General features: G+C 48.3%; 2 protein-coding genes across 2 annotated transcripts; both read right to left on the bottom strand.

Moving 5' to 3' along the window:
• Positions 1 to 25,789: 25,789 nt before the first annotated feature.
• On the bottom strand, positions 25,790 to 63,069 carry LOC142246567 (guanylate-binding protein 1-like). The gene is made up of 13 exons (XM_075319634.1): positions 63,018 to 63,069; positions 59,360 to 59,558; positions 58,291 to 58,421; positions 58,106 to 58,215; positions 57,398 to 57,594; positions 55,663 to 55,911; positions 55,154 to 55,431; positions 45,881 to 46,093; positions 32,933 to 33,014; positions 32,416 to 32,751; positions 31,006 to 31,129; positions 28,430 to 28,503; positions 25,790 to 26,199 (listed from the first exon to the last, which is right to left on the bottom strand). Exons 2-13 carry the CDS (start codon positions 59,550 to 59,552, stop codon positions 25,919 to 25,921), a joined length of 2,268 nt encoding a protein of 755 aa, XP_075175749.1. The 5' UTR covers positions 59,553 to 59,558; positions 63,018 to 63,069; the 3' UTR covers positions 25,790 to 25,918.
• A 9,881-nt stretch (positions 63,070 to 72,950) lies between these two features.
• LOC142246566 (guanylate-binding protein 3-like) lies at positions 72,951 to 111,471 on the bottom strand. Its single transcript, XM_075319633.1, has 10 exons — positions 111,297 to 111,471; positions 111,076 to 111,203; positions 110,719 to 110,828; positions 91,881 to 92,068; positions 81,297 to 81,557; positions 80,933 to 81,213; positions 78,348 to 78,560; positions 78,152 to 78,254; positions 74,659 to 74,852; positions 72,951 to 73,538 (listed from the first exon to the last, which is right to left on the bottom strand). The coding sequence occupies exons 1-10, from the start codon at positions 111,469 to 111,471 to the stop codon at positions 73,320 to 73,322; spliced, it is 1,872 nt and encodes a 623-aa protein (XP_075175748.1). The 3' UTR covers positions 72,951 to 73,319.
• Positions 111,472 to 114,994: the final 3,523 nt, after the last annotated feature.

The raw sequence follows: 114,994 nt of genomic DNA, 5'->3' as shown, positions 1-114,994 counted from the left end.
CAAATCCTAGTCACCCCCCCCATGGCAGCCAGGACACACCAGTGGGCGGGACCAGGTGGATGGGAACACCCACCTAGGAGTCTTGAGGTGACAAGGGGTGGGAACCAGTCAGGGAGTGTTTAGTGAAGTGTGGAGTCAGTGAGAGGAGCTGAAATGCAGTGTGGTCAGGGTTGGAGCTCTTGGACCACAGGAGGACCAACTTGGTGGCAGACGACATTGTAGGGCCACAGGCGATGGAGAACTGGTTTGGAGACCTGAAGTGGACCAGGCAGGGTTGTAGCCCGCCGGTAGCGGCAACGGGAATCCGGTCCGGAAGCCATGTACAGGTGGGGTACCTGGACCCATTGAAGTCCCACAGGTCAGAGTCTGCGGGCAACGGCTCCCTCTGCATCCAAAGCTGCAGAGGAGTGGGTTTTTCCTGTTCCAAGCGGGTTTAATCAACACACAGCAAGACACAAGTGCAGGAGCAAGGGCCCCTATATTGCCAACCCGTGTGCGGGACCAGCACACCCCTCCAGAGGCAACCGGCATCCGTTTTTGGTTTACAATACAGACTCTGTGTGAATTCTTCTTAATTGTGAGTACACCGGTGTCATCCGGTCCAACCTGCCGATGGCTCCCCAACCCTGCTCCCCTACCTACACCTGGGCCCCGGGACTACACCTCCCCCGACCCGTGGAGGGGATACCACCTTGCTGCCCCCGCACTATTGGTCCCAGACGCCGGCCCCGAGAGGCAGCGGCGGTGCTACCATCCCATCATCGCAACCCACGGGTGGCGTCACAGACAATCTCCCCTGTAATAACCCCCCTTTTTCACTGTTGCGAGGACGGGCGGTTGCATGAGCCCTGGGTCCAGTCACCACTTGAGTCCCAGACACAATCCCGGATCCGAGCGTCACTCGAGCAGCCCCGGTTGCCGCAGAGGAGGCGGCACTCATCCGCGACAACACAAAAACTGGCGTCACGCTTGCAAATCAACTGGGAGTTTTTCTGTTTCTTCTCTGGGTTCATCCTTCCCTTTCATATGCGGCCTATGATAGCTGATTGGCAGCGCCTGGCAGGGAGAGGTATAAGTGCATGCCTGAGAGGACACTCTTGTAACGCCCTCATCGTGGTGTCCCCATGCTTTCTTGCCCAACCCATCCCAGCAGGGATGTTGGCACTCTCATCTTCCCGGCTGCGCTTTTTCTGTCTCTTCCTGTAGCAATGAATCCAACCGCTCTAATTATCAGTCCCTTAGATAACTGTATGGTTTTACTCACTCTACCGGCTTCCACAGATAGTGTTAACTCAGCACAACGATGACTTGTAGGAAGACAAGGAGAAACGCTGTAGTTTTCTTCTAGAATCTTGTATTAAGTACAAAGTAAATGCAGGTGAAAAGGAATAATCTGTACAGGGTTGCAGACATGTCTCTTCAGCAATGGTTTCTCTAGACTAACTGAAGGAGAAGGGAGGAGCATTCTATACAGAAGCCAACTAAGGGAGGTACATAGGGACAAACTTCATACAGTCTAATCTACCTAGTAACAATAAAGGAATTTCCTGATAGGAGGAAAAATATGCAATGCAAGAATTACATACAACAGGTTGTTCCCATTCATGGGACACAACACTCCCCGTCTGAAATCATATGATTTCACAAGTCCTTTTACGACGTAAGGAGTCGATCCTGTCCCTCGATGTCACGAAACCTGTAACGAGATAAGAGACAACACAAAAAAATGCAACGTAATGCACTGAATTCAAGTCCATGCTTTGTTGATGACGCATTGTCCTTGCGTAAAAAATGAAAAAGTAGAAAAATGTTAAACATGAATTCAAGTTCAACAAACCCATCTTCAGATTGGGGAAGCCGCAAACATGCCAACTCTTCCTCCAACCCAATAATCCAACGGTAAAGTTTTAATCCAAAGGAAAAGTTCAAGGTTCAATTGGACACGGACAGTTGTGTCTCCGTACAGCAGGGGTAAGGAAAGGTACGCTCCCCGCCGTGGCAGTGTCCAACGACAAAGTTAGTTCATGTAACATCCTCCTTTGGTAAAAGTAGCACGAGTTCGGTGACTGGACGAATCACACACATGCGCCAGCTGTGGCACGTTGAAGACTTGTAATCGGTGAAACAGTGAGCAGTGTGAACAAGACAAGCTACGGCTCGTACCTCAGATGACCAACTTGAGAAGCACTCGAAGCGATGAGATCTCAACTTCTGTTTTGATGTCACTGAAGTGTAGCGAGCGGAGACGACCGGTCTAATTTCCTTGTCGGATTCTGGTTCCACCAGCTCGTACATGTTGCCGGCGTAGTTATCGCAGATCTCCTCGTATAAGATACTTGGAGGTATCAGCCACATGTTGTCGCCGAGTTTGGATGCAGCAGTGAGTCTCGTTCCTCGGTCGGCTGGGTTTTGTTCGGTGGGAATGTGGTGCCACTGTTCAGCATGATCTCTGTCGAGGATGTTTTGCGTAATCTCGACAAAGCATTTCTCCATCTCTGGTTGTCTTTCCAAAGTGCGTTTTAGAGAGGAGAACCTTGCGGTTGCTTGCTGGGAGTTGTTTGGCAACCTTGGCCTTGGAGACCGAAAGGGTAATGGGGCTACCCAACTGTTAGAGTCATTTTGAGAGAACTCTTTATCCATAATTAGTGATGAGCGAGTACTAAAAAGCTCGGGTGCTCGAAGCTCGGGCCGAGCCTCCCAAGATACTCGTGTACTCGGCCCGAGCAACGAGCCCAATGTTATCCTATGGGAGACCCGAGTATTTTTGTGAAATGACCTCCCGGCAGCATGGAGAAACCCTAAAAATGGCACAAAAGTCTCAGAAGAGTGCTCAAATGACATGGCAACAGCATGGGGAAGACCCCTTGAAGCATTTATCACTCAAAAGTCACAGCTGTGAACAATTTTGTCCGCGTTTTACGCCATTTTTACGGACTCACCAGAAAACCTTCCAAAATGACCCCAAAATGATTTTTCATGGCGGAAATGTTAAGGGCACATACCCAATAGTGAGATAGATCTGGTGTATGTTACTTTTTGAGATTAATACATGAAAGATTTTACGTGAAAACATTGTGTGGCACTCCGATGTCCCTGAGAAGAGACGTACATGAAGGCCTCTTGAGTCTAATGTGCCCATTTTGAGGAAGTGAGTCTTTGTAGTATTTTCCTTTGCCAGGGCAGTCCAAAATTGTGAGGTTCACCAATGCCCCTGCATACAGACGTGCATGAGGGCCTCAAAACATTAAGTGTCCATTGTCAGGAAGTGGGTGTATTATAGTATAGCCCTTAGGCAGGGCAGCCAAAAATTGGGAGGCTCCACATTGTCCCTGGATAGAGACGTGCATGATGGCCTTTAAACCTGAAGTGCCCATTGTAAGGAAGTGGGTCTATTTCAGTATAGCCCTTTGCCAGGGCAGCCAAAAATTGGGAGGCTCCACGTTGTCCCTGGGTAGAGACGTGCATGATGGCCTCAAAACATTAAGTGTCCATTTTAAGGAAGTGGGTGTATTTCAGTATAGCCCTTAGGCAGGGCAGCCAAAAATTGGGAGGCTCCACATTGTCCCTGGGTAGAGACGTGCATGAGGGCCTCAAAACATTAAGTGTCCATTTTAAGGAAGTGGGTGTATTTCAGTATAGCCCTTTGCCAGGGCAGCCAAAAATTGGGAGGCTCCACATTGTCCCTGGGTAGAGACGTGCATGATGGCCTCAAAACATTAAGTGTCCATTTTAAGGAAGTGGGTGTATTTCAGTATAGCCCTTAGGCAGGGCAGCCAAAAATTGGGAGGCTCCACATTGTCCCTGGGTAGAGACGTGCATGAGGGCCTCAAAACATTAAGTGTCCATTTTAAGGAAGTGGGTCTATTTCAGTATAGCCCTTTGCCAGGGCAGCCAAAAATTGGGAGGCTCCACATTGTCCCTGGATAGAGCCGTGCATTATGGCCTGTAAACCTGAAGTGCCCATTGTAAGGAAGTGGGTCTATTTCAGTATAGCCCTTTGCCAGGGCAGCCAAAAATTGGGAGGCTCCACGTTGTCCCTGGGTAGAGACGTGCATGATGGCCTCAAAACATTAAGTGTCCATTTTAAGGAAGTGGGTGTATTTCAGTATAGCCCTTAGGCAGGGCAGCCAAAAATTGGGAGGCTCCACATTGTCCCTGGGTAGAGACGTGCATGAGGGCCTCAAAACATTAAGTGTCCATTTTAAGGAAGTGGGTCTATTTCAGTATAGCCCTTTGCCAGGGCAGCCAAAAATTGGGAGGCTCCACATTGTCCCTGGATAGAGCCGTGCATTATGGCCTGTAAACCTGAAGTGCCCATTGTAAGGAAGTGGGTCTATTTCAGTATAGCCCTTTGCCAGGGCAGCCAAAAATTGGGAGGCTCCACGTTGTCCCTGGGTAGAGACGTGCATGATGGCCTCAAAACATTAAGTGTCCATTTTAAGGAAGTGGGTGTATTTCAGTATAGCCCTTAGGCAGGGCAGCCAAAAATTGGGAGGCTCCACATTGTCCCTGGGTAGAGACGTGCATGAGGGCCTCAAAACATTAAGTGTCCATTTTAAGGAAGTGGGTCTATTTCAGTATAGTCCTTTGCCAGGGCAGCCAAAAATTGGGAGGCTCCACATTGTCCCTGGATAGAGCCGTGCATTATGGCCTGTAAACCTGAAGTGCCCATTGTAAGGAAGTGGGTCTATTTCAGTATAGCCCTTTGCCAGGGCAGCCAAAAATTGGGAGGCTCCACGTTGTCCCTGGGTAGAGACGTGCATGATGGCCTCAAAACATTAAGTGTCCATTTTAAGGAAGTGGGTGTATTTCAGTATAGCCCTTAGGCAGGGCAGCCAAAAATTGGGAGGCTCCACATTGTCCCTGGGTAGAGACGTGCATGAGGGCCTCAAAACATTAAGTGTCCATTTTAAGGAAGTGGGTCTATTTCAGTATAGTCCTTTGCCAGGGCAGCCAAAAATTGGGAGGCTCCACATTGTCCCTGGATAGAGCCGTGCATTATGGCCTGTAAACCTGAAGTGCCCATTGTAAGGAAGTGGGTCTATTTCAGTATAGCCCTTTGCCAGGGCAGCCAAAAATTGGGAGGCTCCACGTTGTCCCTGGGTAGAGACGTGCATGATGGCCTCAAAACATTAAGTGTCCATTTTAAGGAAGTGGGTGTATTTCAGTATAGCCCTTAGGCAGGGCAGCCAAAAATTGGGAGGCTCCACATTGTCCCTGGGTAGAGACGTGCATGAGGGCCTCAAAACATTAAGTGTCCATTTTAAGGAAGTGGGTGTATTTCAGTATAGCCCTTTGCCAGGGCAGCCAAAAATTGGGAGGCTCCACATTGTCCCTGGGTAGAGACGTGCATGATGGCCTCAAAACATTAAGTGTCCATTTTAAGGAAGTGGGTGTATTTCAGTATAGCCCTTAGGCAGGGCAGCCAAAAATTGGGAGGCTCCACATTGTCCCTGGGTAGAGACGTGCATGAGGGCCTCAAAACATTAAGTGTCCATTTTAAGGAAGTGGGTCTATTTCAGTATAGCCCTTAGGCAGGGCAGCCAAAAATTGGGAGGCTCCACATTGTCCCTGGGTAGAGACGTGCATGAGGGCCTCAAAACATTAAGTGTCCATTTTAAGGAAGTGGGTGTATTTCAGTATAGCCCTTAGGCAGGGCAGCCAAAAATTGGGAGGCTCCACATTGTCCCTGGGTAGAGACGTGCATGAGGGCCTCAAAACATTAAGTGTCCATTTTAAGGAAGTGGGTCTATTTCAGTATAGCCCTTAGGCAGGGCAGCCAAAAATTGGGAGGCTCCACATTGTCCCTGGGTAGAGACGTGCATGAGGGCCTCAAAACATTAAGTGTCCATTTTAAGGAAGTGGGTGTATTTCAGTATAGCCCTTAGGCAGGGCAGCCAAAAATTGGGAGGCTCCACGTTGTCCCTGGGTAGAGACGTGCATGAGGGCCTCAAAACATTGTTCCCATTGCAAAGGAGCGGGTCTCCTGTCGTTGTAATGTCCATTCTGCAAAGAATGGGCGAAAAAATTTACCACTGGGGGTATACCTGAAACAAAGACCTAACTATTGTAACGGTCATCATGATGGCGCATGAGGAGAAGGAGGAGCAGTCCAGCGATTATCCAAAGTCGAGAAGTGTACCCATGGGTGAGTGGAGGTACATGGCAAACTTTAAATTCCGCTCTCATTTGCTGGTGGTGTGGTGAAGTCTGGCCCAATCCAACCCTTGTTCATCTTTATCAGAGTCAGCCTGTCAGCATTTTCAGTTGACAGGCGGGTGCGTTTATCTGTAATGATTCCACCTGCGGCACTAAAAACACGCTCTGACAAAACGCTAGCAGCAGGGCAGGCCAGGACTTCCAAGGCGTAGAGAGCCAATTCATGCCACGTGTCCAGCTTGGATACCCAATAATTGTAAGGCACAGAGGAATGTCGGAGTACAGTTGTTCGATCTGCAAGGTACTCCTTCAGCATCTGGGCAAACTTAGGATTTCTTGTGGCACTACCCCGCACCTCAGGGGCTGTGGTACGTGAGGGGCTGAGAAAACTGTCCCACATCTTAAAGACTGTTCCCCTACCTCTGGCGGATTGGACTTGTGCCTCTCTCGGCTGTACGCCTCGGTTGTCCACTGATTCCTGACCTATGCCGCTAGCGTTTTGTGAGGGGAATGCTTTGCCTACTTCCGTGAGTATGGCCTTCCGAAACTGCTGCATTTTGGTTGACCTCTCCTCCACGGGAATAAGAGACAAAAAGTTCTCCTTGTAGCGTGGGTCTAACAGTGTTACCAACCAGTAATGATTGTCGGCCAAGATGTTCTTAACGCGAGGGTCACGAGACAGGCAGCTTACCATAAAGTCAGCCATGTGCGCCAGACTCTTAACAGCCAGGACTTCAGTAGCCTGACCAACAAGATGACTGAACATGCTGTCCTCCTCCTCCTCCTCCTCCTCCTCCTCCTCATCTACCCTGTCCTCTGGCCAGCCACGCTGAATCGAGGATATGACTGGTGTGCATGTCATATCCTCAATTTGGCCGGAGAGTTGCTCCATGTCTTCATCCTCCTCCTCGTCATAGTCCTCCACTGCACGTTGTGATGAGACGAGGCTGGGCTGTGTGTTATCACCCACACCCACTACTGTTTCTTGCTGCAACTCATCGCGCTCCGCCTGCAATGCATCATGTTTGTTTTTCAGCAGGGACCGTTTTAGAAGGCAGAGTAGCGGTATGGTGACGCTAATAATGGCGTCATCACCACTCACCATCTTGGTGGAGTCCTCAAAGTTTTGGAGGATGGTACATAGGTCTGACATCCATCTCCACTCCTCAGGTGTTATGTGTGGAGTTTGACCCATTTCCCGACGGCTTAGGTGATGCAGGTACTCAACAACTGCCCTCTTCTGCTCACATATCCTGACCAACATGTGCAGAGTTGAATTCCAACGCGTGGGGACATCACACACCAGTCTGTGAGCCGGAAGATGCAAACGGCGCTGAAAGCCGGCAAGGCCGGCTGAAGCAGTAGGTGACTTTCGAAAATGTGCAGACAGGCGGCGAACTTTTACCAGCAGATCAGACAGCTCTGGGTATGACTTTATAAACCGCTGAACCACGAGGTTGAGCACATGGGCCACGCATGGAACATGTGTCAGCTGGCCTCGCCTCAAAGCCGCCACCAGGTTCCGGCCATTGTCACAAACGACCTTTCCTGGCTTTAGGTTCAGAGGTGTGAGCCAGTGATCTGCCTGCTGTTTCAGAGCTGTCCACAGCTCTTCTGCATTGTGGGGTTTGTCACCTATGCAGATTAGCTTCAGCACAGCCTGTTGCCGCTTCGCCGAGGCAGTGCTACAGTGCTTCCAGCTTGTGACTGGTGTGGAGGGCACAGTGGATGAGGATGCGCAGGAGGAGGAGGCTGAAGAGCATGACATTCCGGAGCTGTAGAGTGTGGGTGAAACACTGACTGAGGTAGGGCCTGCAAACCTTGGTGTGGGAAGGACGTGTTCCGTCCCTCGCTCAGACTGGGTCCCAGCTTCCACAATATTAACCCAGTGTGCCGTCAACGAGATGTAGCGGCCTTGCCCACAAGCACTTGTCCACGTGTCTGTGGTTAGGTGGACCTTGGGTGAAACAGCGTTGTTCAGGGCACGTGTGATGTTTTGTGACACGTGGTTATGCAACGCGGGGACGGCACACCGGGAGAAATAGTGGCGGCTGGGGACCGAGTAACGTGGGACAGCTGCCGCCATCAGGTCACGGAATGCTTCTGTCTCCACCAGCCTAAAAGGCAACATTTCCAGCGCAAGCAGTCGCGAAATGTTAGCATTTAGAACTGTGGCATGTGGGGTGTTGGCAGTGTATTTGCGCCTGCGTTCAAAGGTTTGCTGAATGGATAACTGAACGCTGCGCTGGGACAAGGACGTGCTTGATGATGGTGTTCTTTCTGCGTAGGCAACTGCAGGTGCAGGAGTGGAGGAGGCTTGTTCGCAGGCAGCATGGACAGAGGATTGGCTCGCATGCACAACCAGCGAAGACGTAGCAGTGACATCAGCAAGCACTGCTCCTCGACTCTGTTGTACTTCCCACAAAGTCGGGTGCTTGGCTGACATGTGCCTGATCATGCTGGTGGTGGTCAGGCTGCTAGTTTTGGTACCCCTGCTGATGCTGGCACGGCAGGTGTTGCAAATGGCCTTTTTTGAATCATCTGGATCCAACTTAAAAAACTGCCAGACTCGTGAAGACCTAACATTTGTACAGGCACCTTGTGTCGTCGTGTTGTTCCGGGGAACGGTTGCCTGACTTCTGCCTGGGGCCACCACCCTGCTTCTTACTGCCTGTTGTGATGCTACGCCTCCCTCCCCCTGTGCACTGCTGTCCTCGCTCTGCATATCCTCCTGCCAGGTTGGGTCAGTTACTGGATCATCCACCACGTCGTCTTCCTCTTCCGCACCCTGCTCCTCCTCCTGACTTGCTGACAATTGTGTCTCATCATCGTCCACCACTTGTTGAGACACGTTGCCAACTTCGTGAGAACGTGGCTGCTCAAATATTTGGCCATCTGTACAGACGATCTCCTCATGACCCACTTCAATATGAGCTGGCGAGAGGCCAGAATGTGTGAATGGAAACGTGAACAGCTCTTCCGAGTGTCCAAGTGTGGGATCATTAATGTCCGAGGAGGACGTGTACTCAGCCTGGTGGTAGGAAGGAGGATCAGGTTCAGAAATGTGCGGTGCAGTATCACGGCTACTGACACTTGACCGTGTGGAAGACAGAGTGTTTGTGGTGGTGCCAATCTGACTGGAAGCATTATCCGCTATCCAACTAACAACCTGTTGACACTGGTCTTGGTTCAAGAGCGGTGTACTGCTGCGGTCCCCAAGAATTTGGGACAGGACGTGCGAGCGACTAGATGTGGCCCTTTGTTGTGGCGAAATTAGAGCTTGCCCACGACCTCGGCCTCTGCCTGCACCACCATCACGTCCACTTCCTTGTTCCTTGCCAATGCCCTTGCGCATTTTGCAATGCTGTGCACTGCTGACGTGTATATTCACTACTTGTGCGTTATATCAAAGTTTCTGGAAATTGCACACAAGTGCACCTGTACGCTGCCACCGACAGGCACACACGTGCGGTTTTTAAATGCAAGCACGGACGCACTAAGAACCTAACACAGGTTTTAGGAGCAAAAATTAAGAACTCTGACACTATCAGCCACTGCTGACTGACGTGTATTATACACTACACTTGTGCGTTATATAATAGTTTGGTAAAAACGCACACCAGTGCACCTGTACGCTGCCACCAACAGGCACACACGTGCGGTTTTAAAAACCAAGCACGGACGCAATAATAACCTAACACAGGTTTTAGGAGCAAAAATTAAGAACTCTGACACTATCAGCCACTGCTGACTGACGTGTATTATACACTACAATTGTGCGTTATATAATAGTTTGGTAAAAACGCACACCAGTGCACCTGTACGCTGCCACCAACAGGCACACACGTGCGGTTTTAAAAACCAAGCACGGACGCAATAATAACCTAACACAGGTTTTAGGAGCAAAAATTAAGAACTCTGACACTATCAGCCACTGCTGACTGACGTGTATTATACACTACACTTGTGCGTTATATAATAGTTTGGTAAAAACGCACACCAGTGCACCTGTACGCTGCCACCAACAGGCACACACGTGCGGTTTTAAAAACCAAGCACGGACGCAATAATAACCTAACACAGGTTTTAGGAGCAAAAATTAAGAACTCTGACACTATCAGCCACTGCTGACTGACGTGTATTATACACTACACTTGTGCGTTATATAATAGTTTGGTAAAAACGCACACCAGTGCACCTGTACGCTGCCACCAACAGGCACACACGTGCGGTTTTAAAAACCAAGCACGGACGCAATAATAACCTAACACAGGTTTTAGGAGCAAAAATTAAGAACTCTGACACTATCAGCCACTGCTGACTGACGTGTATTATACACTACACTTGTGCGTTATATAATAGTTTGGTAAAAACGCACACCAGTGCACCTGTACGCTGCCACCAACAGGCACACACGTGCGGTTTTAAAAACCAAGCACGGACGCAATAATAACCTAACACAGGTTTTAGGAGCAAAAATTAAGAACTCTGACACTATCAGCCACTGCTGACTGACGTGTATTATACACTACACTTGTGCGTTATATAATAGTTTGGTAAAAACGCACACCAGTGCACCTGTACGCTGCCACCAACAGGCACACACGTGCGGTTTTAAAAACCAAGCACGGACGCAATAATAACCTAACACAGGTTTTAGGAGCAAAAATTAAGAACTCTGACACTATCAGCCACTGCTGACTGACGTGTATTATACACTACACTTGTGCGTTATATAATAGTTTGGTAAACGCACACCAGTGCACTTGTACGCTGCCACCAACAGGCACACACGTGCGGTTTTAAAAACCAAGCACGGATGCAATAATAACCTAACACAGGTTTTAGGAGCAAAAATTAAGAACTCTGACACTATCAGCCACTGCTGACTGACGTGTATTATACACTACACTTGTGCGTTATATAATAGTTTGGTAAAAACGCACACCAGTGCACCTGTACGCTGCCACCAACAGGCACACACGTGCGGTTTTAAAAACCAAGCACGGACGCAATAATAACCTAACACAGGTTTTAGGAGCAAAAATTAAGAACTCTGACACTATCAGCCACTGCTGACTGACGTGTATTATACACTACACTTGTGCGTTATATAATAGTTTGGTAAACGCACACCAGTGCACCTGTACGCTGCCACCAACAGGCACACACGTGCGGTTTTAAAAACCAAGCACGGACGCAATAATAACCTAACACAGGTTTTAGGAGCAAAAATTAAGAACTCTGACACTATCAGCCACTGCTGACTGACGTGTATTATACACTACACTTGTGCGTTATATAATAGTTTGGTAAACGCACACCAGTGCACCTGTACGCTGCCACCAACAGGCACACACGTGCGGTTTTAAAAACCAAGCACGGACGCAATAATAACCTAACACAGGTTTTAGGAGCAAAAATTAAGAACTCTGACACTATCAGCCACTGCTGACTGACGTGTATTATACACTACACTTGTGCGTTATATAATAGTTTGGTAAAAACGCACACCAGTGCACCTGTACGCTGCCACCAACAGGCACACACGTGCGGTTTTAAAAACCAAGCACGGACGCAATAATAACCTAACAGGTTTTTTTGGGGAGCGACAATTACAGACAAGTCAGACACTATCTGGACTGTTTTACACTGTGTACACCAGCCCCAGATATGAAGGCTGGTATACGGTCACCACTACCCTGCCTGCCTGCCTGCCTGCCTGTATACTGCTACAATAGTCCTGACAAGGACTCTTTTGGTCACTAGCCTGTATTCAGACCTGGCTATACCCTGCCTGTATATAGCAACAGTAGTCCTGAGAAGGACTCTGCTACTGTACTCCGACCTGGCTATACCCTGCCTGCCTGTATACAACTAGAATAGTCCTGAGAAGGACTTTTGGTCACACTGTTTGCAGCCCTGCAACTGAAAAAGCTATAAAGGGCCGCAAAGCTTTCCCTGAATCAGCGACACTCTCCCTACACTCACTGTCAGAATAGCTGTGAGCAGAGCACAGCGCGCCGGCCGATATAAAGGCTCGGTGACGCTGTGCAGGCCGGCCAATCACTGCAATTCCACAACTAACAGGGCTGTGGCATTGCAGTGGTCTGCCAGCCAATCCCTGCATGAGGGCTGGCTCTCAAAAGAGCGCCAACATGCAGAAATGAAGACCACGAGTAAAGCACGAGTATCGCGAGATTACTCGGTCCCCGCCGAGCAGCCCGAGTACAGTGATACTCGTGCGAGTACCGAGTAGTGACAAGCATGCTCGCTCATCACTATCCATAATCTTTATGAATTCCTTGTCTTCTCTCGTCGGTGCCAACTTGTTGTCTTCATTTGTAGACTCAAACACTGTTGACCCGAAGTCGTCATCCCAGAGATAGTATGCGTCCGCGCAGTCGGGCGGCTGCTGTCGCCACCTGGTGTCGCTCAGCCTCTCTTTCACCCAGTAGTGATGTGGACATGGTTGAAAGTTAGTGCCGCGACTGTTTGGGAGGATGTGCGTCTTGTAGGAGGAGATCGCGTCGGGACTCTTCATTTTGCCTACGCAGACGTTTCCTACGATCACCCAGCCTAAGTCGTAGCGCTGAGCAAATGGCGCGTCGTGTGGTCCGTTGATGTGTTGGCGTACTTTGTGTAGCCGGAGGATGTCCCTTCCAATCAGAATCAGGATTTTTGTGCTATGATCAAGAGGTGGGATCTTGCTGGCGATAGTTCTCAGGTGAGGGTGGTGAAGAGCTGCCTCTGGTGTTGGAATCTCTTCCCGGTTAGCCGGTATCTGGTTGCACTCGACGAATGTCGGTAGAGGTATCTCTACGGTATTTTCAAGAGATGTTACCACGAGACCACTGGCTCTTCTTCCGCAGGCTTCTGAGATGCCGCTGCAAGTACCTAGTGTATAAGGGTAGGCATTTCCTTTTAAGCCGAACAAGTCGAAGAGTTCAGACCTGGCAAGTGACCTGTTACTCTGGTCGTCCAGGATGCTGTACACCTTCACGGCCCTTTCTGGGTGACCTTTGGGATATACCCTTACTAAGCATATTTTCGCACAAGACTTGTCCCAGAGATCTTCTCCGCAGACTGCGGTGCACGAGGAGGATACTGTGAGGTGGTTCGCAGCTTGGCCTGTACTCTCCCCGCCATGACTTGTGGTAGGAGAAGGTGTAGGTGCAGGATCAGGCTGAGATGGGTGCAGCGCTTGTACGTGATCTGTGCTGTCACACTCCATACACTTAATAGTAACATTACAGTCCTTGGCAAGGTGTTCTGTAGAGGCACAACACCTGAAACATACCCCAAACCTTTTCAAGAGTTCCTTTCGTTCTTGAAGGGGTTTCTTCCTGAAGCCAATGCACTTCTTCAGGGGGTGTGGCAGTTTGTGAATAGGACATTGGCGGTTCGGATTTTCCGCCTTCCCTGCCATTGTCTGGTGCTGATGGTGTAGGTGGTAGAACGTCGGTCTTCTTGACTGATACTGGGCCCCTACGTTTTCTGTCATTTTGATGCGGGCTCTCATATCCGGGAGCTGGTGAAGTGGAGCCGGTTGGTTCTCCACAGGTGAAGCTGGGGTCTGCCTTACGTTCCGCGATGCCGTTGATGAACTCGCAGAAGTAGGAGAATGGAGGGAAGGAGACTTGGTGCTCTTTTTTATAGTTTGTTCCTACCGTAGTCCACCTTTCCTGCACGTTGTAAGGTAACTTGGCGACTATGGGTTTCACCCCACGAGCGGTGTCCAGGTAGCTGAGGCCAGGTAGGTGTGTGTCTGTTTTGGCCAGCTGGAGCTTGGACAGCAGGTCGCTGAGTTCCTGGTATTTTGAAGCATCCTTGCTAGATATTTTGGGAAGGTCGTATAGTTGTTTCAGCAATGCATCTTCAATTGCTTCAGGACTGCCGAAGCCTTTCTCTAGCCTGTCCCATGCGGTTGCGAGACCAGTTGTTGGGTCCCTGATGTAGACGGATCTGAGTCTCTTGATTCTCTCAGTAGACCGTGGCCCTAGCCACCTGATTAGCAAGTCCAGCTCTTCAGCAGCAGTAATGCCAAGGTCACGCGTTGCGGTTTTGAAGGCACACTTCCACCCTCTGTAGTTTTCAGGCTGGTCGTCATACTTTGTGAGACCGGTGTTTGTGAGTTCTCGGCGGATCATGTACCTCGCAAAGTCGGACATGTCTGATCTTTCCGATAGTTGGGGCACATTTGCTGACTGCGTGATGCTGGTTGCGTTGTTCGTAGCTTCGTGGTTCGGGAACATGGGAAAGTACGGAGTGGCGTAGGCGTTTAGACCAGTGACCGCCGGTTTGGTGTGTACAGTCTCTGTTGTATGCGGGTCTGGAACTACACGGTTGTTGGGAGTGTAGCGCCTTGCCGGCATGTTAGGTTGCATGTAGACATGGGCATACGGAGGTTGCTGATGCGCAGGGTGTGGCTGTGCATTGGAATATGAAGCTGGTTCAGGCTTGAAAGTCTGAGGTGCATTGGACTGACCTGGAAGGCTGGAAGCTGTAGGTGGATCAGTGTCTTGAGGCTCTGGAGAAGTGTTAGCACTGACGGGAATGTTGATGGTAGTTGGCAGTTCGTCGGCTTGGCTCAGCACGTAATCTCTTGTACGCTTAAGTGAGTCTTCTGTGTCGAGATCACGCAAACTGGCGCTGCCTTCCTGGCTCCCACCCAGAGCTTGCTCGAAGACTTTTAGCCTTGCCATGGCCGCCACATGTTCACATTCCTTCTGAAGGGCTTCAATTTCTGCTTCCTTGCGTGCAGATTCTGCTTTCATCTCTGCTTCCTTGCGTGCAGATTCTGCTTTAATCTCTGCTTCCTTGCGTGCAGATTCTGCTTTCATCTCTGCTTCCTTGCGTGCAGATTCTGCTTTAATCTCTGCTTCCTTGCGTGCAGATTCTGCTTTCATCTCCGCTTCCTTGTGTGCAGATTCTGCTTTCATCTCCGCTTCCTTGCGTGCAGATTCTGCTTTAATCTCTGCTTCTTTGCGTGCAGATTCTGTTCTCATCTCTGCTTCCTTGCGTGCAGATTCTGCTTTAATCTCCGCTTCCTTGCGTGCAGATTCTGCTTTCATCTCCGCTTCCTTGCGTGCAGATTCTGCTTTAATCTCTGCTTCCTTGCGTGCAGATTCTGCTTTAATCTCTGCTTCCTTGCGTGCAGATTCTGCTTTCATCTCCGCTTCCTTGCGTGCAGATTCTGCTTTCATCTCCGCTTCCTTGCGTGCAGATTCTGCTTTAATCTCTGCTTCCTTGCGTGCAGATTCTGCTTTCATCTCCGCTTCCTTGCGTGCAGATTCTGTTCTCATCTCTGCTTCTCTCTGGGCGAAGATGGCGTGTACTTTTGTTGTTTCTGCTTCAGCGCGCGCCTTTATGAGCTGCTCGCTGAGGGTTGAGTACCTTGATGAGCCTGATTTGAGTGAGTGCCTTGAGCTCTTAATGGAAATGGATTTGTAAGATGCCGCTCCTGACATTTGCGCAATTTTTGCTTCAGTCTCGCTCACAATGTCGCGCACGGTGCGGTCTCGTTCAGCATTAAGCTGTTGGAAGTCCTGTAGTTCTTTTTCAGACTCAGACGTGTTTGCTCTCAGCAGGGTAGAGGAATATTTTTTACAAATCTCTTTGTAGGACTGGTATGCTGAGTACAGTTGTTCCAGGGCTCCCTCTGATGGTAGCTCATGAGCACCGGGCGCAGATAAAACAGTCACTTGTTTTTGCACTCTTTTCCACAATAATGCTGTCTGGGTAAACAGTTCACTTCTGGCTGTTTCTAGGTTCTCTTTAACCTTCCATGTTGGTTTGGTCAACCGCTTAGATCTTTCACTGTAATGTAAGTGTGAGTCCCTGTCTTCCTCTTGTTGCTTTAGAGCAGGTAGTGAGAGGGCTCTCTGTACCTCCATCAGGAAGGGTGAATGCTGCTCTGCACTGGTTGTCAGGGAAACAATACAATGTTGCAATCTCTGCAGTCTGTTTTGCAGGATGTATTTGCAGAGTCTCTGGCTGCAATTTACAATTAGCTTATGGGGGATTCTTGGTTATAGCTGCACACAGTTCTGATAACAGGTTAATACTTTACATTGCACTTTGTCTGAAGCTGCTATAAAGTTTTATGCTGGCTTGTTATCAGCCCCTTGGGGTAATCCTTTCTCTGGATTGTATGCAGTATAGCACTCCTGGAAACAGGTTCTTTACTGATATATGTATACTAATCCCGGTCACAGCTAGTCCTTTTCACTTTTCTATCTCTTCCTTGTAGCAATGAATCCAACCGCTCTAATTATCAGTCCCTTAGATAACTGTATGGTTTTACTCACTCTAGGGCTTCCACAGATAGTGTTAACTCAGCACAACGATGACTTGTAGAAAGACAAGGAGAAACGCTGTAGTTTTCTTCTAGAATCTTGTATTAAGTACAAAGTAAAGGCAGGTGAAAAGGAATAATCTGTACAGGGTTGCAGACATGTCTCTTCAGCAATGGTTTCTCTAGACTAACTGAAGGAGAAGGGAGGAGCATTCTATACAGAAGCCAACTAAGGGAGGAACATAGGGACAAACTTCATACAGTCTAATCTACCTAGTAACAATAAAGGAATTTCCTGATAGGAGGAAAAATATGCAATGCAAGAATTACATACAACAGGTTGTTCCCATTCATGGGACACAACAGCGCTCCTCCATTGCCGGTACCTGCTGCTCTTTCCCTGGGCCTGCGCATGCTGCACAGGTCTTCTGGAAGTGTTCTTAGGGTGCTCGCACAGACACGTGCCAGTAGGCCCTAACCCGGAAGTACCTCTCAGCCTATTGCGAAGATGCATCAGGGACTTGCCTGGGAAACGTGGTCTATACATTGCCAGTTCTCAGGTTCCTTGGTGCCGCTGCTGTTACTGCGCTGTGTGCTGTATAACTGATTCCTATCTGTGATCCAGTGCATGCCAAGTCCGCTGCTGCTGCAACTATCCATACCGAATGCTGCTGCCACAAATCATCCAGACCGGCCGCACCTACGATACCTGCCACCGCTGCTGCAATTATCCTGTCCAGCCACTGCTGCTACGTCCATCCATCTCGGCCGATTCTGCGATACTGGCTGCTACTGCTGCTTTTATCATCAGAGACTGTTGTGCTCATACCGGTGGTGCCAGCTGCTGAGGTAGTATGATCCCCTGGGGCTGCACTTGTCGGTGTCACGTCCCCACGAGAGCCCGCTCCTGAGACTTCTGCTTCAATCACCAGGCAGCGCCATGTTCCTGCTGTGGATAGGGCTGGTTATAGGAGAGGAGTCGATGCCAGTGGCTCTGGTGGGCGCAGGCTCCGCTTATCCACTAAGCTGGGTTTCCTTGGGATCTGCAGTACCACTGGCTGACTGTAGATGGTGTGTGTTTTCCAGCTGAAGTTACAATCATTCAGCTACAGCCAGTGGGAAGACACCACACCCATCTTATTCCCCCTTCTGTCTGATGGTCACTGCCAGATATAGGTCTGAATTTCTGCTTTCTGGTTTCTTGGTGATATAAGAGTAACTTGGTTTAAGAGCACACTCCCAGAACCAATTATTCTCGTAATCCAAGGTTCCACTGTATTAACCTCCGTCACACCCCCAGATCCCCCCTCTGGTGACATTGCATAGGGGAGGTGGCTCCAACCTCACAGAATTATGGAATTCTCACTTTCCTCATATCTCCGCCTGGGAGCGTCCCACGTGGCAGATATTGCTGTCATATTTCCTATGATGATTTTAGCAGAATGTGGATAGTAGCCAAGAGGTGCCTAGTATGTTCTAGTTGGCAGATATTTATTTGGAGCTCATCTGTATGCCCCATGATTAAAGGGAACCTGTCAGGTGCTATATGCACCTAGAACCACAAGCAGTTCTGGGTGTATATTGCTAATCCCAGCTTAACTGTCCCTGTAGCTAGTAGCATAGATAAAGGGATCTATAGAGAAAGAATTTCTAAAGATCTTTTATCGTATGCTAATGAGCGAGGGGAGGAGTCCCCCTGGGCAAGAGTTCCCTTGGTAGTCGGCTCCATTAGCATGTTAAGACACCCCTGTGGGCTTGCTAACCTGCTAATGAATGCTCAGCATCAGAGGATGATCTCACTCACCTCTACGTCACCATCGCTGCCCGACACTGGATTTCGGCTCAGTGCGCAACACCCCAGAGTTTCAGTCATGCACACTATGAAGCCGAGTGCACGCATCCTGGATTCAAACTGTAGTAGTGCACATGACCGAACCTCTGGGGTCATAAGTACTGAGCCGAAACCCAGGATCGGGCGAGGAGCTATTCGGCTATGGATCCTGGGTAGAAGGAGTTTGGTTATCTATGTGGAGCCTTCAGCCCTTCAGCTAAGTAACCGTTTATTATCAGGCCCTACAGTTTGCCTTATGGTTACACCCTCAGTTTTACTAAATGCTGCTTATTCTGGAATTGATGTTGTTATGAGTGTTTTCAGGATGGAGACGTCTCCAGAGAGTAGTGTTTACAATTGCACATATTGCTGGCTTCATCTGCACAGTGATAGTCCATGTCTACAGCAGACAAGGTTTACACTAGTCTCTGTGTGCAATTATCTGCATCGCACCGTTTCCTGCTGGAACGCGGATTCTACAGGTTTTTGCTTGTCCTTGTGTTACCTTGGTTTATGTATTTATTGGCGGCACTTTATATATTCTTCAGAGGTTACGTCCTCAGTTCACACATGCTGAGTGACTGAACCCATGTTTCTGCACTAAGCGGCAGAGGATTTAGGGTTCCGGCTGTCTGGGACATTTCTTACCCCTTTGACAGTTTGGGATTATTTGCTTGACTAGGACAATTAGGTGTATATACATTGGAAAGTGTATGGTTGTCGCGGGCGGCGGGGCGTGCGCTCGCTAACGCTCGGGTCCGGTGCTTCTGCTACTCGGTGGCTCGAGCGGTGGGCCGGATCCGGGGACTCGAGCGGCGCTCCTCGCCCGTGAGTGAAGAGGGGTGGTTTTTGGTTTGGGGAGATAGTTCGTGACGCCACCCATGGGTCGTGGTGATAGTGGGCACCACCGCTGCTTGGTGACGGGGATCCCGGGAGCGATGGCAGGGAGCAGCTGGGATGTTGATTCCCCCTCCGTGGGTAGGGGTTGGTGGTCCCGGGGCCCGGTGATGATACGGGGAGGCAGAGTAGCTGGGGTGCAGGGTTGCAGGGGCAGCGCAGCGCGGTGTCAGATGGCACTGTTGTACTCACTCAAATACAAAGGCACAAAAGTCATCGGTAAACCAAACGGCTGGATGGATGGGTCCAGCAGCCGGCTGCTGCGTCTGTGCTCTCCCCGGACAGGTGGTGGCGGCTGTCTTTCCCTGCACCCTGAAACTGACTTGACTATGATGGTTTCCCAACGGTAGTCCACTCCCTGGTATATATGCCCTAGGGAGCTCTCGTTGCCTGCAGGCGCTGGCCCTTTGGATCTCTAGCCCTTGGCGGTGGCTTTTTATCCTGACGAGTTGGACGGTTGCCTTCTGACAGGACTTGGTAGTTAGGGAACCCCGGGGGTTCCGGTCACACTCGGATTTGACCTTTGCCAGCGGCTTCTAGCCTGATCGGGGTCCGATGGCCCTGCCCTTTGTGCTGATGCAGGTTTTGCTTTCTGGTTCGGTACCGGCGGATCACCGCCCATCTCTGGTCCTTCAGTTCACCAACCTGCACCTACTCCTGCAGACGGTCACCACCATCTGCCAACCTTGCTCTCTGTGCCCGGGCTCCTTCCCAGACACCGGCAGCTTCACTTCTCCTCTACTACACTCCACTTCACTCCTGCCCACTCCGGGCTCCTCACTTCACTCCTCTCTCTCTGACTCCTCTACCCAAAAAACTCTCACTGCTTTTCCCGCCTCCAGGACTGTGAACTCCTCGGTGGGTGGGGCCAACCGCCTGGCTCCACCCTGGTGTGGACATCAGCCCCTGGAGGGGGCAACAAGCGTTTTAAGTTTGACTGGTGGACCTGTCTAGGGGAGGGGGTGTGGGCGATGTCATGCCTGTGACTACCTGGCTAGTCCAGGGCATCACATTGTCACTCCCAAATTCCCAGATCAGTTGCACTTCAGACCTGCATAGCATGATTATTTTTGGTTTTTTTGGGGGGGGATTTTTCTGGTTTTAAAAATCATTAATAAAAATGTTTTAGGGTTTTTTCCTTGATTTTCCCACTTTGTTTACCCTTGGTTGTATCACAGTTGGTTGTAATTTTAGGAATCGCTGTGTGGCTCATTCTTGGAGGGTGAAGCAGAGAACACATGTGTTGGGTGACGGTTTTGAAGTCAGTATAGATTATCCCGGTTTCTCTCTATCCGCTGGACTTACTGGAAGATGTTACCATAGGCAGTTATAGAAATGGTTCCCGGCAATAGATAACAACGTCCTAATCTGCGCTTTATAGCACAAACTTAAGGGCATCACTCCAGATCAGCGTTAATGATTCATCTACCGTATCCTAATGTATCATAGGTCACTGCAGATACGCGGGACGTATATCGGGACGTTCTCTGTATTATCAGATTTCTGTTTTGTGAATGAACTTTACATTTCTCAATACAAAGACACTGATCAATGTGGCCCATTCCAAACCCTAAAGTCGGCATTACACGCTACGATTTATCTGACGATATGTCGTCGGGGTCACGGATTCCGTGACGCACATCCGGAACATCATCGTTTGGAACGCAGCAGATATATTGGTACGTTTGACTCCCTGCAAACGACGAACAACATCCACACGACTGCCATGGTCAAACAATATATCGCTGAACGATTTTGCGTCGCTTGTGCGATCGTTACGTGTGATCGCTGCTAAACGACCTATGAGCGACGCAACAACGGATCTAACGATATATCGCCGGGGTCACGGATTGTGTGACGCACATCCGGCATCGTTAGCGACGTCATTGCTTGTGACAGCAAGGAACGACTGTTAACGATGGAAAATACTCACCTTATCGTCCATCGTTGACACGTCGTTCCTTTTTAAAAAATCGTTGCTTGTTGCAGGACGCAGGTTGTTCGTTGTTCCCGAGGAAGCACACATCGCTACGTGCGACACCGCGGGAATGACGAACTACATCGTACCTGCGGCCACCGGCAATGAGGAAGGAAGGAGGTGGGCGGGATGTTACGACCGCTCATCTCCGCCCCTCCGCTTCTATTGGGCAGCCGTTTAGTGACGCCGCTGTGACGCTGCACGACACGCCCCCTTAGAAAGGAGGCGGTTTGCCGGCCAAAGTGACGTCGCTAGCCAGGTAAGGCCGTGTGATGGCTCCAAACGATTTTGTGCGCCATGGGCAGCGATTTGCCTGTGACGCACAAATGATGGGGGCGGGTGCTTTCACCAGCGACATCGCTAGCGATATCGCTGCGTGTAACACCCCCTTAACACTTTATATATGGCCCTAAACTTTGTGCTCATCCCACCTTCACCCTAGACAGAACCTACAGCCCTAACCCCAGCCTTACCCTGATTATAACGATGCATCAAACGTCAGCTCTAACCCTAAACTTTGCTTATACGTTATTCTCCACACATGAGTGTTATCCTAACTGTATGTAAACCTATCCTGTAAGGGGTTTTCTGGAGCAGTGTTATTATACTATACAGTGTAGTATACCAAATCCTAACAGTTTGTAATATGCCCACTGTCAGGATTCTGCCTTGTTTGCCTTCGGAAGTGGCTGTCACATAATCAGTCATCTGCGTCTTGAGCTGAATAGCTTTCTTTCCCACTTCCTTTATTTTTTCATCCACATAAGCAGGAAATGAAGCAAGTGATTAAGTATGAGTGGAATCCTGACAGTGTGCACTTTACACACAATTCGTCATGCTCTAGTGTCGGATGAAAACTAGCCCTTGCGTGGAAACAAAAGCCTAAACCATAAAGGGAATTCTACCAGAGAGAATGAAACTGTTATGTACAAATCAAATTTGGTTAAAATGTTATTTTATGTTACTATTAGGATGAGACGGAGAAGAAGGATTACAGGACAAGCTGACCCCATAACACATAACATGGCCAATCAGGAGCGACTAAAGGTCAGAGGTCATTGATGACTGATAGCCGCTAATACAGCCGGGGAGGAAATCCTGCCGCCATTATATGGGGAATGTGGATAGGAGAGAGGAGCGAGGAACTCCGAAGAGAGATATAGTGGGATACATAATGATTATGTATTATTATAGCGCCATTTATTCCATGGCGCCATGCATGTAATAATCCAGAAAATGAGAGGAGAACAGATAATATTTCCCTGACACTGATGGAGATGGAGAACTTGTGATTTGCATGAAATCCATTCACTGTAGATCAAATTTTTGGAAAGAAGTGACAAAACCCATGAATTTTAAATTTGAAAGATACAATGTATAATATGTAATAGGTAGGGATGAGCGCGCATGCTCGCCGGTACTCTCTGCTCTCCCGAGCATCTCAGTACGCAATATACTCGACGAGCGCCGAAGAACCGGCGAGATGCTTGGGCACATGCTCGGCTCCCCCACCCTGCATGTGGGTGGTATTTACATAGTAAGCCCCCATGCAGCGATTGGCTGCCACACACTCCGATCACCTGATTACCGGCTCCTGCAGAAGCCGCAGGAGTTAACTCCCTTTTTACCGGCGCTGTTATTCACCGGCTCATGCAGGAGTCGATGAATAGCGGTGCCGGAAATCAGGTGATCGGAGATCCCCGTTGCTATAGTAACCTGCTCATCACCGCTTACCAACCTGCAGTCTCTGCTCACTCATTGAGTGATTAGACAGCACCGGGAGCAGAAGCGTTCTCCCCCCCCCTGTGCTTTCTGATATAGTAGAGCTGCATTGGTTGAAGAAGACAGAAGAAAGAAGACAGAAGACCAGGATCAAGGAGGGGTGAGAGGGAGTAATAAACATGGAGTCTCTAAGTGTGTCTGTATATTTTTTAATAAAGAATTTTTTCTCTGTGTGGTGTGTTTTTTTTTAACCCTTTATTGAAGATTTTTAATGGCCGGGTCAAACTTGGCCTGACATTAAGAATCTCGGGCTTAATATTAGCTTGCACAGAACAGCTTTGCACAGAAAGAAGGGTACACAAAGAAAGGCAATTCATGGGAAAGATGAGTAGTTGGCAGACATACCTGTGAAGAGAGCAGACACGATAATTAGATGATAGAGAGTAGAGAGGATGAATGCATGAAGAAGTGCATAATTTAGATTTCTGGTATAATTCATTTTCTGTACACTTATAGATCCACACTTAAGGATCCACACGCCGACAGTGTCTAGGCCGACAGTGTGCTACAGATATATAGTGTTAGGAAGGCACTCAGGCGGATCACAGAAGGGAGGGGCTGGTGCTTTTCTTAATTACTTAAATCAAAGCTGAACCCACCTGTTGGATAGCATAGGCAGAGATAACAGGGGGTCATAAAGAAAAATGAGAATGGGGGTTCATGGAGTGGTCAGTTACAGACATACCAATTGCACAGAAAGCAGGGTACACAAAGAAAGGCAATTCATGGGAAAGATGAGTAGTTGGCAGACATACCAATTGCACAGAAAGCAGGGTACACAAAGACAGGCAATTCATGGGAAAGATGAGTAGTTGTCAGACATACCAATTGCACAGAAAGCAGGGTACACATTGAAAGGCAATTCATGGGAAAGATGAGTAGTTGGCAGACATACCAATAGCACAGAAAGAAGGGTACACATTGAAAGGCAATTCATGGGAAAGATGAGTAGTTGGCAGACATACCTGTGAGGAGAGCAGACACGATAATTAGATGATGGAAAGTAGAGAGGATGAATGCATGAAGAAGTGCATAATTTAGATTTCTGGCCTAATTCATTTTTCCCTGCCGCCCATGACAGCACCACATGAGAGATAGGTTCCGCCCACATCAGGACAGGAAACCCACTGATAAAAAGGCGGTACCTCTCCTCCACATCAGTTTGGTTTCCTGTCCTGGTATGGACAACCCATTGCTGTCCCAGGTCCGACCCGGTGTGGAAGCCTGGTACTTACCTGAAGCCGGTGCTCGGGCCTGGCTGCACCCCCCCTCGGTCTCAGACCTCTGCGGCGGTGAGGCGCGGGCCTGGAGCGGGAGCTCGGCCCGACGTCGCTCCAGGGATGTGCGCACTCACGGCGGCCGCTGGAAGGCTTGTCCCTGCTGGGCAGCACGCTGGAGTGAAGCTGGTGGTCCCTCCCTAAGGTGGATGGTCTATATAAATCTCTCATGTGGTGCTGTCATGGGCGGCAGGGAAAAATCTTAATTACTCACCGGTAATGGGATTTTCAATAGCCCATGACAGCACCCTTAGTTCCCCCCCTTTTCACTGGTTGTGGGCACCCTTCGGGGAGTGTTAGTTATGGGTGTTTTTCCTTGGGTGGTGGTATGATTAATCTGTTTGTTGTGTTTTGTTGGTCCTCTCTGGCTCTGAAAACCTACTGATGTGGAGGAGAGGTACCGCCTTTTTATCAGTGGGTTTCCTGTCCTGATGTGGGCGGAACCTATCTCTCAGGTGGTGCTGTCATGGGCTATTGAAAATCCCATTACCGGTGAGTAATTAAGATTTTCTGCACACTTATAGATCCACACTTAGTGATCCACACGCCGACCGTATCTATGGTTCGATCCCAGCAGTGGATGGGGACACAGGTTTTCACATTTTATCTAAAACATATTTACTGTAAATTCATATCCTAATTACAAGAAGGTTTAGGAATTTCAGATCTTTATTATGGAGCTGTCTCTGTTTCAAGGAACCAAAAGTATTGGACCATCATATTTCCTCCATCATGAGATGTTTCTTGTGCAGCTCCTAGGTAATGATGAGATTCCTTTTTATCAGCCATTTTGAATTGATCATTAAGTGGCAGGATTGCCCCAGCCGGTGTCAGGACTTTCCAGGACTTTTTGCATCTTTCTTCATGTGTTTAATACTTTTCCCCTGTGCCATTTCTCATTAGAAATAGATTTACTGTACTTTGAGAATTGGTGACGTTCAACACTTCCGCTACAGACAACCCACCCCCCCCCCCCCGCTGTGTGTGCATGCAGAGGTATTCCACTGTGAGCCTATGCGTCCTGCTTTCCATGACTCTGGACACTCTGACACAAGGTTCTCATACAAGACGCTCGTGTCCATTGCACCCAAAACCATCATTATTCGGCTGCGCTTCTTTTAGGACTCCATCTACTCCTTCTACAATTTTTTTGACTCCTTCTACTTCTTCTACAATTTCCACTCAATATATATCTAGATGTTTTTACTGTTAGAAAAAGTGAAAACTATAAAGAAAAGGAGTTAAACATCTCCTCGGCTCATGTACACCTTGTCGCGGTTGCTCAGATTTCCCCGGTTGCCCTTTCTTTTTTCCACCACAGTTTCCATTGCTCTTTGGTTGTTGTTTCTTTAATTCTATTTTTTTCTTCTCTTTTTTTTTCCCTTTTTTGGATGTTTTTTAAAAAAAGAAAAAAAAATTACAGAAAATAAATGTCTAAGAAAAAAAACAATTTTCTAAGGTACCACTTAATGCAGCAATGAAGAAGAAGGCGACAATGACAAGGAAAGGTTTATTCACACTTTCATTATGATTAATAACAAATATGTCAAATTTAATAAATTACCAGAAATAATAGCAAAAAGATAAAAATGGAATAAAAAATAAATGAACGATGGGAATCTGACGGTAGAGGTCATGGCCTCCGGGGACGACCATGTATCAGGATGGGAGAAGGTACAGGACGCCTCCGTCTGCCTCTACTGCATTGTCCCGGCCTTCTGAACAAGAAAGGTCAGCCATTGCTGACGCTGGCTCTGGAAGTTGGATACGTTGCTCATATGGAAGGTGACACATTCCAGGATTTCGTAGAGAATCTTCAGGATTCTGCGGTGTTTACTCAGGACGGACAGTTTATCGGAGAGGACGTAGTTCTCTAAGCAGTGAACACTCTCCATTCCCATTCCAAAAAACGTGTCCTTCAGTGGAGATTCCTCCAAGAGGCTTTTGCTTTTGGTTAAGATAACAAAGGGCAGGATTCCTGACACAAATAAGCAAAATATTATTACTATTATTGCCACAGTTAACAAATCACACATACACATCAAGTCCAGCAGCACCGGCCAACGACGTTATGTATAAAGAAAGAGTGGTCAACTCTACACGGAAGATGTCAGGGGGAATAATAAGGAGAGCTATGGAGGAGACAAGTCAGTTTGGAAGCGACAGAGCAGTCTGGAAAGAAGGGACACAGGGCCGGAGATGGGACTAGTCTGTGTGGAGGGGACAGAGCAGTCTGGACGGAAAGGATACAGGGCTATAGAGGAGACAAGTCTGTCCAGAGGGGACAGAGGATTCTGGACGGAAGGGACACAGGGCTATGGAGGAGACAAGTCTGTCTGAAGGGGACAGAGGAGACTGGAGGACTGGACAAGTAGCACTGAAGATGCCTGTGTCACGGATATGTCTGGTCCTTCAGGTGCTGCTGCTGGGACCAAATGCAGAAGGGCTGGATTTAGGGTTTTTTTCTGTTCCTTGCCAGGTTGGAGGAGCCTTTCCTCCAGCTGGTAATTAAGGGCCTTTATAATGTGAGGCCTCTCACTCCGCCAGTGCGGGTCATACTCTTCACTTGGAGAAGTTGCTTGCCCAGGTGTGCATGTGGCTTCAGACTACTGTTCCTGTATATTCTGAAGATTCCCTCTCATGATAAGTTGTTGTTTTTCCCTATTTGCTGGTTATTTTTGTGTCTGTTTTTCCCTCCGTGGATTGGTGGGTGGTGGGATTTAGTCCTAGGATCTTGCTAGGAGACAGGGGCATGTTGGCAGGCCACACCTTCTAACCCTTATAGGTACCTGTGGTTTGAGGGCAAGCGCAGGGCCCCCAGTGTCAGGGTCAGTGCATGAGCCCCTGGTCCCCCCCTCCTCTTTGTGTTTCAGCCTCCCTTATTCCCAGGAATCTCCTCACACCCAGTGTGACAGCCTGAAGGAGACAGATGGGTCTGGAGTGGAAAAAGGTGTTTGGGATAGATGAAGGTGTCTGTAGAAGACAAAGGTGTATGGCAAGAGAAAAAAATTCTGGGGGGATAGATGAGGTCTGGAAGAGGAGAAATTGGTCTGGATGAGAAAAGGAGGTGTGGAAGGCAACTGAGCAGTTTGGAAGGGTGACGAAAGAGTCTGGAGGGAGGAGAAAGAGGAGAATGGAAGAGACGGAAATCATTTGAGCGCAGAGAAATCTACTGAAAGGCTATTGAGGGATATGGAGGAGACAATGGAGTCTGAAGGGACTAGAAAATCAAACTGCGGAGTGTAGAGAATATAGATAATTCTGTATGAGAGAAAAGTAGTATGGAAGAGATGAACATGTCTTGAGGGGACAAAAATTAGGAGAGGATAGCGGGATCTAGAGGGTACAAAGGCAACTGTAGTAGATCGAGAAGTCTAGATGAAAGGGAATGAGGGATGTAACAGAGCAGACAGTCGAGTGGGACAGATAAGTCTAACAGGAACAGAGATATCTGAAGGAGACAGTGGGTGCCTGGGGAAGGAAAAAGGAATCTAAAGCAAGATGGGGGGTCTTGAGAAGGACAAAAAGGTGACAATGGAGACTGAAGGGGGACAGAGCTGTCTCACGGTGAACAGAAGGATCTGGAGGGAGGAGATAGGAAGGTGGAAGAACAGAAGAGCTGAGAGAGAAGATACAGAGGGGTATGGAAGAGACAGAGAACACTGAAAGGGACAGAAGAATATAGAGGATAAAGTGGGGTCTGTAGGGGAAAGAGGTGTCTGTCAGGAACAGAGACGGTGAGAGGAGACAACTGGGGTCTGGCTGAGTCTACAGGGAAGAGACAGCGGGGTATTGAGAAGAAAGAGGACTATGTATGGGACAGAGGAGTCTACAAGGGATAGGGGAATCCAGAGGAGATACAGGATTTTGAAAGAGGGACAAAGGCGTATAGAGGAGACAGGGACATAGAATGTTGGAAAGGACAGAGGAGCCTGGCAGCAGCTAACAGAGGCGAGCAGAAGGTATTTCTGTTAGGTGGAGTTGGCTAAATGACCTTGTTCTGCCAACAGCGTTGTGATATTTATTGGGGCATCTGGTCAAAATTCTTATTGTTCTTGCACACATTTCTCCATCATAGGAAAATGAAGCTGAGATAAGTGCCAGGAACTCATTATTGAGCCACAAAATAGAAACAAAACCATTAGGTGGAAATATCTGGGAAGAGGACTAAGGCCTATAATATACTGTAACCCAGTGATTATTACTACCTGTGAGCTTCTGGGCTTGTTTCAGGAATTCGCTGATGCTTTTGTGATCTTCACCAACGAGGTTTTTTTGTGAACTGTAATGAAAAATTAACAAAAACGTTGAACATTTTAACTTCACTGTTGGTTTCCAGAAAAAAAGGCTTTTATGACCAAACGGGAGGTGCATCATCCAATTAATTATTAACTAGAAGTGAAGCCTCTCACAAGGTGCGAGGATTGGACCCTAGAACTGTGTTAGACGAGAGGAGGCATCAACATTACAAAGGGAGACAAATATCATAATATTTCATACTACAGTCTGGTTTAGAAGCCCTCCGGAGTAGGACATTTATTGATGGCACATAACCCTTAATGTCTGTGTGACGCCATAACAAAATCAGGGTGTCACAGATGACTGTACCCCTCCTGGGTGCAGGAATCACCTTCTCCTTGGAATTCCACCAACACCCCACACACAGGAACAACATCAGCCACAAAAGCCTAGTCCCCCCCGATACAATAGGAACAGTGGGCGGAGCCAGGCAGATGGTGACATCAACCTAGGTGTTCTGAAGTTTCAGGGGAGGGAACCAGTGAGTAGTTAGTTAAGTGGAGGAGAGTGAACAGTGTGGACAGTTGAAGTGTGGAGTAGACTGTGGAAGTGAGAAGTGAAGTGTAGCCGGAGGTTGTAGCCCCCGGACTACTGGACTACCAGACACTGACTAGTTGGCAGACGGCAGATCAGGGCCACAGGCGACGGAGATCTGGTCGCGGGAGACATAAAGTGGACCCGGGCAGGGTTGTAGCCCGCCGGTGCTGACAGCGGGAATCAGGTCCGGAGTACGTGCACAGATGGGGTAGCTGGACCCTAGGGCGAGGACCGCTTCAAGCACCTTACCAATTAGCCAGCAGGGGACAAGATTCCAAGTCTTGTCCCACCGACAGCTCAGATAGAGCGAAACGGAATCCCAACGATTGGGATAGGGCATCTGCAAGTGCCTACAGAGATCCCCCGGGTCAGCTTTCGCAGGCCACAGCTCCCACAGTACAAAAACACCGGGAGCGGACTTCTCCCGTTACAGACGGGTTAAGCCAACACAGAGAAAACACAAATTGCAGGAGGAAGGGCCCCTGCCATGTCAGCCTGTGTGCGGGACCCTAGCACACCCCTCCAGAGGCTACCGGCATCCAGCCTTGGTTTACAATATGGACTTGGTGTGTTTTTCTTACAACAGTGAGTACACCGGTACAATCCGGTCCCTCCCTACAGACTGTGTCCTGCAATCCCTCACCGTACCCTGGGCCCCGGGACTACACCTTACCTACCCATGGATGGGATCCCACCTTGCTGCCCTGCTCCATCAGCCCCAGGCGCCCACATACAAGGCAGCGTCGATGTCACCATCCCTCACCGCAACTCACGGGTGGCGTCACTGACAAAGACTCTCTCCCCTGTAAATATCCCCTTTTCATTCGTGGGCGATGGACGGCTGTGCAAGCCCCGGATCCGGCTGCCACTTGAGCCACAGCCACCGCCTGGATCCAAGCTCCTCGAGCGGCTTCCCGGTTGTGGTCTATCCCCTGCCCGCGACAACTGCATCCATAAGAAGAAGAAAAGTTCTGCCCTCAAATGTCAGGCTTGAAATGCAAAAAAAAGGCATTAATGTTTAGATGATTTTGATGAATTTCCACCAAGTCTTTTCCATGGAATCCCTGATGAAGAGTTTATAGTTGGATTTCTCCATGTTTCGTCTACAAGACATGAGGTCATCAGTGATCACCATTACCACTCTATCCCCTCTATCCTCAACTTTGATTCATGTCCTTCACCTTCCTATTTTCCTTTTTTCTCCTTTCCGCCAGTTTCTTCTTTCTTTCCCTCCATTACCTTCTTTGCTCAATTTGATTTTGTATTTGCTTTCAGTAGAGTTGATCCTGGTCCAGTAGCTATGCTTTTAGTCCATGGCCCAAAGACCCGAGCTCTGCAAACTTTCTGCTACTTGTGACATCTTCTGATTAGTAGGTTATCATCATGTTATGAGTAGAGATGAGCGAACCTGAAGTTTGATGTTTAATCTTCAGTACGAACTCAGACTTTTCCAAGGAAACAAAGTTTGGGTTCGGAGTTTGGGTGGCTTGCGTTTGCTGACCATTGGCGCGAGCATCGCTGTGCTCTGGTACGCTTGGTGCTCAGCCCAGTGTGAGCCACTTGCAGTGTTTCAACAGTGTAATCAGATATAGTTTGCACCTCAAAAAATATGGATATAACCCACCCTCCCCCAGAAGTGATCTGTTTATGGATGGCTGAATGAGGACGAAGACCCAAGCCGCCTAATTAGTGACTTCAGATGAAGTTTAGGTCAAGTCCGGGTTCAGAACAGAACTTTATAAAAGTTCAGCTAGACCAGTAGAACCTGAATTTCCACGGGTGCACTCATCTCTAGTCATGAGCTGTGCCGTAATGTCATAGCACCATGGAAGCTACTAATCAGAAAGGGCAGAATTTGGAGGTTGCAGTGCTCTGGTTCGGTGACACGGCCTACTGAACTGGCCTTTGGACCAGGATCTTTTTACCCAATTCGTCATTTCTCTGATACCTGTAGACCAGGACCGGTACGATCACATCGGAGGAGCCTTCTGCTATTCTTTTTGTCACCAGTTGGAAACGATCATCTTGGGTCCTGTCCCACGACACAACTTCATTCAGTGGCACACAATTACCTGAAAATAAGAAAACAATCAGATAACTTTGGATATAAATACAAGGGTTTTTTTTTAGAAAGATAAGATCTACAGTCCGTGGCATTTTGCATTTCTAATTCATTGCATCCTTGCGCATGCGCATCCCCAACGCTTGTATTGTGGCACATACGCAGTGACATGTGTCCTAATCGCCCAGGCGTGGTCACCATCCTCAATTTGGATTTTCTATAGTAGCGGACATTTTTGATTTGGATCAATGTTATTACTTCTCGCTGCTGGTGGAGTGATTACCACTTACGATCACTTAGGTCACTTACTTTCAGACGACTTCCAATGATTCTCACACATGGGCAGAGTTTTTGCACAGGTGTTTTGATGACATTGCACTTATTGGTTTATTCTTTAGCTATAATATATAAGGGTATAATTTTTATCCTTAGATTTGTCCCTGATGAAGCTGCACTTGTGGCGGCGGAACGCATCGGGTCGCTTTTTCGTAGCTGCTTTTTGCTCTCTTCCATTTGCACTGAAGTGTCTGTTTTTTATTTATTATTTTTATTATTTGTTTTTTATTTAATCCCCATTTGCATTCTGCACATTCTGCACTGACTTTATATTACATGATGGGAGAAGTTTTCCATTATGGAGCTATTGTAATGGGATAGTATAGATGGAACAGGGGCTACTAAATTGACCTTAAGTCTGGGGACTCTGCACTGTGCCTTATCCTGATAGTAGACTTAGAGGTAGTCAGGGTCGAGCCTCCAACGTAGCCCTGTCTCCTTCCCACCACCCAGTGGATTGACCTGGAAGGCGCCCAAAAATCCACCAACACAGAATCAGATGGGGGTAAACAAAAACCTGTACACACCAATAACTTGCACCAGGGAATGACCAAAGGGTACAACAAAAAAGCAGGTAGAAGAAACCCCTTACAATAATCACAGAATAGCAGCAGCAGTAAGACACGTCCACTCTGCTCCCTGGCTAGCTCCAACTGAATGAATAACCAGCGACAAGTCCAGGAAGCAGAGGGCTAGTATCCCGGCAAGCAATTGCTTAACTGCCGCCAGCTGAAGCAGTCTGCTACTGCAAAAGAATGTGCATTTTAGCTAATAATATCTTTGGGCTTTCACTTAGGGAATTGTTAGATTTTTGCTGTTACAGCCTGAGCACATTGTGCCTGATATTGATTTTCTCAGAAATTTACAAGATGGCAGTGACAACGTACATTCTGAGTAAAGGAATAATTCATGAAGGCTTTGCGATCCTTCCAATTGTTTGCGTAGTGAGAAAACACTTACAAAGTTGAGCGTAAACTTCCCATTCCTGAGCAGAGTCCATCTTAGAAAGGCCTCTGTTGTCGACAATAGTAATAGCGTTGGTGAGCTTGTACCCCCTCCGGTCCATGGTCTTCCCTCCATCGGATGTAGCCTCTCCTGCATAGTCATGAAACCCATCACTGCTCAAGGTAAACAGGCTGGAATTTACGAAGGACGACTTTCCATGGCCGGCAAAACCAAAGAGCTGGATGAGGACACGATTGAAGGGCCCTTGAGGTAACTGGTAACCCTGTATATACTGCGTGAGTTGCTTAGTATTATTTGGATCAGTCACTTTGAAGATCTTGGACTTTGCAGCTGATAGAAGATAGAAAAAGAAAAATGAATGGGACAAAAGTAAACATTTTTGTGATGTGAGATTACCAAGAATGATTTTATTTAGAGCAAGTGCAACGAATGTGCCATGCCCAAAATTCACTATCTAGGGAGTGAAGAGGGGAAAGAAGTTTTCTGAGATTTTACATGAACGGTTCCTCACCTGACATATTTTGGTCATTCTTTAACACGCCTTGTTCTATAGGTTCTAGGAAGTTCAAAAAGTCTTGGAGGATGTCTTTAGCCTTTTTTAAAAAGGGAAGGAATGTTAGCTAAAATTTCAATATGTACAAAAAAATCTGAAAACATGAAATCTCTTTTAAGAAATGCACTTGATAAACTAATTTATGCCAAGTGCATGGTCTGTGGGGGTGGAGCAGGGTCTGCAAGGGTGGAGCTGATTTATACCTAGTGCAGGGTCTGTGGGGGAGGAGCAGAGTCTGCAGGGGTAGAACTGATTTATACCTAATGCAGAGTCTGCAGGGGTGGAGAAGAGTCTGCAGGGGTGGAGCTGATTTATACCTAGTGCAGGGTCTGTGGGGGAGGAGCAGAGTCTGCAGGGGTAGAACTGATTTATACCTAATGCAGAGTCTGCAGGGGTGGAGAAGAGTCTGCAGGGGTGGAGCTGATTTATACCTAGTGCAGGGTCTGTGGGGGAGGAGCAGGGTCTGCAGGGGTGGAGCTGATTTATACCTAGTGCAGGGTCTGCAGGGGTGGAGCTGATTTATACCTAGTGCAGGGTCTGTGGGGGTGAATCTGATTTATACTTAGTGCAGGGTCTGTGTGGGTGGAGCTGATTTATACTTAGTGCAGGGTCTGTGGGGGTGGAGCTGATTTATACCTAGAGCAGTGTCTGTGGGGAGGAGCTGATTTATACTTAGTGCAGGATCTGTGGGGGTGAATCTGATTTATACCTAGTGCAGGGTCTGTGGGGGTGGAGCTGATTTATACCTAGTGCAGGGTCTGTGGGGGTGTGTCGCGGGCGGGGAGGAGGGTGTCAGCACACCGCGCTCACCCCTTCTGCTCGGGTCCGGCAGCTGCTCCTGGTGGCTCGAGCTGTGGGCCGGATCCCGGGGTTTCTCGAGCGACACTCCTCGCCCGTGAGTGAAAGGGGGGTGTTTGTTGGGTGTGGGGATTGTTATAGTTCGTGACGCCACCCACGGTTGTGGTGATGGCACCACCGCTGCTCAGTGTGGGGGTCCCGGGGATGGTGATGCGGAGCAGCCAGGTGTTGTGTTGCCCCTCCGTGGGTAGGGGTTGGTGATCCCGGGGCCCGGTGATGAGATGTGAAGTGTAGGGCCTGGAGGGCGCAGGGACGCGGGGGCAGCGCTGTGCCTTGCGGCACTATGGTACTCACTCAGCCTGACACACGGACACAGTCTGTACGGTAAACCAACGGCTGGTAGGACGGTCCCACAGACGGCTGCACCTGCACTCCCGGTAGGTGACGGTGATGTCCCTCTTCCTTGCACCTGTGTTGTCTGATGGTAGCGGTGGATTCCCTCCGGTTACCCGCTCCCCGACTGCAATCTGGGCCGGAGGAGCTCTACACTTTGCCCGCAGGCGCTGGCCCTGGGGAAACTTGTGCCCTGGCGGTGGCGGTGTCTCCCCGGTAATGGTCGGGCTGTTGCCGTCAATCGGGACTTGGTTGTTGGGGGATCTGCGTCCCCGTCACTGATGGATTTGGCAAATTTGGCGACTCCTAGCCTTGCCGGGGTCCGAGAGGCCCCTGCCCTGGTGCTGACTGTCCTTCGGAACACTGCTCCAGACCACCGGGCACACAGCCAACGGGGTCCTTCCAGGAACTTCCAAACGGTCCCCCTCCAGACAATCACCGCCGTTGCTGACCTTGCAGTTCTGGCCCTCACAAAGCTGGACCCTTCAGGCTGTCTTTCTCTTCTGTCACTTTACTTGCTTTTTCCTCCTTTTCTACTTTCCTTCCTTAACTCCTCCACTTCCTCCTCCTGGACTCCTCTCTCAAGCTCTCCCTGAGCTCTTCTCTGTTGTTTACTCTTGCCCTGCCTGGGCTAATCTGCTGTTCACTCTTTCATGTCCCTAGCTGGACTCTATCTGCCTGGTTACTTCCTGCCTCCAGAGCTGTGAGCTCCTTGGTGGGCGGAGCCAACCGCCTGGCCCACCCCCTGGTGTGCATCACAGACTCCTGGAGGAAGGCAACAAGGATTTGTGGTTAGCATAGATGTGCCTACCTGGAGTGTGGGGTGTGGTGGTGTTGTGACCCGTGTCCCCTGGCTTGCCCAGGGCGACACATTCCCCCTTAGCAAAATGCAGACCGTCCGCGGGCTGCCGTCCTACACCGGTTTTATTTTTCTGTAAAAGGGGTAACAAGGGTTAAGCAAAACATAAATACATTTTTTAATCACAAACTCTTCCCAAGACGGGAGGCACATTTACTTTTAACGTTGCAACGGTATACGGTCACGGTTTCCGCTCTCTCCCACCCAAGCAACCTGGCCCTGATGCTGCCCCTAAAACCCAGGCAGCACCCCTTGACCCACAGTCCAGCACAAGTTACCCGAGCGGGATCTGTCCTTCCCCTCCAGAGGGTAGCCACCGGTTCCTTTGGTGGCTGGGCCCTGGCCTGCTCTGCTCAGGGCCCTCCCTCCAACCTGCCTCTCCGGAGGCGGTATTGCGGAAACGGTAACGGTACCCAACATATTTACAAGCCACTTAACGTTTGTGGTGCCCTGCTAGTTCACGGGCTTGTCCATGGATAGTTCCCATGCAAATCTTAAACGGTCCCCACGGGGACAACAGTTCCGGCTCCTGCCGGTTGCTAATCACACGGTGAATCAGGTGAACTTCGGATCATTTTCACTTATCATTTGCAGAACTTTTTCAAACAAACACACAACACTCTTTTACATTTGCGGGCCCCTCTTACTCATAGAACGGTCTCCCTGTACCTAAGTGGGGGTCTACCTAGGTTGGAACGGGTGGACCTTCGGGGCCCGGTGTCAGTGGTGCTAGACAGTGGGGTAGAGGGAACAATCGGTTCCTCCTCCCTGCTATAGTGTGGAGCAGGCGGAGGTGCAGGGGGGCTGGGTACAGGTTCATCCCTGGGCACTGGCACTGGTTCTGGCTCACGGTTAACCGCTTCCACTACTTCTTCATCCACGGGTTGTGGGAACAGTATCACTGGAAGTATCACCGCGCCGTTCTGTGTAGGCCAGTCTGCGGGGAAGTCACCCATTACAGTGTGGATTACCTCTGCTGCCTTCTCCACTGGTGGAGGAACCGGTACTTCGGCCTCTGCCTTCAGCGCTGGGGGGCATTTCTTTAGATGGTCCCGGGAAACTGTGGCTAGGGTGTCCCCTTGGTCACGACTGATCTGGTAGGTCTTCCCATCTCCCCATTCCGTGGGTTGTATGACATAAGGGACTTGCTCCCACTGATCATCCAGCTTGTGGGTTTTCCTCTTCCGTTTCAGCACCACATCCCCTGGCTGGAAAGGACCTGCGGGCGCCTTCTGGTTGAACCGGTGCTCCTGCTGCTCTCGGCTCCGACTGAGGTTCTTCTCCACATACTCCTGGATTTGCCGGTACTGTGCCCTCCTCCGGCTTTCCCACTCTGCCGTTGAAGGGAGTGCTTCTGGGGCTTCCAACCCCATCTCCAGATCCACCGGCAGGCGGCCAGGCCGAGCCCTCATCAGATACGCTGGGGTGCACTTCGTCGAGCTGGACGGGATATTATTATACATGTCGACCAAGTCAGGTAGCTTTGCCGGCCACATGTTCCGTTCTTCCAGCGGTAGCGTCTTGAGGAGCCCCGGGACCAAGTGATTCATTTTCTCGCACATGCCGTTGGTTTGGGCGTGGTACGGAGTGGTCCGGATCTTCTTGCAGCCGTACAACTGGCAGAATTCGTGAAACACCTCTGCTTCAAAAGCCGGGCCTTGGTCAGTCAGCACCTTCTCGGGGTACCCATGGGGTCGGCAGAAATAAGCCTGGAACGCTCGAGCAGCGGTTCAACCAGTTAGGTCCTTAACGGGGACTACCACCATAAATCTTGAGTAGTGGTCTACCATGGTCAATGCGTAGGTGTACCCACTTCGGCTAGGGGTGAGCTTGACATGGTCCAGGGCGACCAGCTCCAGCGGCTGATGGGTGACTATGGGATGTAACGGTGCCCTCTGGCTAGTCTCGTCCTTTCTCCTCAGTGTACAAGGACCACATTCTCGACACCAGGCTTCCACCGATTCACGCATCCCACTCCAATAGAACCGCTCCCTCAACAGCATCTCCAGCTTCTTCCACCCGAAGTGGCCAGCACCATCATGGTATGCCCGCAGGACAGTAGCGACCTCAGCTTGAGGAACGATCAACTGGCATATCTTCTCATGGGTCTTCGGGTTGATCAGCTCACGGTACAGCCTCCCTTGGTTTAGGTAAAGCCGTTTTCGTTCTTTCCACAAGCGTTGAGCTTCGGCTGGAGCGGCAGGGTCTATTCCCATAGCACCTTGTTCTACCAGAGTCTTGACAAGGCGGACAGCCGGCGCTCGGTCCTGGGCGTCCTGCCACTCTTGACTGGGCCGCGGGTCCAGATCCACCCTTTGCTGACAGACTTGTACCCTCTCAGTAGGCAGCTGGTGAAACGCAGGCAACTCGATCTCCTCGAGGTCGTCATCCTCGCACCCCTCTTCTGACAGATGGGGCATCCGGGAGAGTGCATCAGCATTTATGTTTACACGACCAGCTCGGTACTTTATGGTGAAATCATAGTTGGCTAGCCGGGCTACCCACCGCTGCTCCAGCGCGCCCAACTTGGCCGTGTTCAGGTGAGTCAGCGGGTTGTTGTCCGTAAACGCTGTGAATTTGGCTGCCGCCAAGTAGTGGCGGAACCGCTCCGTGATAGCCCACACCAACGCCAATAGCTCAAGCTTGAAGGAGCTATAGTTCTCAGGGTTCCTTTCGGTCGGCCGGAGTTTTCGGCTAGCGTAGGCAATCACCTTCTCCTTTCCATCCTGGACCTGGGATAAGACCGCTCCTAGCCCCACATTACTGGCGTCCGTGTGGAGGATGAACGGGCTCCCATAGTCAGGGTACGCCAGGACCTCTTCTCCGGTCAAGGCCGCCTTCAACTGGCAAAAGGACTCCTCATGCTTGTCCTCCCACGACAGTGGGGCTCCAATGGGTCTACCACCTTTGGTCTGTCCCACGAGGAGATCTTGCATGGGGGAAGCCATCTTCGTATATCCCTTTATAAAGCGCCGATAGTACCCCACCAGACCCAGGAACTGCCTTACTTCCCTCACTGTAGTTGGTCTCGGCCAGCTCTGGATGGCAGTAATCTTCTCAGGGTCGGGGGCGACACCATCCGCACTCACCACATGCCCTAGATACTGCACTCTGGGTTTCAGCAGGTGGCATTTTGAGGGCTTCAACTTCATCCCGTACTGGGCAAGGGACGCGAACACCTCGGCCAGGTGCTCCAGATGGGCTTCATACGTCTGGGAATAAACAATCACATCGTCCAAATACAGCAGGACGGTCTCGAAGTTTAAATGTCCCAGACAGCACTCCATCAACCGTTGGAAGCTCCCAGGGGCATTGCACAGCCCAAACGGCATGCTATTGAATTCGCAGAGTCCCATCGGGGTGGTGAAGGCGGTCTTCTCCCGGTCCTCTGGGGCCACGGCCGCTTGCCAGTATCCGCTGGTGAGGTCAAGGGTCGAGAAGTAGTTTGCGGTTCTCAGTGCAGCCAAAGACTCTTCAATTCGAGGTAAGGGATAGGCATCTTTATGGGTTATCTGGTTGATCTTCCGGTAGTCCACACACATCCGCATGGTACCATCCTTCTTCTTGACCAGTACCAACGGAGCGGCCCAGGGACTACAGCTGTCCCGAATAACCCCTGCCTCCTTCATATTCTTCAACATATCTTTGGCACACTGGTAATGTGCAGGGGGAATAGGCCTATACCTCTCTTTGATAGGGGGATGTTCACCTGTGGGAATGTGGTGTTGAACCCCCTTGATCCGCCCAAAGTCTAGGGGGTGCTTACTGAAAACCTGTTCGTACTCCTGCACCACCCTGTGTACCCCGGCCCTGTGATGTGTAGGGGTATCATCAGTGCCTACATGTAGCTGTTGGTGCCACTCCTTTGTGTCCCCCTGGGATGGGGAAGTGCTGGGGGTAGGTGGGAGTGTGGATGGACTGGCTTCATGGATAGTGTGAGGGTCCAGGGTGAGCAGCTTGGCAATGGTGGCATACCGGGGGAGCCTGACTTCTTCCTCCCCACAATTCAACACTCTCACGGGCACTCTCCCTTTCTTCACATCTACCACCCCTCGGGCGGCCAATACAGTGGGCCAGTGTTCGGAGGGCATGGGCTCCATCATCGCAGGGTAGTCACGCCCCTGAGGCCCTACTGCTGCCCTACACCAGATCATCATCTCACTCCTAGGGGGCACAGTCAACGGAGCAACATCCATCACTCTCACTCCACCAATCTCCCCTCCTGTTGAGCTTACATGCTGGCGGTACATCAGGGCGCGGATCTCACGCTGCACAGCCCTCTGCCGGCTGCCCGCCGCTGTGGCGGCTAGCTGTTGCAATAGGTTCAACACATCAGCCATGCAGTGTTCCATCACATTGGTTCCCAGCACTATTTTCGGGTTATGATCACTGGGTTCATTCATGATCACAATCATACCCTGCTGTTGCAGTTCAGCTTGCCCCACTGTCATAGCCACTTGTTTATACCCCACCTGGGTCAATGGAAGTCCATTAGCGGCAATCAAATTTATACTATTGTCTGGAGGCGCCAGCTCGTCTGTGGCCCAATACTGCCGATACAACGTGTACGGTATGGTGGTTACCTGTGATCCAGTGTCCAAGAGAGCCATCACCGGTATGCCGTCCACAACCACGGGGATGATAGGGCGGGCCCCGACATATCGGTCTCGCCAGTCCGGGGGGCCACGGTGTTCTACTCCTGAGGATTGGCCCGGGGCCCCAGGGGTTGCTCGTTTAACGGGCACTGTCGGTAAATATGGCCCGGCTTCCGGCACTTGTAGCAGATTGGGGGTCTGCTCCGCGGGTTGTTAGCGCTTCTCCGCTGCATCCAGGGAACATCTTCGGGACTGTCAGCAAGCTGTATCTGCGCTGGAGGCTGAGATCTGGTCAGAGGTTGTAGCGCAGCAAGGATCTTGGCAAGGTCTCCGTCCAGGCGACGGACCTGGGCTGCCAGTTCTTCCACAGTGCTGCTCGGGGCTGCAGGTATTAAGGAGGTTGGTTTGGCAGAGGCCGCCGCAACGGGAGCTGTCTCGACGGGCCACGGGACGGGTTCCAGGACTTCAGCAGCTGGGGGCTGTAGTGCCTTGATAGCCCGCTCCTTTAACACAGCAAAGTCCACATCAGGGTGTTCCAGGGCCCACAGCCGGAGTTGTTTACGATCCTCAGGGGACCTCATCCCCTGCGCAAATTGCTCCACTAACATCTTGTTGCTATCCGCCTCATTAATAGAGTTCACCCGCTTCAGCGTGCGGAGGGCGGTCTGCAGGCGTAGAGCATAGTCCCGAATGCTATCCCCAGCTCGTTGCCAGCACTGGTAAAACTGCATCCTCAGCTCAGCTTCAGTCCGGGTCTCGAAGGCAGTCTGTAGCTTCTCGAAGATGGTGGCTACAGAGAGCCGGTCCCCCTCGGTCCAGGTCTCCGCTTCCTGCTCCGCCGCGCCGGTTAGCTGGCCTAGCACTATCGCTGCTCGTTGCTTATCGGTCAGGGGGTACAACTCTAGCAACGGGTTAAGCTTTTTCCGGAAGGCCTGTAGGGCATCCGGTTTCCCGTCATACTGCGGTAGCCAGGCAGCTCCGGGCGCATAGGGCAAGGAAAACGGCATGACCGGAGCAAGCGCGGGGGCCGCGGCACCTCCCGCCGGTATGACCGGGACCTGGGCAGGCCCATTCCCATCCGCGGGTGCCGCTGCGGCTGCGACCACCGCTCCTCCAGCGGCTCCGTCGGGCGCAGACATCTTGTTTCCGTCCCCCTTAGCTCTTTCCGGCCCCTCCTCTCTCGGGGCGGGGTTTTGGCCTTCGCGCCTCTACTGCTCGAGAAGACGCTCGAGCGGGAACTTTTCGCGCCAAAGATGGCGGCTTCTGAAATTTTTCTGCCGGATGCCTCCGGCGGTAACAAGGCGCACCTCTACCTGACGGCAGAGCGGTAAGATCCTGTTCGTGACGCCAAGTTGTCGCGGGCGGGGAGGAGGGTGTCAGCACACCGCGCTCACCCCTTCTGCTCGGGTCCGGCAGCTGCTCCTGGTGGCTCGAGCTGTGGGCCGGATCCCGGGGTTTCTCGAGCGACACTCCTCGCCTGTGAGTGAAAGGGGGGTGTTTGTTGGGTGTGGGGATTGTTATAGTTCGTGACGCCACCCACGGTTGTGGTGATTGCACCACCGCTGCTCAGTGTGGGGGTCCCGGGGATGGTGATGCGGAGCAGCCAGGTGTTGTGTTGCCCCTCCGTGGGTAGGGGTTGGTGATCCCGGGGCCCGGTGATGAGATGTGAAGTGTAGGGCCTGGAGGGCGCAGGGACGCGGGGGCAGCGCTGTGCCTTGCGGCACTATGGTACTCACTCAGCCTGACACACGGACACAGTCTGTACGGTAAACCAACGGCTGGTAGGACGGTCCCACAGACGGCTGCACCTGCACTCCCGGTAGGTGACGGTGATGTCCCTCTTCCTTGCACCTGTGTTGTCTGATGGTAGCGGTGGATTCCCTCCGGTTACCCGCACCCCGACTGCAATCTGGGCCGGAGGAGCTCTACACTTTGCCCGCAGGCGCTGGCCCTGGGGAAACTTGTGCCCTGGCGGTGGCGGTGTCTCCCCGGTAATGGTCGGGCTGTTGCCGTCAATCGGGACTTGGTTGTTGGGGGATCTGCGTCCCCGTCACTGACGGATTTGGCAAATTTGGCGACTCCTAGCCTTGCCGGGGTCCGAGAGGCCCCTGCCCTGGTGCTGACTGTCCTTCGGAACACTGCTCCAGACCACCGGGCACACAGCCAACGGGGTCCTTCCAGGAACTTCCAAACGGTCCCCCTCCAGACAATCACCGCCGTTGCTGACCTTGCTGTTCTGGCCCTCACAAAGCTGGACCCTTCAGGCTGTCTTTCTCTTCTGTCACTTTACTTGCTTTTTCCTCCTTTTCTACTTTCCTTCCTTAACTCCTCCACTTCCTCCTCCTGGACTCCTCTCTCAAGCTCTCCCTGAGCTCTTCTCTGTTGTTTACTCTTGCCCTGCCTGGGCTAATCTGCTGTTAACTCTTTCATGTCCCTAGCTGGACTCTATCTGCCTGGTTACTTCCTGCCTCCAGAGCTGTGAGCTCCTTGGTGGGCGGAGCCAACCGCCTGGCCCACCCCCTGGTGTGCATCACAGACTCCTGGAGGAAGGCAACAAGGATTTGTGGTTAGCATAGATGTGCCTACCTGGAGTGTGGGGTGTGGTGGTGTTGTGACCCGTGTCCCCTGGCTTGCCCAGGGCGACACAGGTGGAGCTAATTTATACCTATTGTAGGGTCTGTGGGGGAGGAGCTGATTTATAGAAACTGCATTTTCTGAGGGGTGGAACTGATTTATACCTGGTGCAGGGTCTTTGGGGATGGGCTTATTTATGCCTGGTGCAGGGTCTGTGGGGGTAGATCTTATTTATACTTGGTTCGGGGTCTGCAAGGTGGATCTTATTTATACCTGGTGCAGGGTTTGTGGGGTGGAGCTTATTTATTCCTAATGCATGGTCTTTGGGGTGGAGCTTATTTACTGCTGGTAAAGCATTTGTGAGGGTGAAGCATACAGTCATATGAAAAAGTTTGTGCGCCCCTATTAATGGTAACCTTTTTTCTTTATAACAATTTGGGTTTTTGCTATTTCAGTTTCATATATCTAATAACTTATAGACTGAGTAATATTTCTGGATTGAAATGAGGTTTATTGTACTAACAGAAAATGTGCTATCCGCATTTAAACAAAATTTGACCGGTGCAAAAGTATGGGCACCTCAACATAAAAGTGACATTAATATTTTGTAGATCCTCCTTTTGCAGAAATCACAGCCTCTAGTGGCTTCCTGTAGCTGTTAATGAGTCCCTGGATCCTGGATGAAGGTAGATTTGACCATTCCTGTTTACAAAACAATTCCAGTTCAGTTAAGTTTGATGGTCGCCGAGCATGGACAGCCGCTTCACATCATCCCACAGATGTTCAATGATATTCAGGTCTGGGGACTGGGATGGCCATTCCAGAACATTGTAATTGTTCCTCTGCATAAATGCCTGAGTAGATTTGGAGCGGTGATTTGGATCATTGTCTTGCTGAAATATCCATCCCCTGCGTAACTTCAACTTCGTCACTGATTCTTGCACATTATTGTCAAGAATCTGCTGATACTGAGTTGAATCCATGCGACCCTCAACTTTAACAAGATTCCCGGTGCCGGCATTGGCCACACAGCCCCAAAGCATGATGGAACCTCCACCAAATTTTACTGTGGGTAGCAAGTGCTTTTCTTGGAATGCCGTGTTTTTTGCCTCCATGCATAACGCCTTTTTGTATGACCAAACAACTGAATCTTTGTTTCATCAGTCCACAGGACCTTCTTCCAAAGTGTAACTGACTTGTCCAAATGTGCTTTTGCATACCTCAGGCGGCTCTGTTTGTGGCGTGCTTGCAGAAACGGCTTCTATCGCATCACTCTCCCATACAGCTTCTCCTTGTGCAACGTGCGCTGTATTGTTGACTGATGCACATTGACACCATCTGCAGCAAGATGATGCTGCAGGTCTTTGGAGGTGGTCAGTGGATTGTCCTTGACTGTTCTCACCATTGTTCTTCTCTGCCTTTCTGATATTTTTCTTGGCCTGCCACTTCTGGGCTTAACAAGAACTGTACCTGTGTTCTTCCATTTCCTTACTATGTTCCTCACAGTGGAAACTGACAGGTTAAATCTCTGAGACAACTTTTTGTACCTTCCCCTGAACAACTATGCTGAATAATCTTTGTTTTCAGATCATTTGAGAGTTGTTTTGAGGAGCCCATGATGCCACTCTTCATAGGAGATTCAAATAGGAGAACAACTCGCAAGTGGCCACCTTAAATACCTTTTCTCATGATTGGATACACCTGCCTATGAAGCTCAAAGCTCAATGAGGTTACAAAACCAATTTAGTGCTTTAGTAAGTCAGTAAAAAGTAGTTAGGAGGGTTCAAATCAAGAAATTGATAAGGGTGCCCATACTTTTGCACCGGTCACATTTAGTTTAAATGCAGATTGCACATTTTCTGTTAGTATAATAAACCTCATTTCAATCCAGAAATATTACTCAGTCCATCAGTTATTAGATATATGAAGCTGAAATAGCAAAAACCCAAATTGTTATAAAGAAAAAAGGTTAACATTAATAGGGGTGCACAAACTTTTTCATATGACTGTACTTATTCTTGGAGCAAGATCTACAGGGGGAAGCTTATTTATTCTTGATGCAGGGTTTGTGGGGGTGGAGCTTATTTATACCTGGTGCAAAGTCTGCAGGGTGGAGCTTATTTATACCTGGGGCAGGATCTATGGAATGGAGCCTATTTATACCTGGTGCAAAGTCTGCAGGGTGGAGCTTATTTGTAGTTGGTGCAGGGTCTATGGGATGGAGCCTATTTATACCTGGTGCTGGGTCTGCGGGGGTAGAGCTTTTTTATACCTAGTGCAGGGCCTGCAGTTTCTCCCAGTACTTGTTCGCCTCCTTCAGGCCCTTACAATGCATAAGCTTTGTGTGAATTGTTCCTTTCAGCCTTCTACTCTACCCAGCTTTCATATAATGCAAATGACTCGCCCACCCCAGGGCTATGGGACACCCGGTGCCGGGCCGGACTAGTCCGGTGGTAGTCAGTGGTGGCTGGGCCCGGCTCCGTGGCCCTGGTGGGTGTCAGTTGAATATGTGGCTTAAGTTAAAGTTTGTGTTCGTGACGCCACCTGTGGTATGCGGCTAATAAGCCGCCGCTGCTGTGTGAGGCCACCGGGATGATGTGATGGCAGCTATGGTGGTACTGCTCCCCACAGGTGGAGCAATGCCCGGGGCACAGTTGGTGCTTGTAAGTGTCTATGCAGATGGAATAACAGAGACGAGTCCAAAGGTGCAGTTCCAGTTCTTTTACTCACAGTTTCCGTCACAGTTGCAGGGACCCTCAGACTGCTGGGACCACTGTCAGGGACCTCCGTCAGTTCTGGATGATTCAGAGCGTGAAATCCGGTTCCCTCTCTTTAGTGTCTCTTTTTCTGCTGTCTTCACTAGCCTTGCCTTAGGTAGATGGACTTGGCTTGGCCTCCATTACAGCCTCCAGGCTGGGGGGTCACCTGTCGGCTGATTACCCCTTTTCTGAAGGTCTGCACTGGGTTCTGGCCCTGGGAGCTTGCAATTCCCTGGGACTCGGTTTTTACTGTCTGGAGACTGTCTTTTCACTCCTCCAGTTTCTAGGGACCGTCCCCTGTCGCAGCTAATCACTCCACCGATGTCACTGTGGACCAGGCCACCGCAGCCTGCAGCTACCCGTAGCGCCTCTGGGCCCTCGGCAGCGGTACCCAACAAGGACTGCTCGTGGTATCATACAGGACTACCCGCGGCCCTGCGACCCTTTCTTCTCTTCTCGTCCTACATGCTCACTCCTCACTCTCCCACTCCCTGAGCGAACTGACTAAACTTGACCTTCCCTTCTCTATCTACTCTCAGATGGCTCCTCCCACCTCCCCAGTTGCTAGGCTACCACCCTATGGGAACAGGGATGGGTCTTACAGCCCCTCTCAGCATGCAGCATGGGAGGGTTGCCTGCCACTTTCCCTGGTCCTGTGTGTCCCTAACAATGGGTGTAGTGTGAATTTACCAGGGGACCGGAGTTCACTCTCTTCCTCTCCCAGAATAGGGCATCACACCGCAGATGGGGTGCAATGACCTGTGGCGACGGAAGCCTCAGGGGCGCCACACAAACATCTGTTATACCTTCCGCAACAGACAAGACTATAATACTAACCACCAGGCCACCATGCTTCTGTCTACTGAAATCTCTATAAAAAATAAAAAAATAAATATAAAGACAAGCCGATTAGGCCAGACAGTTGTACCTTGACCCCTTTGTCTTCTTGCTGGTTATACTCCTCTATGATCACTTTCTTGTCTTTAATAAAGGTCTGGTGTCCTCCGAGGACGTGATATTTGTTCTCCTCCAGATTTTGGACAAGTTTACTCTTTATCTGTGTCAGGATTTCATTACATCTCTGCACAGAAGTCTCCTCACACATTTTCCAAGTTTCATCTTTTTTCTTCAATAAATCTGCCTGGTCACAAAAAAAAGCAAAAACTTGCACTTAAAGGAGAAGTCCACTCTTAGACCATCCATTGTGAATCATCCTAAGGGTCATCATAAACTGAAAAACATTTAGGCTCTGTGCGCACTGGGAAGTGGAATTTTCTTGAGAAAATTCCGCATGCCCTCAAAGATTACCGCACCCGCGGTAAAAAACCGCGGGAAACCGCACCCGAAAACCGCATGCGGTTTGCCGCGGTTTGCTGCGGTTTTACCGCGGTATTATTCGCGGTATTGCCGCGGTTTTGCCGCGTGCGGGTTGGGATGTGCTTTATTGCATTCAATGCAATAAAGCACATTGAAGAAAAAAAAAAAAAAAAAAAAGTCATTTAATTCTGAGAGTAGATAGACAGAAGAATAGATAGAGGGATAGATAGATAGACAGAGGGATAGATAGATAGAGGGATAGACAGATCGCTGCATTTCCCACGGTCGGCAGTGAGTTCACATTACCGGCCGTGGGAAATGACCGGTAATTACCTCTGCTGCATTCAGCCTGTGTCTGTGACAGTCGCGGATGGAAGCAGCGCTGGACGTCGGACCTGGATTACGCCGGAGCTTTGGTGCGGGAGGGGTTAATAAAATGGTGAACGAGGCTTGTTTGTTTTATTTAAAATAAAGGATTTTTCGGTGTCTGTGTTTTTTTTCACTTTACTTACGGGTTGATCATGTCGGCTGTCACATAGACGCTGCCATGATCAAGCCTGGGGTTAATGGCGGTGGTCCCCCACCATCATTAACCCCTTGTATTACCTTGCCACCACTGCTACACGGTGGCAAGAAGAGCCGAGGACACGCCGGTATTGTCGCATATTGCATGCGACAGTGCCGGGGCAGCTGCGGCTGATATTCTCGGCTGCCGGAGGGGGAGTGAGGCGGGGGACATTAACCCTGCCCCTCTCCCTCCCCAGCCTGAGAATACCGGGCCGCCGCTGTGTGCTTACCTCGGCTGGAAGGTAAATATGCAGCGGAGCCCACGTTCTTTTTTTCCTATATTTCCGTTTTCTTTCTATGTGTGTTCTATGTGTTCTGTGTCTGTGTTCTATGTCTGATGTGTGTGTGTTTACTCTGCACGGCTTCCTCTTCCTGTAATGACATCACTTCCCTGCAAAACCGCAAGCAAGTGATGCACATTACCGGAGGTAAACCGCAAAATACCGCAGGGAATAACGCAGGAAAACGCAGTGAACCGCACAGAATTTGCTGCCTGCGTTATTCCCTGCGGGATTTCTTGATTAACATTGAGTCAATGGAGAGAAATCCCGCAGCGCTGTGCGGAAAAGAAGTGACATGCACTTGTTTTTGCTGCGGGATTCCCGCAGCAAAACATGCAGCTGTCAAATTCCGCCAAGTGCGCACAGTATTTTTTTTCTCCATAGGATTTGCTGGTGATTCACTGCAGAGATGTTATGAACATTTTCTGCAGCGAAACATGCAGCAAATCCGCGGCAAAATCCGCGGAAAAATCCGGTAAGTGCGCACATAGCCTAATACTGACTTCCCCGACCACCATGATTTCTTTGATGTCTGCACTGTGTCCCGTAACTCTCCACTCTGAAGGGATACTGAACGCTGGTGCCACTCATTGGCTGCAGCTGTCACATGACATAATGTCACAGTGCTTGCCGGCGGATACAGTGCCAACATCGGAGACTTTTGACTTCTGTCTACTCAGATTACAAAACATTTCCCCCAAGGGAAATGCCTGACAATTCCTTTGCCTGATGCTCCCTTTTGGGCAATCCTGGTTGACTGTAAGGGGTACTTTGCACGTTGCGACATCGCTACTGCGATATCGTCGGGGTCAAATTGTAAGTGACGCACATCCGGCGCCAGTAACGACTTCGCAACGTGTAAAGCCTAGATGCGCCAATAATCGATCGCAAAAGCGTCGTAAATCGGTGATCTGTGTAGTGTCGGCCATTTTCATAATGTCGCACCAATAGGAGATACGATGTTGTTGTTCGTTCCTGCGGCAGCGCACATCGCTGTGTATGAAGCCGCAGGACCGATGAACATCTCCTTACCTGCCTCCACCGGCTATGCGGAAGGAAGGAGGTGGGCGGGATGTTTACGTCCCGCTCATGTCCGCCCTTCCACTTCTATTGGCGGCCTGCTGTGTGACATCCCTATGACGCCGCACAACGCGCCCCCTTAGGAAGGAGGTAGGTTGCCGGCCAGAGCGACGACGCAGGGCAGGTAAGTGCGTGTGAAGCTGCCGTAGCGATAATGTTCGCTACGGCAGCTATCACAAGATATCGCAGCTGCGACGGGGGCGGATACTATCGCAGCATCGGCTAGCAATGTAGCAGCGTGCAAAGTACCCCTAAGAGTTTCTAAGTTATTGGAACTTTAGATCAAGGACATCCCACAAGAGGTGTAGGGTCTCTACGGGAGAAAAGAAGGTCTGTTTGCTTTAATCTAGCAGAGTGAAGGCAGATAGCCCTAACGTACATGACTGAGGCAGTGATAGATCCAGGAAAGGGTTAAGGAGTAAGGGATGGGGGGTTTTACCTAAGGAATGTGGTGGTGGGCGAGCGAGCAGGAGGAGAGACGGGGGGCAGGGGCCATATAAGAAATAGGTCCCATGTTAAGGTGTCATTCCTTTGTCCTGGACTCAAAGACTGAACCAGCAGTATGGATGCCTTGCTGAAGAGCGTTCAGGCCGCGGCTTTGACATGTAGGCCCGAATGGATTCAGGCCCAGCTAGACGAATTGCTGAAGAATGCCCGGGATACAGCATCTGTCCCTTCTGAACTTTCTGAACATCAAACTCTAAGAAGATCAAGACCTCCTGAGAGACTAACTTCTGAAATGGCCAATAGGACTCACAATAGGATCATAAGTCCTTCCGTTACTTCTAGGAAAAGAGCAAAGCGTAGCACGGCCTCTGATCCTGCTTACAAACCAGGAAGGAAACTACAGTACAAGAATAACAAGGGACAGAGAAAAGAGCCCGACCATCTAACCAGAGAGACACCAAGAAGTGCAAGGAGAAAGTCCGGCTCTACTGATGTGCCAGCCAGAGAAGCAGCCACACAAGCTACAACTGACGTGACGACAGCCCACGATGGATCCTTAGAACTTCCTCAACAAACTTTGCATCATTCTAGAGGACATCATACGGCCTCACCCCAGGAAATAAACCAACACGGGGGGATGGGCTTAGGACACACAACATTTCCGGATCCGGGTTCTCATTACACGAGGAGTGGTAGGAATCCAAAAAGACAACTGCGCAAAAGTACTTTAACCAGACAAAGACTTCTTCGGCCGGCTCAGGATGTGAGTCAGGCAATAAATCTACAGCTACAAGACTCAGAAGAGATTCCAGACAATGACTATGACACAGATAACGACTCCCCACTAGAGGGCAGCAGCACGCAGCACTTCAATAATGGAGGGGCTGTAGAGACTATAACTAATACGTCACGGACGGCTGGTCAACCTAGGACGCAGCCAGGTATTGGTGAGAACACTTTTTCTTGTCCTATATCTAGTGTAACAACACCCGTAATGAATCCAGTGGGCGCAGTTGGGGGTACAGGTCCCGGCAATGTAGGATGGGATCTTAATTCAGTAGTACAGCAATTAGTGTCAGGGGTTAAGGAGGCTTTGAGTCAGTCTAGCTTACCCATAACCTCTTCTCCTATTGCTGCATGGTGCGGGAATGGTCGCCGGACATCGGAGGTGGTAAGTCAGTCGTGTGCTGATCCAGACACACAGGAGGACGCAGTAATTTCACAAGGGGTTCCATTATCTGATGCAGCAAAAGGAGAATTATATGTATGTTTTGAGGGTCCTCTAGGAATTCATTTGAAACAGGAGGTTAGGGAGAAGATTTGGGCCGACGAATATGTGGAAATATTTTCATTATTGCCCTTAGAAAAATATAACTTGGATAGAGTAAGGTTTGATGAGAGGAAAAGAGAGGAACAAGAAAGACGGTATTGTCTCATCCCCCAAACATTTAGCAATTGGTTCCATGCCTTTGCCATATTAGCAAGTGTAATAGGCCAAAAAACTCCTGAACATTGCTCTGCCTTATTTTGTTACATGAATTCTATCTGGGAGGCGCACCGTGTGTATGGAGGTTTAGCATGGCTGCGCTATGATGAGCAGTTTCGCCAACGAAAGGCTGGTCGCCAAGGGATTCGTTGGGATCACAAAGATATTGGTTTATGGATGCGTCTCATGACAGCGCCACGTGGGGTTTAATCAGCCCTTTCAGGGCTATGTCGGCAGATCATCAGCAATCGGATTGTCGGCAGCAAACAGAAAAGGTTGCTGCTGGCAGTTCAATGATAGCCAGTGCAGATTCGGAAACACATGCAGGTACAAACATGAATGCACCTTCTGTAGTGGAAACCATAGCCTATCCAAATGCTTTAAACGAAATAAAACCCCAACAGCAGAGATTAACCAAAAAGGGGGAAACCCCAATTAGACTCGGGGAGATGGTGGGCTATCTAAGCAGGTACCCAGATAGAAAAGCAGCACAATTGCTGGGGGAGGGTTTCTCAGAAGGTTTTAAGATCCCATCTACTTCAGGCCCATTAACCTGTTCTCGTAACCTTGCTTCAGCTTATACATATTCTCACATTGTCTCCACAAAACTAAACAAAGAAATTGACCTGGGCCGCATGGCAGGTCCATTCCCCAAAATGCCAATAGAAAACTTAAGGGTCTCTCCATTGGGGGTGGTCCCAAAGAAGGAACCCAATAAGTTTAGGCTGATCCATCATCTGTCCTTCCCTCATGGAAGCTCAGTTAATGATGGAATCGATCAGGAACTTTGCACAGTCTCGTATACTTCATTTGATACAGCGATTGCATGGGTTCAGAAGTACGGCAGAGGAGCTTTAATGGCAAAAACAGACATTGAAGCTGCCTTTAGACTCTTACCAGTCCATCCAGAAAGCTTCCATCTCTTGGGTTGTCAGTGGCAGGGAATGTTTTATGTAGACTTGTGTTTACCGATGGGCTGCTCCATCTCATGCTCCTTGTTTGAATCATTTAGCACATTTTTGGAGTGGGTAGTAAAGAAGGAAGCCGGCGTGCGTTCTGTCCTGCATTATCTAGATGATTTCCTATGTATTGGTCCACCAAAGTCATTTGTTTGTGCTTCATTATTGTCAGCGATTCAGTCGGTTTTTAAGTGTTTTGGAGTACCGTTAGCATCAGATAAAACAGAAGGCCCGTCTACACTTATCAAGTTTTTAGGAATTTTGATTGACAGTGAAGCAATGGAGTGCAGATTACCGGATGACAAGGTCAGTGATCTGCTGGAGGCAGTCAGAGAAGCTAGATCTCACCGTAAGATCAGATTAAAGGATCTACAATCGCTGTTAGGAAAAATGAACTTTGCGTGTCGCATTATTCCAATGGGTAGAGTTTTTTGTAGGCGCCTAGCTGCAGCTACCTCAGGCATAACCTTTCCACATCACTTTGTGCGGCTGGCTAGAACATTAAAGGACGATCTGGCGGTATGGGAACAGTTCTTAATAGAGTTTAATGGGAGGTCATTGTGGATCAGACCACCGGTTTCAAATTTTGATCTAGACATCCACACTGATGCAGCGGGGTCAACTGGTTTTGGTGCATATTGTTCGGGACAGTGGTGTGCAGATAGGTGGCCAGAGAGTTGGAGAAACAATGGGTTAACACGAAACTTAGTACTCCTTGAATTGTTCCCCATAGTGGTTGCTTGTGAAATTTGGTGCAATATTTTCCAAAACCGAAAAGTGAGATTTCATTGTGATAACTTGGGAGTTGTAGAAGTCATCAACAAACAATCAGCGTCTTCCCTGCCTGTTGTTACGTTGCTGCGTCATCTAGTGCTGCGCTGTTTAAAGTCACATTGTCAGATTACAGCTGTGCATGTCCCCGGTGTTTGCAATTCTGTGGCTGATGCTCTGGGTACAAGGCAAGAAGTGTCCGGATTTTCTGTGGTCACTGCCAGTGACACCGCATACGCTCTGATAGAACGGTCTGTGGGTGTAAGCACATGGCAGAGGTACCAGTCAGCATGGAGGGAATGGGAAGACTTGTGTGCTCTAGTGGCACATGATGCCAGTGTACATGACAATGTTTCCTTGTTGTTATTTTACATTAGCAGGGCCTTTGTGGATGATACTTCATTGTCCAGTATTGATAGTAAAATGTCTGGATTAGCTTTTTGGTTTAAGTTGCTCGACTTCACTGATTACACAAAGCATTTTTTAGTTAAGCAGGCCCTAAAGGGTTACAGGAAAAGTTGTAAGAAGACCAGAGATAAACGGCGTCCGATTTCTTTCCAGTTATTGCAGCAGATACTGAGTGTACTAGGCCGAGTCTGGAGCAGTCCGTTTGAAGTGTTTCTCTTTAGTTGTGCATTCACACTGGCCCTTTTTTGGAGCTTTTAGAATCAGCGAGTTAGTGTCGAGTAGCTCCACCAGAAGTGGGGGTCTACAAGACGAGGACGTGCATCAGTACACAGACAGATTGGAATGTTTTCTGGCAAAGTCAAAAACTGATCAACAGGGTAGAGGAAAATGGATCACATTGTTTCCTTTAAGCGGTTCCAGGGCCGGCCCGGTCATCTGTTTTAGAAACTATGTCTCAAGAAGGCCAAATATCCAAGGATCATTACTAATTCATGAGGATTGTAAGTCATTGTCACAATTTCAATTCACAGCAGTTCTTAAAAAATGCCTGACAATATTGGGAGAGTCTCCAAATGCATTCACTTCACACTCATTTAGGATAGGAGCAGCCACAGAAGCTGCTAGATGGGGCTTAGAGCCTGACATAGTTAAAAAAATCGGGAGATGGGAATCGAGCAGATTTAAGAGTTACATTCGATTACATTTATTATAAATGGCGTACATGTATATATATGTGTACCTTGTGGTAATCCTATAGTAGTTGTGTCTTCATTTAGATAATTGTGTGATAATTGTGTTTTTGTTTTTTGTTTTAGCTGAACAGCAATGCCTGGTTTGGATCATGGGACATTCATTTGTTTTTTGGGGGGGGCCTTACGTGCAGCAGTCAGGCCTAATGGCAAACAGTTGGGGTTGCCCAGTTCCTTGGCACGGGTGACATGGATAGGAAAGAGGGGAATGCAGTGGCATCAGCTGTTAAAAGAAATCCAGTATCATGTGGAGTTCTACCGCCCCCCGGACGTCTTACTTATCCATTTAGGTGGTAATGATTTAGCAATAAGAACATCAAGACATTTAGTTAGGAACATAAAGCTTGATATGTTGAATTTATGGAGGTCTTACCCAGAAACAGTGGTGGTCTGGTCGGATATAGTAGCTAGACAAATGTGGAGAACAGCGCGATCAGTGGCTCGCATCAATAATACAAGGATAAAGGTTAATAAAAAAATAACAAAATTTGTGTTGGAAAACGGAGGGGTGGCCATACGTCACCAGATGCTGGAAAATACAAAGGAACATTTTTGGAGAGATGATAAGGTACATCTTAATGACATTGGCATTGATATATGGATGTTGGGAATACAAGAAGGAGTAGAACGAGCCATTAAGTTGTGGAGGAACTCACTCTTGTAAGGTGTCACAAGAGCGAGTCTTGGCGGGATGTGGTTGTTTAAACCCCCTCTTTGTTGGTTGGAGAATTATGTTTTTAATGGGGTCCCTGGGCCAGAGCTCAGCGGACAGTGGAATATGGGTCCCTGGGGAGGAGCTCAGTGGACAGTGGAATAGATGGGTCCCTGGGGAGGAGCTCAGCGGACACAAGGAAAATGATCAAGGGGTATACCCAGATTCCCCCTTGAGCTAGGTGTACACGGCGGAGGGGGATATGGGGCTGGGATTTATAACAACCACATCTCTGGGCCGATAATCTTGTTTTTTCTTGTTGATGTTTTTTCTTATTAAAAATAAAGGGCTGCTGTGGCCAAAATTTTAATCCATGTCACGCAGTGTGTGGTGTCTTATTTATTAGGTTACCAGGAGCGCAATTCACTAGTCCATCAGTCAAGCAGAGTGAAGGCAGATAGCCCTAACGTACATGACTGAGGCAGTGATAGATCCAGGAAAGGGTTAAGGAGTAAGGGATGGGGGGTTTTACCTAAGGAATGTGGTGGTGGGCGAGCGAGCAGGAGGAGAGACGGGGGGCAGGGGCCATATAAGAAATAGGTCCCATGTTAAGGTGTCATTCCTTTGTCCTGGACTCAAAGACTGAACCAGCAGTTGTCCCACCCACCCTCCCTATAATGAAGGGAAATGTATCAATATCAGGACTTTGCAACACTGTCAATATTCTAACAATGTTATTGGTATTCAACATCATCGGTATTTTATCAACATTATTAATATTGTATCGTATTGTATCAATTGTTATCAGTAATGTATCCAAATTGACAATGTCATATCAACATATTAATATTGTATTAACATTTTAATATTGTATGTTACAGCAGCATTTGGCGGCGGCGGGATGTGGTTGTTTAAACCCCCTCTTTGTTGGTTGGAGAATTATGTTTTTAATGGGGTCCCTGGGCCAGAGCTCAGCGGACAGTGGATGATGGGTCCCTGGGGAGGAGCTCAGTGGACAGTGGAATAGATGGGTCCCTGGGGAGGAGCTCAGCGGACACAAGGAAAATGATCAAGGGGTATACCCAGATTCCCCCTTGAGCTAGGTGTACACGGCAGAGGGGGATATGGGGCTGGGATTTATAACAACCACATCTCTGGGCCGATAATCTTGTTTTTTCTTGTTGATGTTTTTTCTTATTAAAAATAAAGGGCTGCTGTGGCCAAAATTTTAATCCATGTCACGCAGTGTGTGGTGTCTTATTTATTAGGTTACCAGGAGCGCAATTCACTAGTCCATCAGTCATGTACCAAGGAAGGAATAAAAAATGATTCACTTTGGAGAAGCCCAGGTTCAGGTTTTTCGGAGGAGCTGGCCACCATCACCTAGGGTTTGACAGCTACAAGAACATTACGGGGAATAACCAAGAACCACATGTGCCACCATGAAGAAGGTTAAGTAGCAATGAATTAGGATGGTACTCTACCTTGAGATCATGTAGATATTCCTCCAGGCTCTTTTCATGTCTGACATACAACTTTTTAAATTCTTGCGTGGCCTGATCTACTGCGGCCTCATGGATCTGCTCGAATTCCTCTTGGCTGTTCATATGTTGGGAAGACATCTTATCCTCATAAACCTTAATAGAATCTTTGGTTACTTTTCTATTTTCATGAGTGAACAGGTCTGAAATAGAACTTTCCAGAAAAACGCTATCAGGTCTTGTAACAACATTAATGTATGACTGTAGAAGGTTGGCGAATCCTGTAAGGAAAAGAGAGGACAATGTCATCCACACAGGTCAATGTTGATGTTCTCAATGTAACGTGACATTGAACATTGAGATCTACAGATCTTTTATATCTCAAGTACAATATCACATCACCAACATGGGAGGAAATCGTTCTACAAGAAATGACCCAATTATTACCCATGACCAAACATTTATTTCTGCATCTATCAATCTCCCCATATTGGAGATAACGTAAGACTCACTGGATCCCGTGAGGGCAATTCCTCCTTTTAGTCTTTTCTCTGGAACTTCATCTAGAATAAATTGACAGAACTTTGTGGTCTGTTCTACAAATTCTGGTTGAAGCTTTGTCTCAGAGATTTGGTCTATTGTGCTCAGAACCTCTTTGTCTGATGACGGGAAATCAAAAACAAAGCACTTTCTCTTTGGGAAAAAATTTTTGATTGTCTTTCTGGCTCTATTTCGATCCTGTGCCATTATAGATTTTACACCTGAAATAAAGAGAAATTAGAAGCAACAGTAAGAACAAAGGGATTTTATTTACAGCCAATGTCCTCCCCGAAACTATCGTAATCTGATAGGGTCTACAACTAGGAGTGAAGAAAGAGGAGAGCCGTCCTCCACAGCAGCACCTTGCTCCATGGTTCTGTCTACAGGAGGTCAGGAGACTTGGGATAGAAAATATATTGTTCACTGGAGCTGGTGGAGATGAGTGAATCAATTTGCTGCAATTTAATTTGTATCAAAAGTTTTAGTAATTCCCTGATTGCTGATGACACAAAGCTAGGAGGGATAGCTAATACTAGAGAAGAAAGAGAAAGGATTCAAAAAGATGTAAACAAACTGGACAATGGGCAGCAACATTTAGAATGGTTTATAACAGACAGAAATGTAAAGTTCTACATCTGGGAAAGAAAAATGAAAAAAGGATCTACAGAATGGGAGGATCAGGGCTAAGCAACAGCACGCGTGAAATAGACTTGGATATACAATAGATCACAGATTGCACAGGAGTCAACAGTGTGATGCAGCAGCAAGAAAGGCAAACACAGTTCTTGGATACATTAAGTGAAGCATACAGTCGAGATTACGTGAAGTCGTGACCCCCCCTCCACTCCTTTGTGGTCAGACCTCATCTGGAATACTGTGTCCAGGTCTGGGATGTATTAACACAAACATAGAGTCCAGATCGTGTGAGGTCATTACCCCCCTATACTCCTATACAGCCCTGCTGTCATTTGCACAAGGAAAAACTAGAAGAAAATGGATGAAATTTAAAGATTAAAAGGAAGGAGAAACAGATTAGATATTAGAAAAAACTTTTTGACAGTGAGGAGATCAACGAGTGGAACAGGCGGCCAGGAGAGGTGGTGAGGTCTCCTTCAATGGACGTCTTCAAACAAAGGCTGGACAGATATCTGTCTGAGATGGTTTGGAGACTCCTGCATTGAGCTGGGGGTTCTAACATTCTATGATTTTATAATTCCGGCAAAGTCAAACAATATACAATTCTCTTTGGGCAAATGGCTTTACATGATCATCATCATGGTACAATTCCGAGACTGCACCAGCCAGAGAAGGCTCACGTGACCTTGGTTCCCTCATAATACTTTTCAGCTATTTCATCTCAGCACAGCTAATTAGGGAGCACTATCATAGCCTGTATAAAAGCAAAGGCAGGAAATGCAGGAGTCATTTTTTTGGTGAATCTGGATAGTGAGAGAGCGTCGCAGTTTAGCCATAGAGATAACGAAAAAAAGTCATAAAACACTGAAGAAACTGTACAGATTCTGTGTGACGGCAGTGAAGAAGATGAAAGGATGAGGAATAGAGAATAGTGTCATACACGCATTTCTGGAGGCTTTTGGCTACACTGAATTTCAAATCAAATTTCCTGGCAAAATTTGATGTTAGCAGCAAAATGTAAAGAATCGCTCATCCCTGGTAGCTGAGTAACACTTCAGTGGTTTGACGTACGAGCTATCTCCTGCAGAGAGTTCTCCAGGTATTCATCGGCAGAGACTGGTTGCCTATCAATCTCTAGTTTGAGTGTGGCATCTCGTAGAGTCCAAACTAAGTGTGGTCGCATGTGGTCCTCGCTGTCTGTCTGTGCATCGTGTCCGTCCTGTTTGGAAGCCTTATCTGCGATGATCCGGTGCGTTTCAGTCATGGAGCTGGGTGATATTTTATTAAGGAGAATTGTGAATTAGACAAGTTAGGAAAAAGTTTGAGGTTGTATTAATTTTTCTAAAACTATTGGGGGGGAAACATCTTCAAAAAATGGCTTATACCAGTCTCGTAAGCTGCTATGTAGACATACTGTAGATGCTCCAAGTGCCAAAAACCATGTCTGGGAAAAAGTATTTCTACACTCGATTCCCCGACTACTCAATGAAGACTCTTCCCAGAGAGCAACGCAGAGACGCCACAGCCAACCAATGGAGCAGCACCAGATTCCCGCCATCCGAGGTAAGTTCTAGGTTTGGGTGGTCATAGGCAATATCCTCCAAGCAGAGCTCCTACTGCCTTAGCTTACACTGAGGCTCTGCCTGCTATTGGAAGGTCCATGTTACATTACGCAGGTTTTTGATGGGGTACCACTGTCTTAGAATATAGATTATGTCTCATTTCCCCAACGTTGTAGCTTCACACCCAACCATCATGATCTTACACCCTAAAGGATACTACAGTTTGTCCACGGCATTTTGGTCTATAGCATTTTTGCTGTTATAGATGACGACACTACTCATGAGCATGGCCAGCGACAGGATCTTGCGGTCATTCTGCTGATTGGCCTGAAATACATTGTGTCAATGATTATTCTGAAGCTTCCAGGAAAAGGTCCCCAGTAGAACATGGTGGTGACCTACCTTCCCCACATCCCCGATACCTTCTGTGTCCAGCAGGACGAGCGTGTGGCCACTTCTCTGAGGGTGAGGGACACAACGCATCCAGATGCCTTTTGTATTTGCACTTAATGTGTGCCCCAAAGAGAAGCCACCTATAAATGGACAAGGGGGAAAATAAGAAATATCGGACCGCTTTGACCTACTGGCTTTATTTTCTACTTGTTGTTTCTTATTATAATTAAGACTGACACATACAGCGGATTAAATAAACATTGAACACGTCACCAATTTTCTAATTAAATATATTTCTAAAGGTGCAATTGACAAAAAAGTCTTATCAGACGTCAGTAACAACCCATCCCATACACACAGGCAAAGAGATCAAACCATAGATGTCCCTAAATTTTCCCTCCTCTTTGAAATGTTTTGGGGAGCACCTAGTCATGGCCGGTTTATGGTGAAATTAAGTTCTTTCCACCTCCGGATTATGACCCCCAACAGTCACTGAACCTTCAGTAGTTTGAAGATTCTTCTGTAACCAATGCGATCAGTATGTCCTGCAGCAATAAGGTTGTGAAGATCTTGAGACAGCTCACTGGTTTTGCCCATCATGAGATGTTTCTTGTGTGACACCTTAGTAATGAAACACCTATTTATCGGCCATCAGTTGAACCAGCTGACATTATTTTTCACAAAGTGGCAGGATGGCTTTCTAATTTCTGATAGATGTCACCTGCTATCAGGACTTTCCAGGGCTTTTTTCACCTCTCTTTCTTCATGTGTTCAATACTTTTTCCATGTGTCAGTTCTCATTATTACACCTAATTTATAGTCATCTTTGGTTTGATTTCTTTGTCAGTGTGGATTGGATGGGTTATTACTAACATCTGGTGAGTAATTCATGTCAATAGCAACTTTATAAATAGATTTACTTAGAAAATTGGTGACGTGTTCAATACTTTCAATTTATACATAGAGACTAAATAGAACCCGTGGCTGCAACAGATGAGAAGATCTCAAACCTCCACTTCCATGGTGGCCATAGGTATGGTCATTAACTCCTGACCTGTGATTTCCATCCACCTCTCACCTTCTGAGTTTCCGGAGAGTTTGTTTAGCAGGTAGGATTTCCCAGACCTATATGGTCCAACAATGGACACCACAACCAGGGGCTGCAAAATGTTCTCCAGAACCTTCTTGGCTTCTTCATTTATAAACAATGTCTTGTCTTCGGGATTCTCCACCAGACATATGGGTTGGGAAATCTTCTGGATTGCAGCCATGATGATCTGCAAATGTCGGGTTCAAACACTGAAATACATTACTCAATAAAATTCATAGCTCACTTCTGGGGATAATGATGGAGGTGAGGGCCAGCTAATATTTACTCCGGTCTCTGGAGATATGGCGGGTGACAGCAGCCCTATACATTGTTTAGTGGCCCTGCAGATCATCTCCTAGTTAAGTGAATGGCGGTAAGGTGAAAGGAGGCTTCCACTGATTTGTGTTGGGCCCCCATCTATGTCAAACTTATGGCCTATCCTACGATACGTCTTGAACTCCAGCTGCATAAACTCGTTCCGGAAATTAGTGGCCTAAAACCAAGTGACCGGTTCAGTTTCACTGGAAACCATTTGTAATTAATCTCAGGACTGAACCGGAAAGTGAATTGGTGAAAAAACAGCTGGAAAAAAAAGGAGAGGCGCAAACTCTCGACCTTCCATTAGGAAGGGACCTCTTACTACTGATATTGGTGGCAGAACTTCTGACTGTTACACCAAGTTATAGTTGAAAAAGCTTGGAAACTCCTCTTACTGTAAAGACTCCTTTCTATAATTGTCATGGATCTCCTCTCCCTATGACTTTTCTTAGATATAAATTGTGTATGTTAGATTTTAATCAGCGCCGTATGGATGAGGTTTGGGAGCAAGCGATGTTGGTGAAAGCTCCTGCCAATTGGGTGGTGCAGGTTTCTAGGTCTCGAGTTAGCCCCTCCAGTGTGAACACTGTGTAAAACATTTAGGCACGTGTGGACTAAATGCTGCAGAGTTAGAAGCTTCCTACATAGAAGTGTTAGTTTATTTTTATTAAAACAAGGCAAAATGAATGAAGAAAGAGAAATGTAAATGTAGCACCCCTGAGACACTCAGGGCACTAGAGGGAACTGCATCCTCACAGGGATGCAGGTGTGGCGCCCTGGACAAGCCAGGACGTCACAGGTACTGCAACAACACACCCCACACCCCGGCTAGGCACACCGAAGTCAGACAAAAATCCTTGTTGCCTCCCTCCAGGGGCTGATGTCCACACCAGGGGGTGGAGCCAGGCGGTTGGCCCCACCCGCCGAGGAGTTCACAGTCCTGGAGGCGGGAAAAGGAAGTCAGATCAGTTGAGTTGTGGAGTGGAAGAGTGAAGTGGTAGTGGAGGAGACTGACCATGTCTGGGTGCGTGGCCCGGGCACATACAGCAAGGTTGGCAGACGTGGTGACCGTCTGCAGGAGAGGCTGATTGACGTGAACCGTAAGGACCGGGGACGGGTGGTGGCCCGCCGGTACCGGATCGGGGAGCGAAGAGAAGCCAGCACCATTCGGCAGGGCCTACGGACCCCGACCAGGCTTGGAGTCGCCGTAAAACTGGTCAAATCCGTTAGCGAAGGGAACCTCCGGGGTTTCCCAGCAGTCAAGACCCGATTGAAAGCAACCGCTCAAACCGTGAAGGGAAATACAGTCACCGCCAAGGCTACAGTTCCCAGGGCCAGAGCCTGTGGGCAAAAGGGGCTCCCTCAGCATCCATCCAAGCTGGGGAGCGGGTTACCGGTGGGAAGCCAGCAGAACCGAGAACATAACACAGGCGCAGGGAAAGGCAGTCACCGCCAACCTACCGGGAGAAGAACCACCGCAGCCATCTGTGGGACCTGTCCATCCAGCCGTTTGTTTTACTGGAGACTTTGCATTCATCATTGGCTGAGTGAGTACCACCGTGCCGTGCGGCACCGCGCTGCCCCCGCGACCCTGCACCTCACCAGGCCCCGTAACCCACCTGCCATTCCTCCCCTCACCGGGCCCCGGGACAACCAACCCCCCTCTACCCACGGAGGGGAAAAACAACATCCAAGCTGCTCCTTGTCATCTCTCCGGGGATCCCCGTCCAGAGCAGCGGTGGTGTCACAACCTCACCACAACCGTGGGTGGCGTCACGGACAATAAATCCCCAAAACCATTCCCCTTTTCACTCACGGGTGAGGAGCGCCGCTCGAGTCCCCGGATCCGGCCCACCGCTCGAGCCACCGAGCAGCAAGCGAAGCAGCAGCAGTGCCGGACCCGAGCGTGGTGAGCGCAGCGTCCCCTCCTCCGCCCGCGACACAGGGCCTACCCCCAGGGACCTGGAACACCAGTGTCAGTGACACCTGCACACACCAAAATCCTAGTTACCACTCCACACCAGGGGGCACTGCCTAGTCAGACAAGGGAAAGGCCCACCTAGAGGGCAGAGCCTGACCAGGGAACTAGACAGCCTGGTGGGAGGGGACAGCAGTCAATCTACAGAGAGTCTGAAGTATAGAGTGAAGTGCATAGCCGTGCCTAGAGCTGGGTTGTCTAATGGTGACCCGGGGGCACAGGAGAGTGGTCGCCAGGGCAGGTACATCCGAGTACCACTGGGAACAGAGCATGCACGGGGCACAGGGCCCTAGGTCAGGCAACAGTTTCATACGGTCTGGAAATACCTGCATAGTGAGGGTACCTTCACGGACCTCACTGACCCATAAATCTGGGGGCATCAGCAGATAAGCAAGGATCAGGGTTCGGGACACAGACCAGCCCTAGAGGGTCCACACTGCCCGCCATATGGAGAAGGAGACTGCCACAAAAAAGGGACAGTCGGGCCCCAAACGCTCCCCGCTACGGGGACTCAACCACACTGAGAGTGCCGGGGACAGAGCAACCGAGTGATTAACTGGCACTGGAAGTACAGGGACCTGAACCAGCCGTCCGAGGGTCAAGAGTGAGTAGAGACTGTTAATTACAACCCACGGTGTGGTCTCCCTTATTACTCCATCATACATCTCCCGGGTTCAGCCCTACCTGCGGAGGGCCTACCACCTCAGCTGCCATTACCACCAGCCCTAGAGATGATCAACTCAGCAGCTGCGGTTTCACCATCGTAACCGCAACCCGCAGGAGGCGCCACACAAATGACTTTAATCTCCCCTGTAAATACTCCACATTAAAAAAAAGCACCCAGGGCACGGGACCAGGCAACGGCCACCAAAGTGACATTCCCCAGTGATACACTGCCCGGGACCCGAGTACCCCATAACCCTGGGCGACACATAAATACCGATGGCTGCAGAATAATTTGGAGCCAGACGCCTCTGAAGTTATTGCCAAAATCTTTCAAAACTGTGTCCAAGTCTCCCTCTAAGACCTGGTGCCCTGATGCTGTTTTGTAGGGGATGGTGTCACCAAATACTGGTGGGATTTACACTGCTCTTTTCTCCATTCACGTTGTATTTATTACTTGATACAAATAAACTATGAACACTTCTATTTTTGAAGCTTCTTACTCTGCAGCATTTCTTCCAAACTGCCTAGAACGTTTGCCCAGTGCCGTATATCAGCAGCTTGTTTCCATACACGCCGGGATGTAAAGCACTAATGCAGCATTACACTACCCATCATAGACTGGAGAGCCCCGGCTCCTCAGCCCCGAGCAGCACCGACCCTGCACAGAACATGATGCCTTCTCACCTGCGGGACTCCAGGAGTCGTCCTTCTTCAGGATCCAGCAGGGTCCGCTCTCCAATCGATCAGAATATAATAATAAACGTTTATAGTGAAGGCATAGGATGTTTCTTTCTTCAATTCCAAGAAAATGAAAGTGAAAGAGAAGAACGGAGTAAAAAACACCTAACAAGCATTATTATCAGAGCAAAACTATAGGTGGAGTGCATGTAATGGCATAGGACTCTGACCCATTACTGTACCCTGAAAAATTGCACCATGACTGCGCTAATACGGAATCATGACTGTGCCCAAAAACACTACCCCATTACTCCATGACTGTGCCCCGAGTTACTGCCTCATCACTGTGCCCCAAGACACTATATTATTAACCCATGATTGTGCCCCAAGACACTACCCTATCACTGTGCCCCAAGACACTACCCTATCACTGTGCCCCAAGACACTACCCCATTACCCTATGACTGTGCCCCAAGACACTACCCCATTACTCCATGACTTTGCCCCAGTCACTACTTTATCACTGTGCCCCAAGATACTAACCCATTATTGTGCCCCAAGACATTGCACCATGACTGTGCCCCAAGACACTACCCCATTACTCCATGACTGTGCCCCGAGTTACTGCCTCATCACTGTGCCCCAAGACACTATATTATTAACCCATGATTGTGCCCCAAGTCACTACCCTATCACTGTGCCCCAAGACACTACCCCATTACTCCATGACTGTGCCCCAAGACACTACCCCATTACTCCATGACTTTGCCCCAGTCACTACCCTATCACTGTGCCCCAAGATACTAACCCATTATTGTGCCCCAAGACATTGCACCATGACTGTGCCCCAAGACACTACCTCATTACTGTGCCCCAAGACATTGCACCATGACTGTGCCCCAAGACACTACCCCGTTACTCCATGACTGTGCCCCAAGTCACTACCTCATCACTGTGCCCCAATACACTATATTATTACCCCATGATTGTGCCCCAAGACACTACCCCATTACCCTATGACTGTGCCCCAAGACACTGCACCATGACTGTGCCCCAAGACACTGCACCATGACTTTGCCCCAACACACTACCCCATTACTCCATGACTGTGCCCCAAGTTACTACCTCATCACTGTGCCCCAAGACACTATATTATTAACCCATGATTGTGCCCCAAGACACTACCCTATCACTGTGCCCCAAGACACTACCCCATTACCCTATGACTGTGCCCCAAGACACTGCACCATGAGTGTGCCCCAAGACCCTGAACCATGACTGTGCCCCAAGACACTGCATCATGAATATGCCCAAGACACTGCACCATGAATATGCCCAAGACACTGTACCATGAATATGCCCAAGACACTGTACCATGAATATGCCCAAGACACTGCACCATGAATATGCCCAAGACACTGTACCATGACTGTGACCCAAGACTCTGGACCATGACTGTCACCAAAGATACTACCGCATGACTTTGCCACAAAACACTCACCATGACTGTAACAAAAGAAACTGCCCAATGACTGCACCAAAAATATTTTTGCAGGCATCGCCAACTGTCATGGCAGCATCAGGATTTGTAGAAACTACAGATTCTTGCACTTTGCCTGCTAATTTCTATTATGTCTGTGATCAGCTCTGGGAGATGTGGGCATTGACCCACAGGCTTAGCCAGGCTAGCAAGAGTTAATTTATTCTTTGCTGCTTGTTAGTCTCTTTGATCACATTCAGTAGGGGGAGCCAGTATGTTCCCTCCCTCTCCTAAATATGCCAGCTGGACTATTTCATTCATACTGGTCTGGTGAGGTGTTTTGATCCAGACTTACTGGTGGATGTTGTGCATTATTGCTGTGAGTGTTTGAGGAGTTACATCCTGTTTTCTTTTTGTTGCTACCTTCCTGCTCTTGCTTTTCTCCTTAGTCTCTTAAGGCCCCGTCACACACAGAGATAAATCTTTGGCAGATCTGTGGTTGCAGTGAAATCATGGACATATTGTTCCATTTGTACACAGCCACAAACCTGGCACTGATTGTCCACAATTTCACTGCAACCACAGATCTGCCACAGATTTATCTCTGTGTGTGACATGGCCTTTACTGTTTGTTCCTGTGACTTTGCAGTTTGTCTGAGTTTTGGCTTTCCCCTGTCTCTCTTAATTTGTGTTACCATCCATCACGCTCCTGCCCCCTCCCCCCTTCCCTGGGTGAGGTACAGATATAGATTAGATCTGGTCAGGAGAATAGCCAGGCATTGGACTCAGGCATCTCCCCCATTAGGGGTAATCCTCAGGTTAGGGATAGCCTAGGGTCCCCTAGTGTGAGGAGCAATATAGGAGACCCCTGTCCCTTGCTATCCTGTAGTCACCTTGTGACATTATAGCTGGCCCTACTTTCATTACATTTCAGCATGAACTCGGTTGCTGCACCAGCGAGACAATTGCAGGCTTTGTCTCTTCAGGTGGCTGAATTAAAGAGGACGGTACAGCAGCAGCAAGCTCAGTCCTCCACACCGGAGCAATCTGTCTTGGTCTCTGGATCCTCCAAGTCCAAACTGCCTCTCCCAGAAATATTTTCGAGGGAGAGCAGCCGGTTTGCTACTTTCAGAGAGGCAAGTAAGTTGTATTTCCACTCACATCCCCACTCCTCTGGTGGTGAGGAACTGTAGGTGGGAATTATTGTCTCTCTTTTAAGTGGGAACCCACAAGTGTTGGCCTTGCCCTCAGATTCTCCTGTATTTTTGACTGTGTGCAGGTTTTTCTCACCACTCGAGCTCATCTGTGATGATTAGGATAGAACATCATTAGCAGAGTTTAAGAATCAGGGAAATTGGCCGGCAGAGGATTGTTGTGTCGCGGGCGGAGGAGGGGACGCTGCGCTCTCCCACTGCTCGGGTCCGGCTGCTACTGCCGTTGCTCGGTGGCTCGAGCGATGGGCCGGATCCCGGGGTCTCGAGCGGCGCTCCTCGCCCGTGAGTGAAAAGGGGTGGTTTGGTTTTGGGGATATTGTACGTGACGCCACCCACGGTTGTGGTGATTTTGTGGACACCACCGCTGCTCTGGACGGGGATCCCGGGAGCGGTGACAGGGAGCAGCTTTGTTGTTAATTCTCCCCTCCGTGGGTAGGGGGTTGGTTGTCCCGGGGCCCGGTGATGGGGTAGGGATGGATGGCAGGCGGGTTATGGGGCCTGGTGAGGTGCAGGGACGCGGGGGCAGCGCCGTGCCGTACGGCACTGTGGTACTCACTCAGCCTGAGACGTTGACACAGTTCACGGTGAAACACACGCCTGGAAAGACGGTTCCCATGGACGGCTGCTGTTGCTTTTCCCCGGTAGTTAACGGTGACTGTCTCTTTCCCTGCACCTAGTACTTCTGTTGGTTCCAATGGGTTCCCACCGGTAACCCGCTCCCCGGCTTGGATATGGGCCTGAGGAGCCCCTCTTTGCCCGCAGGCGCTGGCCCTGAGAAACTGGTGCCTTGGCGGTGGCGGTGTCTCTCTCATATGGTTGGACTTTTGCCTTCAATCGGGACTTAGTTGTTTGGAAACCCGGAGGTCCCCTTCACTGACGGATTTGGCAAATTACGGCGACTCCAAGCCTTGCCGGGATCCGAAAGGCCCCTGCCAATGGTGCTGGCCTCTCTTTGTGTACCGGTCCGGTACCGCCGGGCCACCACCCGTCCACGGTCCTTTCGGCAACTCCGATCAGCCACTCCTGCAGACGGTCACCGCCGTCTGCTAACCTTGCTGTTTCTGTCCGGGGCACACACCCGGACGCAGTCTCACAGTTACTCTACTACCACTTCACTTTTCTAGCTCCACTCTCCTCTTCTCCTCAAACTGATCTCTCTGCTTTTCCCGCCTCCAGGACTGTGTACTCCTCGGTGGGCGGGACCAACCGCCTGGCCCACCCCCTGGTGTGAACATCAGCCCCTGGAGGAAGGCAACAAGGGTTTCTGGTCTAGCTTTGGTGTACCTAACCGGGGTGTAGGGTGTGGTGATGTAATTACCCGTGACCCCTGGCTTGTCCAGGGCGTCACAGTTGCACTGAATTTCGGCACTGGTCTGTGGACACACAGTGGAACAACTCTGCTCGGAAAAGCCAGTTTTTTCAGGGGTTGTCTGAAAGCGTAAAGGAGGCATTGGAGATGTATGAGACCCCTCCTTGTTTAGAGTGTGCCATGTCTTTGGTGATACATATTGATCGCTGATTTTGACAGAGGACCCATAAATGTAAATGATGCTGGGACAGGGTTTCTGCACATGTATTACCTTCAGAGGCCTCACCCGAGCCCATGCAGCTCAGAGGGACATTCCACGGGGGGAAAATCTCCACTCCACTGAAAAGGAGCAGGTCTTTTTTTTCTGTGGCAAAAAGGGCTCACTTTATTAGTGCCTGCCTCTTTGTGCCTAAAGAAAAACAGCAGTCGGAAAACTCCTAGACCCAGGTTGTTTGGGGGATACCAACCTGGGTCTACATGTATCCTCCACAATGGTGTCTCAATGTTTAATACTCACCAGGGTTAAGGTTGGGGGCCAAGAAATTCCTATTACGGTTTTCTAGACAGTGGTTCTGGGGCAAACATGATCAATGAACAGTTTCCTCGTTCCACAGGGTTGGAGTTGAAGGTGTTATCAAATCCGATTCAGATTTTTGCTATTGATTCTTCAGCTCTGACTCAAGGGGGCTTTTTTGATTGTGTGCAGGGGTAGAACACAGTATACCGGTACTTCATTCTGAGTGGATATCATGTTATGTTTTCTAGGGCCTTCCTGCCCAAATAGTGCTTTGGTTCCCCTGGTTAGCCTTACATAATCCCACCGTGGATTGGCAAACTCAGGAGATAGTGATAGTAAAGACCACTGTTTGGGTACTTGTATTTCGGCGGTCACCACAAGCCTTCCTGGTCTTCCCTCTGATTTTTGTAACCTTTTCTCAGAATAAGGAAATCAGGAGTTGCTGCCCCATTCGCTTTACGACTGTGCCAAAAGGTTGATCCCTACGGCAAAAATTGCCCAAGTGTAAGCTCTATAATTTGTCTAGTCCTAAGAGATCATCATTTAATAAGTACATAACGGAGAGTTTAGAGAAGGTCAAACTAAGCCATCTTCATCGGCAGCTGCAGCTGGATTCTTCTTTATCAAAAAGAAGGATGGTGGACTATAGTCCTGCCTCGGCTTCCGGGAACTCAACCAGATAACGGTTCAGGATATTTATCCTCTCCCACTCATTCCTGACCTTTTTAATCAAATTTCCTGTGCTAAATGGTTCTCTAAACATGCCCTTAGGGAGACCTGTAATCTGATCTGGGTCAGACAGGGGTATAAGTGGAAAACAGCCTTTAATACGACAAGGGGGTCACCTAAAAAATCTGGTGATGCCCTTCGGTCTGACCAACGCACCTTCTTTATTCTGACACTTTGTTAATGATGTGTTTTTCATCTTTTGTGGACATCTGTAATCATTTACCTGGATGACATTCTCATATCTTGAAGACTGTGAGCCCTTGCGGGAAGGGTCCTCTCGCTCACTGTAGACTGTGAGCACTTGTGGGCAGGGTCCTCTCTCCTCCTGTAGACTGTGAGCCCCATGGGCAGGGTCCTCTCTCCTCCTGTAGACTGTGAGCCCTCGCAGGCAGGGTCCTCTTTCCTCCTGTATGGGGAGATAAGGTATGCACACCAGTGACTATGGAAGGGGAATACATGGAATAGCAGAAACTGCTGTGTGAATACTGACATGAAAAATTCAATAGCTATTTGTAAGAATGAAATGTGAAAAATGGAACCTGCATTACTGCCATGAACATATGAATCAAGAGAAATTTAGCTACTGAATTGATCAGTATCCTCCTGTAGACTGTGATCCCTCGTGGGCAGGGTCCTCTCTCCTCCTGTAGACTGTGAGCCCTCACGGGCAGGGTCCTCTCTCCTTCTGTAGACTGTGAGGCCTCACGGGCAGGGTCCTCTCTCCTCCTGTAGACTGTGAGCCCCGTGGGCAGGGTCCTCTCTCCTACTGTAGATTGTGAGCCTTCATGGGCAGGGTCCTTTCTCCTCCTGTAAACTGTGAGCCCTCGCAGGCAGGGTCCTCTCTCCTCCTGTAGACTGTGAGACCTCACGGGCAGGGTCCTCTCTCCTTCTGTAGACTGTGAGCCCTCACGGGCAGGGTCCTCTCTCCTGTAGACTGTGAGCTTTCGTGGGCAGGGTCCTCTCTTCTTCTCTAGACTGTGATCCCTCGTGGGCAGGGTCCTCTCTTCTTCTCTAGACTGTGATCCCTCGTGAGCAGGGTCCTCTCTTCTCCTGTAGACTGTGATCCCTCGTGGGCAGGGTCCTCTCTCCTCCTGTAGACTGTGATCCCTTGTGGGCAGGGTCCTCTCCTCCTGTAGACTGTGAGCCCTCGCGGGCAGGGTCCTCTCTCCTCCTGTAGACTGTGAGCCCTCGCGGGCAGGGTCCTCTCTCCTCCTGTAGACTGTGAGCCCTCGCGGGCAGGGTCCTCTCTCCTCCTGTAGACTGTGAGCCCTCGCGGGCAGGGTCCTCTCTCCTCCTGTAGACTGTGAGCCCTCGCGGGCAGGGTCCTCAATCCTCCTGAACCAGTCTGTGCCTTGTTTTGTTCCTGATTGTTGTACTTATCCCTACAATGTATACCCTTTTCACATGTAAAGCGCCATGGAATAAATGAAGCTATAATAAATAATAATATATTGACAGGAATATGGGTCTCATATGGAACATGTCACACAGGTATTACAAATTCTCAGAGATAATAGGTTGTATGCTAAATTGGGAAAGTGTGTATTTGCCAAACAGGAACTTCCATTTTTAGGGTATATAATTTTGGCAGCAGGTTTTCGAATGGAACCCACTAGATTACAGGGTATATTAAAATAAGACGATTCTGAAAACTTTAAGACTCTGAAACGTTTTTAGGTTTTGCGAATTATTACAGAAAATGTATTAAGAATTTTTCTGCCATAGCAAGACCTCTCACTGACATGACTAAAGAAGGTACGGACTTCTCGAGTGGTCTGTGGGTACTTTGTGTGCATTTGACCTTCTTAAAAAATGATTCTTGTTGGCACCTGTATTGATACAGCTGGATGTATCGCATCCTGTTTCTGTGTAGGTTGATGCTTCAGAAGTGGGTGTAGGAGCTGTGTTTTCTCAGGGTCAGTCTCTACATTTTTTTATGTTTATGGTCAGCATCCCCAGTTGTGTACATCTTAGGAGGAGCACTCAACAGGAGTCCCTGGGGAGGAGGTGTTTGTATCATGCTTATCATCTAAATGGGAGAAGGTTCAGCAACATTTGCATGACATGGCTTCTAAATATAAATTTATGGCTGACTAGAGGTCTGCCTGGTCCGGACCTGTGTGTGAGTGATCTGGTGTGATTATCTACCATGAACATTAAACTCAAAATACCTTAATTAACGTTAGAACCACAGTTTATTGATCCGTGTAAAATTATTGCGGTCATTAATTGTGTGGCTCTCCACCTGGCACTTCCGACATCATTCAAAATTCATAATGTTTTTCAAAAGTCTCTGATTAAAAAAATAAATGACTTCTGGAATGTTCACTCCTCACCTATATATGCTGGCTGGACTATTTTATTAATGTCAGCTATAGCTAGTCTATACTGGTCTGGTGAAGTGTTGTGATCCAGATTTACTGGTGGTTGTTGTGCATTATTGCAGCTGTGGTGTTAACCCTTGTTATCTTTTTTGTTGCTGCCTTACTTCTCTTGCTTTTCTCCTTAGTCTCTTACTGTTTGTTCCTATGAGTTTGCAATGTGTTTGAGTTTTTGTTCTCCCTTGTCTCTCTTAATCTGTGTTGCTATCCTGCCCCTTCATTCTCTGGGGGTGGAGGGTGACAGATTAGATTTGGTCAGAAGAATAGCCAGGCACTAGACTCAGGCATCTCCACCATTAGGGGTAACCGTGAGGTTAGAGATAGCCTGGGGTATCTTAGTTTGAGGGACAGCATAGAATCCCCCTGTCCTTTGCTATCCTGTAGTTACATCACAAAATTGACTGTGCCCCAAGACACTACCCCTTGACTGTGCAAACTGAACATGAAACACAGTAACAAAAAGAAGACACTTGCACTCTGCAGTGCTAAGATATGTGTAACAATTAATATGGGACTGCCTCTTTTTTATTACTATGTTTCATGTTCAGTTTGAACCTGTTTGTATTAGAAAGGTAGAATGTGTCATCATCTTTTTCTTAGATTACAGGGTCATGCCTTCTGATTGATCTCCTGCTCTTCAGCCTTAGATCATTTTAATTTGCCATTTGCAGGTTGCTGTCCACCCGTAAATTGTAGGGGTTTTTTTAACCCAAAGAGAGGCATTAGTTTGATAGGTACTGAACAAAAGAGGTCAACAGTACCACTGACTGTTGGGCTCACATAAAACTGGCCATTTTTCTGTGCTAAGTATCCCAGTTTTACATGTTTTTCATAGTAGTAATGCATGCCTATATTCTATATTCAGTATTGCACACATCTTAGCATTACAGAGTGCAACTGCCTCTTTTTTTACTATGGTCACTATCACCGTCATAAAGACGGTTCAGGAGATCCCACAGATATCCCACCACTGCTATCAATTTGTCATAAACAGCTCTCCGCTGCCCTCTAATCATCAGGATTATACGCAATTCACTGACAATTGATGAACAAGTTGACTGCCGATTTCGCTTCTAGGCCAAATATCAGGAAACTTACAGTGAACGTATATAATATACACACCCGATTCTAACATATAGAATATATATATATATATACTTCTATACGGTCACTGCCAAGCTCCACAATAACCCAAGAAACACTAGCTGCTGCCACCAATCTTGATGATTGGACACCGATAACTGGTAATGTTTGGTCTCATGAGGCTTCAGGGCTGTCGTTTGTAGAGCAAGAGGAACAAAGCTATTACATTTTATATATTTGATTAGAAAAGTAGGCAATGTTTCTATAATATGCAAAGGATGTTCCAAAGGGGACACAATACAGTATACACAAACGCAAAATAAAAAGGAGAAACAAAAGATAAGTCCTTGACCTGTGGTCACAGGAATGGCACAATTCCTTTTTTGAGTGAAGTGCTCCTATTAGGAAATATGGAATAACCCTAAAGAGAACTGTATCTCACATATTGAACATAGACAAAATCTCTAAATCTGTATTTGTTAGATATTAGTCACTACCACATACCTTCCGTTGGTGACCTCAGATGGAGGGCTGATAACTGGGATGCGGCTCAGATCCTAAAAATTATGTGATTCATGATCTTCATGATATCTGTCCCACTGGAGGTTCCAGGTGGGGAGGATATGATTTTAGCTTTCCTTATATAGGAAACATACAACCCCCTACATTGGGACAATATTAATTGGGGCTGATCTGCAGGCTGTAGCACCAAGCAAGTAGATACATGTCATTCCCCTTGGGATCACAATGTTGAAAATGTGTCTCCAATAATTTAAAAAAACCTACGGTTGTCACAAAAACCCAAATAGTCATAACTTGTTACTGGTACCAGTCTGTGTGCGGCCAGTAATTTGAAGACAGAATTAAGTGTCACTTCTCAGCCTCTTGTATACACTGAACCCAGACTTTGTGTCTACTTTCCAGTAGATAAACCCATTCAATTACCTGTCCCCACTGAGGGGTCGTAGCTGAACAGGGGTCAGATGTAGTGTTAGAGTGCTAGCTTCTTTTTTATTTCTGAATTATGCTGAAGCCATGTTTGTACCATAATAGATTGCTATAAATGTAAGGGCCAATCATACTTTATATAAGACGTCTGCTGTGCTCCCGTCTGACCATTCATATGTGCACTCATTTTGTTACTTCAACAACACGTTTGAATAAAATATAAATTCGCACCCAAATCCATAAGCACAAAAAAATGTTGTATTTTTTTTCCATCATAATTGCCATCCTGCACGGATTTACCCTGCGCTCCACAACCTGAGACTCGATGTGTGCCCTCTGCCAAATAGAAAGGACAGTACAAGGTAAGAGATACTTTAGGGTCCTAAAAACTCAGGTATTACTTATGGGGTGTCATAGAATTACAAAAACTTGCTTTCTTCACCCCAAGCAGCGCCACCCTGCCCATCTGGCCGGGTCTGGTATTGCAGCTCAGCTCAATTCACTTTAATAGAAATAATGAAAACAATTATCCAGAAGAGAAAAATTAGGAAAAGCAATAATACAGAAATATCTGCAAATTTGTCTTATATCTTGTAATATGTATATTATAACATCAGCATCATATGCCCAGAGTCCTCAGACAGAAGTCAACCTTGAAATGCCTGCGCTAGTCCAGAAATGACGATGCTGGCGATCCCGCCGTATACTGGTGAGATAGCGATAGCGACCGCGCTGATCCCACTTATGATGAGTGGCAGCCATTGAAAGGAGTTTGATTCTTCATGCTCTTTTTTCAAGTCATTGATCTGTTCCTGGTACATCCTGGCGTGTTCTTCATACCCCTGCTTCCTATACATGTCCCGCTCCTGGAAAACAAGACAACAAAAAGCAAGAAAATATATGATGGCGCTGACAGAATATCCAGAAAATCTTGTATCAGAAATATTTTTCTGGATGATATGATTGACCATAAACCGCATCCATCTAAAAGAAATCCTGATGGGGCAGAAACAAGACATTAAAAAGCTCCTGAAGAAAAAAACAACCAAGGATCTACTCTACATCCAATGTGAAGAGTAGGTGAGCATATGAAAAATGAGACGTTACATACGGCGTCTCACCTGATGCTTAGAAAATAAAATGCAGCCCATTAATGTCCACACTGGGCTCTCGAGCATCCTCCGGGGGATCAGCCAACTCTGGTCATGTGGGCTTTCAGGAGCTGATCGAGTGTTAGTGTCCTGCTCTGTGTAATGCGCCGTGAGCTGGAGAGCATCCTCCAAGGAATGAGCCAATTCTGATCACAGAGATTTTCAGGAGCTCATCGAGTATTAGTGCCCTGTTCTGTGTAATTGGCCGTGAGCTGGAAAGATCCTCCAGAGGATCAGCCAAGTCTGGTCATGTGGGCTTTCAGGAGCTGATCGAGTGTTAGTGTCCTGCTCTGTGTAATGCGCCGTGAGCTGGAGAGCATCCTCCAAGGAATAAGCCAATTCTGATCATAGGGGTTTTCAGGAGCTCATCGAGTGTTAGTGCCCTGTTCTGTGTAATTGGCCGTGAGCTGGAAAGATCCTCCGGAGGATCAGCCAAGTCTGGCCACGGGGGCTTTCAGGAGCTGATCGAGTGTTAAGGCCCTTTTCTGTGTAATTGGCCGTGAGCTGGAGAGCATCCTCCGGGGAATCAGCCAACTCTGGCCATGGGGGCTTTCAGGAGCTGATGGCGTGTTAGAGCCATGCTCTGTGTATTCAGCTATGAGCTAGAGAGCATCCCAATGGTAGATCAGCCAAGTCTGGCCATGGGGGCGTTCAGGAGCTCATTGAGTGTTAGTGCCCTGCTCTGTGTAACAGGCCGTGAGCTGGAGAGCATTCTCCGGAGAATCAGTCATCTCTGACCACAGGGGCTTCAGGAGCTCATCAAGTGTTAGTGCCTTAGGTGACTCAGCTAATCCTGGACATGGAGACGACCAGCCTGTGATATCATACAACTTACTCTTTCTTTGTCCTTTATGATCGTCTGGAGCTGTTCCTGCAGGAGGAGCCTCTGTTGTTTCTCCTTTTCTATAACTTCTCTGAAGTTCTCCTCCAGAAGTTTCCTTTGATGCTCCATCTTTTTATTCTCCTCCAGTCGTTGACTTTCTTCTATTTTTCGTTCTAGCTCTTCTTTTTCTTTATTCATTTTCTCTTCTGATTGATAAAAAAGGAAATGTAGTAAAGAGTGAAGCTGTCATGTGTCTGACAAGTATTCATATATGAGCTCCATGATCCAACAGCCTTCCAACAATCCCATGACTGCTCCTTATGAGCTACTGTATATATCTAAGGGTATTACTAAGGAAAATATAATATAGATGTGGCGCCCCTGAGGCTTCAATCAGGGTACTGCACCTGATTTTAGGTGCTGTGCTCATCTCAGATTCCTGGGTGACAAGTGCTGATTCCACACAAAACCACATCCTTTACACACAGCAGACTTCCCTCCCCAATGGGGGCTGGGACCAGGGTCGGGTCATAAAAGGGGTCACCACAGCGGTAGGGTCTATAGGATGCCACTGCACTTAGGGACTCCCGATCCACTGGGTCCAGGACTAATGGTCAGGGAGTGGGAGGTTCCAAAAGGACTGTTAGGACAGTTGGAGTAAGTTAGTCAGGAGGGACTTCGGTGCAGAAAGGAACTCTCCTTGTGACTTCGGTGGGACGTTGGAGCTACAGTCGCCGGTGGGATTCGGTGTCAGATTCCTGGGACCGGCGCAGTCGGGGTGCAGAGCCCTAGTTCAGGAGGACGCTTTAGGCTCACCTGTTAAATCTGCCAGGTGAGGGGATCATCAAGGTTCCTCACTGACTTTAGAGTTCGGGGCACAGCAGCAAAGAGGGAACCTGGGAACTGGGACAGAGGTCCAACCCATTGAAAGGTTCAAGCTGCCTGCCATACGGGCCAGTACTGTGTGACCAGGAAGGGTCCCCAAGTAGCTTTAAACCACAGGGACCCGCCAATTACAGAAGAGCGCATAGAGGAAGGCCCCACCAGTTACAATACTGGCATTGGGATCAGAAGAGTTCGGGATCGCCTGGAGCCCGTCTTGGTGAAGATCGGCATCCCGCGGGCATAAAAGATAATCTGTGAGTAAACATCTTGAACTGCAGCCCTTGTGTCTTCTAGTTCTTCTCACGCCCTCTCAGCCCTGGAGGATACTGCCAGTAGGACTATCTGTCCCAGCCATCCCGCTCCTGCCGCTGAAGTCCACTCTGTCTCTACGAGACTTTCCTAACGGTTGCTCCGGAGTTACCCGCTCCACCTGTGGGGAGCAGAAACACCTCAACTACCACAACACCAGCCACGGGAGTCCCGTCCAGCAGCCGCAGCTCACATAGCTGCAAAACCACAGGGGGCGTCACGAACTACTAAAATATCCAAAAATGCAACTCCCCTTCATTTATTAAAAGACACCGCCAGGGTCACGGAGCCGAGCACCACCACCGCTGACATCCCCGGACTAGTCCGGCCCGGTTCCGAGTACCCCCGGCCCTGGGGCGGGCGTGTCATAGAGAGCAAAGACCTAGAGAGGTACAGAGATCGACATAGAAGACCAAGTTACAGAGAGATCCTTGGCATACAGATATGGCTGGTTAAATCCAGCAGAGCAACAAACGGGTCCATACAGTAGAGACATAATAAAGTATATCATAAGTTTTATACTTTATTTCATGGTGCGGATAGGTGAAGAGACATTAAGAAGTCACTGGAACAGAGAGAAAACAAGGCTTTTACAGCAGAAATGCAGAATGGACCAGGAAGCAGAGACACAAAGAGGTCCATAGAACAGAAATGTAAAGGGATCCATGGAGCAGAAACCAGTGACGTCTGTGGAGCAGAGATATAGAAAGGTGTCTGGAGCAGTTATGCACAGAGGCCCATGAGAATCAAAGAGGGGTCCATAGTGTAGAAAAAGATGGAGAAAGGTCCATAGAATCGAAGCTCAGAGATGTCCATGAAGCAGAGACACCAAGAGATCCATGGAGAAAAGCCCCAGAGAGGTCCATAAAGCAGAGAAACAAAGAGGGGTCCATAGAGTAGCAAAAGATGGAGAAAGGTCCATAGAACAGAAGCTCAGAGATGTCTATGGAGCAGAGACACAGAAAAATCCATGGAGAAAGCCCCAGAGAGGTCCATAAAGCAGAGAAACAAAGAGGGGTCCATAGAGTAGCAAAAGATGGAGAAAGGTCCACAGAACAGAAGCTCAGAGATGTCTATGGAGCAGAGACACCAAGAGATCCATGGAGAAAAGCCCCAGAGAGGTCCATAAAGCAGAGAAACAAAGAGGGGTCCATAGAGTAGAAAAAGATGGAGAAAGGTCCATTGAACAGAAGCTTAGAGATGTCTATGAAGCAGAGACACCAAGAGATCCATGGAGAAAAGCCCCAGAGAGGTCCATAAAGCAGAGAAACAAAGAGGGGTCCATAGAGTAGCAAAAGATGGAGAAAGGTCCACAGAACAGAAGCTCAGAGATGTCTATGGAGCAGAGACACCAAGAGATCCATGGAGAAAAGCCCCAGAGAGGTCCATAAAGCAGAGAAACAAAGAGGGGTCCATAGAGTAGAAAAAGATGGAGAAAGGTCCATTGAACAGAAGCTTAGAGATGTCTATGAAGCAGAGACACCAAGAGATCCATGGAGAAAAGCCCCAGAGAGGTCCATAAAGCAGAGAAACAAAGAGGGGTCCATAGAGTAGCAAAAGATGGAGAAAGGTCCATAGAATCGAAGCTCAGAGATGTCCATGAAGCAGAGACACCAAGAGATCCATGGAGAAAAGCCCCAGAGAGGGCCATAGAGCAGAGAAACAAAGAGGGGTCCATAGAGTAGCAAAAGATGGAGAAAGGTCCATAGAACAGAAGCTCAGAGATGTCTATGGAGCAGAGACACAGAAAAATCCATGGAGAAAGCCCCAGAGAGGTCCATAAAGCAGAGAAACAAAGAGGGGTCCATAGAGTAGCAAAAGATGGAGAAAGGTCCATAGAACAGAAGCTCAGAGATGTCTATGGAGCAGAGACACAGAAAAATCCATGGAGAAAGCCCCAGAGAGGTCCAAAGAGCAGAGAAACAGAAGTCCATGGAGCAGAAACATAGTGAATTACATGTGGAATACGTATAGAGAGGTCAATGGAGAAAAGACTGGAGTAGAACTTAGTGTCTAACTTATAGTCCACAGAACTCTCAAGATAATCTGTTCATAAGGAATCTCCAAACTGACAAATCTTAAGCTATCTCTTGGCATAACTGGCAGGGAATTTAGAGATGTGTCGTGTCTTTAGGGTTCCTGGATGGTGTGGATACACATATCTATGTTGTTTTCAGAAGTCTAGTAATCACCTTGAGTCTCCTCAGTACCCAATCCCCGCCATCCACCTGCTGTATAAACGTCAGCCTGTACCGTGAGAGGTCACGGCCAAGTCATTCACCAGTCCCATCTTTGCACCATGGCCACTGACCTTCTGCCTTCTTTTGCTGATCACTCAGAGCTTCATCGTTCATCCTGATGCTGACACCGATCAAATTCTGCCGATCCTTAAACTCCTTAAGAACATCATCGGCCTAAATAATATTTAGAAAAAGGGAAACTGGTCAACTCCAATGACCGTTATCTCCTGATACAGCTTCCCAATGTCCGATGACCCCCTCACCCACCTTTGTTCCCTTTCCTGGCTCATTTTTGTATTTTTCTGCGATGCGCTCCATTTCTTCATTAAACTTCTTGTACCCGCCCAATATTGCATACGACCCTTGTTCTAAGGAATCCTTAAGATCTTTGGAAAGTGTTTCGATCAACTTCTCACATTCAGTACGAGACGCCTTGTCATTCCTCTTGAAAAATTCCTTTTCTTTCTCCTCCACGATTTCCTGCAGATACATGAATACAAATTCACAGATCTCCTCAAGTAAATATATTCCCCCCTGAATATTTCAGATATTATGGATAATAAAATAAGAATTACTACATGTGAGCATTAACAATAAACATAAAGCCGCACATCCAAGCCCTCTTCACCTCCTGCCAACTGCAACTCAAAAATATCTCCCGGATCCGTGCTTTCCTTAACCAAGAATCAGCAAAAACGCTAGTGCATGCCCTCATCATCTCCCACCTCGACTACTCAACCTCCTGCTCTGTGGCCGTCCCAACACTCTTGCACCCCTCCAATCTATCCTAAACTCTGCGGCCTGCTTAATCCACCTCTCCCCTCGCTACTCCCCAGCCTCGCCACTCTGCCAATCCCTTCACTGGCTTCCCATTGCCTAAAGACTCCAGTTCAAAACCCTAACCATGACCTACAAAGCCATCCACAACCTGTCTCCGCCTTACATCTGTGACCTAGTCTCCTGGTACCTACCTGCACACAACCTCAGATCCTCACAAGATCTCCTTCTCTACTCCTCTCTTATCTCCTTTTCTCACAATCGCATACAAGATTTCTCCCGTGCCTCCCCTATACTCTGGGATGCTCTCCCTCACCATATCAGACTCTCCCCTACCATAGAAAGCTTCAAAAGGAACCTGAAGACCCTCCTCTTCTGACAAGCCTACAACCTACAATAACCCTCAGTCTAGTACACCACTGCGCAACCAGCTCTGTCCTCACCTATTGTACCATCACCCATTCCCTGTAGACTGTGAGCCCTCGCGGGCAGGGTTCTCTCTCCTCCTGTAGACTGTGAGCCCTTGTGGGCAGGGTTCTCTCTCCTCCTGTAGACTGTGAGCCCTCGTGGGCAGGGTTCTCTCTCCTCCTGTAGACTGTGAGCCCTCGCGGGCAGGGTCCTCTCTCCTCCTGTAGACTGTGAACCCTCGCGGGCAGGGTCCTCTCTCCTCCTGTAGATTGTGAGCCCTCGTGGGCAGGGTCCTCTCTCCTCCTGTAGACTGTGAACCCTCGCGGGCAGGGTCCTCTCTCCTCCTGTAGACTGTGAACCCTCGCGGGCAGGGTTCTCTCTCCTCCTGTAGATTGTGAGCCCTCGTGGGCAGGGTTCTCTCTCCTCCTGTAGACTATGAGCCCTCGTGGGCAGGGTTCTCTCTCCTCCTGTAGACTATGAGCCCTTGTGGGCAGGGTCCTCTCTCCTCCTGTAGACTGAACCCTCGCGGGCAGGGTCCTCTCTCCTCCTGTAGATTGTGAGCCCTCGTGGGCAGGGTTCTCTCTCCTCCTGTAGACTATGAGCCCTCGTGGGCAGGGTCCTCTCTCCTCCTGTAGACTGTGAGCCCTCGCAGGCAGGGTCCTCTCTCCTCCTGTAGACTGTGAGCCCTTGTGGGCAGGGTTCTCTCTCCTCCTGTAGACTGTGAGCCCTCGCGGGCAGGGTCCTCTCTCCTCCTGTAGACTGTGAGCCCTCATGGGCAGAGTCCTCTCTCCTCCTGTACTAGTCTATTTTGTATTGTTAACGATTATTGTACTTGTTTTTTATGTATATCCTTTTCACTTGTAAGGCGCCATAGAATAAATGGCGCTATAATAATAACGTGTCCAATCTCAAGATCTCCACATCCAACTTTATGGCTGTAATTTGCTCATTTTTTTTAATCTTTTTTCTAAGCTTGATAAACCTTCATAGAGTCTACTGGGGTCAACTAAACACTGTTGTACTTGTTATATTTGTGTCTGAACTCACCCCTACTAGTCTGTCTCTGTCACCAGGTGGTGCCACATTTACACTGCAGATAGCGCTGGCACTACACTGTATAGCGTTAGTATAGTGGGTGCTGCCCACTAATGGAGATTGTGTGTTACTACAGAGCACAAACCATCAGATCTACTGGTTCTCGGGTGGGCCACTCTCTATTTAATCCCCCAGCAGTAGGCTGTTGCAGCCAGTTATAGGTGTATGCTGACTCTTCCCCAAATGAATCTAATTGCAACCAGTTACTGACTTCAAACTGTTTTTCACTGCCATTGCCTGACATATCTGACTTGGACTCTGTCCTTCTGTTATTAATCTCTTTATGACCCTGTCATTGGCTTCTAATTAAGTCCAAACTCAGCCCTCTCTAGTTTTGAGCCAGCATGTCGATATTTCTCAGCCAGTTCGCTCCAGCAGCCACTCTGTGAACATATCTTAAAGGGTCCTGCATAAATCCAGATTCATGTATAGGGCTAAGGGATGATGACAGGGGTCCATCTAGGACAGGTCTTCTCATCTCCGCTTATTATACAAGTGTCTCACAAACATTTTTTTGGAATTTGTTTCCCCACTGTTCTATTCTTGGGCCTTAATTTTTCAGAACAACTTACCAAATATTGTTTAAGGAACTGTTGATCTTTGTCCTTGAAGGATCTTTTCATGAATATGCTTCGCGCCTCCTTCTCACACTCTTCACTTAGCTGTCTGATCTGGTCTTGAGTCTCGGTGGGAAAGTTGACTTTTGCTTTCATGGTGTCTTCATAGTGTTGTGTTCCCTCCCTCACAGCTGCTGTGTTTTCCGCCACTGATATACTGGCTACCACGTCCTCCATGCAGGCAGCATTAGAAGAGCTTATGGCTTCGGTGTACTTAGTGGCCAAGTTGGCGAGAGCTGGGAATGATGAAAATGTTACAAAACCATCGAGGACTTACGTCCATACATGATCTCAGGCAGACATTGGTGGTAATACTCACTACTCCCTGTTACTTTGTGCACATCATCCATGTACTTGACCCCAGCATTTTTATAAATGTAGTCACAGAATGTATTAGTCTTGGCCATGAACGCAGGACTCAGTTGCTCCTCAGACACCTCGTCCATGTTCTGAAGAACCTCCTTATCTCCAGTTGGAAGGTCAAACATGAAGCACTTGCGACTCTTGAAATACATGCGGATGCAGTCCCGGTACTTGTTGTGTTTCTCAATCCTCTCCACGTTTTCCAAAGTATTTTCAGCTTTTTAAGACACAAGAACAAACAAAAAAATCTCCAATTTCCTTCCACTGCTCTATCTACAGTATATCATCATGTCTGACCCCAGACTCATTTACAAAGATGGCAGCAATCAATGCTGAAAAAGGTATTTCCACCCTATAGGACCATAAAACTGATTCAGAGAGGGGAATGTGCAGTAGACGGAGCCGATTCCCCTTTGCAGACGACTTTGCCAAAAAGACGGCTACATGGCAGCAACCTGAAAATTTGGGATTACGACCATGTGTATCCCAGGAGAGCTCCACACTCACACTTAATATCGCCATCCCTGGTGATTTTCATTCATACTCATAATAGCGTAATAAATGTTTAGAACTCCAGACCAAGAGGCAGGAGCACAAGCGAGGAGACCCCAAAGGGAACAGAGATCAACTGAGCTAGACGTTTGATTGGGAAGCCTATTACTGCTCCACTAGAGGTCTCTATGAGTTTTAAAAATCTGCTAAAAACTCAATCTCAGAGCTAAGAATTAACAAAAGAGTGAAATAGGGCATTCACCAGAAATATTGCATTACTAATTCCCATTTTGGGGCTCACCTAGTGTGGCTAGCTCACAATAAAGCTAGTCTAACTGGGGCTGCTCCGCCAGTAGAGTATCCAACATCGGAAACTTCAAAGAAAAGAGTTATATAGATCCTGTGATGCTGGGAAATATTTCCTGAAAATAATATAGATTCATTAATTACAGTTTATTATTGAAGCGTTTCGAGGTCACACTGACCACTTCCTCAGGAAACCAGAAAATACAGCAAACTGTAAGTGTTGGTTTAAAAAGTTCAACCATTCCAAAACCGGCACAAAAATGCCCATTGGGGATGTGAGCAGCGATCTATTGTTCATTTAAATAAGGAAAAGTTCAAAAAATATTCAGCGGTGATGAAATAAAATAACTAGAGGAGAATGTACTGGTGGACTGGATGGTGAATAAAATAACTGGAGGAGAATGTACTGGTGGGCTGGATGGTGGATAAAATAACTGGAGGAGAATGTACTGGTGGGATGGATGGTGGATAAAATAACTAGAGGAGGATGTACTGGTGGGCTGGATGGTGGATATAATAACTAGAGGAGGATGTACTGGTGGGCTGGATGGTGGATAAAATAACTAGAGGAGAATGTACTGGTGAGCTGGATGGTGGATAAAATAACTGGAGGAGAATGTACTGGTGGGCTGGATGGTGGATAAAATAACTAGAGGAGAATGTACTGGTGGGCTGGATGGTGGATATAATAACTAGAGGAGGATGTACTGGTGGGCTGGATGGTGGATAAAATAACTGGAGGAGAATGTACTGATGGGCTGGATGGTGGATATAATAACTAGAGGAGGATGTACTGGTGGGCTGGATGGTGGATAAAATAACTAGAGGAGAATGTACTGGTGGGATGGATGGTGGATAAAATAACTAGAGGAGGATGTACTGGTGGGCTGGATGGTGGATAAAATAACTGGAGGAGAATGTACTGGTGGGATGGATGGTGGATAAAATAACTAGAGGAGAATGTACTAGTGGGCTGGATGGTGGATAAAATACCTAGAGGAGAATGTACTGATGGGCTGGATGGTGGATAAAATAACTGGAGGAGAATGTACTGGTGGGCTGGATGGTGGATAAAATAACTGGAGGAGGAAGTACTGGTGGGCTGGATGGTGGATAAAATAACTAGAGGAAGAAGTACTGGTGGGCTGGATGGTGAATAAAATAACTGGAGGAGAATGTACTGATGGGCTGGATGGTGGATAAAATACCTAGAAGAGGATGTACTGGGGGGCTGGATGGTGGGTAAAATAACTAGAGGAGGATGTACTGGTGGGCTGGATGGTGGATAAAATAACTGGAGGAGAATGTACTGGTGGGCTGCATGGTGGATAAAATAACTGGAGGAGAATGTACTGGTGGGCTGGATGATGGATAAAATAAAAAGAGGAGCATGTACTGGTGGGCTGGATGGTGGATAAAATAACTGGAGGAGAATGTACTAGTGGGCTGCATGGTGGATAAAATAACTGGAGGAGAATGTACTGGTGGGCTGGATGGTGGATAAAATAACTAGAGGAGAATGTACTGGTGGGCTGAATGGTGGATAAAATAACTGGAGGAGAATGTACTAGTGGGCTGAATGGTGGATATAATAACTAGAGGAGGATGTACTGGTGGGCTGGATGGTGGATAAAATAACTAGAGGAGAATGTACTGGTGGGCTGAATGGTGGATAAAATAACTGGAGGAGAATGTACTGGTGGACTGGATGGTGGATAAAATAACTAGAGGAGAATGTACTGGTGGGCTGCATGGTGGATAAAATAACTGGAGGAGAATGTACTGGTGGGCTGGATGATGGATAAAATAAAAAGAGGAGCATGTACTGGTGGGCTGGATGGTGGATAAAATAACTGGAGGAGAATGTACTAGTGGGCTGCATGGTGGATAAAATAACTGGAGGAGAATGTACTAGTGGGCTGCATGGTGGATAAAATAACTGGAGGAGAATGTACTGGTGGGCTGAATGGTGGATAAAATAACTGGAGGAGAATGTACTAGTGGGCTGAATGGTGGATATAATAACTAGAGGAGGATGTACTGGTGGGCTGGATGGTGGATAAAATAACTAGAGGAGAATGTACTGGTGGGCTGGATGGTGGATAAAATAACGAGGAGGATGTACTGGTGGGCTGGATGGTGGATAAAATAACTAGAGGAGAATGTACTGGTGGGCTGAATGGTGGATAAAATAACTGGAGGAGAATGTACTGGTGGACTGGATGGTGGATAAAATAACTAGAGGAGGATGTACTGGTGGACTGGATGGTGGATAAAATAACTAGAGGAAAATGTACTAGTGGGCTGGATGGTGGATAAAATAACTGGAGGAGAATGTACTAGTGGGCTGGATGGTGGATAAAATAACTGGAGGAGGATGTACTGGTGGGCTGGATGGTGGATAAAATAACTAGAGGAGCATGTACTGGTGGGCTGGATGGTGGATAAAATAACTAGAGGAGCATGTACTGGTGGGCTGGATGGTGGATAAAATAACTGGAGGAGAATGTACTAGTGGGCTGCATGGTGGATAAAATAAGTAGAGGAAAATGTACTAGTGGGCTGGATGGTGGATAAAATAACTAGAGGAGGATGTACTGGTGGGCTGGATGGTGGATAAAATAACTAGAGGAGGAAGTACTGGTATGCTGGATGGTGGATAAAATAACTAGAGGAGGAAGTACTGGTGGGCTGGATGGTGGATAAAATAACTGGAGGAGAATGTACTGGTGGGCTGGATGGTGGATAAAATAACTAGAGGAGGAAGTACTGGTATGCTGGATGGTGGATAAAATAACTAGAGGAGGAAGTACTGGTGGGCTGGATGGTGGATAAAATAACTAGAGGAGAATGTACTGGTGGGCTGGATGGTGGATAAAATAACTAGAGGAGGATGTACTGGTGGGCTGGATGGTGGATAAAATAACTAGAGGAGGATGTACTGGTGGGCTGGATGGTGGATAAAATAACTAGAGGAGAATGTACTGATGGGCTGGATGGTGGATATAATAACTAGAGGAGAATGTACTGGTGGGCTGGATGGTGGATAAAATAACTAGAGGAGGATGTACTGGTGGGCTGGATGGTGGATAAAATAACTAGAGGAGAATGTACTGGTGGGCTGGATGATGGATAAAATAACTAGAGGAGAATGTACTAGTGGGCTGCATGGTGGATAAAATAACTGGAGGAGAATGTACTGGTGGGCTGGATGGTGGATAAAATAACTAGAGGAGGATGTACTGGTGGGCTGGATGATGGATCAAATAACTAGAGGAGGATGTACTGGTGGGCTGGATGGTGGATAAAATAACTAGAGGAGGATGTGCTGGTGGGCTGGATGGTGGATAAAATAACTAGAGGAGGATGTACTGGTGGGCTGGATGGTGGATAAAATAACTGGAGGAGAATGTACTGGTGGGCTGGATGATGGATAAAATAACTAGAGGAGGATGTACTGGTGGGCTGGATGGTGGATAAAATAACTAGAGGAGGATGTACTGGTGGGCTGGATGGTGGATAAAATAACTAGAGGAGAATGTACTAGTGGGCTGCATGGTGGATAAAATAACTAGAGGAGGATGTACTGGTGGGCTGGATGGTGGATAAAATAACTAGAGGAGGATGTACTGGTGGGCTGGATGGTGGATAAAATAACTAGAGGAGGATGTACTGGTGGGCTGGATGGTGGATAAAATAACTAGAGGAGAATGTACTGGTGGGCTGGATGGTGGATAAAATAACTAGAGGAGGATGTACTGGTGGGCTGGATGGTGGATAAAATAACTAGAGGAGAATGTACTGGTGGGCTGGATGGTGGATAAAATAACTAGAGGAGGATGTACTGGTGGGCTGGATGGTGGATAAAATAACTAGAGGAGAATGTACTGGTGGGCTGGATGATGGATATAATAACTAGAGGAGGATGTACTGGTGGACTGGATGGTGGATAAAATAACTAGAGGAGGATGTACTGGTGGGCTGGATGGTGGATAAAATAACTAGAGGAGAATGTACTGGTGGGCTGGATGATGGATATAATAACTAGAGGAGGATGTACTGGTGGACTGGATGGTGGATAAAATAACTAGAGGAGGATGTACTGGTGGGCTGCATGGTGGATAAAATAACTAGAGGAGGATGTACTGGTGGGCTGGATGGTGGATAAAATAACTAGAGGAGAATGTACTGGTGGGCTGGATGATGGATATAATAACTAGAGGAGGATGTACTGGTGGACTGGATGGTGGATAAAATAACTAGAGGAGGATGTACTGGTGGGCTGGATGGTGGATAAAATAACTAGGAGGATGTACTGGTGGGCTGGATGGTGGATAAAATAACTAGAGGAGGATGTACTGGTGGGCTGGATGGTGGATATAATAACTGGAGGAGAATGTACTGGTGGGCTGGATGGTGGATAAAATAACTAGAGGAGGATGTACTGGTGGGCTGGATGGTGGATATAATAACTAGAGGAGGATGTACTGGTGGGCTGGATGGTGGATAAAATAACTAGAGGAGAATGTACTGGTGGGCTGGATGGTGGATAAAATAACTAGAGGAGGATGTACTGGTGGGCTGGATGGTGGATATAATAACTGGAGGAGAATGTACTGGTGGGCTGGATGGTGGATAAAATAACTAGAGGAGGATGTACTGGTGGGCTGGATGGTGGATATAATAACTAGAGGAGGATGTACTGGTGGGCTGGATGGTGGATAAAATAACTAGAGGAGAATGTACTGGTGGGCTGGATGGTGGATAAAATAACTGGAGGAGAATGTACTGGTGGGCTGGATGGTGGATAAAATAACTGGAGGAGAATGTACTGGTGGGCTGGATGGTGGATATAATAACTAGAGGAGGATGCACTGGTGGGCTGGATGGTGGATAAAATAACTAGAGGAGGATGTACTGGTGGGCTGGATGGTGGATAAAATAACTAGAGGAGGATGTACTGGTGGGCTGGATGGTGGATACAATAACTAGAGGAGGATGTACTGGTGGGCTGGATGGTGGATAAAATAACTAGAGGAGAATGTACTAGTGGGCTGCATGGTGGATAAAATAACTGGAGGAGAATGTACTGGTGGGCTGGATGGTGGATATAATAACTGGAGGAGAATGTACTGGTGGGCTGAATGGTGGATAAAATAACTAGAGGAGGATGTACTGGTGGGCTGGATGGTGGATATAATAACTAGAGGAGGATGTACTGGTGGGCTGGATGGTGGATATAATAACTAGAGGAGGATGTACTGGTGGGCTGGATGGTGGATAAAATAACTGGAGGAGAATGTACTGGTGGGCTGGATGGTGGATAAAATAACTAGAGGAGGATGTACTGGTGGGCTGGATGGTGGATATAATAACTAGAGGAGGATGTACTGGTGGGCTGGATGGTGGATAAAATAACTAGAGGAGAATGTACTGGTGGGCTGGATGGTGGATAAAATAACTAGAGGAGGATGTACTGGTGGGCTGGATGGTGGATATAATAACTGGAGGAGAATGTACTGGTGGGCTGGATGGTGGATAAAATAACTGGAGGAGAATGTACTGGTGGGCTGGATGGTGGATATAATAACTAGAGGAGGATGCACTGGTGGGCTGGATGGTGGATAAAATAACTAGAGGAGGATGTACTGGTGGGCTGGATGGTGGATAAAATAACTAGAGGAGGATGTACTGGTGGGCTGGATGGTGGATACAATAACTAGAGGAGGATGTACTGGTGGGCTGGATGGTGGATAAAATAACTAGAGGAGAATGTACTAGTGGGCTGCATGGTGGATAAAATAACTGGAGGAGAATGTACTGGTGGGCTGGATGGTGGATATAATAACTGGAGGAGAATGTACTGGTGGGCTGGATGGTGGATAAAATAACTAGAGGAGGATGTACTGGTGGGCTGGATGGTGGATATAATAACTAGAGGAGGATGTACTGGTGGGCTGGATGGTGGATATAATAACTAGAGGAGGATGTACTGGTGGGCTGGATGGTGGATAAAATAACTGGAGGAGAATGTACTGGTGGGCTGGATGGTGGATAAAATAACTAGAGGAGGATGTACTGGTGGGCTGGATGGTGGATATAATAACTAGAGGAGGATGTACTGGTGGGCTGGATGGTGGATAAAATAACTAGAGGAGAATGTACTGGTGGGCTGGATGGTGGATAAAATAACTAGAGGAGGATGTACTGGTGGGCTGGATGGTGGATATAATAACTGGAGGAGAATGTACTGGTGGGCTGGATGGTGGATAAAATAACTGGAGGAGAATGTACTGGTGGGCTGGATGGTGGATATAATAACTAGAGGAGGATGCACTGGTGGGCTGGATGGTGGATAAAATAACTAGAGGAGGATGTACTGGTGGGCTGGATGGTGGATAAAATAACTAGAGGAGGATGTACTGGTGGGCTGGATGGTGGATACAATAACTAGAGGAGGATGTACTGGTGGGCTGGATGGTGGATAAAATAACTAGAGGAGAATGTACTAGTGGGCTGCATGGTGGATAAAATAACTGGAGGAGAATGTACTAGTGGGCTGGATGGTGGATATAATAACTGGAGGAGAATGTACTGGTGGGCTGGATGATGGATAAAATAACTAGAGGAGGATGTACTGGTGGGCTGGATGGTGGATAAAATAACTAGAGGAGAATGTACTAGTGGGCTGGATGGTGGATATAATAACTAGAGGAGGATGCACTGGTGGGCTGGATGGTGGATAAAATAACTAGAGGAGGATGTACTGGTGGGCTGGATGGTGGATAAAATAACTAGAGGAGAATGTACTAGTGGGCTGCATGGTGGATAAAATAACTGGAGGAGAATGTACTAGTGGGCTGGATGGTGGATATAATAACTGGAGGAGAATGTACTGGTGGGCTGGATGATGGATAAAATAACTAGAGGAGGATGTACTGGTGGGCTGGATGGTGGATAAAATAACTAGAGGAGAATGTACTAGTGGGCTGGATGGTGGATATAATAACTAGAGGAGGATGCACTGGTGGGCTGGATGGTGGATAAAATAACTAGAGGAGGATGTACTGGTGGGCTGCATGGTGGATAAAATAACTGGAGGAGAATGTACTAGTGGGCTGGATGGTGGATATAATAACTAGAGGAGGATGCACTGGTGGGCTGGATGGTGGATAAAATAACTAGAGGAGGATGTACTGGTGGGCTGGATGGTGGCAGACAACAGAAGACAGAAGAGAAAGGAGTTAATTAGAATTAAATAGGATAAAAATGTTACAAGCAATAAAGTGAGGACTATAGTATAAACAGAACAAATGGAGAGCGCAGCAAAAGAATAACCTGAACCGCGAGAAGCAAAGTCACATTTTTTCTTCCAAAATACACTGCACATGTCCTTTTCGTGTCCTTCATACCCTCAGAGCCGGGTCTTTCCCTTCTCACACCTCAGGCTTTTCTTTCCCACGCTCTTCTTTTGTAGTTTTCTTCCTCTTTTTAATCTCACTTCTCACTATATTATTAACATTTTTATTCTACAAAAGTAGAATTGCACCAGTTTACTCTGCTCTAGTAATTTTATAAAATTAACATTGTATTTTTTTTTCCTTTTCCTTATTTAAATGTGCAAAAAAACGCTGCCTGCACCCCATGGGCATTTTTCTCTACAGTCTTTGTGCTGATTTATATTTGTTTAAACTAACAGTAAGCTGCTGTTTGTATCTGTCACAATGATTTTGGGATAGCGCTGATCTGGGACAACTAAGCTGTCCCTCAAGCTAGGGGACCCTATGCTATCCCTATCCTCAGGGATACTCCTAATGGTGGAGAGGCCTGAGTCTCCTTTCTGGCCATGTTCTGGACCAGTCCAGATCTGATTTCCTATCCGCTTCCCCCCTGGGATAGTAGTGTGTAGAAAACATAAAGTCAGACAAGGTAAAAAACAAAATTCTGTTACACAGCACACACACACACAAAGGTAAGGACAGGAAGAGATTCAGGAGGAAACACAAGAGCAGGAAGGAAGCTACAAAACAAAGGGCTAAACTCCATAGCCGCGCCAAGCAAAGAATACAACTTTCACCATACATTCTGGGACAGCACACCTCACAAACCAACATAAAATAACCTATAGCTGGTGTGGCGCCCTGGACTAGCCAGGTCATCACAGGTAAGACACACACGCACCCCCACCCCCGGACAGTTACATTAGTCAGACACAAAATCCTTGTTGCCTCCCTCCAGGGGCTGATGTCCACACCAGGTGGGGTGGAGCCAGGCGGTTGGCCCCACCCACTGAAGAGTTCCTAGTCCTGGAGGCGGGAACAGTAGGCAGTTTAGTTTTGGAGGTTGAAGTGAGAGCAGTGACGGCTGGTGTCTGGGTTGGAGCCCAGGCACTTACATCAAGGTTGGCGGACGGTGGTGGCCGTCTGCAGGAGAGGCGAATCAACGCGGAACCGTAGGACCGGGGTCGGGCGGTGGCCCGCCGGTACCAAACCGGGGAGCGAAGTGAAGTGAGCACACACAGGCAGGGCCATCGGACCCCGACTAGGCTTGGAGCCGCCGTCAACAGTCAAATCCGAGAGTGACCGGAGCCCTAAGGGTCCCCTAATTACCCAAGTCCCGTCAGAAGGCAACCGTCCACGCCGTGAGGGTATACAGCCACCGACACAGGCTAGAGACCCAAGGGCCAGCGCCTGCGGGCAAACCGGGCTCCTCCGGTACCTATGCACCGGGGAGCGGACTACCGTTGGGAAGCCATTGGAGTCAAAATTACACAAAGGTGCAGGGAAAGACAGCTGCCATCACCTGTCCGGGTAGAGACACTGCAGCGGTGGTGCCCATCTTCACCACAACCCGTGGGTGGCGTCACGGACTAAATCCCCAAACAAAACTACCCCTTTTCACTCACGGGCGAGGAGCGCCGCTCGAGTCCCTGGATCCGGCCCACCGCTCGAGCCACTGAGCAGCAGCAGCAGCGCCGGACCCGAGCGGTAGCGAGCGCAGCGCCCTGCCGCCCGCGACACTGGCATGGGAGGAAGGATTCCACCAGCATAAATAGGAGAGGAGCAGATACAAATCCCCACAACATGTTATTAAAAGAGGAAGCATACTAGCAGAAATTATCTCTTGCTAGCCTGCCTATGAATCAGCACACAGCAGATTGACACCCGAGTCTGCCTGTGTTCATCCCATACACCAGAGAAACCATTGGACGGAGTGTCCGAATCTGCAATCTGAACAGAGCCCAATGCCACAAAAACAGTCATCGAAGTTCGTGCAAAACTCCGTGTGACACTATATTGTGGGCTCCTGAGGAAGGAGTCAGTGAGGTTTTGAAACGTATTGAGAATAAATTGCTCTTGATTCTTCTTCATTATCTTCTGGAATTATTTCCCGGCAGCGCGGGACCCGTCTACATTCCTTTCTTTGAAAAAAAAATTAAACTTGGCAGATTCCCTGCTGGCCCACCAGGAAATTTAATTTGCATTGAACTAAATGAAAAGCAATTGTGCACAGATGACTGTTAAAGAAACGGTTTAGATTCAGATTAACTAGAAGCTGCAAATTTTGAAAAACTGCAAATGAATTTTCTGAATTTAGAATTGATCCTTGATACGGAGGAGATCGTCCTCACTCGGCTCCGCGGCAGCGTTATATTTCGGTGCCTTCCTTGCCCATTACCTCACTGCCTGTGGCCGCTATATTCTTTTTTTTCCCGTACAGTGATGTTAGATGGGTTTCTTACCTTTCTTCAGAGTAAGGGCATTTTCTAAATAATCGTCTTCGGTGATCGGACTCCCATTGAACTCTAGTTTTAAAGTGACATCTCTAACCGCCCATACGAAGATGGGGAAGTGTCTGGAATAGTCGGCTTCATCATCGTCATTGTCTTTAGACTTTACTTTAATGAGCTCGGCCATTTCCCCCACATAGCTGCAGAAGTGGGTTAAGGGGAAATGCATCTCAAGTGTCTAAAAATGTATGCACGCACGTATTCCAGCATGGGTAACGGGAGAATAAACCTATAACACTGCAATTGCTCCCACACTTTAAGGGGTATTTTGCACACTGCGACATCGCTAGCCGATGCTGTGATGCCGAGCGCGATAGTACCCGCCCCCGTCGCACATGTGATATCTTGTGATAGCTGCCGTAACGAACATTATCGCTACCGCAGCGTCACACGCACTCTCCTGCCCTGCGACGACGCTCTGGCCGGCGACCCGCCTCCTTCCTAAGGGGGAGGGTCGTGCGGCGTCACACGGCAGGCGGCCAATAGTAGCGGAGGGGCGGAGATGAGCGGGACGTAAACATCCCGCCCCCCTCCTTCCTTCCGCATAGTCGGTGACGCAGGTAGGAGATGTTCCTCACTCCTGCGGCTTCACTCACAGCGATGTGTGCTACCGCAGGAACGAGGAACAACATCATAACATCAGTCGTCCCGAAATTATGTAAATGACCGACATTACACAGATCAACGATTTACGACGCTTTCACGATCATAAATCGGCGCATCTAGGGTTTACACATTGCGACATCGTTACTGGAGCCGGATGTGCGTCACTTTCGATTTGACCCCAACGATATTGCAGGTCCGATGTCGCAACGTGCAAAGTACCCCTAAAGGTTCCTGCACAGACTGGAATATCCCTAGCCGCACCACTAAAATACCACACCTTGGACCTGTCTGCCTATAATGCCGTCAAGTCGTTTCCCATACCTCCTGAGGAACCAGAGGGGAGGTTGCCATCCATTACAAGCCACAATAAGGAAAGCGTGCAAAGATAGAAGGTGAGTAAACCTAAAACTCATGCACAAGAAGACAAACAAAGACCAAGAGGATATAGTATCAGAGGAATCAACTAATTAAACCAAACAAAAATACTCCTAATAAAATGTATACTTTATTTCTATATCAATTAGAAAGGTTATATTCATGCAGCCAGAGACACACAATGTGCATGCAGTGTTAGATACACCGGATGGAAAGTGTAAGGGTGATTGTATCGAGGGGCCGTGCAGATCAATGGTATATAAACCTATTAGATTCAGATGCTGGACCCTCGGGGATAGGACTCACCCTTAATTGGTCCCTGCCAAGCAATGGGGCTTTAAGCACCCTAACTTTCCTGGTGCCCCCATCCCACGGCGGCTGCCTCTATTGTATCCCTTACTAACTTGAAAATAACCTTCACCAAATTTACCTGAATAAAGTGCTAAGAGCAAAACCACATATACACATACAACAGACACAGATTAGTAGAGCGGTTGCTACTGTGCCGCCCCCACGCTAGCAGCCGAGCTGCTCGGATCCGAATCTGCACTGTGGCTCGAGGGGTCTCCGGACCCGGGGGGGTCTCGCGGACACTTTGAATGAAAGGGGGGATTTTTGTGTACGGGGATTTCGTGACCCCCACCCACGGTGTGTGGTGATATGTAGCACCACCGCTGCTGTTGGGGAGCACCCGGGGGCGATGGGCTGGCAGCTGGATGTTAACCCCTCTGTGGGTAGGGATGGATGCCCCGGGGCTCAGTGTCTCTGTGCTGAGGATGGTGACTGCAGGGGCCGGTGCGCCAGGACGGACCGGGGAATGTCAATGTACTCATGATTGAAATAACTTCACACAAGTCCAATCGGTAAACCAAGATGCTGGTGGCCGGCCGCCGCGGCTGGGTGTACTCTGGTCCCACACCCGGGCTGGTGGTCTGAATCACTTTCCTCTGCACTGTGTTTGTAGTGTATGGGCTTCCCAGTGTGGAACACGGGAGTCCACTCCCGGTACTTTTGGTTGGGAGCCATGCCCGCTGACGCTGATGTGGCGCCCTAGGACCTGGTCGCCACAACGGCATTGCCCTCCTGAGGGTTAATGCTGAGCCTGGAGGTAATGGGGAAATCTACTGGCCAGTAAGTTAACATCCACCGCAGTTTCTCCCTCAGGCCAGTAGGGGGAGCTCTGAACCTGAAGTTTCAGGGAGCTTCCTTAAGCCTGACCTGGGGGAGGAGTTAGTTAGTCTGTAGGGAGCAGCAGAAGTGAACAGACACAGAGTGAGCTGTCCTGTGAATCTGGGGCCTAGAGCTGGAGCAGTTTGGCCCAGAGAAGCAGGAGTAGCTGAGAGGCAGCAGAGAGACTCGGACATCGGAGTCTGTGGTTGCCAGGGTATAAAATCCGTCCCTGGTAGCCGAATCCGAAGGGCAGGGGAGCTGCAAGCCCCTGGCCCAGACACATCCAAGGTACAGCTGCAGCATCAGGGCCCGGTGTGGACCCCAGCGGAGAAGCACCAGAGAGTGGGCCTGCGCAGCCACCTACAGAGGGAAGGGACGTGCCATTGGTCCCAGCAGCGAAGAGGGCCATTGCTGGATTCAGAGAAGCAGGGTCCTATCATCACCAAGAAAGGTACAGGAGTAGGCCTCATACTCAGCTGGCCAGAAAGATCACCCCAAGTACTTCCAGGCCGACCGGATCCCCATCACCACCTGTAACGGTCTCCCAGGACTGGACTGTTCCCAGAGTAAAAGAGGAAAAGGTATAGAGACTGTTGTTTGTGCCTGGTTCTTTCCTCGCCTGTCGGCCCTGCACCGTGTTAGTCACACAGCACCATAGACTTTCACAAGCACCAACTGTGCCCCGGGCATTGCTCCACCTGTGGGGAGCAGTACCATCATAGCTGCCATAATATCATCCCGGAGGCCTCACACAGCAGCGGCGGCTTATTAGCCGCATACCACAGGTGGCGTCACGAACACAACCATTAACAAGCAAGCCACATATTCTACTGACACCCACCAGGGCCACGGAGCCGGGCCCAGCCACCACTGACTACCACCGGACTAGTCCAGCCCGGCACCGGGTGTCCCATAGCCCTGGGGTGGGCGAGTCAACTTTTGGCGTCACGAACAGGATTTCGTGCCCGGTCCCACCGGGTACTGTGCGCCTGCCGGAATTGTGCTTAAAAGATTGTGTACTGGCTGCAGACCACCGCCGCCATTAGCCTCGCCGAGCGCAGGAAGAAGGGGGGCGTGCCTGACAAAGAGCGCGAAGGGAGCGCGCCATCAGAGCAGAGCGCTGTTAACCCCGCGCGACCCGGAAGAAAATTTGAAAAGTGAACGGAGCCTGGTAAGGTTCACTAAGGGGGAGGAAGATGTCCGACTCAGAGGGAGGGCAGGTGGCTGCCATAGCCCGAGACGCCGCAGCACCAGCAGAAGCAATCCCAGTCGCCGTCGCCCCGGCCCCCACTGTAGCGCCGGTAATGCCGATCACCATGCCATACATACCGGGAGCAGAATGGCTGCCGCAATACTCCGGGGAGTCCCATACCTTGAGTGACTTCAGAGAAAGCCTGCACAGCTTATTCCGGGTGTATCCGCTGACTGAGAGCCAGAAGGTGGGCATATTAATGGGACAGCTAGCCGGCGCAGCCCAGCGTGAAGCGAAGTCCTGGCCTGATACAGATAAAGGGACAGCAGCCCAGATACTGGCCAAGCTAAAGAGTACTTTTGACACCCGCACCGCAGCAGAGATAAAGATGAGATTCTTTGGGTGCAAGCAGCGGGCCACAGACATCATAAGGGACTATGCCCTAAACCTGCAAGAGGCCCTGAAAGCAGTTAAACAGGTGGACCCAGAGAGTGTACGTGAAGAAGACAAACTCCTAACTGAGCAGTTCATAGAGGGGCTCCTGTCAGATGCCCACAGGACCCAGCTGCGTATCCTGGTCCTGCAGAACCCTGCTCTGGACTTTGCCAAGTTTAAGGACCAGGCCATCAGGGTACTGAGAGAATCTACGCCGAATGACCCAGTACCCCTCCGGCCTCCTGCTATCACGTACCCCGGGGTGGTGCCTGCAACACGAGCCACTGCAGGGGCTGAGGCGCAGTCCCTGGATAAGGATCCCACTGCAGAGCTCAGACAGCAGGTCCAGGAGCTGACCAAGACTGTGGCTGCCCTTGCCAAGACCGTGCAGTCTCTACAAATGACCCCCTCGCCTGCGAAAATCGAGTTGGCCTCCAGCCCAGAGGACGTCCCATGGATGCGACAGAGAAGGATTCCGCCGACCCGAGGCAGAGACACAGACCGGTACGATTCAACAGGACAACCGATCTGCCGCAACTGCAACCAGGCGGGCCACATTGCACGACGCTGTCCTTTAAATGGGCCGAGCCTGGGGCCAGGAGCCGACCCCCAGGTGTAAGGAAGCCCGGCTCAACCCCCAGCCGCAGCAAGTATGTGGGAGGACGACCGGTCCTTCCCATTGTGCTGGATGGGATCCCTTTGAATGCCCTCCTGGATACGGGGTCCCAGGTAACAACCATCCCCCACAAACTGTACAAAAGATATTGGGCTGATTCAGACATTGACCATGGCCCAGATGATGATTTAACAATTGTGGCCAGTAATGGTCAGCCCTTGCCTCAAATTGGGTATAAAGAAGTAACCATTAAAGTGGGGCGGGTAGAATTGCCATGTCAGGGGATGATAATTGTAGATATTGATCGCAAAGAATCTGACCCACTGCTAACTCTTGGTACAAATGTGATAGAAAATTGTATTGCCGAAGTGATAATTTTGTTACAGCAGGCGTCTGAAACTGCCAGCTCCGGGCAGCAGCGTGTCCTACAGAGGGAGATCAGAGCCCTGATGAGGAGGCAGCAGGTAGAGCTGGCCGGAGGAGAAATTGGCAGTGTGAGGGTAAGTGACCCCCTCCCCATTGTAATACCCCCAAGAAGTGAAATGTTGATATGGTGTCGGGCAGCAATAGGCCTCAAGGGTCAGGATTACCATGCCTTGGTAGAACCGGTGTATTCAGACAGTAGGCCGGGAGTCCTGGTAGCCAGAGGGGTAGCGGACGTCCGCAAGGGGAGAGTGCCCGTCCGTGTCCTGAATTGTGGGGAGGAGGAGGCCAAATTGCCCCGGTATGCCACTGTGGCAAAATTGTACACTGTCAGCAACAATACCATTAAAGCAGTGGAACCCTTGATCCCGTCCGACCAGGCGGAAGACAATGGCTCCAAGGGGCAGCCGGAAGACTGGTGCCAAAAATTACATGTGGGCACCGACTCCACCCCCTCACACCAAAAGCATGGGGTTTACCGGGTGGTACAGGAGTATGAGCGGGTCTTCAGCAAACACCCCCTAGATTTTGGGCAGGTGAAAGGGGTTCAACATCAAATCCCCACGGGTGATCATCATCCCATTAAAGAAAGATACCGCCCTGTACCCCCCGCACAGTATCAGTGTGCCAAGGAAATGTTACGGGAAATGAAGGAGGCTGGGGTTATCAGAGATAGTTGTAGCCCCTGGGCAGCTCCACTAGTGCTCGTAAAGAAAAAAGATGGTACAATGAGAATGTGTGTAGATTACAGGCAAATTAACCGCATTACACATAAAGATGCCTATCCACTACCCAGAATAGAGGAGTCACTAACAGCCTTAAAGTCAGCTAACTATTTCTCCACCTTGGATCTCACCAGTGGGTATTGGCAGGTTCCCGTGGCAGAGGCGGACAAGGAGAAGACTGCATTCACGACACCAATGGGTCTCTGTGAGTTCAATTGTATGCCATTCGGGCTCTGCAACGCCCCAGGGACATTCCAACGGTTGATGGAGTGCTGCTTGGGCCACCACAACTTCGAAACCGTGCTGCTGTACCTGGATGACGTAATAGTCTACTCCAAGACTTATGAGGACCACCTGAAGCACTTAGCAGAAGTGTTTGAGTCCTTGTCGAAATATGGCCTGAAGATCAAGCCGTCCAAATGTCACCTCTTGAAGCCAAAGGTACAGTACCTGGGTCATGTGGTCAGCGCAGAAGGCGTGGCACCTGATCCGGAGAAAGTCACGGTAATTAAGGACTGGCCAAGACCCACCACGGTGAAGGAGGTGCGGCAGTTCCTTGGACTGGTGGGCTACTACCGAAGGTTCATTGATGGGTTCACCAAGATAGCAGCGCCCCTTCAAGATCTCCTGGTGGGCCAGCCGAAGCAGGCTAAGAAGCAGAGCCCTCCATTTGAATGGGGCAGCCAACTGGAAACATCCTTTGTCCGGCTGAAAGGGGCTCTCACGGGAGAAGAAATTCTGGCCTACCCTGACTACAGCCAACCGTTTATACTGTACACAGACGCCAGCAACGTGGGACTGGGAGCAGTTCTGTCCCAGGTACAGGGAGGCAGAGAGAGGGTAATAGCGTACGCCAGTAGGAAGCTTCGGCCCACGGAAAGGAATCCAGAAAACTACAGTTCCTTCAAGCTGGAGTTCCTCGCTATTGTGTGGGCAGTGACTGAACGCTTCAAGCACTATCTGGCATCGGCCAAGTTTACCATCTTCACGGACAACAATCCGTTGACACACCTGGCAACAGCCAAGTTGGGTGCGATGGAACAGCGATGGATGGCCCGGCTGTCTAACTTTGACTTTACCATCAAGTATCGGGCTGGCAAGAAGAATAACAATGCTGATGCGCTGTCCAGAATGCCTCACTTACCCGAGTCTGGAGAAGACCTGGATGAACTCGAAGAGATAGAGTTACCGGCTTTCCATCACCAGGGTGTTTCACAGTGTGAGCATGCTGTGGGAGTGAAGCGCTTAAACCAGCACGAGGTCTCGGTCAATCCATTACTCCACCATAATTGGGAAGAAACACAGAATGGTGACCCGGCCGTGCGATTGGTCAAAGAGAAGCTAGCGCAAGCTGAGACCCATCTTGGCCCAGACGCTCCAGAGGAAGCCCAGCAGCTGTGGAAGGAGAGGGGACGACTGTTCACCTACCAGGGCAAGCTCTGCAAGAGATATGTCAACTATCGAACAAATGAACTTGTCTGGCAGATAGTGGTTCCGCAGAGGGATGCTCCAATGGTCCTAGCAGCGTATCATGATAACGCCGGGCACTTCGGGTGGAAGAAGTTGGAGGCCTTACTCCGTGATCGGTTCTACTGGGTGCACATGAGAAAGATGATCGAGAAATGGTGCCGAGACTGTGGCCCGTGTAACTTGAGGCGGAAGGATGATGCCAGCCAAAGGTCTCCCCTACAGCCAATTGTCACGAAGCAGCCCCTGGAGTTGGTGGCCCTGGACCACGTGAAGTTAACACCAAGCCGGTCAGGCTATGTGTACGCCCTCACCATTGTGGACCATTACTCTCGTTTCCTGGTAGTAGTGCCTGTGAAGGACCAGACAGCCAGGACGGCAGCTAGAGCGTTCCAGGCATCCTTTTGTCGACCGCACGGCTATCCGGAAAGGGTACTGACGGATCAGGGTCCTGCATTCGAGGCTGAAGTGTTCCAAGAGTTCTGTAACATGTACGGTTGTAAGAAAATTCGAACCACACCGTACCACCCCCAGACCAATGGACTGTGCGAGAAAATGAACCATGTGGTTATTGATATGCTGAAGACCCTACCGCTGGAAGAGAGGAACCAATGGCCAGAAAAGTTGCCAGATCTGGTAGACTTGTACAACCACATCCCAGTGAATTCGACCAACTGCAGCCCCGCTTACCTGATGCGAGCCAGACCAGGCAAGTTGCCTGTAGACTTTGAGATGAGGACTGTGTCGCCTGAGGCGGTTCAAGAAATAGAGGATTGGGATGCAGAACGGCAGCAGCGGTACCGTAAGGTCCAGGAGTGCGTGGAAAGGAGCCTGTCTCAAGCAAGAACGAGACAAGAACAGCATTACAATCAAACAGCCCCAGCAACTCCCTTAGCACCTGGAGAACAAGTCCTCAAGAAGAAGCGGAAGACGCATAAGTTGGATGATCAGTGGGAAAACGAGCCCTACACCATTATCCCCTCCAACTTTGACAATAGTAAGGTATGCCTCATAAGCAAAGATGAAGGCAAGACCTGTCAAGCAATTTCCCGAGACCGCCTGAAAGCGTGCCCTGAACGGTGCCGAATCCAAAGAGAAATGGAAGGAGTACAAGGAAGTCCCCAAAGTCAAGAGAAAGAAGGGGAGATGATTCAAACCATCCTTGGGAAGTTCCCCAAAACTTGGACCCGAATCAACAATGCCATAGTGGTACCAGTTTTGGCGTTTCCGCAGTTGGTCGAGCCAGAAACAGAAAAGGTTCCGGATCCACCTAAAGAATCGTCCGCTCCAGCACGAGATGACACGCCAGCAGTGGAACAGGAGGATCAACCCCCTGTCAGTGGTGAACCTGTCATACCCTTGGCGACTCCTGGACCACAAAGGCAACCATCACGCTTACCTATTGGGGTTAGGCCCACCTGTAGTGCTGAGATAGAAGACGTACCACGTAGTCAGGGGCAAACACCAGAGCTACGTAGGTCCCAGCGCAGCACTCGGGGACAACCCCCTCTAAGGTATAGGGAGTCTACTGTATAAAGTAAAGAGTACTTATTAGAGTGTAAATAGTTATGCAAAATGTCTGTCATGTTGTGCACAAAATGTTTTCTTTTTCTTTGATTGCGAAAATGGACAATTGGGCCACTGGACTATGGGTGGCCAACACCTAAATTGTTCATAGTTAGCACCAGTGTGCTCAAACACCCCTGAAGAAAAACCCGTCCGGCGTGCATAGAGTGGGGTCATCAATGCTCTGACGCACGCCCAGAGCCTACGTTGGGGGTTTGATCGCGGCGGGTCCCCCATGGAGCAGTGTAATGGACACCCGGCAGGGAGCCACACTGGACTCTTATAGAAATGTTTAAGATTGTAACGTTAAAGAGAATGTGCCTCCCATATTGGGATGAAATGTATGACATGTTATGTTTTGTTTCTACAGTCCGGGAGTACTGAATTTAACTAAGGGGGAGTGTGGCGCCCTAGGACCTGGTCGCCACAACGGCATTGCCCTCCTGAGGGTTAATGCTGAGCCTGGAGGTAATGGGGAAATCTACTGGCCAGTAAGTTAACATCCACCGCAGTTTCTCCCTCAGGCCAGTAGGGGGAGCTCTGAACCTGAAGTTTCAGGGAGCTTCCTTAAGCCTGACCTGGGGGAGGAGTTAGTTAGTCTGTAGGGAGCAGCAGAAGTGAACAGACACAGAGTGAGCTGTCCTGTGAATCTGGGGCCTAGAGCTGGAGCAGTTTGGCCCAGAGAAGCAGGAGTAGCTGAGAGGCAGCAGAGAGACTCGGACATCGGAGTCTGTGGTTGCCAGGGTATAAAATCCGTCCCTGGTAGCCGAATCCGAAGGGCAGGGGAGCTGCAAGCCCCTGGCCCAGACACATCCAAGGTACAGCTGCAGCATCAGGGCCCGGTGTGGACCCCAGCGGAGAAGCACCAGAGAGTGGGCCTGCGCAGCCACCTACAGAGGGAAGGGACGTGCCATTGGTCCCAGCAGCGAAGAGGGCCATTGCTGGATTCAGAGAAGCAGGGTCCTATCATCACCAAGAAAGGTACAGGAGTAGGCCTCATACTCAGCTGGCCAGAAAGATCACCCCAAGTACTTCCAGGCCGACCGGATCCCCATCACCACCTGTAACGGTCTCCCAGGACTGGACTGTTCCCAGAGTAAAAGAGGAAAAGGTAAAGAGACTGTTGTTTGTGCCTGGTTCTTTCCTCGCCTGTCGGCCCTGCACCGTGTTAGTCACACAGCACCATAGACTTTCACAAGCACCAACTGTGCCCCGGGCATTGCTCCACCTGTGGGGAGCAGTACCATCATAGCTGCCATAATATCATCCCGGAGGCCTCACACAGCAGCGGCGGCTTATTAGCCGCATACCACAGGTGGCGTCACGAACACAACCATTAACAAGCAAGCCACATATTCTACTGACACCCACCAGGGCCACGGAGCCGGGCCCAGCCACCACTGACTACCACCGGACTAGTCCAGCCCGGCACCGGGTGTCCCATAGGCCTGGGGTGGGCGAGTCACTGACCCTTGGGATCTACGGGCCCTGGCGGATGACCTATCCTCCTCGGTGGGTGTTTTTCTGCTTTTGGGACTTTGGGTGGGACAGGACGTATAATCCTGCCCTCAATTGGTCAATTAGCTAGGCTGTTGGTTCCGGTCCTGGCTTCAGGGTCCAAGTACACCCTCTGTGCACGGTTTCCAGTTCGGTTCTCCGGTCTCGGTACCGGCGGGCTCCAACCCTGCCCCGGTCCACCTCGGATCTCCCGCAGCCGTCTTCCTGTCTCAAGTCAGACACAGACCACCGTCTGCCACCTAGCCAATACGCCGGGGCTCCAACCCCGACGCCTTTCTGCTGCTACTTCCACTTGACAGTCTGACACTGTCACAGGCTTCAACTCCTCTTCTCTTCCCTTGAACTCCAAACTCAAAACTCAAAACTAAAAACTGACTCTTTTCCCGCCCCGGGTTCTCTAGACCGCTAGGTGGGCGTTCTCCATCCGCCTGGTCCCGCTCACTGATGTGCCTTTCCTACACTTGGGGGGTGACTAGGATTTGATTGGCTTTGGTGTAACCCTTTGTGGGAAGATGTTATGCGGGGTCCTATTCTGTGTCCGACACTTGGCGGTGCCGGGGCGTCACACTATCCAAAGAGTCAACTGCAATAAATATTTACACTAGGTGACACCTTAGAGCAGACCTGGGCAAGGGGCGGCCCGCGGGCCACATCCGGCCCGCCTACTCTCTGTGACCGGCCCACCTGGCTCAGGGCGTCCTTGCTGGCCGGTCAGTGATGAGAGCAATCTGACCTGTTGTCCGGAGCTCCAGGCTCCGGGAGGCGCGTGGTCAGATTGCCCTCATCAGTGCCCGGGCAAATGCCGGGGCCCTGGAGAGCCGGGGGGGCTCACTCGGCCTCGTCAGTTCTGGTGCCCCTTGGCCGGGGCCCACTCGCCTTAGTTCTGCTGTCCCCGGGCTGAGTTCCGGGGACCGCAGTCCTCGGCAGGAATCTGCGGCGCCGTCCCTTTAAGGAGCAAAGACTTCCTGGTTAAACTTAATCTGTGGGCGGAGCTACCGGCCGGCGTCCTGCTCATCCCACAGATGAGAGTTGCAGTGCCAGCCAGCGACCCCCAGCACAGTGCTTCTTTCCGGCTCTGTGTGGGCCCCCTCTCCACCGTGGCCTGAGCGGTATGTGCCCTCCCCACCCCCCGATTTATGGGCCCTGGTGAGCTGTATGGGCTCTTCTCCCCCCCTAGGTGTATGCCCTGCCCCCCCCTCTCCCCGGTGCCGTATGTGCTGGGCCCCAGAGCCGCGTGTGTGTCTGTCTGTATGTATATATGTGGCAGAGCTATGTGTGTATGTATGTATATATGTAGCAGATCTATGTGTGTATGTATGTAGCAGAGCTATGTGTGTATGTAGCAGAGTAATGTGTATGTATGTATATATGTAGCAGTGCTATGTGTGTATGTAGCAGTACTATGTGTGTATGTATGTAGCAGAGCTATGTGTGTCTGTATGTAGCAGAGCTATGTGTGTCTGTATGTAGCAGTGCTATGTGTGTATGTAGCAGTGCTATGTGTGTATGTATGTAGCAGAGCTATGTATGTAGCAGAGCTATGTGTGTATGTATGTAGCAGAGCTATGTGTGTATGTATGTAACAGAGCTATGTATGTATGTAGCAGAGCTATGTGTGTCTGTAGCATAGCTATGTGTGTCTGTAGCAGAGCTATGTGTGTCTGTATGTATGCAGCAGAGCTGTGTGTGTCTGTAGGCATGTATAATGTGTATCTATGTATGTCAGTGTATATGGCTGTATAGATGTGTCCGTTCTATATGTATTTTTGTGAGTTTGTCTTTAAATATGTATGTGTACGTATGTGTGTCTGCGTGTTGATGGGGCCCACTGGGACTCTTCCACCCGGGGCCCACAAAAACCTGGAGCCGGCCCTGACCCTCATCACACGCTGCGTGTCGGGCAGGAAACAGAGGACAGATCCTGAAGCTCCGCACAGTGTAGGCAGCGGAACGCAGGAATCTCTCCTCTGTTCCTTGCCCGACACTTTTCTCTGTGACACACGCGCGCCCTGATATCGTCAGTACGGCGCGCGTGTGTCATTTGAAAAGTTCCCGCCCGGCAGGAGAAGCTGCAGAGGCGGGGGCCGTATGGAGAGAGGCAGCGGCGGGGGCTCCTAGGAATACAGCGTCGGCGCAGCCTGGCCATGTGAAGGAGAAGCAGCTCAGCGGGGGGCTCGTACGGAGGTGTCTGAGGACGGGAACGATAAGAAGAGAGGTGAGTGGTTACTAGTAACCTGCAGGGACAATGGGGGCGGGCAGGCGGGAGGCTGGGGGAGAGGGGTAACTTTTGACAAATATTTGGGGTGTAGTGGTTTAGTATATGGGAATGTAGTTTTACAGGTGTGGTATATGGGGGGGTGTAGTGGTGTAGTTTTATAGGTGTGTAGTGGTGTAGTATAATACAGATGTATATAGGAGTGTAGTATATTACTACACCCCTATATACACCTGTATTATACTACACCACTACACCCCTATATACACCTGTATTATACTACACCCCTATATACACACCTGTATTATACTACACCCCTATATACACCTGTATTATACTACACCACTACACCCCTATATACACCTGTATTATACAGGTGTATATAGGGGTGTAGTATAATACAGGTGTATATAGGGGTGTAGTGGTGTAGTATATTACAGGTGTATATAAGGGTGTAGTGGTGTAGTATATTACAGGTGTATATAGGGGTGTAGTATATTACAGGTGTATATAAGGGTGTAGTGGTGTAGTATATTACAGGTGTATATGGGGTGTAGTGGTGTAGTATATTACAGGTGTAGTGGTGTAGTATAATACAGGTGTTTATAGGGGTGTAGTATAATACAGGTGTAGTATATAGGAGTGTAGTATGAATACAAGTGTAGTATATAGGGGTGTAGTGATGTAGTATAATACAAGTGTAGTATATAGGGGTGTAGTGATGTAGTATAATACAAGTGTAGTATATAGGGGTGTAGTGATGTAGTGTAATACAAGTGTAGTATATAGGGGTGTAGTGATGTAGTGTAATACAAGTGTAGTATATAGGGGTGTAGTGATGTAGTATAATACAAGTGTAGTATATAGGGGTGTAGTGATGTAGTATAATACAAGTGTAGTATATAGGGGTGTAGTGATGTAGTATAATACAAGTGTAGTATATAGGGGTGTAGTGATGTAGTATAATACAAGTGTAGTATATAGGGGTGTAGTGATGTAGTGTAATACAAGTGTAGTATATAGGGGTGTAGTGATGTAGTATAATACAAGTGTAGTATATAGGGGTGTAGTGATGTAGTATAATACAAGTGTAGTATATAGGGGTGTAGTGATGTAGTGTAATACAAGTGTAGTATATAGGGGTGTAGTGATGTAGTGTAATACAAGTGTAGTATATAGGGGTGTAGTGATGTAGTGTAATACAAGTGTAGTATATAGGGGTGTAGTGATGTAGTGTAATACAAGTGTAGTATATAGGGGTGTAGTGATGTAGTGTAATACAAGTGTAGTATATAGGGGTGTAGTGATGTAGTGTAATACAAGTGTAGTATATAGGGGTGTAGTGATGTAGTATAATACAAGTGTAGTATATAGGGGTGTAGTGATGTAGTGTAATACAAGTGTAGTATATAGGGGTGTAGTGATGTAGTGTAATACAAGTGTAGTATATAGGGGTGTAGTGATGTAGTGTAATACAAGTGTAGTATATAGGGGTGTAGTGATGTAGTATAATACAAGTGTAGTATATAGGGGTGTAGTGATGTAGTATAATACAAGTGTAGTATATAGGGGTGTAGTGATGTAGTATAATACAAGTGTAGTATATAGGGGTGTAGTGATGTAGTATAATACAAGTGTAGTATATAGGGGTGTAGTGATGTAGTATAATACAAGTGTAGTATATAGGGGTGTAGTGATGTAGTATAATACAAGTGTAGTATATAGGGGTGTAGTGATGTAGTGTAATACAAGTGTAGTATATAGGGGTGTAGTGATGTAGTATAATACAAGTGTAGTATATAGGGGTGTAGTGATGTAGTATAATACAAGTGTAGTATATAGGGGTGTAGTGATGTAGTGTAATACAAGTGTAGTATATAGGGGTGTAGTGATGTAGTGTAATACAAGTGTAGTATATAGGGGTGTAGTGATGTAGTGTAATACAAGTGTAGTATATAGGGGTGTAGTGATGTAGTGTAATACAAGTGTAGTATATAGGGGTGTAGTGATGTAGTGTAATACAAGTGTAGTATATAGGGGTGTAGTGATGTAGTGTAATACAAGTGTAGTATATAGGGGTGTAGTGATGTAGTGTAATACAAGTGTAGTATATAGGGGTGTAGTGATGTAGTGTAATACAAGTGTAGTATATAGGGGTGTAGTGATGTAGTGTAATACAAGTGTAGTATATAGGGGTGTAGTGATGTAGTATAATACAAGTGTAGTGTATAGGGGTGTAGTGATGTAGTATAATACAAGTGTAGTATATAGGGGTGTAGTGATGTAGTGTAATACAAGTGTAGTATATAGGGGTGTAGTGATGTAGTGTAATACAAGTGTAGTATATAGGGGTGTAGTGATGTAGTGTAATACAAGTGTAGTATATAGGGGTGTAGTGATGTAGTGTAATACAAGTGTAGTATATAGGGGTGTAGTGATGTAGTATAATACAAGTGTAGTATATAGGGGTGTAGTGATGTAGTATAATACAAGTGTAGTATATAGGGGTGTAGTGATGTAGTATAATACAAGTGTAGTATATAGGGGTGTAGTGATGTAGGTTATCACAGGTGTAGTATATAGTGATGTGCTGCAGTTTATTACAGGTGTAGTATATAGTGATGTAGCATATTACAGGTGTATATAGGGGTGTAGTGATGTAGTGTAATACAAGTGTAGTATATAGGGGTGTAGTGATGTAGTATAATACAAGTGTAGTATATAGGGGTGTAGTGATGTAGTATAATACAAGTGTAGTATATAGGGGTGTAGTGATGTAGTATAATACAAGTGTAGTATATAGGGGTGTAGTGATGTAGTATAATACAAGTGTAGTATATAGGGGTGTAGTGATGTAGGTTATCACAGGTGTAGTATATAGTGATGTGCTGCAGTTTATTACAGGTGTAGTATATAGTGATGTAGCATATTACAGGTGTATATAGGGGTGTAGTGATGTAATATATAGTGGTATAGTATATATATAGAGGTGTAGTTTATTACAGGTGTAGTGTATACTGATGTATATTACAGGTGTAGTATGTGGCGGGTGTAGTGATGTAGTATATGGGGATTGTGTGTGTATGTATACATTGTGTGTATGTGTATATATATATTATACACGCACAGTATATATGCGTGTTTGTGTGTGTGTATATATATATATATAATACATATATATATGTATGTATGTAGAACCGAGTTAATTATATTAGTCCGGCCCTCTAAAACCATCCCAATTTCTCATGCGGCCCCATGGGAAAATTAATTGCCCACCACTGCCTTAGAGTGAGGCTGGTTTCACACTACGTCTTTTTAACATCCGTTGAAAACGTTTTTTTAACGGAAGTACGGATCCTGCTTTTACAGCAAATAACGTATGCAAACGCATCTGTTATTTTGCAGGATCCTGCACTGGATGTTTAGGGGCGGGCATTGGAGTCATGTGATCGGGAGTGAGGGGAACTAGACTGGGAGGAGGCTTCTGACAGCTGCAGACGCTGGTAACCAAGGTAAACATCGGCCTTGGATACCCGATATTTATGTTGGTTAGGAGTGTCTGCAGCTGCTAGGAGCAGGGAGAGAGAGAGAGAGAGAGAGAGAGAGAGAGAGAGAGAGAGAGAGAGAGAGAACGAACTCTGGGCATGCTCAGTCCAAAAGCAGGATCCTGTCTATCAGCATGCAGCGTTCACCTGCGTTTGCGTGCGTTATAGTCAGGATCCAGCAATTTGCAGTATTTGGACGGAGCTCAAAAACGCTACATGTTGCGTTTTTGAAACATGTTAAAATAACGCAAAAGGACGGATCCTGCGTCTAACGGACGCAAACGCACGCAAACGCAGGTGGACGCGAGTCCATTGAAAAAGCATTGACATGAAAACGGATTTGCACAGGATCCGTACTTCCGTTAAAAAAACGTTTTCAACGGATGTTAAAAAGACGTAGTGTGAAACCAGCCTGACCCAGGACTGGTATCATCAGTAATTCATTGGATCCATTGAAATTGAGCAATATGAGATTGAGGCACTCTAGATTGTCACTCATTAAATTCACTAGCAAAGGAGGAGATGCAAAATAACACACAGCTCACCGGCTGAATGTCTACAATCCAGGGATTACAGGTCACATATAAAGGATAAAGCATCATACTCCATTATTCCAAGCATAACATGTCCCCAGAAACATCCCTAGAAAGAGGCATGAATCATATCAGATGACTATAGATAGGTGGGTGAGAAAAAGGAATACACCCATTGAGTACTTTATGATTTGTTGGTAGCACCTCCAGGCCTACTGTCGAGCCATGGATGTCATCAAAGAATGACAATTGATATGTCAGCAACGCTCAGTTGTGTCTTTGACCTCGCCCTTCTCCCAACGCGTTTCCCCCCATTTGTGCCTGGGGTTCATCAGGGGATCAAAGCTGACAACAGGGGAGAAAGTCACATCCCCGTCGTCCTTTCCAAACAGATCAAGAAATATATACCCGGTATCAATACACTGTGGGGTATAGCCAAAATCTCTAGCTGCAGGGCTGGAACTCCTTAGTAGTACTCCTCACAGAAATACACCCAGCAGAGAAGGCAGGAGTAAGGGGAGTATAATAGCCCCACCCGGGATGTGACAGGACAGAGACAATGAGCAAATGAGAACACCTGATAACCACAAACCAAAAGGAGGAAAAGCACAAAGGTAAAAAAAACATCACTTTTGGGACAGAGATTGACCAGGCTGTGGTTCAACAGGGAAGGAAACTGACCACACAGCACAAGGTCACCAGATCGAGCCCTGAACCTGAGGCATGACAAATACTTTCTTTGACCACCAAGTTAAGTGCCGCTATATTTCGCTCAACCATCAACCTCCATTTTACAATATTAGGGGAAACCACCAAAATCTGTGCAAAAATACTGTATTCACCTGCAAAGCTGTGTGCCACTATACCATGTGTAACCACCAACCTTTGAACCACAATACTAGGTTTAACCACAAGGCTTCGTGCCACTTTACAATTTGCAACAGTCAAACTCTGTGCAACAATATCAAATAAAACTGTCTAGGCCGGTGCCACAAAACTATGTGCAATGACCAAGCTCAGTGCCATAAAATCATGTCCAACCACCAAGCTCTGTGTCATAATATGTCCAACCACCAAGCTCTGTGCCGTAGTATCATGCCCAGCCACCAAGCTCTGTGCCATAAAATCATGTCCAACCACCAAGCTCAGTGCCATAATATCATGTCCAACCACCAAGCTCAGTACCATAATATCATGTCCAGCCACCAAGCTCTGTGCCATAAAATCATGTCCAACCACCAAGCTCAGTGCCATAATATCATGTCCAGCCACCAAGCTCTGTGCCATAAAATCATGTCCAACCACCAAGCTCTGTGCCATAAAATCATGTCCAACCACCAAGCTCAGTGTCATAATATCATGTCCAACCACCAAGCTCAGTGCCATAATATCATGTCCAAGCACCAAGCTCAGTGCCATAATATCATGTCCAACCACCAAGCTCAGTGCCATAATATCATGTCCAACCACCAAGCTCAGTGCCATAATATAATGTCCAACCACCAAGCTCAGTGCCATAATATCATGTCCAACCACCAAGCTCAGTGCCATAAAATCATGTCCAACCACCAAGCTCAGTGCCATAATATCATGTCCAACCACCAAGCTCAGTGCCATAATATCATGTTCAACCACCAAGCTCAGTGCCATAATATCATGTCCAACCACCAAGCTCAGTGCCATAATATAATGTCCAACCACCAAGCTCAGTGCCATAATATCATGTTCAACCACCAAGCTCAGTGCCATAAAATCATGTCCAACCACCAAGCTCAGTGCCATAATATCATGTTCAACCACCAAGCTCAGTGCCATAATATCATGTCCAACCACCAAGCTCAGTGCCATAATACCATGTCCAACCACCAAGCTCTGTGCCATAATATCATGTCCCACTGCCAAGAACTGTGCCATAATATCATGTCCAACAGCCAAGCTCAGTGCCATAATATCATGTCCAACAGCCAAGCTCAGTGCCATAATATCATGTCCAACAGCCAAGCTCTGTACCATAGTATCATGTCCAACCACCAGGCTGTGTGCCACAATATCATATCCAACTGCCAAGCTCTGTAGTATAGTATCATGTCCAACCACCAAGCTGTGTGCCACAATATTATATCCAACTGATAAGCTCTGTGCCACAATACTAAGTACAATTGCCAAGTATGCTCCTATTGACAAACTTTACCCGTGACGCTCACTGCCTTCAGTTAGTCAAGTTTTCTTTAAGTCCAAACCTGCCGTGTCTCGCCTCAGTCATTACATGGGTTTCGTGATTACTGTCAAAGGCCACTCACTCAGTAAAAATCTTAAACTGGAGGCATTAAATCAAGAAAATGTTTCAACACTTAGAGAAATTGAAAAAAAATATCTCTAGCTTTTCTTTGTCCATTAAGGATACTGTAGTTTCTCGATGGCATCTTCTTCAATGACGCCTTTGCTGTTGTAGACCAGAGCGCTGCTCAGCAGGACGGCCAGGCAGAAGATCCGCAAGTCGTTAATCTTGTCTCCCTGTCACATCAGAATATTATCAAAATGGGGTTATATTAAGCACAACTTTAGAAACCTCCTTCCGAGAAATCAAGAAGGCCTTTGGATATTTTGCAGGCATCTACTGTAATCATGTGTCAGATGTGTACGCCGTGCACCATAAGGGATAGGCAAATCCTGTCTCACCGCACAAGAACACAAGGTGGTCCATTACGACCAGGGCACTGTAATGAGATGGAGACACAGTAACTTCATGCTATTGACTGACCTTCTCCACATCTCCCAGACCCTCGGTGTCCAGCAGGACCAGAGTGTGACCTTCCTTAGTGGGATGAGGGAGACATCGCATCCAGATGCCCTTGGTCTGAGCTTGTACAGTGGATCCTAAATCGAAACCTACAAGGCCAACAGATACAGTCAGAGATGAGATTGCCACACTTCATTGTGATATTAACTCTGCTACATATGTATTAACCCAACCTGGCTCACCTTTCTGAGATCCGGCCAGCTTATTCATCAGGTAGGACTTCCCTGTCCGATACAGCCCCACAATGGCCACCACCACCACCGGCTGCGATATCCCGGATAAGATGTCTGTGGCTTTGACATTAATCTGAAATTTCCCATCTGCCGTATTTTCAATGAGACAAACTGGAAGATCCATCTATGAAAGTAACGTGAGGAGAAAAGAGCTACAAGACTGAAGTGGTACTGTGCAGTGTATATACAGATACTGAGGATTACACCCAATATGCAGGAGAGGTGAAGTGGTACTGGGCAGTGTACACTCTCTGACAGAAGTTCTGTCGCTTATCCATGTCATGTAAATAAAAGCTTATAACCTGACTTTAAATTCATCCATTGGTTTCATAAATTACTCTTTTGAAAGCTGAAACCCTCCCAAATTTGGTTTAGGTTATGAAAATAAAGCTGCTGCAAAGCTGAAATATTGATCATTTCATGAACACCGAAAGGTCAGATTTTGGCAAGACAAAAGTTTTGTCGCCTTGCCATATAATGCACCCAATCCTAGTTTACATCCTCACCTGTGCTCACTAAATGATCGGTTAATTAGTGGGTGTGTATAAAAAGAAACCCAGCACCCCAGACCTTCAGTTGAACTGCAACTTGACCTGTGACAACATGCCAAAAAGCCACCCTGCGACCAAAGCCTTGATTATGGAGAGTTTGAAGAGCAGAGCCACTGCAGAGGTGGCTGGCATCTTTAATGCATCTCAGCATCAAGTACAAAGAATTAAAAAAAGATTTGAAGAGACTGGAGATGTTTTTGACAAGCCCAGGTCCGGCAGACTCCGCAAGACAACTGCTCAGGAGGAACGTTTGTTGGTTAGAAAATCCAAAGCCAGCCCCTCTTCCACTGCAGCAGAGCTCCAACAGGCCTGGTCACCTCAAGTCCCTGTGTCAATTAGAACAGTTTGTAGGATTCTGTCTTGAAATGGCCTCCATGGTCGAATCAGTGCCCAGAAGCCAGCACTAAACAAAAGGCAATTAAAAGTCCCACAGCTGCTAAACAGATGGACGCTGGAAAAGTGGCAGAAGGTGGATTTCTCTGATGAATCTTCAGTTGAATTACACCACAGCCGCCACAAATACTGCAGGAGATCTACTGGAGCCCATATGGATCCAGGAAACAGGTAAGTTTGGTGGTGGAAAGATCATGATCTGGGGTTACATTCAGTATAGGGGGGTGTGCAGGACATTTGCAAGAAGGAAGGCAATATCAATAGCCTAAAATATCAAGAAGTATTAGCTACCTCTTACATTCCCAATCATAAAAGGGGTCACATTCTGCAGCAGGAGGGTCTCCATCTCATACATCCATCTCTACAACAAAGGTCCTCCTGGCAAAGAAGATCAAGGACTGGCCAGCCCAGTCACCAGACATGGACATCATTGAGCATGTTTGGGGTAGGATGAAAGAGGAAGCTTGGAAGACAAAACCAAAGACTGTAGATGAGCTCTGGGAGGCATGTAAGATGCATTCTCTGCTATTCCTGATCACTTCATCAATAAATTGTATGAATGATTGCTGAGCCGCATGGATGCAGTCCTTCAAGCTCATGGAAGTCACACAAAATATTAAATATGGCTCTAATAGCACCACAACTTCATTCACCAATGTTATGCAACATATCTTTGTATTCGAAGTTAATATTTGTGTGAATTTCACATTACTTTTTGTGGGCGACAAAAGTTTTGTCTTGCCAAAATCTGACCTTTCTGTGTTCATTAAATGATCAATATTTCAGATTTGCAGCAACTTTATTTTCATAACCTAAACCAAATTTGGGAGGGTTTCAGCTTTCAAAAGAGTAATTTATAAAACCAATGGATGAATTTAAAGTCAGGTTATAAGCTTTTATTTACATAACATGGAGAAGCGACAGAACTTCTGTCAGGGACTGTATACATATATGTATATGTACAATATAACAAATGGAGAAAAAGACATGGATCGCACATCCCAAAAATACATTGATCTAAAAGCCACTAGGCAAAAATTTAAATAGAACGTGAGGTTCTTAGTTACCATTCTGATCAGACTGTATTAAGCCACTGCCACGTCACGGCGAACCTCTAGAGTGGGTCCCTATTCTAAGCCTTTGTGGTGCGGCACTGTGCACCAACCACTGCTGCAGCGACAAAGCACCAGCAGGGCAGGCGACCCGGTGCCTCACAGCACCCATGCTGCAAGGCAAAGCCCCCAAGGCTCCAGGCCGCACTGCCCCACTGTCACGACACCACCACAATAGCGGCCACCGCACAGCACCAACACACAGTGAGAGGAGCTGCGCACTCACCTCCCACTGGCTCCCATAAGTAAACTGGGAGCAAAAAAGGCTGACCCCTCTTGCAGTCTCCTGCTGATTAAAAACACCTGTGCCAAATGGGGGGAGTGCAGATTTTTGCTTGGATCTGAGGATTACACCCAGTATACAGGACAGGAGAAGTGGTACTGTGCAGTGTATATATACAGAATAATACAGATACTGAGGATTACACCCAGTATACAGGACAGGAGAAGTGGTACTGTGCAGTGTATATATACAGAATAATACAGATACTGAGGATTACACCCAGTATACAGGACAGGAGAAGTGGTACTGTGCAGTGTATATATACAGAATAATACACATACTGAGGATTACACCCAGTATACAGGACAGGAGAAGTGGTACTGTGCAGTGTATATATACAGAATAATACAGATACTGAGGATTACACCCAGTATACAGGACAGGAGAAGAGGTACTGTGCAGTGTATATATACAGAATAATACAGACACTGAGGATTACACCCAGTATACAGGACAGGAGAAGTGGTACTATGCAGTGTATATATACAGAATAATACAGATACTGAGGATTACACCCAGTATACAGGACAGGAGAAGTGGTACTGTGCAGTGTATATATACAGAATAATACAGATACTGAGGATTACACCCAGTATACAGGACAGGAGAAGTGGTACTGTGCAGTGTATATATACAGAATAATACAGATACTGAGGATTACACCCAGTATACAGGACAGGAGAAGTGGTACTGTGCAGTGTATATATACAGAATAATACACATACTGAGGATTACACCCAGTATACAGGACAGGAGAAGTGGTACTGTGCAGTGTATATATACAGAATAATACAGATACTGAGGATTACACCCAGTATACAGGACAGGAGAAGAGGTACTGTGCAGTGTATATATACAGAATAATACAGACACTGAGGATTACACCCAGTATACAGGACAGGAGAAGTGGTACTATGCAGTGTATATATACAGAATAATACAGATACTGAGGATTACACCCAGTATACAGGACAGGAGAAGTGGTACTGTGCAGTGTATATATACAGAATAATACAGATACTGAGGATTACACCCAGTATACAGGACAGGAGAAGTGGTACTGTGCAGTGTATATATACAGAATAATACAGACACTGAGGATTACACCCAGTATACAGGACAGCAGAAGTGGTACTGTGCAGTGTATACATACAGAATAATACACATACTGAGGATTACACCCAGTATACAGGACAGGAGAAGTGGTACTGTGCAGTGTATATATACAGAATAATACAGGTACTGAGGATTACACCCAGTATAAAGGACAAGAGAAGTGGTACTGTGCAGTGTATATATACAGAATAA

The sequence above is a fragment of the Anomaloglossus baeobatrachus genome, chromosome 7 (assembly GCF_048569485.1).
Source record: "Anomaloglossus baeobatrachus isolate aAnoBae1 chromosome 7, aAnoBae1.hap1, whole genome shotgun sequence".
Classification (NCBI taxonomy): domain Eukaryota; kingdom Metazoa; phylum Chordata; class Amphibia; order Anura; family Aromobatidae; genus Anomaloglossus; species Anomaloglossus baeobatrachus.
This window is presented reverse-complemented; position numbering and strand designations above follow the sequence as displayed.

What these genes read in the sequence shown, in the direction of transcription:
- LOC142246567 (XM_075319634.1), bottom strand. Translation starts at nt 59,552, where the DNA reads ATGGCTGCAATCCAGAAGATTTCCCAACCCATATGTCTGGTGGAGAAT. An exon ending in AATGCCGTGGACAAACTGTA is followed by an intron (nt 57,595 to 58,105) that starts GTATCCTTTAGG and finishes AATATCACCCAG; the next exon opens with CTCCATGACTGAAACGCACC. An exon ending in GTACCGGTCCTGGTCTACAG is followed by an intron (nt 28,504 to 31,005) that starts GTATCAGAGAAA and finishes TTTTCATTACAG; the next exon opens with TTCACAAAAAAACCTCGTTG.
- LOC142246566 (XM_075319633.1), bottom strand. Translation starts at nt 111,471, where the DNA reads ATGGATCTTCCAGTTTGTCTCATTGAAAATACGGCAGATGGGAAATTT. An exon ending in TGCCCTTACTCTGAAGAAAG is followed by an intron (nt 81,558 to 91,880) that starts GTAAGAAACCCA and finishes TGTCTTAAAAAG; the next exon opens with CTGAAAATACTTTGGAAAAC. An exon ending in TCAGCAAAAGAAGGCAGAAG is followed by an intron (nt 74,853 to 78,151) that starts GTCAGTGGCCAT and finishes TTTATCAATCAG; the next exon opens with AAGAGAAAATGAATAAAGAA.